Source organism: Mixophyes fleayi, chromosome 6 (genome assembly GCF_038048845.1).
Source record: "Mixophyes fleayi isolate aMixFle1 chromosome 6, aMixFle1.hap1, whole genome shotgun sequence".
NCBI classification, from domain to species: domain Eukaryota; kingdom Metazoa; phylum Chordata; class Amphibia; order Anura; family Limnodynastidae; genus Mixophyes; species Mixophyes fleayi.
Genome location: NC_134407.1, coordinates 191,711,446 through 191,855,624, shown reverse-complemented (window position 1 = coordinate 191,855,624; position 144,179 = coordinate 191,711,446). Strand labels below are relative to the sequence as shown.

Genomic DNA, 144,179 nt, shown 5'->3' with positions numbered 1-144,179 from the left:
GTGATTGTAAAGTGATAGGAGGCTGAGCATTGATGTAATGATGCACAATGTGCATTTTATGCCGACCAGGCAAATTTCTCACTTTCTCTGTACCCTCAACTTCTAGGACCATTGAAAAACTATGAACCTTAGATAGGGAAAAACAAACACATCACTTTTCATTCATTTTCCTTATACTGACTTATGCATACTTTGAGCAATTACGGAGATTTATTCTTAAACATATTGAGTATGTGGAAAACAAATCAGTGTACTTTACTGAGGGTAAGGTAGTTATCAAGTAGTTTATTTTGCTTTAGGAGTTATCAGACTCAAGTAGGTTTCCCCTGTTGTCATCACTAGCAGTTCTAGGACCAATATTTTACATTCCAAGTACCAATCTTATTAATAGGACAGAAACATAACAGCCTTATTAAACCCAGTATATTTCCTACAAAAAGTGAACCATGTAAATGAAAAAAGTTTTACGGGTGCATTTGGGGTGGGCGTGTGGGGGAGGGGCTTGGTGAATCGCGTCATTTGGCCCCGCCCCCTAAACGTTCATCACAATTTATGTGATGACTGTTATGATACTGCATGAATCGCATCATATGTTCCGCTCCTGCGACTTAACTAATGAAGTGGCCAGGAACCGGGAGGTTGCCCTGCTCTACTGGGAGTCTGCTGGAAATTCCGGGAAAGTAGGCAACTATGAAGTATTGTGATAAAAAATTATAATTACTTTATGGAATTAAGGAGGGACAGGGACAATTGTTCTCTGCATCTTTGTAGCTCTGCATAAAGATGTAGATATTTACATTCCCTTCTGAGAGTAGGAATCTTTTTATAATAATTTGATCTTGAACACTTCAGTGAGGCCTGTGCAGGAGAGGAGATGGGAGAGGGGACCTGTGAGTGGGCTGAGCAGTTGTGAATGCGCACACAGAACCATAGCGAAACTACTTAACCCATTGTCTGCCACCAGCCACAAGGAGTCTGGCCAGGTCCATATAAACATATAAATAACCCTGGAGGATGTAACACCGCAATCCTATCTCCATGTGGGAATTAGACTTCCCTGCCCTAATCTCAACATAAAATGTAGTATATCAGAAATCTAATAACAAAAGGCTTGCAATACAAAACTTAGAACACAGAACTTAGAAAGTAAATATATAATAAAACCGTAAGCTATGGCAGTATTTGTCAGGGTTTTGCAGCAGATTGTAACAGGGATCATTTTGGCTGTAGAGGAGCCCACGTCTTTTTTTGCTGAAGCCCCTTTGTACATTTACAAGTTGGGGCTTATTTCCAGGGTCTGTTCCAGGGTTTTACAGTTGAATCTACGCAGACAGAATGTCTCATGCACAACACACTTTCATTCACCACTGCATCTATTTTATGAGACAAACCTATGGAATCCTATGAGCACTCTTTAGCCTTGTTGTTGATTAGTAAGGTGGCACAGTGCGGTACAGTGGGGAAAACAGAGCATACATAAAACAAATGCAGAAGTGATAACAAAGGAATAGTGCTTAACAGCCAATGATAAAAGGGCACAGCTGAGGTGAGAGTGTGGCTTACAGTGAAGAGTAGCACAGCGATGAGGGTGTATCAGTGTGAGTAGTATAGGTGGGAGTACTGTATGCTCTAGTAAAAATGTCAGTTTTCACAGGGTGCGTAAAGATTTAAAGAGTCTGATCGGGTCTAGCAGAGGGTTCAAAAAGTGAGCAGCAACATGGAAGAAGCCTTGTAGGTAGGAGTGAGGTGGTTATCAGAGAGGAGGCAAGGCTCAAGTCAAAGGTAGATCTAACTAAGCATATGGGAGAATATTTTAAGGTGAGCTTATGAAGGCATGGTATTGTTCGGGCTTTGTATGTGTAAGAGACTATTTTAGATTGGATTCTGAAGAACATGGGGATCCAGTGTAGGGATCTGCAGATTGGTGTGGCACATTTAAAGTGGTGAGAAAAGATGATCAGTTTTTTCGCAGAGTTTAGTACATATTAAAGTAAGGATAGATGAGTGAGGGAAATGTCAGATAGGAGGAGGTTGCAGTAATCAAGGCAGTTACTCAGATAATGGAGAAGAAGTTTGGTGGCATTGTGGTAAGAAACTGGAGTGACAACAAGACAGCGGGCTTGTGATATGGAGTCTATTCTGCTGTTGTTTATAATGAGATTTCACAGGAAGTGGTGACTTTGAGTGGAGGGAAGATGGTTTGCTCTGTTAGTTTTTTGGGGGGGACATTCATGTGAGAGACAGTTGGTCACACAAGATTTGTGTTTCTGCAGTGTAGAGGTTGTACTGGAGACTGAATGAGCCAATTAGTTTACTAAGAGAAGAGGTGTAACATTAAGAAATGCAGGGGGTTGAGAACATAGCCTTGTGGGACCCCAACAGATAGTGGTATTGGGGTGAATATGGATGATAAGTAGAAAGTGAACCTGGAAAGAACTGTGGAGTGAAGGGTGTGCAGTGTTGAAAGCAGCAATCAGGTTCAGAAGGACATGAGTAAAGAATTAACCCATAGAATTTGATGCTGAGGGACGCAAGCACAATTGTAGAGAGTCAATGAAGGAATGAGCAAGACAGGTGTGTACCACAAAGTCTCTGAAGTGGTTTGATAGAAAGGGAACCAGAGAAATAGTTGGTGCAGGAGTTGGGGGCTGGGTCAAGAGATGGTTTCTTTATGATGGGTCATTGGAACGCATATTTAAAGGATGTTGGGAATGTGCCAGTGGAGATAGACAGGTTGTATATAAGAAGTGGATCTGGGAGAGAGCATTTAAATGTTGTCGTGTGAGTATGTGTGGAATTTAAGAGGTGGGGAGCATAAGGTAAGGTGAGACTGAAAGAAAGGAGATTGTGGTTGAAGTGTGGAAGGCCAAGTTGTACAAACTAGAGATGGAGCAGAAGTGGGAGAAGTCAAGATCATGGGAGTGTCCATCACAATGGGTGTGACTTAAAGTCCACTCAAACCAAACAAAATAATTAAATTAACATTTGTGGTAAAAGAGACAGTGGGTTTGTCATTGGGAATGTAGAAATCATCTAGTAGAGTAGGTAGGTGAAAGGAGAGGAATTATTTGAACCAGCTGGCAAAGTTGTCAATTTATTGTGAAACTGGATCTGGTTGGATGATAAATTGCAGCAACACAAAGCTGGAACAAATAGATGGGAAGTTGAGACTTTAAAAGAAACAGAGGAGAGGGTTTATGGGAGTATGAATCAGAAAGTGCAGCGTAGAAAGCATAATGTCTACTATGCCACTATGTGGCTGTGGGAGAGACCCTCTTAGGATAGAGCTGCAGGGGTACTAGTGTCAGAGGTGTTATTATTAATCAACAAATCAGATCCATTAATTTCTCCAACATCCTGAGAGGTACTTAGGATAACTCCATTGTAGCCTCTCTATAAGGAAGCAACAGCCACCACAACCTCAGTGTAGGTTTGTTTAAAACATGGTTACGTTTTATAAATGTATTTACCTACCTCTGTATAGGTAATTTGCAGTTTCTGGAGGGTACTTGCCATGAATGAAAGGCTATTTATAATTCCATTCATGAAGATAAGTAAAATACTTTATTCAACCGTTGGGGAGTTACTCCTGGATTAATTGTGGGTTTGATTTACATATTTAGGGCCAATTTAGTACATGTTTAGGGTCATTCTCATTAGGCTAGGTGAGAACTTTATAGTATCATAAACATAAATTATGGACAGTCTTCCTTGACGGCATCCAGTACCGGGTTTTTTCTGGGTAACTGATGCTGCTAGCGTATCTCATTGCTGGTGTACCTGGGCTGGTACCTCCTGACCTTTTACTATGGATCAGGGAAGCTGTGGATGGATCCCCCCTGGCCTATCACACTGACCAGAACTGCATGGGTAGCAGGCAGAGCGGTGGTACTGGAAAAGCTTGGGTCCAAACCTCAGAGACAGCCGGAGAACGGATTAGATTTACGGTCTAATCTGCAGGTCACAGGAATACATCAATATTAAAGATGTTTCCAAGCAGGTCTTTAAAGCAAGATGTTTATTTGCTCTCACACTGGTTAGAGGTACCAGTGATCAGGTCAGATGTTGAAATCAGAAGAACAAGTTTCCAATACAAACTAGTGCCCTTTATACAGTTCAGACACAGGCTATTTTTAGCATCAGGATATAACCTATTTACACAAACATGGATTTACATGCATTGCAAAGCCAATAATATTTACACTTAGCTATGAAATTCTTAAAAACCTTGCTGTGATATCCTATGTCTAATTTCAGAAGCAGGATACATACTAGCAAGACAAAAGGTCTATCTGACATGAATACCTTCTTAAGACAGTCGCCGAGTACACATCCCCACAGAACAACAAAAACCCAAAACAAGTCACTTCCCCACATCACAATACACCAAAGGCTTTGTAAACAAAGGCTCATTGTAGGAAATATATACTTTAAGAAATAATACATTTCCTCTAGCAAGGCTAAAAAGAGAAATTGGTTTTTTTCCCCTGGTCTCAGAAATTAAAGATTTCCCTTACTCAAATATACACAATATCAAAAATAAGTGCATGTGCAATTATATAAATAAGCGCCCTGCGCTATTTCCTTTAAATAAATTTATACCATAAGTTATTTGTACGTTATCCAGTCACAAATATATTTCACGATGGCAACATGTTACAATTATCCAAAAAGTTGCAAACATTTTAAAGAGATATCAAACTTAGTAACCATTTTATAAATGCTCTATGTGCCCTCCATCTGTTGTACGTACAACAATGAGATGATAGTTTAATTCATCCCAAACGCCTTTCAGAATGCCGTCTTCCACTGAACTCACAGCTGCTGTGATTTTGTTTTTGAGGTCGTTCAGATTAGTTGCTAATGGTGGCACAAAACAATGGGGGCCAAGAGTGTGGTGTCAAGTCTTGGGGTCCCGTGCGATCTATCCAACGTTGTGGCAGTGTGTCATTTAGAAAACTTCGAACCTGCAGGTGCCAGACAGTTGTATGAGGGATCACAAGTTCTCGGCTGGCACAACGAGTGGTCTTTCGTGGGCTACACAGAAAACTCTCTTGAATTTGTCTCACGTTTTCCTCTAAGGTGCGTGGTCGCCCTCTGCTCTTCCCATTACATAAGCAGCCTGGTTACTCAAAGTGTCGGAACCAATGACGAGTGCTTTTGGGCATTGGCGGATCAATGCCTAAATGCCGTTGAAACGGACGCTGCACTGCAATTACAAATTCAGTCTTGCTGAACTGCAGAATGCCTGGTTGCCATCTTGCGAACGACTGAGGCTAGAAGCTGTTGGTGCACTGGGAGAGTTTCATTCATGAGAGGTTCGTGGTTGCAGAGGTATATAGCGATTTCACATCGGGTCCATCTTTATGAAACACCCTGTATATATATATTGATAGAAAAAACAAGTAGGGCGCCCAATGTGTAGTATCAGATAGAAATGGGGACGATATAATAAACTGCGTACCGTAAGGATTCCAGGATCATGTAGTATGGTAGGAGTTCCTCTTCAGAGGTAATACCTCCCCCTCGCCCACAGGATGACGACAATGTGGATATATAAAAGCACATATAGTGTAGTATGGTTGTGTAATATAACACCAATTGTGATGAATCCTTCACCACTATCAATAGTGGAAGCCCAAAGACCAAATGGCTTAATATTAAATATACACCTCCAAATAAAAACAAGAAATCTGCGTACCAGAAATCCTGTTATATAAGTAGCGTATGTGTGCTCAAGATCAACAGTCCATCATAGTGTAATCGATCAGACAGATGTCATAGGCAGACAGACAAAAACACTCTTTTTATTAAATTGTTATTTTTTACTCTGACATGGCAATTCTGTTTTTGTCTCTCTGTTTTTGTTTCTGTTTTTGTCTGTCTGCCTAAAAACCATTAAATACATTGGAATCTCCATAACCTCATCCTACGAAACTCTACCAGAATGTGAATGAAATGGTTTTTGGTTGTCATTTCAGGTTAAAGGACAACACATGCTGGGCTTTGTCTAGTGGAGAGACATAGAGCATTAAGGCTTCTGATTTTGAAATGCTTACCTTATATCCTCAGACACTGCCGTCATCATCAAAATTCTGTGCAGGTTGGGTAGTGATATATGTGGTTGAATGAGGAGTATATTGTCAACAAAGACGCAAATTTTATAATTTGAGTCCCCCCAAAGTCACTCCCCTGGTGTTCTAATCATAGCTGCCAGGGGTTCAATATCATAGGTGATTTTAACTATCCAGATATAAATTTGGACAATGGAAATAATGGTTCATTTGACTTCAGTTACAATACACCTTTTGTAAAGGAGCTACAAAATTATGAATTTTACAAGAGACAAAGGTTAAGCAGCTCAGAGAAGCGTTGAAGATTTATTACTGGGAAAGAGTATCCTTAAATAAGAGCACAGAGGCCAAATGGGATTTTTCCTGAAAACATGAGAGTCAGTCTGTAGTGAAGCATCTGGCATAACAACATTGTAGGAAGAGGCTCTTATAACCCAGCTACTCCAATTAGCACTGAAGAAAACTTCATGTCCTATTGGTGTCCCAGTTTTATACTTCAAAACTGTATTCATTAAACTTATCAAAGGTTCTGTGTTTGTTGCTTGCTGGCACTAAAGCCTTTAATTAAGCCAATGTAAAAAGCGAAATGTAGACTCTGCTCTACAGCCTAGTTACTTTGTCAAGTGTTCAGAGGACAGGGCTGCACTTCTGTTAGAAGGTTAGTATGGACTAGTGTCTGATAGTAAAATAAAATACCATGAGAAGGGGGTAAGTAAAATATATAGATTAAGAATTCCTTTAATGTCTTTGTCTTTAATGATATTTATTATATTTGTAGCTTTTAAACTGACACACTGAACTTTTTGTATGGATCTCAAGGTTACAAGGCCAACATTGCGGTTTACCGATTTCAAGAAATATGGCTCGTAGTGGGGCTTTTACTTTGGTAAAGGGCACGGATGAAAAACTGCAAAACAAGACACATTTGAAATTGCGGTTTGTAAAATATGCTCTTTTGAGATATAGATATATGGCTACACATGTGTAGAATTGCTTCCAAAGCATTTCATATCTAGCGGTTAACAACACTTACAAAAAGATTCGTATACACAAGCGTTGTCGCAGGTCCAGACCAAGTAGCAACACAAAGTTATGTAAACCTCCTGAATATATATATATATATATATATATATATATATATATATATTATATATACATACACACACACACACACACACACACACACATACTGTATACACAAACACACGCAACAGTATTTTTGGCAATGATATTTACAGTAGTTTATTTCAATGTATTAGTTTTCCTGTTTATTCACTTTTATTTTGTTTATTTTCCCAATTTGCAGCTCTGCAAAAATATTGCCACACAATGATGAGTCAATGAAATGACATGGTTACGATAATCTGACTACAAAGAAACAAGGCAACTCCCAAAACAATTACAAGTACAACCACATGTAGCATTTACTTTTGAAGTGCTTTGAAATTTTTATCTATGATTTTTTCAAAACAAAATAAATCTTATTTTAGTAAATGTAAATCAAACCAGGAACCAGATGATGCGTTTGTATTAGGGACAGAATTTGGTCTACAGTCACAAAGGGAAGTGGCAGCAGCAGGGTGACAATGCTGAAATCATAACTGCATTATATTAATTACCATTACTTGGTGTGTCACCATAATTTCTTGTGTTTTGACTTCACTTATGCACTATTCTATACGCACGTTAAAATGAATGATGTAATGTTTTTAAATAAGAGAATGTGGCCAACCCCAACGCAGAGAGAGAGGTGAGACCCCAACCTGGTTAAGACTCAAACAACTCTTCTATTCTTCTCTTCGCACTGGTTAATGTACACTGACCATATAAACAAACAATATATGTATCATAAACTGATAATGGCAAACGAAAAAGAAATTACAGCTTATCTGATGTATGAATACACCGCAGGAGATAGTTGGAGATTCTATCTTCTCAGATTTCCACGTATATGGATCACGGATGTCAGGTTGAACTAAGACTCAGAGAGAGCAAAATGCAATACCATAGTATAATATGTCTTGGACTTGAAGCAGATATAATCAATTATATCAATACAAGTGTACCAAAAGTAAGTTTAATGTAGGACAAATAAGCTGCCAGAATAAAAGTATATATCTTCTAATAACACATAATAAAAATACAATACCCGTACATGTAAATCAATCAAAAAGCTTATCTGTGCACCTCCGAAATGTTCCAATGGGAAATGATCAAGTCCCCGAATTGAGAAAGGATCCCACAGCATAAACAGAGGTCCACCAAAGAAATACTCAACACGTTTCTTTGTGTAGACTTTATCAAGAGGTCATCAGGAATACAAAGCAGCTTTCTAAAGGAAGTTTAAACAGACCAAACTTCCAATCAACTAGCTTGTTCAAAATCCCTGGGTGATCAGAACTTCATTGTGTCCGTCTAAAACATTACAATGACTATATTATTTATTATCAGTTTGCTTGTGATGCACTATGTGTGGCACTTCTGCTTCTTGTTTTGATATGCATACATCTCTCTCTCTCTCTCTCTCTCTCTCTCTCTCTCTCTGTCTCTCTCTCTCTCTCTCTCTCTCTCTTTCAATATACACACACACATACTTTTTTATCAACGTATTATTAAATGGATTTAAAAATGCAGTTAAGACAATACTAGAGTTGCAAATGACTATTACTGTCAGGACAGAAGTCAGGACTGTGTACTGGAAGGAGTTATTTGCTGGTATTAACGCAACTGACCAAGGGGGTATGGATTCTAATGCACCCCTGGGACCCCCGCAAGGAAGTTGGGACTTGGCTGCAAGGGATGCGCTGGTCGTGGTTTTTCAAGATACCAGCGAAGTAGTGGTGGTGTAGTGAAGAATAGTCAGACAGTCTGGGTCAAGCCAATCGAGACAGAAGGTACAAAGGAGATTCCAGAGAATGGTCAGGAAAAGCTTAGAGTCAAACCAAGAGAGCAAAAACGTAGTCGAATAGTAGTAAGAACACAATAGTAGTAAGAACACAAGCCGGGTCAAAATACCAAAGGGAACAAGCAAGCAGGATACAGAGAGTGTAAGCACAAGGCAATACACAGGAACGCTGGAGGCAGGATGAGAGAGACCTGATACTCTTTCACCCTAATGGAGCCAGAGTCAGGTTTATATAGAGGCTAGGTACACCTGATTGGCTGGGAGGAGTTTGGATAGTTAGTGATGACACTGACTGCCAACAGGTGCAAAGGGAAGTGTACTGTTGCCTAGCAATGGGACACTCTTTGTATGCACATGTGCTCGATGGCGCCAAACCGGCCAAGGGTGCCGCATTCCTGTTGCTTAGAGCGCTCCCAGGCAGAGATGAAAGGACCCCATTAAGGTACCATGGAGGAGGTGTTGGGATAGCGCCTGACAATAACTGCTTGAAATTACTAATTTATTATATACTATTTACATATGACTGTAAAGCCCCATTTTCAGTAGACATAACTCCAGTGTTCTATTTCTGGGCTTAAAATGTTTAAAACAAATTGAGAAATTATGGCTATTCCATGCACCAGATTGCCATGAGACTAAAGAGTTCATACAAAGGTGTCCACTACTGTCTTGAGAGAAAAGGACAAACTTGATCTTACCAGGATGGAAGTGAAAGTATCAGATGCAAAACTGCACAAGAGAATAAGTACATCAGAGTCTGCAGTTTGAGAAACAGAAGAATGACAGGTCCTGAGTTGGTGGATTCATTTAATAGTAACACCAAATTCCAATCTGCAACAGTAAAAAGATGACTTCGGGATGCTGGTATTATAGGCAGAGTTGCAAATAAAATGCCATAATTGAATTTAGCAAATTGGGAAGAAAAATATTAAAATAGGCAAAAGAACACAGACATTGAACAGTGGACGATGGTGGAAAAGAGTATTATGTATGTTTGTATGATCCAGGTTTGAGGAGCTTGGCTCAAGGAGAAGAACATATGTGAGATGTATAGTAGACCATATGACAGGATGCTGGAGGAGTGCTTGATGTCTTCTGACAAGCATGGAGGAGGAAACGTAATGAGGGGGCTGCTTTGGTGCTGGTAAGATAGGAGATTTACACAGAGCGCAAAGACTAATGAACCAGAAAGGTTAGCACACTATTTTACAACGTCATGACATCCTTTGTGGTCCGCGCTTGATTGGTGAAAATATCAACATGTACCAGGTCAACGGTCCTAAGCCTACTTAAAAACTATTTGGTGAAGAAGCTGGAGTACTGTCTTTGATGGACTGGACGGAACAATCACCAGATGTCAACCCTATTGAGCTCTTGTGGGATGAGCTTGAATGCAAGGTCGGAAAAATGCCCTACAAGCCAGCTGCACCTCTGGGAAGAGCTACAGAAGTTGTGGGTACAAATTTCTCTTGAATATTTTCAAAAAATGACTACTAGAATGCCAAATGCCTGCAAATCTGTAATTGCGGCAAATGGAGGATTCTTTGATGTACGGTTTGATGAATAGAACAGTTATATGGGAAAAAAAATAGTAAGTTATGTCATTGTCAATGTATTGACTTCGATTCTACCCTGATCAGCATAATTGATGCCTCAAATGTGACAGCTACAAGCTGTACTAAGAGCTGAAGAGCAGAAAAAGGGAGGACTGTAGGGGAGGGGAAGTGCATTATATGACAACTTCAGTACAAACATTTTAGAAAGAGCGAGTGTTTGAGCTCTTGCAGCTGTCTGTAAATCTGGAGCTGTCCAATTAATTAAACTGACTAAATACGATAACATTTTGGTTGGTAATTTTAGTCAGTTTTATCAGGTTTGCCATTTGTGGGATCATAAAAATCCATTCTCATTGGATTTAACATTGTAGGTATCCAACAGGATGTACTTTAAAGGGAGTCCTGAAGGGTTTACAACCCAAGGCTGGTGTGGTGTCTAAATACAGTGTCTCCATTCTGTGACTCAAATATACAATCTTTTGTGGCATTTGTGGTTGTGTAGAACACGTTGTGTGTCTGCCAGAAGGAGAATGATTCATCTTTGGACTAAGAAGGAAATGAGCAAGTTACTGCTGACTTTCTACAATGAGAAACTACTCTTCCACTCTCCGGCCTTCAAACATAGTTTCAAGCCTTCTACCCGCAGATGTTTAAACATTTATACAAAAAGGAGAGACAAGGCAATAAACAGCATTGTTGCATGAAAGATGGAATTTTTGACATTTTCACCTATTTGCTCCTCAATCTGACTTTCTTAAACCCAGATGCATATTCCCTATAGAGAAATATATAAAGGACGTCTTCAGCCATGTTCCTGACCATAGCTGCTTTCAGTTTTGAAAGAAATGTACATTTTAAATAAACTTGTATGTCTTGGGCGAAGGGTTGCACTTGATGAATGAGTTTTTAAAGTCCTGAGGGGCAGACCCCCCTTGGTAGCCATCTGTTCCAAGTCTCTGTGCCTGTTGGTGAGCCTCTTGAAGGCTACTTTCTCCCATTCTGGGAGAACTTGGGAATTTGTATCTATGCAGGAACACTCCAGTAGATGTATGGATGTGATACAAACAGAGTTTGTCCCACTGAAATACACTGAGGTGTTTGACACTGTAGGCAAAATGCTGAGGGTACGTCTGAGTACACAAAATGTGGGGGTTTGGTAACATGTAATGGAGTATAACAAGTTTTCAAGCATTGCTGTGCAGCGTGTAGCATGTACTAAGGTGTTGGCACTGTTTGACCAGCATGTAGCATGCAATAAGGTGCACAGAGGTGTTGGCACTAGCTGAACACTGCGCAAGGCAGTGGAGGTGGAAGTGGGGTATATACGGTGGTATGCCATACCGCTGCTTCTCCTACTGCCGTCATTATAAAATGATCAAACCCCATGTGCGCAGCAGGTGTATGTGATGTTTGTAAACACAGTTTTGTGTTCAGTGGTTAAAGGTCCATAAAAATGAATTACAAGTGAAAGAGAGAATCATAGCCTATATGCTATTTAACTAATCCTGGTGCCGTTCCATTAATGCAGCGCGTGGCACACACAGATTTATCACATGAAATTCATCAAAATAATTAAAAAACAACCATATTTCAAAATAATTTGGCAGCTTGGCTACTGTCATAATAGGTATTGCACAGGTTCAGAAAATTAATATAAAATGTTTAATCCATGCAGCTCCAGAGTAAATATGCTATACCACCCTTTCATAAGGTCAAAATTCTGTCATCCCCATATCTGTTCTTACCTAAATGCTAAAGAATCAGATTTGGGCTCTAAAATGTGGCCCCTGTGTGTTCCAAAATCTTTGTAAAATTGGTAGAATGTAACATCTGGAAACAAGACAGAGATGATAGAGACAGCTGATGTCTGATGTCTTTATTGCTTCAAGCTGATGTCTGATGTCTTTATTGCTTCAACCGGCCCAACAGGGAAGATAATTTGATAAGGTGTTTAAAATGTACTGAACACTGTGGATTAAAAATGATTTGATACAAATCAATTTACACAGTATATTTTTTGATCATTACATGCTTCGAGTGTCCATGTGTGCAATATGAATTACTTATAACTGTGCAATTGTGAGAAAGTCACAGAACCGAAGGTTTTCCCTATTTTTATCCTGTAGGGAGGTAGATATTTTAGATTCCATTGTTTTATTAAAATCTGTTTTTGGGCTTGTTATTATAAACGATGGGGAGGTTGAGCAGGCTGGTGATTTCCCTGCCTCCAATCTAATTCTTGGGTATAGCTGAGCAGGTAGTACATTATACCTGCTAGCCTTTGTTAAAGGACAGAGGTGATGTGACCTGTGAAACAGGACAGTATGGCTGCTCTGTATGCTGCAGTGTAAGAGCAACAAGGCTGACTGTAGATAAAAGCTTAGAGAGAGGCATATTGCAATGAGACATAACAGGGGTAGTGGTTCCTCTCTAGCTCAGAAGACAGAGCTTCCTGTTGCTGCAAATTATGCCAGTAACAACAAATGAAGATAAAGCAACTGGCATTAAAGAGTAAGTAAATCTACAAATTGAAAATAATATTTGTTCAAAGTTTTGTATCACTGAGCTGATATCACATGAAATAACTAGAATGTTTATACTTAACTAATATGTCCACCATGCTTTCTGTCACTTTCTGTCGGTGGCAAGCTGCTTTTCTAACAGAGCAGAGACTGAGTGACTGACAGCTTGCCATACTTGCTTTGCAGAAAATCATTGTTTGAATCGGTCGATTCATACACAAGGACAGGGCCTATGATGTTGCTGCAAAATTATTGCATTCTCTGCTTTCAAATGTGTGTTTCTGAAACCATTCCTTGACTTTCCTAGTCATGTGGCATGGAGAATTATCTTGTTGAAAAATACACATCTATATATGGGTGCACTCAGTGGTCGAAGTGGAAATTTAGAAGTGCTGGTATGGAACGTTGACTTTGAAATGAACGACTGGGGGATGTGATAGAGTGAAATTAATTTTAGATGCATTTTAACACTATATTGTATAATATTAAACATATTAAATGATGCACGACTATCCACCCTGTATCCCCCCCGTCTCTCCTGTGTCCAATTACCTTTCCTCTGTGTGTCCCCTCCTCTTCTTCATATCCATTTAACCCTTAATCTCTCCCTTATCTATCTCCTTTGTATTCCCCTCTCTCCCTGCCAACCTGCTCTCCCCTGTACCCTTACATCCTGCTTCTCTCGCTCCTCCCTTACTCCTTGTTCCTCTCTATCTATCCCTGTTCCTGCTCTGATTATTCCCTCTCACTAGTGAATTCACACGTTTCCCCTGCATCATCACACTGCATCCTCCTCCATCACACTGTTCCCTTTTTTACATCACATTGTGCCCCCTTCTTCATTACACTTTTGCCCCTTTATCACTGTGCCCCCTCCTCCATCACACTTTTCCCCCTTCATCACACGGTGCAAAATTGATGTCCTTTCACAGATTGGAAATAGCTGTGCGACATACAACAAAGAATGTCCTTAAAACAATGCACTCTCCACCCATTTACATAATTTCAATAATTAGGATGTGCAAATGGAAATATTGTTTCTGGGCTTGTGTAATAAACTTGGTGCACCATATATATTGCAAGAAATGCTTTTGCCCCACACCACTCTTCCCCGCCTCAGGCTGTTCAAATGTTGCCCCTCTGTAAACTCATTCACTTTGGCGTAAATGTAAGGTGCACCAAAGCTCAGTTTGCATTGAGCATCGGGTGTTTTGAGCATTGTACAGGACCTCCAATGTATATAAAAGGGTGCAGTGCTTGGTGTATTGCTGTGCATGTAAAATTGTATGTGCTGTTACCATTTATCCTACTTTGACTTTAATAAGAAATACAAAAGTATCTTCATAAAAATCCTGCAACTGAAGCCATGAATATTTTATAGAAGCAGCCAACAAGAAGGCAGCATAGATTGGGGAAATGAGGATGATGAGGGGGAGTTGAAAACTCTGTGAGAGGTGGGAGAGGAGATAATAAAAGATGAAAGAAGTGACGGGGACGAGCTTTGGTGTAAGATGATTGAAGTATAGAATATGTGGCATTGCATGAACTAGTCACAAAGAAGGAAAAGCTAAAGGGAGGGGTGACTGAGTGCAGCAATGAGAGAAGGGGGGCAAAGGAGATAACAGTTTAAATTTGCCTTTAATTTCACCCCCTATGTCCTAAAATGTAGATTTTTCGGTGATGGGGGAGTAATGGTGCGTTATTGATATTAGAAATTAATATGAACTACTGAATGAAACAAAGCAGGCTGCATTAGTGTTTTTAGCATTGAGGAAATTAGCAGTACGTAAAAAAAAAAGGAAGATTATTAGTCATCCACAACTCTGGAAATAAGAAGATTATGAAACTCCAAATGATCTCAGCAGCAGCTCCATCTCTTGGTAGAAATGAAAGAACAAAGAGTGTAGCAAATCACGCTGCAAGGGGGGCAGGGGACAACCTACAAAATTTTAATCACGAGACATGACGCAGGTTCTGGAAAAATGGGTCACATCATTCGTGGCTGTAAAAAAGTTAAATTATGCTAATCTGTAGCAATGTATATGACAGTGTAACAGTAAAAAGCACTTGGAGGATGAGAGAAAAAATGTGTTAAGACCCAGGGCTGACTTTCAGCATACGAACTACACAGAAAAAGATACAATTAATTAGCAGGAATATTAGAGTTATTGTGTTATAGTCAATATTTTGCCAAAAGCTTAGCTGACAGCTGCCTCTGATGTCCTAAAAACTATTTTTGTTTATGAATACACTCTGGATCTTTCTTGCACAGGCAATATCCATACACTACAGTCCATTAGCACTTACGCTGTCATACTGTCACGAGCCGCGGCGGTACTCACAGCCGCCGCGGCTCGCTTCTCATGCGCCCCAGCGTCCCGGCCGTCACCTTGACGACCGGGACGTCATTTCCTCTTCCTGTCCGGCCATTACCAGGGCAACGGCCAGACGCTAGTACACTAGCGCTGCGTCCCGGCGGTGCTGGTAGCCGGGCGCATGCACATAGCAGGCAGCCTGTGGGCTGATTAGGCTTATTAACAGGCATTAGCCTGCAACTGTGTAGGTCAGGGGCAAGCCCTGATTGGCCCTGCTGGATACTAGTAAATTAGTCTGCAGGAGTGTGTTCAACTGCTGATTGGTCTGTGTCTGTACTTAAGGCAATGAGGTCTGCTGCCTCATTGCCGGTTATAGCTTCTGTGCTCCAGTCTGCTGACCTGCTTGTTCCAGTTCCTGTATCCTGTATCTACGTTTGACTTCCCGTGTATGACCCTTGGCTTCGTATTGGACTTCGCTTGTGTTTCCTGTGACCCTGATCCTTGGCTTGTTTACCCGTTCTGCTACTTTGCCTGTGACCTCTGACCTCAGCTTGTTCATCATTACTGTTACCTGCTGCCGGCCTTTGACCTCTGCGTGGACCTGACTCTTCTTGCCTGGGTTCTCCCCAGCCGGTACACACTTCACGACCCTCTGTCAGTCTGCAGCCCAGTCTGTCCCCACCATCAGGGGCTCCAGTGAACACCTGACTGGCAGAGTAGACTCCGGGTTGTGTTGTGCCGGCTGGAGGGGTTCCTAACACATACACTACATGGCAAAAAGTATGTGGACACCTCTTCTAATTAATGTGTTTGGCCATTGCTAACAGGTGGATACAACCAAGCATGCAGCAATGCAATCTCCATACTCATGTTAGCAGCAGAATGAGTCATTCTGAAGAGCTCAATCACTTTCAATGTAGCATTGTCACGGGCTGCCCCGGTAAACTGTAAGTGCGGTTATTGTGAAATGGAAACGTCTAGGAGCACCAAGAAGCACTGGGCCACACTAGCTCACAGAACAGAACTGCTGAGTGCTGAAGCGAGTAAAAATTGTCATCACTCTAGTGCAAAACTCACTACCGAGTTCCAAATTGCCTCCTGAAGCAAAATCAGCACAAGAACTGTGGAGCTTCAAGGATTGGGTTTCCATGGCCGAGCAACCTCACACGAGCTTCAGAGCACCATGCCAAACGTCAACTAGAGTGGTGTAAAGCATATTGGACTCTGATGCAGTGGAAACGCGTTCTATGGAGTGACAAAACGCGCTTCACCATCTGGAAAACTGACAGGAGAATCTGGGTTTGGTGCATGCTAGGAGAACGCTTCCTACCCAAATGCATATTCCCAACTGTACAGTTTGCTGGAGTAGGGATGATGGTCTGGGGATGTTATTCATGGTTTGAGTTGGGCCCCTTAGTTACATCAGTGCTCAACCTCACTAAAGCTTCACTTATGGCCAAATCTATGCGAATCCTTGGAGCCATGTTCCAAAATCTCGTGGAAAGCCTCCCCAAGAAAAGTTGAGTCAGCAAAGAAGGGGGGGGGGGAATTAATGGAATGAGATGGTCAATAAGCACATATGGATGGGATGTTCGGCTGTTCACATACTTTTGTATATGCTGGATCCAGTTCACACTATTTGTTCACATTGAGGCTGCTATATATATATATATATATATATATATATATATATATATATATATATAGATAATAGAAGGTATTTTACTCTGATTATATTGTACATTCCATTTTGAGATCAATTATCAATACAGCCCTAACTCCGTAAATCTATAAAATGAATATGTCAGTGTAAAATATATTTATCACTTTCAGTGCATGGCTTTCAGGTCAGCCCAACAGGCCATACCAAGAGGAGAAAACTTCAGGCTAATGTATTCACATAGTATCCCTTTAATTTTAGAGCACGAAAGGGTCTGCTAAGTTCATACCCGTTTGGACCCCTCAGTGAAGGTTATTCAAGCCGACATGAGAAGTGCTATAGCGACAGCCTCACTGAAACAAGAAGAGTAAAGGATATTTTAATCTGGAATCCAAAGGGATTATTATTTCTGCATAATTGCCGTATGGCTTTGGCACCAAATTCCCAGTTTCATCACCTGGGCATCAATGTCAGTGGAGCTGCAGGTGTTCGCTTGCATTTGTAATTAGCTGGTGCAATACTCAATGAGGTGTCAGACTGAAGATATGTCAGAAACAATACCTGCCAGCTTTTACAGACACACGACACAATGGAAATGAACATGTGCCAGATGCTGCAGTGACATTTATGTGAAAGACTCCCAAACATCTATGGATTTAGCGTTACTGCCTTGATTGTTAGAGAGTGAATGTTATTTTTATCACATGCAGCATTCTCAAAGGACTGTCTGACAACACATCTTGTGAATAATGCTTTCTATTGGCTCTGCCGCACATTAAGAATATATCTAGAGCTCAACCTATGGAAATCTGTAAGTAAAAGAAAACCAAATGATTAATGTTAGTCTCATAAAAGGTTAAGATGATGAATAATTTAAATCAGTCATAGCAATGTGGCTCCTGGGACATGCCAGCCCATCCAAGATGCAATGTATTCTGACTGCCTATGTCTTGCTTTGCCCATTTTATGCCACATCTCCTGTGCAGCTTAGCAGAACATAGATGTGAAGGTTCTATATGCAAATTCTGAACAGAGCTGATAGAATTCTATCTTACATCTACTCATTGACATATAACTTTCTTCTGACCCACAGCACCTTGCCGAGTGGGGATGGGATTGTTACAGAAGGGAAGGAGTTTATTGCAACAGATCCAATACTGTACATTATATATAACCCTCTCTACCCTGCCAGCTGTTTACTTGCTGTCAGTTTTAAGTATAATCAATGACCCCAATAACATTTAATGATATGGTCCAATCAGGGCCGGTGCTAGGGTCCACGGCGCCCTAGGCATTTTTAAAAAAGCGGCACCAACCCCCAACCCCCCCCCCCCCCCCCCGCAAAAATCGCCGCCCTCCTCCTCCTTCTTCCCTCCTTTCCTTACCTTGTCTCACCACCGCCGCCTCTCTGCTCCGTCTCCTCCCCTCCACTCACTGACACTAGTAAGTGTCAGTGAGCAGAGAGGCGGCGGTGGTGACAAAATAGCCTCTTCGCCCCCCTCCCCGTGCATCAAAATGCTGTGCGGCGGCCGTGACAGGTATGGTCAGCGGTCGCCGCACAGTTCTAAAGTATTTTAGAATTCTGTGGCGCCCTCCAGAGCCCGGCGCCCTAACCTTGCCTAATGGGAGCGCCGGGCCTGGGTCCAATGTGCATTTTATGAAGCACTCTGGAGCATTTATCCATGAACTAACCAACTGCCTTTTGTGTATTGAGTTGGGCTATTAAGCCTTACGGAATATGTACCCTGCTAGAAAGTAATAATAATAATGAGATGTACATAGAGGTGAGGCAGCCTTCTCGAGTACATTCAAGTTAAGCATTAAGACCATAAGGAACAAACTATATATGAATCGGACAAGGCCAGATAACAGGCGTGAGACTGTGGGTGGGGGGTGAGGCAGCCATCTGGGCGCACTCAAGTTATGTATGAAGATTATGGATGAGGTTAGTAATGCTAAGATGAGCCCACACCACCTGCCGCCAAGACAAGCAGTGGGCACCACCAGAGGAGCACCAGGAGTGGGGTGGAGCACAGTCCACTTAGGCCCAAGACTCTCGTTGTACCTTAATTTCCAGTCTTGTGCGTTTTAACAGTATATATATATATATATATATATATATATATATATATATATATATATATATATATATATATATCTATATCTATATTCCACAATTGTTCAAATAAAATGAACAAACCAGCACCAGCAAGCCGGAGTACAAAAATACAAAAGAATTTTAATAGAGAAATAGGAAAATTCATAAAAGTCCAGAAAAAAAATAAAAAAACAAGATACATTACAAAATATTTACTGTCCAACAATTGTTTCAGTTCCCTTTACTTTCATCAGGGGTATATATTGTATAAGCAAATTCAATATATTTTAGTTAATTATAGTTCCCGTCTGCAGGCAGTTTGTGATAATAGGCTCTGTGATAGTTCTTGTCTCCAGGCAGTTCGTGGGAACAGGCTCTGTGCTAGTTCTTGGCTCCAGGCAGTTGGGTATAACGGGCTCTGTGCTAGTTCTTGGCTCCAAACAGTTGATGAGAACGGGCCGTATGCTAGTTCTTGGCTCCAGGCAGTTGGTGATAAGAGGCTGTGTGCTAGTTCTTGGCTCCAGGCAGTTGGTGATAAGAGGCTCTGTGCTAGTTCTTGGCTCCAGGCAGTTGGTGATAAGAGGCTCTGTGCTAGTTCTTGGCTCCAGGCAGTTGGTGATAACAGGCTGTGTTAGTTCATGAATCTGGACAATTGATAATTACATATACAGCGCTAGCTCCTGGCTCCAGGCAGTTGATGATTACAGTCGAGTTTCCATAATTTTTTTCACCTATAAAATTTGTACGCATACCTCCTCTTACACTTGTGACTCCTTATGCTTATAGAGGTGGAATGGGGGACATATGGGGTGGGGAAAATTGGGAAGAGTACAGTAAGGGCAAGTTCTCGTAAAAGCGACCGAGGTAGTCCTGGATGCAGAAACGCTGTCAGCAGGTGTATCTCTTGCGGGATACACTGATTATAATAAAGATCAGCAGCATTAGGTACCTACTTCTGAATGGATTGCGTATTGACCCCTCTCACTGTACGAAATTCATTAGTGTGGCTTCTATATTTAAGTTGCCATAATCTATTACATTACTTTATTGATCTTCATTTTGAAAGTGGCAGGAAAGAAGACTCCCATTTGATTCTTAAAGAGGAACAACCAATGTTTGTATTTCATTGAATTACATTTGTACTTTTGTCTTTGCATCTGTATTTAATTATATTTTTACATGGTAAATGTGACAGTCACATTAATTAATAACACTCTCCAGACACTATTCTGTCTTACGCATATGACACATCATTACGGTATTATATTGTGTACAAATAGGCTAATGCAAATTTTGTATTCTCTACAAACACATCTGTACGGTATCCCTACACTATCATAGTGTGTATGCCTGTCTCTTGGCTTCAGTTGATAATTACAGGTATGTCATAGTTCCTGGCTTCAGGCAGTTGGTGGATACAGGGCCATTGATAGTTATTGGCTCCAGACCGTTGATCATTACAGATACAGGGCTAGTTCCTGGTTCTGGACAGGTGGTGGATAATCATTTATTTATATAGCGCCAGCAAATTTCGTAGCACTTTGGAATTGGAGACAAACACACTAATAAACAATACTGGCTAAAACAAAGAGGTAAGAGGGCCCTGCTCGCAAGCTTATAGGTCAATGGGAGTCGGATACCTGAGGTGGAATCTACATACTGCATATTGGTCCAGCCAGATTGCAAAGGCAAAAAATGGATTTGTATCATATGTGTTCCAGTTACACAGCAATGTTAGCCTGGGCTCAAAGGGTTGTTATCTTGTGTGAATTGTTCAAAGGGTGGTTAGAGGGTAACCTAGTGAGGTTAAGAGGGTTGATACAGATACTGTCCTTGTTCTTGGCTCTGTACAGTGCATGGATACAGATATGTCCTAGTTGCAGGCTCTGGCCAGTGGGCGGATACATGTACTCTGCTAGTTCCTGCCTCTGGCCAGTGGGTGGATACATGTACTGTGCTAGTTCCTGGCTCTGGCCAGTGGGTGGATACATGTATTGTGCTAGTTCCTGGCTCTGGGCAATTGGTGGATACAGGTACTGTGCTAGTTCCTGGTTCTGGAAAGTTGATGGCTAAAGTTACTCTGCTAGTTCCTGCCTCTGGCCAGTGGGTGGATACATGTACTGTGCTAGTTCCTGGCTCTGGACAGTGGGTGGATACATGTACTGTGCTAGTTCCTGCCTCTGGCCAGTGGGTGGATACATGTATTGTGCTAGTTCCTGGCTCTGGGCAATTGGTGGATACAGGTACTGTGCTAGTTCCTGGCTCTGGGCAATTGGTGGATACAGGTACTGTGCTAGTTCCTGGCTCTGGGCAATTGGTGGATACAGGTAATGTGCTACTTCCTGGCTCTGGAAAGTTGATGGCTAAAGGTACTGTGCTAGTTCCTGCCTCTGGACAGTGGGAGGATACAGGCACTGTGCTAGTTCCTGGCTCTGAGCAGTTGGTGGATACAGGCACTGTGCTAGTTCATGCTTCTGGACAGTGGGAGGATACATGTACTGTGCAAGTACCTGGCTCTGCACAATTGGTAGATACAGCAGGTACTGTGCTAGTTCCTGGCTCTGAGCAGTTGGTGGATACAGGCACTGTGCTAGTTCATGCTTCTGGAAAGTTGATGGCTACAGGAACTGTTCTAGTTCCTGGATCTAAAGTCCTTGTAAGCAAGGCATAACAAATTGTACCTAGAGAGTAAAGTCACTCTTCAACATCAATACACACAAAAGACTGAACTGAACCATATAGAATAAATGACTGATGTATACTTTACAAAATATGTCAACCCTACTCTCTTTCACTCGTTTGCAGCTGGGTAGCACGTGACAATAGAGGTGCCTAACTAACCCCAGAATTACCTTGAGAAAACACAACCTGATTTGTATGAAACTACTATTGGTTTATCGCTGGTGAAATAATTCTGCATTTTATGCCCTAAAGAGTCATTGCTAGGCTCTTGATATTTTGCCTTCATTACCGATTCAATATTCCATTTCCACACATGCAGAGGTGCTGAATCCCAGTCCTCAAGAGCCACCAACAAGTCATGCTTTCTGGATTTCTGGCTGTAGAAACAGGTGGGATAATTACTGACCTACCTAACTAGATTAACTCACCTGTGCATGATTGAAGAAATCCTGAAAACATAAACTGTTTGTAGCTTTTGAGGACTGAGTTTGGGCACTTCTGCATTGATCTGTTACAGACCGCAGATCCACTTGCTTGTTGTTCTCAGCTTGCTGAACAGATCTTCTGCTTTGCATTCTATAGCTTCTCTAAGGCTGCGTACACACTACAGGGTTTTCAGAAGATTATTGAGCCAATCAAAAAACAATCTTTCTGCCCGATATCACAATATTGTGTACACTGCAACATTGAACGATTATCATTCCAAAGCACATGGTATTGTTTCATTTGATCTTTAAACCAAATTTAAAATGTCGTTCAACGATGGAACAGTCTTGTTTCGATCCTGCAGTGTGTACGTAGTCACGACCGACAGCATCCATAGATCGCTATGGAGTGTGCAGCCACGATCTTTTCAGCCGATGGTTATGACAGATGAAGAGCACATATCTGATGGTAAATCATGTAAAATGTGTTTAGTATGTACACATAAATCAGCATGCTGATTGGGAAATTTTTCTTTTTAATCGTTAGGAATATCGCATCAGGCGAAATTTTGTATAGAGTGGACCCAGCCTTACTTAGCAGACAGACAGTAACTGAAAGCTTTATAATTTTGCAGAAATGCATTGTGTGGATTGGTAGATTCATACCCAGGGGCTGTGCAGGGTCACGCAGACATGGCTTTTTGTACTATTTCAGCTTCAGCTGTAGCTACCTTGATATGAGGAGGTAATATTTATTTATCTTGTTTACAGTGCCAATATATTATGCAGCAGAGGATGTTTAATCATACACATCACAGCATGCTCCACTGAAGTCTACAAGGTTTTTTTTTTATTTTGCAATACTTTACTTTTTAACAAAGCTGCATGGGAAAGTCAGGTTAATACTGAACAAGGTATTTTGAATTCATTGTTCATATATGACAATGTCAGGTGTTAAAGGACCAATAAACTGCAAAACTTAGTATCATGTAGTCCAGCCTATGGCATTTGCACAAAGCTGTGAGACTTCCATATGCAATCACACAAGTGGTTTTGAATGCTGTTTTTCATGCCAGAACACAGTGTTCTGAAGCTGTTAGAATTTTGTGCACCATCACAATGCATTCAGTGGGAAATGCTGTTTCCCTGTCACACCAAAGTATTACCGCTGTAAACGGTCTGTATGTTGTAGTATGAAAGGGAAAGTGTTTTCCCACTGTATGTGATATGTCACCACATTCTAACAGCTCCAGAATGCCACAATTTTCTAGTCGTAAGCCCCCACCCTCAAAAAAAAACACAAAAAACATTCAAAACTGCCACCATGACATTACCCTTTATTACTTTGTGATCCATCAATCCCCTGGATTTTCCTGTCACTGCATCTCAGCATGCTCAGGCTGCCACAGGATTATAGCATGATACAGAACCAGTGCTGCTCCTCTCCTCTGGAACTAGCTCCCTCTCCCAATCAGGCTCCCTACCTCTCTCCAAGGCTTCAAGCAGGATCTAAATACCCTTTTCTTTGTCAGCTCTCCTCCTAACTCTCCTCTACACCCCACCTCAGCCTCTCTATCACCCCCGTTCCTCTGCCCCTCCTTTAAGATTGTAAGCTCTCATGAGCAAGGCTTGTGTCCTTTTATTTCCCCCTCTCCCCTCATGTTTAGGTTATATCCCTCCTAGCTCTTCAGTGCTGGTTATGCTATTCCTTGCAAGAATATTGTTATGCCTACATTGTTGTGCATTGCTTATATTGTTATTGTACTGTTTTTTTGCCTTTGTCCTGTCTCGCCATGTAATGTTTTGCTGTGCAAAACATGGGCAGCACAGTGGCCTAGTGGTTAGCACTTCTGCCTCACAGCACTGGGGTTATGAGTTCGATTTCCAACCATGGCCTTATCTGTGTGGAGTTTGTATGTTCTCCTTGTGTTTGCGTGGGCTTCCTCCGGGTGCTCCGGTTTCCTCCCACACTCCAAAAACATACTGGTAGGTTAATTGGCTGCTATCAAAATTGACCCTAGTCTCCCTCTCTGTCGGTCTGTGTCTGTGTGTGAGTGTATGTCTACATTAGGGAATTTAGACTGTAAGCTCCAATGGGGCAGGGACTGATGTGAATGAGTTCTCTGTACAGCGCTGCGGAATTAGTGGCGCTATATAAATGATGATAATGATGATGCTGTATATTCTCTGTCAGGTGCTCAGACCCCTTGTGAATAAAACATAATAATACAGTTGTGGCCAAAAATATTGGCACCTTTTTTCTAATAATGCACAAATTCTTCCAGAAAATTTTGTTATATACATAAGTATCTCTTTGGTTTGCAGTGAAATAAAAATAAAGCAGAAAAATGTATAAAGTTGTAGCTTATTCAAACACAGAAGTCCTTCAATGGGACTGGAAAAATTATTGGCACCATTTTAGAAGTAGTTAAAAAAAAATTCCAGCAGGTGATTCACCCTCACTTTAGAACTGAACTCACCTCTGGTGAGTAGCAGGTGTCTGCAATATAAAAGTTAAACAAGCTTATCTCACTGGATTGTTTTACCAGAACCTTCCAATCCGCTTTACCCCCTACGTTTTTAAGTTTCTTCAGTTGTACGCGTCTAGATTTAAATGGTCCAGTAAAGGCCCGAGTCCGCCTCAAGGTCCATCAAAGGCCCTTGCAGGGAGGAGAGCTGGGTACTACTGGTTTCCGTCATTACTATCTCTCCACCCAAATCGCTCAATGTGTTCTATGGTGTGACTCTGAGTCCCCCATAGTCTAGATCCATATTGAGGCTGAAGATCACCCAAAACACTCCCTACTCCATCCAGTTTCCTCTCACTCTGATGGTTTGGGACTCTCCTTCTCAAAGGTATGGCTTTTCTCCTCACCCTTTACCAGTGATACCGTTGTTTAACTGCACGGAACTTCCTCCATTGCGTTTCAACCGTGGCTCTCGCGGGGAGCCATATCTCAATAAACTCACTTCTACTGCAGTGTTTCCTCACTTTTCCGATATTCAATCTCGCCAACAAATCCCCTCAAAACATTTTTACCAATACTTACAACTCCACCATTTTTACAACACAACTAAACCTTACTTTTCTCCCCGGCCTCCTACTACTTCTACGAAAGGTCTCATTTCTACGATATACTATGAATTCGCCACCTCCTCTACTTCAGGCCTCTGAGACCCCCATGAACTGGCCTGGGAACAAGATCTTGGTGAAACTCTCCTGGATGAAGAATGGTCAGAGATCCATGAGAATGCTGCCTCCAGTTCCATCTGTGTAAAAATTAAAGAACGTGTCTGGTACTATGTGCCTGCCCAACTCCATAAGATACTCCCCGAATCCTCTGACTTTTGTTGGTGGGGTGCCCTCACGAGGGTGCTTTCCTCCATATATGGTGAACATGCCCTAAGTTGTCACGTTTTTGGGCTGATATCAAACACCTGATACATCGGTTCTCCAGGTAAAAGTGCCTTTGGAGCCTAATTTATTTCTTTTACCTCTGGGGGCCCCCTCGGCGACTAGACATCAGAAATAGTTAGCTAGACATTCTTTCAGCAGCCACCTGCCAAATTGCATCAGACTGGCGACAGACTCCCCCAACCCTTCAGGCCATAATCAATAGAGTCTGGCAGGTACAACACACGGAATATATGACTAGCATGCTTAATAATTCTTCCAAATCTTTCACCAAGGTATGGGACCTATGGCTTTCTTTCTTCCAAGCTCGCTCACCCTTCTCTTCACCCTACATTTTTCTCTGTCCTCCCTTTCTTTCCTACTTCTCGCTTAACCCATTTTGGGATTAGCCACTCCACCCCTCTTTCCCCCTCTCTTCGACTTCTTAAAATCTTGGTTACGTAATGCAACTAACTTGTTATTACCTCCGCCATGGGGCGTTATGTTGATACACTGGTCGTAGTTATTGCTTACTTCTTATTGCTATATATGAATAATTTTAGTGTTGGTTGAATTTTTCCATAACCTTGCAAAAATAAAATGTAAAAAAAAAAATGTAAACACGTTTGAATAGAGAGAGGACTCATTGTCCTGTGTTGTGTCACTGTCTGTACTGCAATGAACATGGAGAAAATAAAGAATGCCAGAGAATTGTCTGAGGAGGTCAGACAGAACATTTAGCCAAGTATGGACACTCGCATGGCTACAAATCAATCTCCACCATGCTTTATGCTTTTATGAAGTCTAAGGCACATGCCACTGTAGCCAACCTCCCTGGATGTGGCCGCAAGAGGTAAGTTTATTAGAGATTGCATAGCAGGATTATTCGAACGATGGAGAAAGCATCTTGAGATCATCTGATCTTCAGACACAAGGTATGACAATTTCAACTCACACCATCCGTTGCCAACTTAATAAAAGGGGGTTATATTGTAGGAGACCGAGAAGGGCTCCACTGCTGAGAGATAAACAGAACATGGCTCAATTGCATTTTACCAAAACACACCTGAACAAAGCAAATTCTTTCTGGGATGTCATATGGACAGAGGAGACCAAATGAGAACTTTTTGGTAAATCACATCATCCGCACACAATGAAGCCTTCAAAACAAAAAATGCACTTTCCCTACAGTCAAACGGAGGAAGTTCAGTGATGTTTTGGGGGTGCCTGTGCTGCATGTGGCCCTGGGTGATATTTTGGGGTGCCTTGTGCATGGATGGCATCATGAAATCTGAAGATTACCAGGACTTTTTGGAGCACAATGGTCAACCCAGTGTCAGAGAGCTGGGTCTTCCAGCAGGACAATAACCCCAAACACCCTTAATAAGTCCAGATCTAAAGCCCATAGAACGCCTGTGAAGAGATCTGAAAACAGCAGCTGGGAGAAGGAACCTTCAAATCTGGGAAGAGTCAACCAAACGGCCAGTAGAGAGGCACAGGAAGCTCATCCGTGGCTATAGGAAGTGGTTGATTGCAGTTATGTGGCCAAAGGCTGTGCTATCAAATATTACATCTAGGGTGTCATTCATTTTGTCAGTGCTGTTTCTTTGCATTTTCTGATTGAAAAGGATGGGTAGTTGTAAATTCAGGATCAAAAACAATAGTTCTGCTATACTAACAGAGAAAGGATTTTCAAACTGAATCTTGTTGTTAATGTAAACTTATATTTAGAGCAAACTGAGTGATTTGAATGTGCAAATATTTTTGGCCATGATTGTAGTTCCAGTCTACTACTGTCAATGCAGATACACATGAAGGAACGGCAGAAATGTATTGGCCATGACTGGTAATTAATGTGAATGACAAAGTGAGCAAAGCAAGGATAAAGCGCTATAGGCATATTTGCATTTATTAAAATGAGTGGTAGCTGCCATATTGTTTGTTCTGCTGAGTTCAAATTCAAACAAGGGAACAGTGGCAATAAGTGTTAACAAACAAATTATTAATCAAAATGCATTATTATAGCCCATAAATCCATACATTGAAGGGGTCTGGTGATCTGCAATGACTGTAAACCTCCCATAACACATTTCTAGCCCACATTTCTGCACCAATCAGAATGCGGCATACACCTTGCTGACCAACCACGTTATCAATTTATATGTCGTACTTCACAACTGAACTTGACTTGCATTGTATAACAAAGCACCAATATTCCCAGCTCACAAGAAAAAATAAGTGAGTTTATGATATAGTGCATAGCATTCTGCAGTTAACAAGAACATTAGAATATAATACACAAGTGATGTTAACATTTTATAAACTCTTGTAAGTAATTATATGTAAACAATGAGTCCGAAGGTCATTGCTTATAATCTGTCAGTTCTGATCTCATCATTTCAGTATTCATTAGCAAAACGTATGCATTATAAGGAATACTGCACCCCATACTGTAAATTATAGTAATTAGAAATCACCTTGCATTTCTGTGACCTGTTACAAAAAAACACACCCATAGACCTTATAAAAAGGAGTGTGCTATATAATAATGCAATATCCCTCATCATACTAAAACATATTTTTATAGTGTTGGGGGGGAAAAGTTAGTTATACAATGTAACTAAAGTAAAAGGGAGAGACATATGGTTTGTTTAGTTTTGGGTTGTTTAAGTAGTTGTATAGCAAAATGCAAAACTGTCAGTGAAACAAAACAGACCTAGATATCAAGAACACATTGCAGTCTTGGTAACAAAGAGTTTAACATACAAAATAGCTTTATGAGCTTGTGCCTTCTGACAGTCTGAGCGGGCCTTTAGGTCACATAATCACCTTAAAGTTCACAGAAGGAGGTGCATTATTTCTTTTTATACATAAACAAATTAGTTTTTGACAAACACATAAAACATTGCATTACATTATGTTTTGGTGTGCAATGATATATTTGTCATTCATCCAATTTGGGGGCCACTGCTAACCATGGGTTAGAGAGGGCGCTTTGCTGGAGTAGTAGACACTCTTCAAACTGAAACTCGTTTGTATTCTACCTCCTTCACCTCTATACCACTCCATGCATATGTCAAGTTTTTGGGGTTTTTAAGTGCCTCATGGAGTAATCGACATTTTTTTTTTATATGCCACTTATTGAGATATTTATTTTTGTGTAATGAGAGAAAGCCAACCGCACGTCACACAGATGTGTCATGTGAAGGGGATTCTATGACAAGTTGCTGCATTGGGAAGGGGATGTGGTGGGCTAGTGCAGGGATATTGCTGGGTGTATTGTCTTTTAAGTAATAGCTGCCTGAGGTAAATTTGATAGAGGAGGAAAGGAATGAAGTACAGAAGCTGTAGGTATGAATAAACGTTAAGTATATTTGTCAAACTCCGGCATGGATGATGTCACAGAATGGCCACCATTGTGAAAGATATTATCTTCAATAACTAGTGATGTTCTAGACTGACAAAGATAAGACTATCTTTCACAGCTCTTTGTACATGTATTCATACCTCTCACATACTATCCGTTTATGGGTATATGATTGAGATAATGTGCTGAGGTTTTTTTTGGAGTGCTTCCTCATACCTCTGTTCGTTATCACAAGTCTCCGTATGACCTATCACAAACTAGAACAAGTGAAGTGTAAACATATGAAACCATAGCAGAGCTTTACAGATGGATCACAGGGAACAGCAGGTGGGTATCACAAACACACGGGAGTCCCACAGCCTGCCTACGGGCTGACATTTAAGCCCAGTATAATACTAGTTAGCACAATGATCATTTCTAAGACGATTAGACGAGTACATGTTTATGTGTGTGCTGGGTTTACATAAACACCATGTTTTGTGACACATACTGCCGAGGGAACTAAGGCTAACTTTCTGTATTGATGCTAATAAAACGGTGTATTCTGGGGTTCCTATGACACAGAAGTATATACCCCACTATATGTACTTTGGAAAGATTTTATTTTTCTGGGTGCATGTTTTGTTTTTACTTAATACTCTGAGACAAAAATCAAAAATAGAATTTTACTGTTTGATAAAAGTAATAAAATGGTTAGACATTAAATTAATTACAAAGTAATTAGCACAAAAACATGCACCAATCACAATACCAGGGAAAAGAATCACACACATACACACACACACAAGAGGAGGGGAGAATAAAACATGCAGATCCCCAGGTCTCTGCCAAAAAGGTCACAACACCAAATATACTGCTGAGAGCAAATACATATAGCTATGTACATGGGAAAGCTGCAGTCACCTCCTTGGTACTGAGAAGTGCCTACATCCACAAGTTCACGCACAGGAGCAGTGCACCACACACACACATTTAACTTCTAACATAGGTGCATTTCCTCTGTCCAATAGACCAATGCAGCCTCCCCACATAGTTCATGTGGTAGAGTTTAATAACAACATTTTCCTATGGATGCAGCAAACACAGTCATGGTTGCCTCATACACCATCAGCATCCTCCACCTAATCTTGGTCAGACTAGAAAAATGCCTTCAGCCCTACTGAGGGGTAGAAGGACTACTATGTTCCATAGGATAGAGAAATGTCAGCCGATAATGCCCATAACCTGCCCTCATTAACTGATGGATTCTCATAGTCTGCTTTACAGGGGAGGTCATAATTATGTCCTGTAGCATTGGAGGGTTATGATCATCCCTCCCGATTGGGGCATGCACTGCCCCAAGAAATGTCTGCGCTCAAAGCTCTGCCTTTAATTACTCATACTGTCCTTGCTGGTGCCCTCCTCCCGTGTGGGCTCCTTCTCAGTACCCCCAGAGGAGCTGGATGACCGCCCAGACTGCTTATATGCTGTGCATAAATCTTGAACATGCTCCGGAGTGGGTGTCCATTTCTGGAAGCCAGCTTCATTTTGAAGAAACAATACAGCGGTATTGTGAACAGCCTTGTAATATAGATCCTCTCTGTAAAGAGAACAAATGGTTAAAAGGACAATTGTAACTCAACAGAAGACCAAGATAAAGATAAAATAAGTAAAACTGAGGTAGCAGAGTAGGATTTGGAGGAACGCCGAGTAGCATAGAAATATGTATTGGTAAAACAAAAGCAGATAAGGTGTGGGTGAAATTACAAGAGCAAAATGGTGCATGAAAGGCTGAGATTATTGTGTTTAACATTCTAATTAAAGGGGAGTGGGAAAGGACGTTTAATGTACGTGATAGGGGAGGTGGATGGCTCTTAATGTAATGTGGGTCAGGGTGTGAGTTACTCATTTCATGGCATGGGGAGGATGGAGGCTAATCATTTAATGGTGAAGTTATGGTAAAGCCTATTACTTTAAAGCCGCTTTGGTTTGGGGGCTATTAATTGAATGTGGGGCTGAGTATGGGGAGAAGGACCGCTATGTAATTATTTAATAAAGATAAAACAAGTCTGTCATCAGTTCATACATTTCAACAGTGACTAGATGAAAAATCTGCTGCTACTCTTGCATGGACCTTAACCAGAAGAAGACTAAAAAATGTAAACAAAGAGTGCAAAAGAATGCACCTAGTGCAGCATATTATATACTGCTATATAGAGACTAATAAAATATTGTATACTTTGTAAAGTTGAACAAACATGCTTATCTGAAATACAATCCTGAAGAGGTTGGTATCTTCTTTAGGGTCATTCTCAGTCTTCACAGTCAGACAATCCCCACATTATATAATGTTTGGGACGAACTATTAATGTTGGGGGGAAATGGACCTATTTATTAAATGTGAATTCTATTAATTTAATGTTGGAGCTGGTTGCAGGGAGAAAGGCCTCATTTATTAAATGCAGGTGCTTTAGATTTAATGTTGGGCTGTTTTTTTTAATGTAAATCAGGTCTTTTTTATTGAAGATTTTACATAACATACAAAAAAGAAAAAACATTACAACTTAAAATAAACACTAACTAAAGTATTCTTACATACTTAACAATGGACAAAAGTACCGTATTTCCCCATGTATAAGACACACCTTTTTCTCAAAAATTTGGGGTCTTACACAGTGGTAGGGGGGATCCAGGGGGATGCGTTCAGCAATACAGTGGCAGCGTGGGGATCCAGGGGGAGGGAGGCAGCAGTACAGTGGCAGCGGGGGAATGCGGGCAGCGGTTCAGTGGCAGAAGGGGGATCCAGGGGGAGGGGGGCAGCAGTACAGTGGCAGCGGGGGGATCCAGGGGGAGGGGGGGCAGCGGTACTGTGGCAGCGCGCGCGGGGGGGGGGGGGGGGATTGCAGGGGCTCAGTGCCGGCGGCTGCACACTATGTGGAGGTCCGTCCAGCACAGAGACAGACAGAGCAGCCGGCCAGCGCACTCTCCCTGCCTGTCTCTGGACCTGCATATAGTGTGCAGCCGCCGGCAGCAAGCCCCTGCAATCTCCACACACTTTTTGACAGCTACCGTAATATTTATTTTTTTCAAATTTCAGGGCCAAAATTAAGGTGCGTCTTATACATGGGAGCGCCTTATACATGGGGAAATACGGTATTGTGATGCAACAGATTATTAGCATAAACAAAGAACTAAAAAAGCACACTAACATAGTAAATTACCAACGTTGGGCTGTTTAGAGGGAGGGAGTCCTACAATGTTCACTCATTGCTAAGCTTTCCATATTACATGCACCTAACCATTTTTCCCAACATTCCAGGATCCGGACAAGCAGCAACTGAGCTTAAGACATCTGCAGCCACGGGTAGTGAAAGCAGAACAGTCTGCCAACTGTCCTGATTCTAGTGGGTCAGTCACAATTTTGGGTGACTCTCCCGCTCAGTCAGGCTTTGTCCCAACTGCAGAGACAGTAGGGAGGTATGTCCTGTTTAATACGGTACTGTGTCTTGAAGTAGGAGTTGCGTGCACCTAAAAGTATTGCATGTAACATTGCCCGTATATTTCAAGAGTTGGAGAGCAGCCTAGCACTGTCTAAAATGATAGCTATGCCCCTAGCATGCTGATCATACCTACTCTGGTGGCATGGCATGTAAAACCTCCACTAGAAATCCTGCGTTTGCCCTTGAGCATGAAGTATTAACAAATTTGATGCAAAAGTGTAGAATATGAAAGAGAGATGTAGTAAATTAAGCTGGGATGCAGACAAGATAAATGAAATAGTGCAGCTCTGAAAATGTGTGTATGATTGCGAGTAGGAATAATGATAGCACCAGGTTAAATTGGAGGAATCAGGCGTGTGGGACTTTGGACAGAATACACATGGATAACATAAGGGAGAAAAAAATGACCATAAAGAAACAAAAAGGCAAGGAAAAAAGAGGATTTATGTACTTATGTTAAATCCGTTGATCTGATTCCGTCTGGGGGACACTGCTTACCATGGGTTGTGGAGGGGAGCACGGGAGTTGGCACCTAGCTAGTTAACTTTAGCACTGCTGACAGACCCCTCCCCTCTACAATCCCCCTGCCCCTTCCTGTTCAGTTAATTAAAAAGCCCAAGGAGAAAAGGCCAATCAAACAAGAACACACAGAAGAAAAGCAGAAGGGAGGGATCACAGTGTCCCCCAGACGGAATCACAGAAACGGATTTAACGTAAGTACATAAATCCTCTTTTCTCTTTCATCCAGTCTGGGGGACACTGCTTACCATGGGAACGTTCTAAAGCAGCCCCCTAAGGGTGGACTACTCTGAAAGCCCCACTCGTAGAGCACTACGAGCGAAATTTGCATCCGCGGATGCAAATACATTAAACTGGTAAAATTTGGTAAAGGTGTGGACAGAGGACCAGGTGGCTGCCCTGCAAAGCTGGTCTGCAGAAGCCCCATTTCTCGCTGCCCACGACGCCCCTACCGATCTGGTGGAACGGGCCGTAAGTCTCTCTGGCACAGGACGGTTAGCCTTTATGTAAGCTTGCTTAATGGTTGCCGTAATCCATCTTGCAATGGACTGTTTTGAGGCTGGCGAGCCTCTCTTATTAGCATCATAAAGAACAAACAGAGAATCTGTACGTCTAATCTGAGAAGTTCTTTTGACATAAATGCGGAGAGCCCTAACCACATCTAACTTTTCCATAGACTGTTGATCCGAATGGGAAGAAAATGAAAAGACCGGAACTACAATTTCTTGGTTCAGATGGAAAGCCGAAACTACTTTTGGAACGAAGGAAGGGAAGGTTCTTAACAGCGCTCTGTCCTCGTGGAAAACCGGATATGGTTCCTGGCAAGACAGAGCTCCTAATTCTGAAACCCTACGTGCAGATGCAATAACCAAAAGAAAGACGACCTTCCAGGTAAGACACCTAAAATCTGCCGTAGGTAATGGCTCAAAAGGAGGCCCTTTAAGCATATCCAGTACCAGGTTAAGATGCCATGGTGCTGTAGGCGGAACGTAAGGAGGCTGAATATGTAAGACTCCCTGAAGAAAGGTCCTGACGTCAGGCAAGTCCGCTAACTTCAGGTGAAAGAAAACTGAAAGCGCTGAAACCTGAACTCTTAAAGAACCTTAACAGAGCCCTGCTTCAAGCCCATCCTGAAGAAAGGCCAATAAGTGAGGGAGATGAAAAGAAGATGTGTGACAGGACTTATTTTCGCACCATGTAATATATGCTCGCCAAATACGATGATAGATGCGAGCTGAAACTGGTTTTCGAGCTCGCAGCATAGTGTCCACTACACTGGGGGAAAAAACCCTAGCTCTCCAGAGGCTGGCTTCAACAGCCATGCCGTTAAACTGAGCTGAGGTAAATTAGACGAAAGGGGCCTTGTAGAAGAAGGTCGTCTCGTGACGGAAGGCGATATCCTTGTCCTACCGCCATGGAGATTATGTCTGCGTACCACACTCGACGCGGCCATGAGGGAGCTATTAGGAACAAGGGCTGACCGCCTTGTCTCACTCGTTTGAGTACTCGAGGAAGCATGGGAATCGGGGGAAAAAGATATCCCAACCTGAATTCCCATGACATGGACATCACGTCCACCGCTACGGGGTCTCTTGCACTTGCGCAATACCTGTGAACTTTTTTGTTGTGTCTAGAGGCCATGAGATCTATATCCGGAAGACCCCACCTCTGAACTAGAGACTGAAATACTTCCGGGTGGAGGGACCACTCCCCAGGCATCATCGCATTGCGACTGAGATAATCGGCCTCCCAATTTTTTATTCCAGGAATGAACAGCACCGAGATTGCTGGAACATACTGTTCTGCCCAAAGGAATATCTGAGCTGCCACTCGCATTGCTGCTGCACTCCTGGTTCCTCCCTGTCTGTTGACATATGCCACAGCCGTGGCATTGTCGGACTGAACTCTGACTGGGTGGCCCTGAAGAAGAGTCTAGGCCCCCCCGAGAGCTAAAAGGATTGCCTTTAATTCTAACGTGTTGATTGATAAGGCCGATTCCTTAACGGACTAGAGGCCCTGGAGCCTGAGGTGCAGGACTACCGCGCCCCAACCCCTCAGGCAGGCGTCTGTTGTGGCTATGATCCATGACCATGGAGCAAAGGACCTGCCCACCGCCATGTGATCCTGATTCAGCCACCACTGAAGCGATTCTCTCGCCCTCGGAGACAGCGAGATCCTCTGGAGATCCAAGCGTAGGTGGGATCCTGACCATTTTGTCAACAGATCCCACTGGAAGCACCGAGAATGAGCCCGACCGAAGGGGATGGTCTCGAAGGAGGCCACCATCTTTCCCAGCAGCCGCATGCACAAGTGAATTGAGGGGCTGGGAGAAGACAAGACCTGAGATGTTATACTCCGAATTGGAGCCGATCTTCTCGGCAGGCAGTAACAGCTTTTGCTGACTGGTGTCCATAGTGAGCCCTAGGAAAACCATGCGTTGACACGGAACCACCTGGGAAGTTTATCAGCCACCCATGACTCTCGAGAACCGCCAAGGTGAGGGATAGGTGCTGACGTAAGCAAATCTCTGAGGAGGATTTGATTAGCAGATCGTCCAAATAAGGCACGACCTGAACTCCCTATAGGTGAAGACACGCTGCCATTACTGACATGATCTTCGTGAAGACCCTCGGGGCTGTGGAAAGGCCGAAGGGAAGGGCCCTAAACTGATAGTGGGAGGACCCCACTGTGAATCTTAGGAGGGACTGATGGTCGCTCCAAATGGGAACGTGGAGGTATGCGTCTTTTACGTCTATGAGAGCCATAAACTGGTCCTTCTCTAAGCCGTTTATTACCGACCTCAGGGATTCCATCCGAAATCTGTCCACCCGTAAGTGCACATTGAGGTTCTTCAGGTTTAAGATGGGCCGAAAGGACCCGTCCGGCTTCCTGACCAGAAACAGATTTGAATAAAATCCCTGTCCCTTCTGGGACCCTGCAGATGACTCTTTGCGAAAGAAGAGAGGCAACACAGGCCTGTATTGCCTGTCTTCTTGTTGGATCTCGGGGTAGCGGGGTTATGAAGAAACGATGCGGTACCGGACCCAGCAGGTCTATCATGTACCCCCTTGATATAATGCCCTGAATCCAAGGGTCTTGGGAGGACGCTGCCCACTGTTCCTGAAACAAAGACAGATGTCCCCCCACTGGCGCCACCTCCGGCAGAATAGAGTGATCGTCAGGACGCAGGCTTCTTCTGGGTCTTGGAGGCCTGGCGCCTAGCTGCAAACGAGAATCTACCCCTGGTAGAGGAGCCTCGCGCATTTGGTTGTCTACCTCTAAATGACTGTCCCCTAGGCAAGGAGTTCCCCCTAAAGGGTTGACGAAAGGAGCTGACCCGAGGGGTCCGGCCCCTATTAGGGTATACCGGCAAGGAAGTACTTTTGCCCCCTGTTGCCTGGGAGATCATAGTATCCAATTCCGGGCCGAACAAACCTGCTGCTGAAAAAGGAATGGTTTCAACAGACTTTTTTGATTCCGAATCTCCTTCCCAGGATTTCAGCCATAACGTTCTTCTTGCTGAAATAGATGCAGCCGCTGTGTTCTGGGCCGCCTCATAAAGGTACCCCAATGCCTCCTTCAAATGCAAAGCCAGGGGAAGTAAATCAGAGTCTTGTAAGGCCTCTGCCAGCTGGTCTGCCCATGCTTCCATGGCTCTAGCAACCCAAGCTGAAGCAAATGTGGGCCTAAAGGAAGAACCCGCTGCCACAAATATAGATTTCAGCTGGAATTCCAGTCTGCGATCAGTGGCATCCTGCAGAGTTGCTGAACCTGGGACTGGTAGTAAAGTGTGTCTGGCCAAACGGGCTACTGGAATATCTACCTTAGGAATAGTCTCCCAGCGAGCCACGTCTTCCTCCTGCAATGGATACAGGGAAGATCATCTCCTGGGAACAGAGAACCTTTTATCAGGCTGTTTCCAGGCTCCCTCTGCAATCTCCCTCTGCCTTTTAAGCGGCAATGGCTTTAAAGGCAAGTTTTGCCTTTAAAGGCATTGCCATTTCAAATTTCCCCTACAAAATCCGCAATTTAATACATTGATCCCCTGATCTTAAAGGGCAACTGAACCTAAACAGATGATGTTTTGTATAAAACTGCTAATAATATTCACAAATATAGATGCAAGTTCCTATACCTTAACAGAAATTGAGACATGTGACATTTGCTGTACAGGTTAGTAACCACTACTGTTCTCTGCTGTCAAGACAGTTTTGGCCAAAGGTGGCTTGAAGGGGCTAAATGCAGGGTCCCTTCAATGGGATAACTGGTGCATAATCTACTGTGTGTACCATTATCTCCTTCCTCATGATCACAATATTCTTTTCCTCTATATCGGTTTCCAATAAGCCTCTGAAATATCTACATATGTTAGAAGCTCCCTTAGTTCCTCATTAGTACGGTTGGTAAATTAATACATCCACAAGACAATCACCACTGACATTATCAGCATAGCAAAATTAAAAGCAGTTCAGCTTTTTATCATTATAAGCAATCTTTGGTGAAGCCTCACACACAGTGAATTTCTAGTCAATTTGGGTCAACAAAATTGCCACTTGTGCAGTCAAGCCATACACCTAACAGCATCATAACCACAAAGACTTATAGATATGTCAGGAATGCATACCTCTTGCACATATGCTGAGAGCCACTGCGATATTCATGCTGGAAAGCCGGGAGGACCAACTGGTGCCGCTTGAAACGACTTTCCTCCATGCGGGTAAGGGCAGGCGTAGGAGGGTCCCTCCACTCAGGGATGAACACTATGAAGGACAGGGGCTGGTCTGAAGTCTCCAGGAGGGTCTGCAGAGAAAAAAGGGTACTTAGCAAATATATGTAACAATCAGGGCACAGAACAACAGTCAGACATATGTGTTTCTTGCACCTCGAAATGAGTGACCATTGCATCCATTAGCTCCTCACTGAACGGAGGGTTGGCCTCAAAGGAACCACTGACTGGAAAGAAACTGAGACTTGGCCTAAGAGGAAACAAGACATACAAAGGTGTAACCAAAGATAGGACTCCCTTCTTCTATTTCAAACTGCACAATTTAAAATTAATTATATTGATAACTTTTTCAAACCACCTCACTCAAAATGTGAACAAGCACAAGGGAAAAATCTCAATGCTCCCAGCTAGTGACAATGTGCAAAATCCAATGTTGGAGCTGTCAAGTCGAGGAGCTTCAAGGCTTCTAACCCTTATTCACATTCTCAGTGGATTTGTTACCTGCTGAGCAAAAAATCCCTACACTATACCGATGAGATTCAAACAGGGCATATACATCATACTTGTGCACACAGCCAGAAATGCACCGATTCCAAAGGCTGCTATGCAAATAGCATTGCCATAAGTGATAGATTCTGCAGTGAAGATATAGATATGAACACTCACCCCCTGGAGCCAAAGTATCCATCTGTGTCTGCAAATGCAGAGCAGTACTGTTTGAAATAACAATTCAGAGGTGAAGCAAAGCACTCGGAGGTTACACCAAAAATCCTGTGCAAAGCTTGCAATACATGGACTGGGAGCGCCCCCTGCAGTCCAGAGCCTTCAAATTGTGCTGTGCCTGACATCATCTGCATAATACAAAACTATATGTTAGGCAAAACTGATGCAACTTTTTTTAAACTACATGTATGAGCCTTAAAGAAGAACGCCACATAAATTTAAAATCATGTATTGTGTGGGGATCACTGCATTAATATTAATTCATCTCTCCTAACGGACAGTAACTATTCCCTGGGACAAGTGCTGAGAGGCCTTATACTTGTCCACCGTTAGAGATGATGGCGCTAGATTAGATGGTTTTGGTTTAGGAATTGGGTGTTTATATGGCCCTGTTACATATGAGTGGACAATCTAGTAAACACACTACTTCCTCTTTGACCATTTCATTCTACGGATACAGTCTGAGTGGTTATCCTAATTTGCCACTGTGTACATCCCGTTACAGGGATATACACATGAGGGAACATTTACAAGACAGCTGCCTGTTTAATCATGTGAGAAGCAATTGCATACAGAAGAGCAGCACAAGACTGCTGAAAGTTTCCCGTGATCTGGCTGATGGAGCAAACAGTGACGAGAGACAGGAGGTGAACAATACTAAAGTTTAGGTTTTGGGTGGAGTTTTACTATCAATACTTTCTACCTCAATTCGACTCAACATACTTTATATCTCCGTAAGAGACACCACACACGAGATAGGAACTTTTCTGACCCTGGATCATCTGTGCAGCTGAGGCGATAGAGCTGGAACTGAGAAGAGAATGGGAAGACAAATAAGTAAAAAGACTTCCATGTGACAGTCACATTGTGGGCACAGAGATCATTGTGGCAGCAAGTCTGAGAACAGGAGCATCTACAAGTTTAAGTTGTACATACTGTCTGCATGTACTTTATCTCACCTTATACCCTTTCCTTACAATAAAATAATAATCTCCTTGCTCTATTAACACTACTGCACAGACATAGCAGGCAGAAGAGTCTGCTTACCAATTTGCTGAAGTAGCTCTGGTTGACTCTTACAGACTCCCCTTTGTATCGCACACACACCATGTTGCCATCCTGTTGCACATCAACCCCTCCCTGAAGTGGCAATGCCGGCGTGGTCAGCCGTATAGGGTGACAGAACACCTTCTTCTCTGGGGAGGGTACAACTGCGACTGGCTCTGTAAAAGATAGGTGACAAAGAAGTGTAAACACGTAAAAAAGTTACTTAATGTTATAACATGACCCACAGGAAGGCAACAAAACATAAATATAAATGAAAAGGAAAAGTCCACCCAAACTGAAAATTTATTCTGGGTATAAAATCGTAAGTAAAACCCACACCCAAAATATTACTTACCTGGGGTCTGGCGGCTCCAAAGTGGGTTCCCCAATGCTGTCCTTATCCCTGTCGCTGTTCCTCTTGCTCCTGCATGTTCCCACTGGCAGCGTGTAGATGATGGAAAACATGCTACCTTTCTTCTAAAGATTAAGTTGGCAGGAGCAAGGAGAGTCCACCTGAGTCTGCTGCACTCTTATAGCTTCTGACCCAGTCTCTCTCTCAGAGGGAGCATGTAGTTCACAGATAAAACACTGCCAGTGGGAGCGTACAGGAGCAGCAGCGGGTACGCAGAAGACATCAGATTCTAATCACCGCAACCAGGGCCGCCATCAGGGGGGTACGGGGGGTCCTGTTGTACCGGGCCCGGGCTCACCAGGGGGCCCGGTACAACAGCGCAGCACAGACTTACCTGGGGCCCCGCTGGTCTCCGCTACTGTCTTCAGCCTGGCTGTCACCGTGACAGCCAGGCACCAGGATGCGATCGCAGGGGTGGAGGAATCATTCCCGCTGCGATCATGTGCTCTGCCTGTGACAGCCAGATCACATGATCGCAGGGGGAATGATTCCTCCACGGTGTCACGGTGACAGCCAGGCTGAAGACAGAGTAGCGGAGACCAGCGGGGCCCCAGGTATGTATGTGTTGCTGTTGCTCATGGGGGGGGGGGGGGGGGGGGAGGGACGGACACAGGGGGCCCGTACTGGGCCCCATGATTGCTGAAGGCGGCCCTGACCGCAACCCAATTAAGTAACCTTTAGGGGTCAAGTTCTAGTATGTGTACACAGTGTTCTCCCCAGAAAATGTTGCCATCCAGGTGGCCTTTAGAAGAAGCCAGGTGGGGTCAATGTAATACTTCGTAATAATAATAATAGTGAAGAATATTGGAGGATATTGCCAACACTTATATTATTTATAAAAAACTCTGGAGGTTATTGCCCACTTGCTTACTGAACTGGATACACTTAGATTTTTTTTTTTTTTACAATTAATTCATTTTTTTATGCCTGGCTGCAGAGCCTCTGCCTGAATGGACTGACTGTCAGGACTGGTCAGGCTGGTGATCAGTGGTCTAATACACTCTACTGACTGCACAACCTCCGACAACATTTTTTTGTCTATATGGTTAACCAACGTTAAATGGAACTGCAATTGGTGGTATAGCAGCTAGGTGTTAGTTTTCACTGAAATATAAAATTAGATTGGTATAGTTCAGTTTGCTAGAAAATACCATGTATTTATCATGCATGCCATAATGATTTACTTCTTTAGTAGCTCCAAAGCTGAAGAATGGGAGAAGCAGTTAGAGCAGATCAGATCTGCCTTAGAACCAGGGCAGTGACTCCTATAACTGCTTTGGAGCCAAATCAGGGTTTCTGGAGCAGTCTAGAGCTGGAATTTAGATGTAGAGCTCCGATGCTATCAGTCTGTCAGCTTGAAAGCCACAGGCTGCCTACCCCAATGTTAACCATACCAATGGTTTAAAATGGCCTTATGTATTTCATTTGAAAGAAAAACCACGTATGAATAAATACCAGGTTCTAAATAACCAGAGCATCTAAACTGTTCTGCCATCACTTCATTTCATATACTAGTTTTAACAGATTGCAATAAGTACAGATCTTTGTTGGCTCCCAGACTGCCATCTGAAGTCCACAATATTTAATCATCGGCAGTCATTGTGCTATAACCAGGTATTCCTATATGTGAGATTGACAAATTGTAATAAATTACTTCAGTTCTACACAGTTAGCTCATATGATGACCCCTTGCAAAGTAGTGGGTAAGATGCTCTATACACAGAATAAAAAACAATAATAACATTTTTTTGTGTCGAGTTCCAGCTTTCGGTGCATTTCAGTTCTATGTTTTTGCTTACTGTGGGAAGATACATTGTGAAAGGTTACCATAAGCTCCAAATGCCAGTAAAACCACATTCCACGTGCGTTTTTAAACACAAAAACCCCACCAGTGCCCATACATGCTGCGATTTTGATGGCCGAATAGGCAGCTTTAGACCTAATTTGCCACAAATCATAGCTTATTGGAATCGGCAACCTTCTTGAGCCCATATAAGCATCTGATTTAGATCTAATGATAAATTCGGTCTGACGATAGCCATGTCAGACCATGTATGCAGAAAATATCTAATAGTGTAGCATACATTGGACACAGATTAGAACTAAAGGGATAAGCTTAAAGTTAGTATTTTTATTGTTTTACATTTTTATTTGACCCAGAGGATCTAGTATTACCTTGGTGAATTAACCCTCCAGGACACTGAAGACTGAGATAGACGTTTAGTAAGGTTTCACCCTACACACAAGTTCAATAGCAGACCATGTAATGGAGTACCAGGAGTTTAATAGGGGGCTCAAGACAAATGTCCCTTTATCAAGATGCCCATGATTGCTGTTCATATAGGATCATTTATTTTAAGTCCATATCATGGCCTGTGGAATGGACTTTCACAGACATAGGAAACAACACATTAAGTATCTTATAAATACACTATGTGCAATCAGAGATGCTCATACAGTGAAGAAAAAGTAAGACCCTCAGGTCAGATCTCCTCTACAATGTATGAAACATTTTTCCAGGTCAGGTTCCTGTTCAGAAGATTTGGATATCATCACGAGAATGCATTTTTTCTTAATGAAATTACCTGAAAGCTGCATTTAATTTTAGAGAACTTATGAAACCAGTTATATTTGCTTGTGCATATCCTTGGCAGAGTTACATACTTCCCATTCTCCTCTATAAAGAATGTCCTTACAGACAGGTTATGGATGCACAAGCAGATGGAATGAGCGGTGATCCCTGAAAGCCTAGTGGCAGTGTAAAATCCGTAAGACACTCCATCATTTCACAGGAAAACCTTTTACAGAGAAAACTTTTTAGGTTATAGCGCTTAATCTGTCCTTGTAGACTATGTATGTAGGCCAAACCTGCCTCTAGTGCAGAGCATAACATTTAAGTGGAATATATGGATGTGAAATGCAGAGGAACACTGGCAGAGCACTTTACTGACAATGCCTAATGCAGCATAATGGAGATTTATAGGGCGGGAACAGGTGCACAAACCGCCAGCGAGCGCTCTTACGCTCCAGCGATTATTTAACAGTTAAGTCTGCAGTTCCTGTATCCCTCTACCTTATACAGAGTTTATCTGACAGATGTTAACAGGATTATTGTCTTATGTCTGTGATTTGTCACCATATGATGTTGAATGTGCTTTTCCCTTAGATGTATCTGATGTATAACTTTTATTGACATCATTTCGCTACTGCCAATATGAATATAAACAAAGCAATTGTTTTTAGTTGTTCATTTGTGCTTGTTTTAAGGCTAATTAAATTTAGATAGATTTGAAAATAGATTTGGATGGATTACCATAAGTTATATAAATATATATATATATATCTATATCCTACATATTACATAGCCCTTTACAGACAATATGTTATCATTCACATCAGTCCTTGCCCCAGTGGAGCTTACAAACTATATTCCAAACCACCCATACACATTAGGGTTTGTTTCGTCAGAAGCCAATTAACCTATCAGTATGTCTTTGGAGTGTGGGAGGAAACTGGAGCACCTGGATGAAGCACACGCAAACACAGAGAAAACACACGGAACCACACAGAAGGTCCTAGGGGAAATCGAACCCAAGATCCATGCACTGAGGCTGCGATACTAACCAAAGCACGACCGTGCTACCTAAACTGAGCCCGGCATGTCACCTGATCCGGCAAGTCCTCCATGGTCCGGCAATGCTCACCCTGCTGCCACTGAGGCAGGCTTTTCAATACAGGGAGCATGTGGCCAACAAAAACAAAACAACTGCACCGAATGGTGGTAGACATCGGGGGCACAGTCAGATTGGGTGAAATGTGGACCACAGGTAAGTAATATAATCGATCAATGTTTTACTTATGTAATTCCATTGGAAAACCTAATTTTCAGCTTTGAGTGGAGCTATCCTGTAAGTAGATATTTAGGCTTACTATATTTACTGTGTACTGGTTATTGCATTAAAAAGTATCTTTGTAAGGGTTTCTATAGTCTTTCTCTGTCAGATATGAGACGATGCATTTCTTAGACTGGAATAAACCACCAATAGTGAAATTAATGGACATATATTCCAAATATCTTTATGGACAAATGTACCTACTGTACAAACCTAACGCTTCTTCCACATCTGGATCATAACTACGAGATATAAGAAGTTCTCTTGTACCGCTAGTTGGAACTGACCTGTCACTTCTACCCTAAACTCCTTCACCAACTGAAACAGGTTCACAAACAACACAGAAAAACCATACATCCATGGAACGGCTTGTTTCACACCACTTTAGATGGATCTTAACAGTACTGACAAATATTCATCAATAAATGTGTTACATATTAGTTATTTTATATACAATTTAGATGGTTCTCCTTTCTCCACACAACCATTTCTACCATGTATACGAGACAACTCATGCTTCTCAGTTCTCATGTTATTTACCTGGTATGTTAGCCTCACGTAGCATTGCCAAATGTTTCTCACGGATCCTCTTTGCATACTCCTGAGAGAAGTGGTAAATTTTGCTACAAATGCCTTCTACGGAGTCCCTGGCCACAGCTGTCATATGAGGACCGCACTGTCTGCGCAGGTGCTCCAAGCGATCCTGAGGGAGAGTGAGAAGGAATTACTTCACTGCTTGTAGGTAGTCCATACAGGTAATGAGTAAATGGACAAGGAACATATCAAATACAGCCAGTGAATAACATTATATAGATGATATTTTAAACTTATCATTTTTAACTATTTAAAAACAATGTAAAAGAGAAGAAACTAAAGGGTTATAAGAGAGAGGAGGAAAAAGTGGGAAATGAAAAGGTGGTGATGAGAATACTACGCTCCTGTCATCCAAGCAAGGTCAATAAGGTAAGAAGTGTCTTCCGATCATACTAGGAAGTATCAGAATAACCAGATCTAGATATAATAAATGTTATATGTATCCGATTCTTTAAAGGTCATTCAGCTGAACCAACTCAGCATTTCTATCTAAGGCAGCCAAGGTGACAGCTTCCATCGACATACAGAAATCTAATATGCTAAACCAATTCTTGACCGATGGAAGTGTAGCGGATTTCCACATAACCGGGTAACACCTTTACTGCATTATTCAAGTGCTTCAAAAGGGAATTTTTATATGAAGAAATGAGAGCTTTAATCATATTTAATATCTAGAAGTCTGGGAATTTTGCTACTCCTTCATCCAAAATCTCCATCACTGCCGTCCAGGATAGTCAAAGCTTTAGACAGCTCCACCATACACGTCAGGGATCTCCAATGGACCTATCACAGCACCCACAGACCAGGAAACATTCTACTAAGATCTACATCTCTACCATGTAGTAATCACCTGTTATTGAGTTTCCTACACTGACACACTGCTTGATGAAGCTGGGGTGAACTGAAAAATGATTTGCACTGTGGGGTAACTAATTGGGTCTCCAAGTCCTGTTCCCAAGCTTGAGTGGATTTGGGAGGAGAAGGCCATTGGTCAGTTACCAGAGGTTTATGTTAAGTCCCTTTAGTCTGCACTCAGATTAACAAAAGGACAGTCTATTTCAGTGACCATGCTACTAACTGTGTGGTGTTACCAATGGCATTGTGACTCACCATGTAATCCTCCTTGGTCGCTAGGTGGTCTCTCCGCAGCCAGCTAAACGTGTCCTCCACGTTCCATTTGACCACTTTCCTAATGTCTGAGGAGGCTCTCCTAGAGGAGAAAAGAGAGCGTCTGAGCAACATGCAGGCATGTGAGATACTGTATGGGAGTGGAAATGGAGAAATACAAAATATAAAGTCTGTAAAAAGAAATAAAAGAAAGCTACAGGTTACACCATAAAATCAATGGTTTCCTATTGTATATTCTTTTTTTTTTAAAGTTTTTATCGATGTGCACTCCCCATATTTAGGTCTAGTCTACTTATTTACACTGAATGGTAAGAGTGGTAGAAATAAGCACTGCAAGTCCACAAAAACATTTACTACAAGTAATACATAAGAACAACATGCACATTAATACATTCATATAGTACATATATATCATATATCATAATAGGGAATTGGTTAGTTGAATGTAAGAGGTCTCACCTGGATTCGATTAGACGCTTGGCAGCCTCTGCATATTTAAAGAGCAGACGTTTGGCTTCCTCCCGGTGCTTAATCCGTGATAGCCTGAAAAAAAGGAAGAGGATGGACTCTCTAAATAAATGCATAACCCCCACACTTCTCATGGAAAAGACATCAATGACTTGATTAAGAAAAAGAAGAGAATACCAAATATAGAGCAGAGATCTGATACCCATTAAACAAAATCTGAACATGAACATGAGCCTGATTATCACCTTATAGGAACATCATTCATAATTTCTCTGAACATGGATGGAGATACTGCAGGGTCACAGTCACTGGGAAGGAGGGGGTCAGGTCCACGATCAAGGACTTTCCTCTCCAGTAGCCAACGGTTAAATGACTCCCGAGGTGGGTCAATACCTAGAGTGGGTATTAGAAGAAATAAAATAAAATGTGGTAATGTTCTGTTTGGACCATTTTGCAAAAGGTTGCAGTGCCATAAATTAATCTGATCATCATTCAGAGTAGCTCAGGAACTACCAGGTATGAACCGAGGTAGTAATGTGATTCAGAAATGCTCACTTCTTAGGTTACTGATTCACCTGTTTCCTCTCTCTACTTTGCTGCAGACCCTCCCAAATGACAGTGGCATTCTATGCAGAGGAAAGGGAGAAAAAGATTCAGCAAGTATTCTAGTAGCTTAAAATAATAATGTATAAGGTGGATTTGAGTAGAGGGGAAACGGTTAAAAAATACTTCATTTGAGAATTCCTGGTCCACTTTTAATTATTTAAATAAAATATAAAAAAAATTAAAATATTATTATTTTAAATTATTTTACTTTAATGTACAATTAAAAGATGAAATGTCATCCTCCTATTCTTAGTAATGTCACTACCACTAAACATGTAGGCCAATGCTGCTTGACCAAATAGATTGAGTAACTGATTCAACAGAAAGTTTAGGCCACTTGTCCAAATGTATATATTATGTAAATGATCCAGGAAACGGTTTAAAAACAATCAAACAAAACAAAACAAAAAACATTTCCTTAGATACTTCTTCGTATGCTGGGTCTGATTAATGTGATTTGGAGATGACCAAGCACATAAACATATAATGGTCATTTCAGTCACATTTTCACGTCTGCTAATGTTGCAAACCTGTTTTATAGATTATTACGAAGCATCATTTTGGTTTTGGGGCCACACACACAACAGTGTCAGGCTAGTTGGCTATTGTCACCAGGGATATTGCAGCTTGTGTGGGCAGCTCAAGTAAAGCTACAGCACCACCTACAAAAAGATTTTACTAAAATGAATCCAAGTGCCAAACAGGATGTGTGCAACCCAGATTAATTCCTTGTAAACTGCGCTCTTCAATCTTTTATTTCCATAAAGTTCAGTTCAATGGAAATACCCCTCCATCACTAAATAACAACATTCTATTTATTTAGTATAAAGGGATGTATTGTTGTGATACCCACATAGTGGAGGCACAGATGTAATTTAAATGTGTAACATAAAGCTCTCTGTCATAATATAGATATAATATACATTAAGATAGATATAACTATATCATGAGCAATGCTCCACAAAAGCAGAAATTAAAGACTGTACACATCATAGTAGTCAGCAGATGTGACTCTTTGGTGCTTCCCTCTAAGAACTTAGAAAGCACTTACATCCCCCCTCCCTCCCATATATTAATTAAAATAATAAATGACTATTTCCTAATATATGTTTTACTATGGAGGTTCTGTTCTTGGTGAGCAGCAGGATCTCACCCCTATAGGAGGGATAGAACCTTTGAGCTGGTGCTAGTTGCAACCTATATGTAAAATACGCACCAACGCTACAACTAGCATTTTTTAACTTTGGAAGAAATGCTATTTACAATGAATGTTACTTGCAGATGTATGGTAAAGTCATTTAGACAGAACAAGATCCTTTCTGAAAACGAACTTAAATGGACTGCTGCCGAAACCATGGTGGTAGTGGGTATGGAAACACAAAAAATAATGGTTTCTAGTGTCATGCCCGTTTACATGTGTTTTAACAGCAGTGGGTGTGAAACCACAGAACTGCAAAGCAGTGTAATCCACTGTATAGGAGATGGCATATTTACTGTTCATCAGCCCCACAAGGAATAAGGGGTGTCATGAAGAGCACATGGCTACTGGCTGAGGACTAATGAGTTACAACACGGTTCTGCTTTAGCTTGTATGATAGTCAGGATTTGTATTGTTTCTACTGCACATATGGAACAATCTTGTCAATTGGGTCAAAAAAAGTTTTACTCATCCATTCATATCTGTAAAAGATTTAGTCATTTAATTCAGTTGTAATAATATCTATCAAGTGTGATAGAAATTGATCAAATCAAGGATTACGGACAGCTAAGACGACATGACAGAACGAGTCCATCCTACTGTAAGAGAAAACATTCTCACTTTTGATGTCCCCTTGTGGCTGCATCTGGTAAATCAGGATTTTGAGATTATTATTATTCATTCTTATCCCACAAATAACACCTGCTTCAGCACGATTTCCTATCTGCAACATCTGCATGTTAAAATAAAAAGCACCTTCTGCAAAACACTAAGAGGCAACATACATGAGTTTTTAAACCAAAAAAAAACACTGTCCAAGCTGGCAGGATTGCTTTCTAATTACAGATAGATTTCAGCTGGTGTCTTGGCTTTCCATGCATTTTTGCACTTGCCTTTCTTCATGTGTTCAATACTTTTTCCCTGTGTCATTTCACATTATTACACAAAACTTAAGTTATGGACATCCATGGTTTGTTTTCTTTGCGTGTGTGCATTGCAAGGGGTGTTGCTGACATTTGGTGTAAGGATCATTACAATAGGCACATTAAATATATATTTACTGAGAAAATGTTGATGTGTTCAATACTTATTTCACCGGCTGTATGCTCCCACAGGTACAATCTATTGCCTATGTGCTGGTACAACGGGGTCACCACTAATCTAGACAGTGACAAAGAAAGCACTCCAGTAGTAATGTGAAAACATCCTAGGATTCTTTATACTTTCAATTAGATATATGATTGCAGAAGATCTTAATAATCTGCTCTGAAACATATTTACATCCCAGAGGCAGAAAGGAGAGAACAAATGGCTACAAAATATGCCATCTGAATATGGAATACTAAATAACTATACAGGTATGTGCAAGGAAGGTTCAATGAAACACAAGTTAAAAATCCACACTTTGGGCTAAGGCAACTGAGATCAGCTGCCACCATATTGAAGCACAGAAGGTAATCTTAAAACCAGGAAAGATGACTTCTCAATGCGAACCTGCAAGATGCAGCATATTATGCACAAAAGATAAATAATGTGAGCCTTTCTCTAAAGCCACATGGCAACGTTTCTGTGAGAAGACAAGTCAGTGATAACCTGAATAAAGCAATGCATAAAGAAACTCTGATACCAGCAGAAAGGACTGCACCAGAGCTCCACATGTCCTACCAAGAAGCATGGAGGCTTAGAGTCGTGACCTCAATTTTAATCTTGCTGGAAATAAATAGTGAGCCCATTAAGGGCTTAAAACCATCTGGTGTTTCCTTACACATACAGGAGAGCGAGGCAGAAAGCTCATTTGAGTGCTCCAAAAGTGGAGCACAAGTAGCTGCAAAAAAATGTTTTATAATAAAAACAGTCGCTTTAATTTTAAAAACTGCACCACAAAAACTATTTTTGTGGACTAGGCAGGGGAGCCCCCTGTCCCCACTCTCATCCACGCTAGATCCGCTGACTCCATAAAGGGCGTCACGATTGGCACCTCTTCTCATAAGATCTGCGTATTCACAGACAATGTGCTGACCCCACTATTTCCTTGTCTGCCCTTCATAAAGTCCTCCAAGAATACTCAGAAACATCTTACTATAAACTGGCAGAGAGGGGCTTTACCTTCAGCTACAGATCAGGAGCTCTTACTAACACTCAAAACAAAATATAAATATAATTGGCAATGTATCTCTCTGAAATGTTTAGGAATACACATCCCCTTCAATCCAATTGTGATTGCAATTATTTGCCACTTCTGAAACAAAATGTCTGAATAAAACCTGGGCTAATTATGAGAATTTATTGTTGGGTTGACTGGTGGCCATCAAAATGATGCTTCATCCCAAAATGTTATACCTTTTTCAATCTATTCCCTATTTAACCCCACAAAACTTCTACACCAATTTTATACTATATCAGCAAAATTTACATGGAAAGGGAAAAAACCCAGACTCGCTAGAGACCGTATGCAGAGAAATAAACTGAAAGGTGCCCTATCCGCTCCTACACTTGAATTCAATTACCAAGATTATTGGCTTGTTCACATTTTTCTTCCCCAGTTTGAGGTTGTCCTCCCCCCGCCTCGTTATATTTTTTTTCCTAATGTTTTTTTTGCAAATTAGCTGATTTATATGCAAATGATTTATATCTCAATGACACATTTCTTAATAAAAATGGATTGAGTTAAAAACAATAATGTACAAAAACAATTTTTGGAGCACTTTTCTGGGGATGTTGTCTTGCACACCAATTTTCATCCATGTTATCCACAATATTCAATGGGAAATTCTATTCGTAATTCCAAGATAGAAAAAACCCAAAAACAGTGTTTTTAAACCTGAAGCAACGCCATTTTATTCTGGCTGGAAAAATGTGGTGTTCAAGACTGTATGTCTGGTAATACACTGAGCCTCACTTGTGGCCTTTCACATAAATAGACAAATAATGTTTTAATTACAGTCGTACTTTTGGGAACATGTGAATGGAAGAAATAAAAGCACATGAAGGAAACCTTATTAAAATAACAAATGGAGCTGCTGTCTCAATATAACACCATTAAACTTAAACTTTAGTAACCCCAAAGATGAGTATTACTGCTATATAAGGGAGACTGTGTGATTGCTACTAGGTGGATGTATTGTAAGCTATAGACTGTGGTTTGTGGTTAGCCACAAACACTCAGTGATCTTTGTCTTTTGGGTCTGTGTATTGGTCATAAATCTACAGAATGACACATTATGTATGTGATATATACAACTACAATCTTTTCAGGTTTGTGGCATATCTGGCCTCATGTGGTATAAAGCAGAAGAAAATCTGGATCTATCCTGAAACGGAGTTCCAGACATGACTAATTACCTTCCTCCGCCTAGTTTTCGGGTAATTCCACAGAATCTGTTGACAGGTTTTTTCTTAACTACATTTTTCAACACAAACCCTCATTCTCTACTCTGAATTTCATCTAAATGTGACTCCACACATAAAAATGTACTTAAGACATACTAGGTAAAGTATATATAACAAACCAGTGTTGTACAGATTATGCCAAGGGTATGATACAAAGATGCAGATGCACATGCACAGGTGAACGAGGTGGGAGGGCCCTGCTCATGAGAGATGACAATCTAAGGGGGAAGTGAGGGAGACAATAGTAAGAATGCCCGCAAATGGAGGCTGCACCACAGAGTGTGGTGGGAGACTTATAGGCTGTAATTAACAGGTTCATTTTCAAGCAGAGTATAAAACTTTGGAGGCTGGTAGAGAGTCTGATTGGGCCTGTCATTGGCAGAGTGGAGATGGCGGGAGGGGGTGTGGAGTAAGATGAGGTCAGAGGATAAGGGGCTGAAGGCTTTATAAATGAGGGTGAGGAGTTTAAACTAGATTATGTAGGGAATGGGATGACATTGTAGAAATTTGAAGAGATGGGAAAACAGGAGCAGAGGGTCGGGAGAGGAAAATCAGTCTTGCCACGGCATGGACAGGGAGGCCAGACAGGAGGAAGTTACAGTGGACAAGGTGGGAGATATTGAGAGAGTTGATAAGAGATTTGGCAACATTAAGGGTTAGAAAGAGAAAGAGTCTTAAGACTGGCGATGTTTCCAAGGCTAAAGTGACAGGCATGGGAGACTAGATGTGGGGAGTGAAGGAGAGCGTGAGGTCAAGGGTAGTGTTTTTCATGGAGAGAAAAGAGTGGGAAAGTTTGTAGATTTTAGAATGATGGAAGACTATGAACTTTAGATAACATTAGGATATCCAAAGAAGCTAGACACACAAGAAGAGTGGGAAAGGAAAGATGTCAGGGAGGAGAAGTAGATTTGGATGTTATCAGTGTATAGGTGGTAGTAGAGAATAAAGGAGATGATTAGTTCACCAGAAGATGAGGTGCACAGCAAGAACAGTAGAGGACAGACCATTATGAAGTAAGATGAGGTCAGAGATACGGGACCCTAACGGGAAGAGTGAAGTAGGTTGGAGGAGCTAGAGACAGAAACGGAGAAGCAGTTGGAGAGGTAGGAAGCGAACCAAGACACAACTCTATGTGGGCCAAGGGAGTGAAGGAGAGGGTGGTCTACATTGTCGGAAGCAGGAGAGAGGTCCAGGAGAAAGAGAGGCTGCTCAAGAAGTTTGGTGGCTAATGGGAGGAGAGATATTGGGTGGTATTTGGAGATAGAGGTAGGTTTAAGAGAAGGTTTTGTAAGAATAGGTGAGACAAAAAAGCTTGCTTAAAGGATGAGGGCAAGACGTTAGTGGAGAGGGACAAGTTGAAGAGATAGGATCTGAGTTGGCAGGCACATGGAGAGAGGGAGCAGAGAAGGTTAGAGGGTCAAGAGGGAAGGTAGAAGCAGGCAGGAAGAGTGTGGACTCTGTATTCAGAAACAGGGAGGAAAGAACAGAAGGTGGGTTGGTTAGAAGGGGAATGTGAGTAAGCAGGTAGGGCATGGTAGGAAGTGATTTGTTGTCAGATGTGTGTGTTGGGCTGTAAGGGAAGATGAGTAGGGGGTGGGCAAAGGAGAGAGTTTGAAGTGCAAAGAGGTGAAAAGGTTGGAAGACTGTAGAAATAAGACATTTAACCTCTTCGTTGCCAATGCTTTTCTCATCCCTGTGATAAGTCATTTTTGCACTTTTTCAGATGGTCACATTCCAATATCAGTTGTTTATGCAATACCCACCCAAATGATACCTTATTTTTTTCAGCAGTATTTGAATTTTCAGGAAATACCATAAGTTTGTTAATATCTCCTGACACAGCAAAGAAAATCTAACCAAAATGGTCAAAAGTGTTTTGTTTTTTAGAATTGAAATTACAAGAAAGTGAGCTGAAAGCAAATTTGTGGTTTTTTTTTTCTAGACACCACCAAGGAAAACTATGTGATACTTGGTTTGGTATCTTTTTTCAAAAACAAAAAAAAAAGCTGTATTCTGCACTCTAATGTTAAATAATTTTATCTTACTCCATAGGGGGATACCGGGTATCTTGGTGTATGGTTTAGGATCCAGGAATATAGTTACTTTCCTAAGAGTGGTTCTTAGCTCCTCCCACCCTGTAAGCCCCACAGAAAAGTAGAGAAACAGAGAGAAATAAACAGAAAGGAGGAAAAGAGCAACATCCTCCTGACCAAAAAAAACCATAAACATGTCACACAAAAGGAGAACCTAGTGCATAAAGTGTGGGTGCCTGATGTCCCCCAATGGATTAAGAGAAAAGTATTTAACATACAACCTAAAGCTGCCATCATAGGTAGGAAGCAGAAACAGTGCACAGCACCGTTCTCCCAAAACGGACATCCCTGGATGCAAACACGTTAAACCTGTAAGGTCTGGTAAAAGTGTGAACCCAGGACCAGGTAGCCACCCGACAGCTGCTCAGCTGAGGCTCCATGCTCTGCCGCCCAAGAACCTGGTGGAGTGAGCCCAAAGATTGTCTGAAACAGACTGCCCTGCTCCACTATAAGCCTCCAACCCCTTTTGTAAGAACATAAGTAGCCTCAGTAAATGAAAAGAAGTGGAAAACTCTCTCCCCTCGCACCACGAAGTATAATTCTCTAGACACTGTTATAATTTCTGTCTAAAACCGGTTTCCTTGTCCAAAGCATGGCTTGCACCACACGATCAGACAGACCCTTTGCTCCTAGGGTCCTAGCACCAGCAGCAATGCTGTTAAAGTCGCTCCAAGCTGTGGTGAAGAAATGGCCCTTGACTTAGAAGATCTGGTCTGAGCCTCAGACGCCACAATGTACCTACCACCATGGAGAGCACATCAGTGTACCAGGTGCTTGGAGGCCAATTTGGAGCCACCAGAATGACCTAAATGACCTCTCTCCACATTTCAAAACCCTCGGAAACATTTCTACTGGAGGGAATAGGAAAATTAGGTGAAACCGACAGGAATCTGACATTTCGTCTACAAAGGCCTGATCGGCCTGAACAGCGAACCTGAGAAGGGACTGATGTTCCTCCCAGATTAATCCCATTCAGTGCTGTTTATTACGGATTTCAAGGAGTCACATCTGTTATCTGTCCATCCAAAGCTCCATTTTTAAAGATTTCAGACTCAGTATAAGCCTGAACAATCCACCAGGTTTTGAACAAAAAAGTATATTCCCAAACCTTTTGATGGTTCAAGACTGGCAAAACCACCAATTAAGAAATCAGAAGCGAATGGCCTTTCTCAGAGCAAGATGCTTTGTCCGGTTTGTGGGAATCCCTGTGGAAAAAAAAACCCCTATCTGGGTGGAGATCTGAGGAGGTCAATCATGCATCCCCGATTCCTATCACCCAAGCATCCCCGATTCCTATCACCCAAGCATCCCCGATTCCTATCACCCAAGCATCCCCGATTCCTATCACCCAGGCATCCCCGATTCCTATCACCCAAGCATCCCCGATTCCTATCACCCAAGCATCCCCGATTCCTATCACCCAGGCATCCCCGATTCCTATCACCCAAGCATCCTCGATTCCTATCACCCAAGCATCCCCGATTCCTATCACCCAGGCATCTGTGGTAGTGTTGGACCACTGATCCTGGAAGAAGAGCAGGCTCAAACTGCAGAGGATCCTAGGTGGGCGGAATGGCCATCCTGCAGACTGCTTATCCGAAGGATTGGCTGCTGGGTGTCCAGCAGCCTGCCTGCCTTCCTCTTTGCATACCTTCCTTATGGGCGGAAGATTGCCCTCTGGTATGCGGACTGCTCTTTCTCCCAGGGAACCGAAAGGAGCGAAACCTGGAGCCTTTGGACTTGGGAGCATTAACAGGAAGAAAAGCACCATTACCTCCCTGTACCCTGACTAATGTTATCAAGCTCAGTCCCAAACAAAGCACCTCCCGAAAAAGGTAGTGACTCTAGAGTCCTCTGGGACTCCACATCAGCCTCTCAAGCCTTCAGCCAGAGGACCCAACAAGCCAAAAATGTGGAGGCTAAAATCCTAGCCCCAATCAGTCCCATATCCAGTCCTGCACCTACGCTAGGTGGGTGTGACGGATCCTAACGAGGAGGCTAACCAGGCCCTGAACTGAAGTTTCCAGACTTCTGGCCTAGAAGAATATAATACACCAAGATAGTCATTAAGACTCCCAAGATGAATATGAGGGTGCACCCACACACTATCATAGATAATATACCAAACATAAAGAGAAAAGTGTGTTTTTCCTGAGGCACTCTAATGACAATAATATGAAGTTAAAATCTCAATCTTTATTTTACTCCATTAAAATCTGGACAAGAAATATAAGAACATTTATTCGTATTCCAATTAAAGATACTTGTAGCGAAATATTAAAAAAATTAATAACAAATGATAACCAGATTGAAATAATGTTAAGATAGGCAGTGCTACACTACCTAGCCACATGAATCTTATTTATTATTCAAAAGTGGGTTCATTTTATTAGTACAAGTGTATATGATCAGACATTAATATTGAATAAAAGTCAATTCATGACCCCTAATTAGTCAATCCTTAGTCCTATTGGGGATTATCTCTTACACTATACGACCAATGGAATATATATAGATACTACATGTGACATTAAAAACCCTTACTACTATAATGGTCTTGTGGTTCATATAAATATGGTGAGAGATTCCCTCAAAAACGATTTATTGACCTCTATATAGGTGATGTTTTCAGGTGCTTAATTACAGACCTAAAAAATAGAACCATTGGTCTTTATTATTTATTTATATTCCAAGAGTAATAATTGTGGTCAGATTGAATCTCCTTATTCATTTAATCACCTATTGTATGATTCTAACTATCCAATTTTTTATCCTGGTAGTTAAATAATCTATGCATATTAGTTCAATGTATAGGTCAGCTAAGCATCCTTTAGTAGTCTAATGCACCTATTATTTATCCCACATGTGAATATTTTTCCTTATGGATACCACACAGTATCAGCTATTTAAAGACTAATCAGGTTAGTTATATTCTAAGAATTTTATTAGTCTGAATACACGGAACAGCGAGACTTCTGGCCTAAGCAGGTTCTTCTAAGATCGCCGCTACAGGACCAGATCTGCCAAACTCCCTGTAGAGGCAGAGGGAATATGGGAATGACCTCTCTGCCAGGTAGGGACCAGCTGAGAAAGCTCAGGAATAGAACTGGCGAGAGATCTAGTCCAAACAAGCTCCACCATGTTGGTGCCAGAGCCCCCAGGTGCACAATGCTGCACCCAATGCTGAGATTGGTAGGCTGTGCACCAAGTGTCCACACCCAACTGTCTAAAAAACAATTTGGAGTTGCATCCAGCGCAGGTAAACTTTGTCATGCAAGTAAGCCCTAGAGGATCTTCATCTATCTGATGACAGATAGAGAAAAGAAAAAACAGCACAGGACAAAAGCAGTCAACTTGAGGGACTAACCACTAAGAACCCAACCCACAGACCTGGTACCTTACAGAAGGACAACAGAGAAGGGTAGTGCTGGAGCTCCTTGGCAGGAGTGAGAGCCCACTAAGGAGGAAGCACCTACCCCCAAGGCCCAGAACTAGATTGCTAGCTGTCCAAAAGGACAGCCCCCTCCACCAATTCAGTGCCTAGTGGGGGCTCACAGATGAGTAACCCCAAACTGACACCACCCCAAAGGTTAGAGAGAACCTGCTCCTTCTAACAGAAGCAGCCTCCAGACCCTGGGACCCACCGCAAGTAGCTACCACCCCATTCCCAGCACTGTACTGGGAGAAACAGATGCCGATGCGGCTCAGATTTGTCAAATGAAGGAAAATAAAAATAATTAACATAAGTAAAATAAAGAAAATGCTGCCGTAGCCAGCTCCTATAAAAAATGCCCTCTGCACTGCCGGGCACCTAAACTAAGCTGAGGGACTTAAGGAGCAGGGTATATGGCAGAGGAGCTGTGGACAACTGTTAAGAAGTTTAAAGTCCCTGGATCCTACACTATACCCCAAGGTACCCGGTGTTCCCAAATGTCTTCTGTAGTGTAGGGCATTAATGTCTGGTGATCATATCAGGAATGCATATGGTATAGAAATACATATATGGGTCACCACATCTCTGCTTGCAAATAATGACTATGGACTTTTCATAGAGGCAGATCTTTGTAGCACATATAACATACACAGATACGTACTCTCTCTCTGCTGACAAAGCTCCCGATAATGTTGCCGTAGCTTCAGGATAAGTTGTGACCGCAGGAGCTCCACTTCAGGGTGTGGTGGTAGAACTTGTGATGGATGTGGCAATGTGTGAGAAGGTGGGGGCGGTTTGACCAGTACATTGCTCTGAATGTCCAAATCCCAATAAACACTGTTAGCAGAAAGTAAGGAAAATAGCTATTAATCAGAAGTTCATATTATCCTGTATTTAAATTCTACTTCTTAAGTTTCCAACAGTGTCATGAGCCTTCAATGATGCATTGATACTTTAAACCTCATCTATTCTTTATTCATCCACCCTCATAACATATTTTTATGCCTCATCTCATACAGCATTCAAATCCACTAAACCAAATAATGTGAGTGTGAAATAGAACCACTAAAACATTATATCAGAAATCTAATGTTTATTTAAGGACAAAACAGGAAGCCACTCAAAAAAGATTGTTCACAAAAGTGTAAAAGGTGCATTAATTAAGTGCTCACATACGTACTTTCATCTATATTCAAATAAGTGTCATGAATCTGTGGGCCAAAAAAGCAGCATTTGCAGAACTGCAATATTTAGCATCGTGTTCATGCATCCAGGTAAAAAGTAAATTTTGTTTTGCAGGAACAGATTCCATAAATGATGTTTAATGAATGTTGAAAGGTACAGTAATGTGGAAATCTATTGGGTTTTTATATTTCTACAAAATCCTCAGAGTTGGTGGAAATTAGGCCTTGATTATATGTTTAATGAAACTCAAGTGCATCTATGGATGCATTACTACCAATGAAAATAAAAACATTAGATTCGTCCAAACAGTATTTTATAAGAAAGAAAAAACAGTTGAAATGAATGAAAGGGGGTAGCTCCTAAAGCAGTGATGGCTAAACTGTGACACTCCAGGTGTTGTGAAACTACAAGTCCCAGCATGCTTTGCCAGTAGATAACTAGCTGATAGGTGGCAAAGCATGCTGGGGCTTGTAGTTTCACAACACCTGGAGTGTCACAGGTTATCCATCACTGTCCTAAAGTGTTACAGGCTGACTGCAGTGATGTTATTACCCTTTCCACCACACACATTTCCATTTGGACCCTCAGAATTCATGCACAGCGTTTTCATGGGGACAGCTACAAATCGCTGAATATGGACAAGCACCTAATTATGTGCGAAGCACGTAAATAGGCACATTTGCTCAAAGTTAAGTGGGCGACTATATGTTTTGCCGTTCATAAATGGCCCTTAGATCCTAACAGTGATAACATTAAACTTAAATATATACTGTATTTTAAGCTTAACAGTTTACGTCAAATAGCAGGTTTCTATACCCTCCATAGTGTACCACAAACAGCGTTACACATTAAGGTGTAATGAAGTTGTTTCTTCATTCACACCATCACAGGTCATTTACACTCTTTTTCCCTCATACTCTTTGATATTATCAAACAGAAAGCTTCCTCATAATCTCCAATAGTGTCACACTCACTCTGTGGGCTTTATCAGGGTTGCAAATTGCTTCTCCTCTACAGACACCCCTGGGATGACTGGAGAGCTGGGCACCGGTGACGGGGTCACAGGAGTGGACTCCACCTAGTAAGACAAGAGGATGATATCACAGTCACTGAGCACAAATAAAAGATTTGCAGCACAAACCACAAAAGCAAAATAAAACTCCTTACCTTCAGCTTCTTGGCGCTATCAGTGACTGCCAACTCCTCAGACAGCCGCCTCTTGCGCGGTTTGGTATCCTTGGGTGTTGTTGGCATTCCTCCTTCTGCAGGAACCGGTGCTGCGTTAAGGCCCAGAGGATCTGACTGTGAGAGAAACACATCACAACCTATTATTAGTGTTGCTTTTATAAGCTATTGACTTTATTAGCACTCTTATCATTTATATCCACCATGCTTTAATAATGTTCAGGACAGAAGTCACCACATGCTGCTCAATATCTCTGAACCTTATCCATCTTCTCTGCAGCCTGTACTACAGTATCAATGAGTTTTGATTACTTCTGTCTCAATAATGCTTTCTCATCAATGCCTGTATGCAGCAGGCTCATCAATGTCTGTATGTCCAAATATATACATGAAGGTGGCACACAATGTAGACAGCTATGAAAGTCAATACATATTACTCATGTGTCACTCCTCTGAACCAGTGCTTCATAAACTGAGTTTTAAAAATAAGTGACTTCATTTTGGCTGGGGTTACTTCTACTTTAAATATTAATAGATGTTCATATGTCCTTCATGTACCAAAATGAGTGCCATTAGAATTCAACTTAAAGCACATCTGGCAAAGCATTAAAGTGAGTTTTAAAATGCATTTCGAAATCATGTGAAAATACATAATTGTGTCTCTCTATTTTAATACACTGCAGTTTTACCTCATTCTCTGGGACCCAGCTCCCTAACAGTAGCCTGCTATCAGGCACATTTTATATTTCTTATGTTGCCAATCCCTGTTTCATTGGCTCCCTAAATGAGTAACCTCCCTCCAATTGCATTGCTGCAACTGTTGGTCATTGTACCAAGCTTAACCCCTTGCCTGTAACGAGGATGAGGTAGATATTTACACATTTATGATGTACAGTGTAAGCTTAGATGTTGTTATAATATTACATCACCTTACACTCTGGTTATAGATTTTGCTTTTCTTGAACACAGTTCTGCATTTAGAAAATGTTTAAAAAAAAAGCACACTAAATGTTATTCTAACGCAAATATATATATCTTACCTTTTCTGTAGTGTAGATATCTAACCCAGTCACAAGTTGCTGTACGAGGTGAGGTGAACCCAAACCTAATCTCCAGGTACATCAGCTTCACAACACTTTGGGGTTTTGAGGTTAAGTTAGACCGGTTATGGCCTTTCAATGTACATAAGGATGCTATCCCTTTCAACAGCTGAGTATATCTGTGAGCTAGTATTCTGTATGTCATAGACATACCATAAGTATGCAGGCTTGCCCTGAAGACACTCCCAGCTATAAAAGTAAATTAGCTGTAATTGCAAATGTGTTTCCCCTTTGAAAATGTATTGTCTTGTTCCAATACAAGTTACGACCTGTGCTCATTATAATGGTTTTTATTTCTAAAATGCTATAAATTGTATTGACATTTGCACATATAGTACAATGGTTAGATGCATTTGATGAGGGCACAGTAGCACTCACTTTATGGAAGAAGAAAAATATTTCACACTATGTTAATATTCTATTAATATGAAAATAAGGCTCTAAAATTTAGAGCCTGTCCAACCTGCGGCCCTCCAGGTTTTTGTGAAACTACAAGTCCCAGCATGCCATTTCAGTTATCAACTGGTTGTCTACCAGCAAAGCATGCTGGGGCTTGTAGTTTCCCAACACCTGGAGGGCCGCAGGTTGGACAGGCCTGCTCTAAATGATAACAGTGAAGTTGAACTGTATGCACTGAATGGAGTGATTTATGATTGTTTAGTAAATGGGGGAACATCAATCTACATTTTCCTAAAGACTATTCTCCGCCCAACTATGAGAAGCGCACAGGTCCCATCCTGGACCTCAGATTGCTGTATTCTTCTGGAGTAGCAGCACAGAGAATTGGGAATGTGAGCAGTACAGTGTCAGCTTGCTGTAGGCAGTTGATAGGCCGGCTGCCACAGCTTGTCTTGTCGGCTGCCTTTGACAACCTTACACTACACATGTACAAAATAGTCCAGGATGCTGAGCTGGGAGAGTTACAGGGATCAGAGGTGTCAACAAGAATGGATGGAATCCTGATGCGACAGCATCAGTTCCACTAGGTAGAGGGAGAGAGGTCTTTGCTAAAATATATAGACAGCCTCTCCTTTAATGTAAAGAAATGAACAAAACTTTATGTGAGAGCAGACATTTCAGACAGGTTTTGGTGGGTTAAGGAAAACACCACTAAATTAACATGCATGAGATGGGATTTGCTGTTCAAAATGCTTGTGACCTGCAGTTTTCCCGATAAGAAGGGGGTTTACCATAAATTGGAGCACCATGCCTAAAACATTCTTAATTATATTAACATGTTATCTGTTTTTTCCTACACTGCCTCCCCGTTCCCCTCTGCACTGTACAGCAGCAGCCTGGCAATGAATAAAGGAATCATTCAGTGAACATGTTAGGATGACTATCGATGAGCAGCAAAAGTTCACTTTTTTTTATTATTTTTCGGTTTTGTTTTGTTTTTTGCAATGTTCTGGCCAACAGGATTAATAGCTCCTAAAACTATAAATATCTTTTTCCTTGAAAGCACTTTATGTGGCCGACTGTTGGCAGTAAGATATAACATGTGTGTATGTGACCATACAAGATTACATAAGGATGATGCAGTTTGCAGTAGTGCCAACCTTGTACATCAACGAGACCACAAGAGGTGTTTTAAGGAATAAATGGTGCTGATCTAACAAACTCAATAAACATTGCCTAGCCTATTTCAATATGAATAATCTATCATAACATCTTGGTTGCTGTAAATAAAGTATCATTTGTAAAAAAAAAAAAAAAAAAAAAAAAAGATCACAAAGGTCCATAATTGGTTAATTTACTATCAATCTAATTTGTTAATTGGGCAGAAACTGTAGGGATGATTTGTAAATGCAGTGTGCCATAAGAGTTACTGGTACTCACAATGACATCATGCTGGCCCAGGACAGGCATCTCCCACAGGGATTGATTGGTGAAACGGTTGAAGTAATAAGGACGATTCTCCCTCTTACTCCAGCACTTCTCCCATCCAGCCTGCAAGAGCTCATCTGGGGAGAGATAGGAGATATGAGCACCATATATTGTATCTCATAGCCAACCCCACTAGAAGGCGTTGCATTACCTGGCAAGTCAGAGGAAACGCGGGGAGGTTGAGGTGAGCTTGATGTACTTGGGGATAGGCTGATCAAGGCGGCATCTTCCTGCGAATTTCCATGATTATCACGGGCCATCTTTGCAAGGACAAGCTAGTGATGCAAAAATGGACACATGATTATGTGACTCAGGTGATCTGATCCCTGTTTAGTAAGATCTCTTGTGCACCAGACTGATGCATACATTCCATGTTATGAAATATGGAAACGCTATGCTAGTAATAAGTCCGTAAAAGCACTATACAAATGTGTTTACTGTGACAGATATTATTTATGTAGAAAATGTCATATCTTTATACACATTTACCAAGCAATATGGCTGTCGCTGACCTACAAGTTGGTGGAGGCCGGGAAAAACACTTGCTTAATGGGCCGATTTATAAAACTGAAAGCTTTACTGAATGAGTGTATACTAAACTTATCTTATGTAGAGAGCTTTCTCTAATATGTATTATAAACATGTTTAACATGTACTTTTGCATTGGATTGCTGTCTTATATCATCTTGGTAATGTATGTGTAGTTAAAAATAGTGTTTTAGTAATATTTTATACATCTTATTATGCAGTTCACTTGAAACTATAATGTAAATAACTGCTATATCTACTTATAACTTGTTACCTATAGCGTGTCATGTGTAATGGTTTCTTAGAAGTGAATTATCTCCAACACCAATGTATTATGTTATATGATCCGTAGTCCTATAATTTTGCTTCTGTTTAATCATATCATGTGCGTCCACATCATATACTGCAAATGTTTTATTGTGTTTATTGTTTGCTGCAAAGCAAACAAGTCATATAACATTTTATTTTTCCGGCTTTGCAGCTTTTCTTTTTTTTTTTTGCTCACTCACTTCCATTACTTGTATATGCTCAAATGATGCAATCATGTGTAATAATAAATACACAACAGCTTCATGTGTAATAACAAATACACAACAGCTTAAATATTAGGACAAGCTGGATCAGGAATAAAGGACATATAAAATGGACACAGAGGCACTGAGTACATACAAACATAGGTGTATATCCATAGACACAGACCACTCCTCCATACAAAGAGCACTTACATACAGTACTGCGTATGTCTACAGACGCAGTGTACCCCCCACACTACACCACAAGCCGCCCCACACCGAGCACACTCCTCTCCTCATCAATAGAGAGAGAACATCCGAACTCCATGTTGCATATAAATAGCTACATAAGACGAACACCCGCTCCATTAGGTGTCTTGTGCACAGATAATCACGCACACACACACAGATGTACATACACACCACAGCTATATATAAACCTGCACACACCGCCCCTCTCTGAAGATTTTATTTATTCATATTTATTATTATTATTATTGTTTCCCTCTCATTTTTTTGGCGCGCTCAAGCCTTTCCCTCCGTGCTCGCGCCCCATCGAGCGCGCTCCCCGGGCGGTTCTAAGATGGCGTTAGGAGCTGCGCTGGCGGCTCAGGCATTGCCGTTGTTTTGCGGGGTGGTTGGGGCGTGCTAGGGGGCGGGGGCTAGCTCTGCGGGTGCTGGGGGCCTCGCGGCACCGGACGGTTCGGGTGTCAGGCCGTGGGACGCCCCGGGAGCCTCACCTGGGGCCGAGGCAATCTCCGTCACTGACTCCTGTCCGTTCGCTGCTATCCCGCCTCCGCCTCTCCCTCCCCGCCGGGGCCGCCATCTTGTATTCCAGCCCTGGCCCCGGCCAGTGCGCATGCTCTGCCCACCAGCGTTGGTCGGCTGTACTGTGCGGCCATTTTTGTTGTGGCATGGATTTATTCTAAGTAGTGTAATGCGGGGATTTAGCAGGGAAAGTGACAGATTTTTGCATTGGCGTCTTTTGAGTGCACACCAAGGTGTGTGCTAGTATTAATAACTTCAATTTGAGGTGTCAAAGAAATTCTGGCATTCCTGTTATATTTCAGCCCTATTAATATCAGGCCAGGTAGCAAACTTTATCCAGGTGGGGCATGTTTGGGACTTATCCTTGCAGGCATGTATTATTTAACCAGAGAGTCCACTATCTTGTAAGATAATCATCATCATCACTGCTTATTTATATAGCGCCACTAATTCCGCAGCGCTGTACAGAAAACTCACATCAGTCCCTGCCCCATGGGAGCTTACAGTCTAAATCCCCTAACATATACAGACACAGAGACAAATTGACTAGGGTCAATTTGATAGCAGCCAATTAACCTACCAGCATGTTTTTGGAGTGTGGGAGGAAACCGGAGCACCTGGAGGTAACCCACGCAAACACAGAGAGAACATACAAATTCCACACAGATAAGGCCATGGTTGGGAATCGAACTCATGACCACAGCCAAGTGCTGTATAGCGAACGCTTGTCTGAAAGTGGTTTTTTCTTACCATCTGCATCAAACAGGTTCTTCAATTAGCCATGGAGTGGCTCCGGAATGGCCGCAAAGGCACTCTGCAAGGACGCAGATTTCTCTTTTGCCCCCCATAAGGTTGCAAAGAGAAATCCACATTGTTGCGGTACCGTATTAACAAAAAATGTGCAGCGCCTAATTGAATACCCCCTTTGGCGTCAACAACACACAGCATGCCTAAAACTAATGCCCAAGTGGCTTTAAGATGCCCATACATGCTGTGATTTTGACAGCCCGTTATGCTGTTTCAGATAGAACACATTTGAGAATTCAATTTGCTGCGATTGTACCGAGAACATAACAGCTGCCAATTTTTACGGTAAAAATATCTGCTCTTTTTTGCTTGCAGCTCTGGGGCGTGAGCAAAAATTAGCGAAATTTTTGAGCAAAAAAAAAAAAAACTGCGCGAGGTGTCTCACGGCCATTTTGGAGACACCTCACTCTGATTGCATACAGTAAATACACGGTGCCCAATTTTAACTATATGAAGTCATCATCCATCCTGGCCTGGTAATAGTGCCATGTTGGATCTAGCTATTCAGTCTGCCAAGCCAGTAGATCTTTAACATTTTGATACACAGGTAGGTCTGTGTGGGTATCATCATCATCATCATTTATTTATATAGCGCCAACATATTCTGTAGCGCTTTACAATTGGGGACAAACGTAATAAACTAATAAACAAACTGGGTAAAACAGACAAAGAGGTGAGAAGGCCCTGCTCGCAAGCTTACAATCTATGGGACAATGGGAGATTGACACATGAGGTTAAGTATACATTTTGCATCTTGGCCCAGCCAGACTGCAAAGGTAGGGTGACTCATAAGCTAAATGATCCTGTCACACAACAATGTTGGTCCGGGGGTAGTTGTCTTGTGTGAAATTGTGTAACAGGCTAAAGGTAGTGAGGTTAAGATGGTGGTTGAGGAATATTATAAGCTTGTCTGAATAGGTAGGTTTTCAGAGAACGCTTGAAAGTTTGTAGAACAGAGGAGAGTCTTATTGTGCGAGGGAGAGAGTTCCATAGAGTGGGTGCAGCCCGAAAAAAGTCCTGTAACCGGGAATGGGAGGATGTAATGAGGGTGGATGAGAGACGCAGATCTTTTGCAGAACGGAGTTGCCGAGTTGGGAGATATTTTGAGACAAGAGAGGAGATGTATGTTGGTGCAGCTTTGTTGATGGCCTTGTAGGTTAGTAAAAGTATTTTATATTGGATTCGGTAGAAGACAGGCAGCCAGTGTAGAGACATACAGAGTGATTCAACAGAGGAATAGCTATTTGCAAGGAAAATCAGTCTTGCCGAAGCATGCAAAATAGATTTTAGGGGTTTGAGTCTGTTTTTGGGAAGACCAGTAAGGAGGGAATTGCAATAGTCAATGCGGGAGATGATTAGTGCATGAATTAAGGTTTTAGCAGTGTCTTGTGTGAGATATGTGCGGATTCTGGAAATGTTCTTTAGATGTATCTAAATTTCATTCATTTAACTGCTCTGCCTGAACCATGTATATCCATAAATTACATCTCCGTATACAAACAGTTTTACTTGGGGTTATGCTTAGTGTTTTTGCTCAAGTTTTGGGACTTTCATCACATTGGGGGGTAAATGTATCAATCTGCGGGTTCTTCAACACCCGCGTGTTCAGCCTCTTCCGCGATTAAATTTCAAGCGGCGCTGCATTGTAAAGGGTTAACTTCCCTTTACAATGCAGCACCGCTTGAAATTTAATCGCGGAAGAGGCTGAACACGCGGGTGTTGAAGAACCCGCAGATTGATACATTTACCCCTGGGTGTTTTACTTGGGCTGGAGAGTTAGGGTAGGATTAGGTTGTATTTAAACCATGTTAAGGGCTTATACACAAGGGTATTGAGAAACAATGCTTGTTAAAGCATAGACAAAAAGCATTGCACTTTGTCCTTGTTTTAACGGAGGGTTAAAAGTGCACATTAACATATCTTAAAGCTTCCCTGCAGCATACTGTATTATCTGCTTAAATGACTGTGTATAGAGACTGTAAGGGGCATATTCAATTGACGGCGGGATCGCCGAAAATCCCGCGCTCCAAAAATATTACCGTTAATATGGTAAAATCTCGCTGGATTTCAGCTCGCAGCTCCCTGTGGATATTAAAAATGAGTATTTTCAGTTCCACTTGCTTACATTATTTTTTGAATTATCAGCACCTAAGCATGTTTAAGCTTTGCGAGTGCTTTAAAACTGCACTATTAACACTTAATAAAAGATGGTAGTGCAACATTAAAATAAGGCCTATGTGACTGTGAGAGAGTGTTGTGCATCCTGTATTTATATGTATACTATGTAACTGATGTACCTTTCAAGAATTTTTGTAACACTTTTCAATATAAGATGTTACTAATAAAGAAATATTTAAAAAAAAATGCCTATGTGAACAGGGTCCAACAGAAACTAAGGGGCCTTTTTATTATTGGCCGCATTCCACTCCCACCTTTTAATTATCATCTCTTGTTACAACAACAGATGATATACTACAGCCATTTATTAAAAAAATCATGCCAAGACAGTGCATCCGATAAGAGGTTGTCCCGGCACTGATTTTACTATACTAAACTCCAGAATCTGAGCTGAAGTCTTTAATGCACATGTGCAACTCGTAGCCATTTTCGGGATTTAACGGTGGGGTGAGCACGAAGTCTCCCTCTTCTCTGCCATAGGGCAGAACGGCTAACACCATCTTCAGATGGAGTAAGCCATTGGGGTCAAGCTCTGAAAAGCTAAGCTTTTTAGAACTTAATATATTTGGTAAGACCGCAACCCACATTGAGTAATATGGGGATTGCGGCATTGTGTGGTACTTTGCCTGATGCAGGAGATATCTTTGATATCCACCTCTGCTGAATGGGCAGAAGGTTTTTTTAAAGTGGTCCTTTTCATCCATAACCATGCCAAACCGTTTCTATAGATATGTCTGCTTTTGTTTGCGTTTTTGTTCTTTTAAATGCCTACTGCGTCTACAATGTTAAAATTATGCATCTGTATAGGGGCACCAAAATATTGCACAATATCTTATCTTTTGTTAAATGTATTGCAAGCCCAGTCCTAAGAAGTTCCCCTATTAGTAGCAGATTTGAAAAAAGGTCACAAAGGAAGACAATACAAAGTGCACCTGCAATTATAATTATGTTGCATGTTGTTTCTTTGCACTTGTTTCCAGCTCTGGGGCATTAATAAAGGTCTTTCAACTTTACCACACATTACTTTAATGTAGCCTTGGGTAATTCAATTGAAATTAAGTACGGAAAGATTAGAGTACAATAATGTTGGAAAGTATGAGTGAAGTCAAAACTACACTTTTTGCTACATAGCCGAGATATTTGCATCTTAGATGAAAATATGACTATGAGGAAAAGGTATAAAATGTACCCGATTATTTCTGGATATTTATGTGTGTGTGTTTTATTTCAATTTTAGACTTTTTGGAGAATGTTTATGAAAACCGGACACCGACCACCTGACATTTCAGGGAGGAGAAGGATTCAGTTATCTTGACTGCTTTTAGTTTTTGGACTGAGCTCTTATTTACTGGTGTACTGCTGATTTGTAGATTATACTTATTGATTAATCAGAAGTGGGGGGGATCAGTTTGAGAGGAATGGCGGGTGGAAATCGGGTGGTTTCTGTCATTTTCTAACTTCTACCTCAAAAATAAAAGAATTTGCTTATTTGTTATGAGCAACACTTTTTTCTCTACCTATACAGCAGATTTCATAAAGGCCCCCATTAATTTGTTCAATCTCTCTACATCATATGAACATTACTGCTGGGACAGTTGGCTGCTAAGGGGCATATTCAATTGTCGCGGGTTTCCGCCGCGTTAAAACTACTACCGTTATTACGGTAGTAGTTAGCTGGATTTCAGCTCAGGGAACTGCGAGCTGAAATCCAGCGAGAAAACTACCTTAATAACGGTTTTTACGCGCACTATTACCGTAATAACGGTAATAGTGCACGCGGCGCGAGATTTTCGGCGTTTCCGACAACAATTGAATATGCCCCTAAGTGGTTGTTATTGGTAACGTGTTTTCTGCTACATTGTTTGTATGCATATAAAATTGGTGTGAATGTACAGTGTTGGACTTTGTTTTTTTTGTTCCCTTTGGTGTCTGTTTTTGGAGCCAGTAGGTCTTAACCAACAATCTTATTAAAGAAAAACAACAAGCAGTTTTGATACTGTAAAAATTAAGTATTCATTTATATCTACGACATATAAACTGTGCATAGAAAAATAGGTCATTGCATTCAGCAAAATTTCCAAATAGAAAAACAAGTTGCTTTTGCCAATGGATAGATTAGCTGCAGAAAACTATAGTTGGAGATAGAGAAAGTATCAAGGGTTTGAAAAAAAGCTGTAAAAACACTGCAACTGACATCAAGGGCTAGATTTACTAAGCTGCAGGTTTGAAAAAGTGGGGATGTTGCCTATAGCAACCAATCAGATTCTAGCTATCATTTTGTAGAAGGTACTAAATAAATGAAAGCTAGAATCTGATCGGTTGCTATAGGCAACATCCCCACTTTTTCAAACCCGCAGCTTAGTAAATCTAACCCCAAGTATCAGAGTAATTTAAATGACTAATATCCTCCAAAATCCAAGGATGAAGGTATCACAATCTACTGCTCACTGATTATGGTACAACTATAAAGACTACACCATAAAAACAGAAAGAGGAAATTACAGTTTGGTAAAAAAAAAAAGATGATCAAGTGGAATTCTGCAGCTAGGTTTTGTGGTTTGTTAAATATCAAGCGTGAATTGCTGAAAAGGATTTTTGGAAATCCAGACAATTGGGGCTCACCGTTGGCACTTTTGGACTATATGTGGAGGAGGAGTTCCATTTGTCCTAGCACTGACGGGGTTAATAGCATATTTATGTAAAGAGACATTAAGCTTGCAGAGAGCTGGTTTTGTCTTATTACATCTCATCAGTGCAAGAAAGGGACCAGTGACTATCATGTAGGACTTGTAACATACCCTTACATAACCAGTAAGGTTAAGGTCGGATGAACGAAAAAGAACCGTAAAGAAGCAAACTCACTCCCATTCCATAGCTGCAACTGACAGATTGTAGAGCTATCAAAATTAGCAAACTTAAAAATGTTGTTTTTGGCACCATAGACCAGATTTCCTGGTGCTTTAGCTTGTTTCCCCATAAATCCAATTCATATCCTGCAGTTTACATCTGCAAACTTACATTTTACCATTCTGCATTTAATCAATACCCCCTTCACTAATGCTTTTACATTTACCAATTCCCCTTCATATAACACTCCAATTAAATTACGTTAGTTCCCCATGTTTTCAGTTCATGTACTTTCGGTCTCTATCCCACATTCCTACTGACAGTGATGAAGCGCAAACTACGGCTGTTTTTCAAACGCTTCAAAAGATTATTGGTCCTTTCTTATCACTGACTCAGGCGACCGGTTTCAAAGTTCTGCAGTAGAATTTCCTTTTCTCTGTAGTTACCTGTATTAGGTTTTGTCACCTTAATCCAAAGATAATTAAAGAAAAGACAGAAAGAAATGTGTCATCGTTGTGGACAGTTAAGGCTTCTGTTCATTGGCCCTATGTGATACTACAAGCATATTAAGTAGTTTTGCATCCATCATTAAATGCCCAGTACAGTACCCGTGTTTTTTTTTGTATTATGCTGATAAAGGTGACTTGGTGAATCTCTCTCTCTCATTAGCTCTCAGACTGAGTGATTAGTCCCAGTTTAGTAAGGCTGTACACTTTACATTCATATGGTGTCTGCACACAGGGAGCTTTCATGTTCTGTGTACAATGGGACTTTGTGGAGGCAAATATTGTAACTGGAAGCCAGAATTCTATACAGCTAAACCCTTCTTAACCCTTCTGTGACCACGCTAGCCTGTGATTATCAGATTTAGCTATAAAAAATATTGCTAGAACTGGGGCCTCAATAATCATATACTTGCTGAACGTTGATAAGTAAATGCTAAAAGAACTGATATCCAATTGTTGGATGTGAGCAAGATATTTACTTGTCTGGTTAGATGTGGTCAAATGCAGACATTGTGCAATTACCAAAACGGATACCTGGCTCAAGCTGGGATGAAGGAATGAATAATGTAGGACACGTACAGAGCTTAACAAAACCAAGCTCCATAAAGAACTGAGGACAACATCAGCGCACTAGATTATGTAAACCTTCGCGGAAGCTATATTCACTCTTCAACTTGCAGGGAGACACAAGCAACAGCAATAATACTATTGCTACTCAAGCTTCAGGTTTCAGGTGTGGGACTTTTCTGAAAAGAACATGGGGCATTTAACATACAAGTTAACACAGTCAGCATCACACAATACACGGAAAATGGAGGACTGCTTGTAGAAAGCAGATAAAAAGCTGTCAATGAATTATAAGAGGAGGGACGTGGTACAGCTTGCTGCTTAGACCAATAGCAGAGAGAAGTGAGTGGAGATATTTTCAGTCATTGCCAGGAACTGGAACATTTTCTAATTGGTCAAAAGTTTTAAGTGGAGTACATCAAGGTTCCGTGCTGGGGCCACTCCTTTTTAATATATTTTTTAATGACCTTGGTGATGGTTTAGAAAGTAAAGTTTCCATTTTTGCAGATGACACTAAACTCTGTAAGGTAATAAAATCAGAGCAAGGTGTAGCTTCTCTACATAGGGACGTAAATAAACTGGAGGATTGGGCGGCCAAATGGAATATGAGGTGTAACAGATAAATGTAAGGTTATGCATTTAGTGCTCAAAAACACGAAATTAAATAGGATTAAGTTAGGGTAATCTATAATGAAAGGATTTGGGAGTGCTTTTAGATAGTATATTTAGCAATAGTGCTCAATGTCAAGCAGCAGCTGCAAGGGCAAATAAAGTATTGGCACGCATAAAAAAGGGGCATAGATGCAAGGGAAGACAGTGTAATTATGCCATTGTATAAATCGTTGGTAAGATCTAATCTTGAATATGGAGTACAGTTCTGGGCACCACTCTATAAAAAAGATATTTTGGAACTAGTAAGGGTTCAGAGAAGGGCGACAAAATTGGTAAAGGGTATGGAGTCATTAAGTTATGAGGAAAGGTTAGCTAGTTTAGGCATGTTTACTCTAGAAAAGAGGTGTCTAAGAGGAGATATGATTACTATGTACAATACATTAAGGGAAAATACAGAGAACTTTCATGGGAACTTTTTACCCCAAGGACTATACAAAGGACACGCAGTCACCCCCTAAGGTTAGAGGAGAGGAAGTTTCCCAACCAGCAAAGGAATGGGTTCTTTACGGTATGAGCAGTCAAGATATGGAATTCACTGTCAGGGAAGTTTGTGATGGCAGACTCAATAGATAGGTTTAAGAAAATGGTTAGACAATTCTTTAGCGGAAAAAGGGTATCCAGGGATACGACCGTTAATTAAAATGAAGGATAGTAATGGATATAGGAAAAAATAGGACTGCAATATTGGGTCTGGAGGGATTTTTCCTGATTGAAACAGATTGCTGATTGCTTAACCTGGATCAATTTCACATATAAGAAAGGGATCGCAGGAGATCCAAAATAGGTTGAACTTGATGGACTAGTGTCCTTTTTCAACCTCATAAACTATGTTTTGGTAAGTGGAATTATACTGGCACTTGGTCAATATAAAAAAATATCTCTTATTCTCTCAAATCTTTAGATCTGGAACTGTCCTTGGTATCTAGGGACAGCTGACAGTTCTGCCACTATTTTAGTGACAATGGCACCCTCAGTACCATGTCTACTCCCTTTTACTTCTTTTGCAGTTGCTGTACAGTCTTGGAAAAGTGTGTATAGAGCATTGTAATGAGGGAGTGTGATAGAATACCTTGAAATTTACATTCAATTATTAGAGCACAACCACACAATTGTTTATGCCAAATTGTAAATAAATATTTGTTTATACAATCGTAAAACAGTGCATCCCCTCAAATTATTTTTAGAAAAGCAGACAAGCTATCAACATGTGTATGTATCAATCAGGTGCAAGAGAAATTGTGCTAAAGTATTTGTATTGCCACAATAGCTGATCATAAGGTCTGCACCACAAGGAACTGCAACAGCAATTGCTATGAAGATCTAGTCCAACAAACACTTTCTGGCCAGTTCAACGCACTGATCCGGTGACTAGTCTCATATTCTAACCACAATAATAAATAGCATGGTGCAAATGCAATAGATTTAATAGTATGCTAGTACCAAGATCAGGGATGGTCAGAATGTCAAGACGTTACAGGAGCTACTGCTAGACTCTCCCAGAAGTAGTCCTATGTAGCACCCCATAGCAGATGAAATGAGGTGTCACTACAACTCTAATCCATCATTCATAACACTAAATAGATGAACCATACAAAATAACTACTAAATAATTAAATCACTTGCAGAAAACACTTTATTTGCCAAATTTAGTAGTGAGACCAGTACCCACACAGGGGCAAACGCAGGATTTGTAGAGGGGTTTCCACACCACGCCGCCAGTGGGCGTGACCATCATGCATGGGGGCATGGCTATAAATTTAGACAGTGCTTGGATGCTCTCCAACTCTTCCTATCCCCATAATATATATGGGCAATGCTGTGTGCACTACTGTTAGGTGCACGCAGCTCTCCCTTTTCAAACGGAGCTGTGTGAAGCAGGAGCAGGGTCCAGCCACCTCAATTATACGGTGCCACAGGCTTAGAGGGGGGTTTCCAGGCACTAGAAACCCCCCCCCCCCCCCCCCCCTCACCTATGCCCACAGTATCAACTCCAGGTCCTCAAAGTATTAACCTGCTAAGCTAGATAGGGTTGTGGGTCCACTCCTACATTAACGTGTTTAGTATGGAAAAATAAACAGACAAAATGTATTTGCAACAATTAGGTTCCTGTTTAACTGAGTGCTCTAAATCTAAAATACAACTTTAAATAAGTATACACAGTGACAACCTGTTTAATCTGTAATGTGTGTAATGTGATTTTATTTTGTGTTAGATACCATAGTCAACAAAATACCAGAAGAATCAGAGGAATTAGTAAAATCCTATTAAAACCTCAAGAATTTCAGTAATCCTGTCTGTACATAGCTAAAGGACACATCACAGTCAGTATGGAACTTTTTGCTCACGGCAGAAAACAGAAACCCCGGCACATGGCATTGTTACATAGGACACATAACTTTAAAAAACCCTCAAACTTCATAAACTATCTGCAAACTGCCAGCTTGGAAATCTAGCACAACCCACAATACACAATTGCTTCGTATTTTCTCCTGTTGCTATTTAGTCCATACATCTGCAGGAAAACACACAGGACCCTGCAGGTAAGTGTAATACAACGAGACAGTGGTTGTCAAATATGTTTTTTTATTTTAAATTACTTTCTATAAACATTGTCGCTTCCTTGTTAGATCTGACCTGCCACACACAACATGGCTGCCTTCTCCGGCCGTCTTACGTGACGTCACAAATTACAGCCCGCGTTCATTGGTTGCAAAACGGTCCTTTCTATTGGCTGACTATAATAAAAACAAAAACAAGAGCCTCTCTCGTGTGGCGATTGGTCGTCAGTAATCACCTAGCAACACTAATTGGCCGGGGGGAGAGGGGCAGAGCGTGCCCCTGACTACTAAGCCGTGTCCATAGACTGGGCTCCTGGCCGCACCTCCATGTGAGCGCGAAAACTGCTGCTATAAATAGATACTAATGGCTGCTGTGTGCCAGTACGTGTAATACATGACAAACATGGCTGTGCAGAGCTGTGCCAAGGTTATTATGCTTACAATTACCCGGTGATGGTCTGTAGTGAGGTAGTTATTGAAGGTTTCCAATCCACTTGCCTCAAATTATAAAGTTGGTATTGGACTATGTAAGGCTTGTTGCAACAGTATTACTAGGGCCCGGATTGACCGGTAGGCTACTGCCTAGGGCTCAGTGAGCGGGGTAGGCAAGGCGGAGGGGCACCACCCGGCAGCCTCTTCTCCGCGCTGTCCCACAGACGGGCGTGACGTCATCACGTCCGACGTTGTGTTCAGTGAGGAGCCACCGAGGAGCGGTGCGACGGAGAGGAAGACAAGATCAGAAAGGAGAAAAAGGCAATAGAAAGGTATGTAAAATAACGGAGGTACACTGGCACATAGGGTGAGGGAAATACGAGAAATGGGGAACAGAAGTATGGAGGGCACAGTGTGAGGGGTCATGAGTTCAATTCCCAACCATGGCCTTACCTGTGGGGAGTTTGTATGTTCTCCCTGTGTTGCGTGGGTTTCCTCCGGGTGCTCCGGTTTCCTCCCACACTCCAAAAACATACTAGTAGGTTAATTGACTGCTATCAAAATTGACCCTAGTCTGTCTGTGTGTATGTTAGGGAATTTAGACTGTAAGCTCCAATGGGGCAGGGACTGATGTGAGTGAGTTCTCTGAACAATGCTGCGGAATTAGTAGCGCTATATAAATGAATGATGATGAAAGGGAGCAAGTATATGGAGGGCACAGTGTGAGTGGAATTAAACAAGGAGAGCAAAATGATTATGGAGGGGAAATAAACAAGGGGAGCATAAATATGGAGGGCACAGTGTGATGATGAAGCCGGTACAGTATACTAAAGGGGAAACAGTGTGAAGGAAGAGCGAAAGTGATGATGAAGTAGGGCACAGCGTGATGGTGTGGACATTTTTTTCTCTTCTATACTTCTCAAACTAATTTGCCCCAATTTTTTTTTTCTAGGGGGGAGCTGTGACAGCTTGCGCAGGCTCAGTGTGTTTGCACTGGGAATACAGGGAATGAAGTGAGATCATACTGAGGACTGAGCAGAGTTGGACCGATAATAGCAGCCGGGAGGGAGTGAAATAAACATTTTTTTCATCAGCAAACGTGAGTATTAAAAAGTAACAATTATAAAAGATTATTGAAAAAAAACTCCTATTATTAAAATAGAATTATCTCTATTGTAATAATGTCCACTTTCCAGTCTTAAAACAGTGAGAAATCATGGGGTGGAGTACATTCTCTGGGAGTGCATGTTACATACAGTACTAAATTATATTTACATTCATATAAGGGTGCTGACCTCTGCATGTTCTATGACTACTGACTTTACACCTACTGGGTGAAATCTTGTAAAAATATCACATGCAAATAAATGGATCAAATTCTACCATATATTAAAGTATTGACCTGTGATATGGGTAATACAAGAATATGCAAATACTAATGGGATGATCAAACATGTCCATATGCTTATTGCTTTTTCTGCACCAACATCGTGGGAAAGGCCCTGGATTATAAATAGACCAGCCTGCTGTTAGATTTCATTATGTGGCGGAGATTCCTTCAATCTGGATATGGTCCATAGTCCTCTATTATAGTTATATGTATTTCTGTATGTGTAGAGAATACTGTATGTGAGAGAACAAAAAATGTATTTGTTTATATGTGGGGAGTGGTCTTTTTTAGGGGCTTAGTAGATAGACAGCTACAGTCAGCTGGTAGGGAAAGTGCTGAACTCTTGGGAAATTATAAGATGTTAAGGCTTAAGCATAGTTGATTAGTGCTGTCCCAAAGTAATCGGTATGTAATCTCTTCTATATTTATGAATGACTGTTACAATGCCAATTTTAGTTGGGGGCAATGTGTACAATATATATTGTATAGGATTATTAACTTTGGTTTTGTTTGGATTTAGCTTCATCCATAATGATGGCATTTTTAGCAGGAAAATAGAATGTATGGTATAGTATAGGTAGTACAATTGCTATTAACTTTTCTTATTCTGTAGATAAACTACAACATAACAAGTAAGATTGGTTTGGATTCTCCATCAGCCAGGATGTATAAGCACGCTTCTGGGTCTGCCAAACGAAAGAAAAAGAGAGAGAGGGAAAAGGAAGCACTGAAACAACAAAAATTGATGCATCGTTTCATAACCCCGAAGATTCCTACAGTGTCTTCTGAGGATCCTGAACCAGAATTTGATACACCAGGAACTTCTCAGTGCAGTATGACTGCACACATGGATACAGGTAAACAGCAGGATGCTTTGCCTGCCAGCTCTAAGGAAGCCTCCAATACCACAAGCATGAAGTCTGGACCATCCCGTGACATAGGAGCAGCAAATGTGCAACAGACCTCTTCTGCTTTCTGTGAAGAAATTGCAGATCTTCAGATCGAGAGCATTCAGAAATTGTCTACTGTCTTGTCAAGATCACAAGATACATCCAGAAAATCCATGGAGGATGATATTGTAAGTTATTCTCATGATCCCGCTGAATGGGTACTGGATAATAACACAATCGAATCCATTAGAGAATATTTTTCCCGCAAAACATTAAAAAATACTTTGTCAGATTTTTCAGCATCCAGGAGAATCTATTCTGACTGCACAAGACTTCTGACTCCAGATCTCTTTTGGAGAAAAAAAATTAATGGCGAAAGTGTTCACCGCGATTGGCTTATATACTCTGAATCAAAAGGCACTGTATTTTGCATCCCTTGTAAACTATACAGCAGTGTATCGCATGATCTTGTAACATCAGGATTTAATGATTGGAAAAATGCTGAATCAAGATTTAAGGACCATGAAACCTCAAGTGATCATTGCAGCTGTGTAACGAAATTCACACAATTAGCCAAATATAGTTGCCGGATAGACAAAACCCTTGCTTTACAAATGAATAAAGAACAAAATTATTCGAGAGAAGTTTTAAAGAGAGTTGTTTCCGTTATTAAGTTCCTAGGGGGACGTGGTTTACCCTTTCATGGTATTAATGAGTTATTAGGTTCTCCACAGAATGGATGGTTCCTTGGATGTCTAGAACTCATCGCCCAATTTGATCCTTTCCTTCAAAATCATATCAAGCAATATGGAGGAGCAGGAAGTGGAGTAAGCAATTACATGTCCTCCACCACAGTTGAGGAATTTATTGAGCTTATGGGAACTAGAGTTTTAGATACAATAGTCCATGAACTCAAAAGGGCCAAATATTATTCTGTTATTGTGGACTCCACTCCGGATCTCAGTCATGTTGAACAACTAGCAATAGTTGTGAGATATGTGAACAAGGATAAACCAGTGGAGCGATTTTTAGGATTTGTGCCAATGCATTCCCATACTGGAGAGCACTTTGAAAGCACTTTACTATCGGTGCTTTCTGATAAAAATATTGATATCTGCAACTGTCGAGGACAAAGCTATGACAATGCCAGCAATATGTCTGCTAAATACAGTGGCTTGCAAGCAAGAATTTGTGCAATCAATCCTTTAGCACTGTATGTACCTTGTTCTGCTCACTCACTCAATCTAGTAGGAGCATGTGCTGCTGATTCTTGTCTAACAGCTGTGTCGTTCTTTCATTTCTTAGAGTGCCTTTACACCTTTTTTTCTTCATCAACCCATCAATGGGAAATACTCACTAAACATCTCTGTAAAGCATCTGGACATCTTTCCATAAAGAGATTGTCAAGCACAAGATGGTCAGCTCGTGCTGATGCTACAAATGCATTAAGAAGAGGCTACAGGCATGTTGGTGATGCACTCAATGAATTGAAGAATTCAGAACTACAACCTGCGAATGCTCGAGGAGAAGCAAGTGATCTGGAAGAGCAACTTAACAGATTTGAAACTGCCATCTTGCTTGTTGTATGGGGAAACATTCTTGAAAGGTTGGATGCAACAACTAAGACTTTGCAAAAAACAAATGATTGTATTGATGAAGTAGTGAAACTCTATAGTTCACTAGAGGATTATGTGCAAGAAATTAGAGATTTGTTTGACACCTTTGAAGCTGAAGCTAAACAAATGACATCCAACCATTTTTATCGAAGTGAAGGAAAGCACTCAAAAAAATGGAAACGTTTCCATGATGAGGAAGAGAACAGTAATGAACCCCATATTACAGCAAGAGAAAAATTCATTTCCAATACCATCAATGTAATAATTGATCGTCTTACTGTGGAGCTGAATAAACGACACAAGGCCTATGAAATCATCAATAGGCGATTTTCAATTCTTAAATCCTCTGGATTGCCAATAAATGAGCTGCGAAGTTTGGCAGATAATCTGCAGAACAATTATCCAGACGACATTGATGATTCTTTTACTGAAGAATTTATCCAATTTTCTTCAATGTTGCCTGAGGAGAGTAACCCATTGGCAATGAGGCAGTATATAATTGACCATGATCTTATGGATACTTTCCCCAATACTGAAACAATGCTGCGTATTTTTTTATGTATGCCTATTGCTAATGCCAGTGGAGAGAGCTCATTTTCCTGTCTAAAAAGAATTAAAAATGAAAGCAGAACCACCATGGGCCAAGATCGTCCATTAGCACTATCTTTGCTATCTGTGGAATCGGATCTTGTTAAACAACTGGACTTCAATGACCTAGTGAATGATTTTGTAAAAAAAAGACGCAGAATAGCACTATAGAAATGAAAGGGGGATGCTATATTTGTTAAAAGTAATTGAATTAAACTGTATAGTGATTAGGGTTTTTTTTTTTGTATGATATTGTTGACATTTTCTCCGATATCAGACGTTTAAAGTTAATAAAGCTTCGTTTGTAGAAGATTGTTTGCAGTGTGTTTTTATGTCAAGAGTTAAGTTACGAAAAAGTTTGGGTTAACAATTTCTTTGCTTTAAATGCCTTATATCAGGCAAAGTGCAAACATTGTTTTCACTTTGCCTAATATAAGGCATTTAAAGCCATTAAATAAAGTTGTGCAACGTTATTTGCACTCTGTTTTATGTAAAGATTTAACTAAAAGTTAATATTTTTTGCTATAATGTTATTTACATCTTTTCTAGTAGGTGTTAAAATATTCTATGCTTTAAAAAAAATATATAGTGCTATGGATTTTTTCAGGGAGAGTGGCCCCAAACCAGTATCTTTACTAGGGTCCCATGAGGCCTAAATCCGTCTCTGAGTATTACACATAAAATGTTCACTGCAATTACGCTATAATTTATTTTCTACAAATGTTAACGGTTTCAATTAGAAATCGGCAATTAATAACTGAATAATTTTGCAATTGTACGAGCGTCAATTGAAACATGGATACCGCCCTGTGTCATTTTGGTTATGACAATGTTCCCCACATCTCTGTGCCATTTGGTCCAGGCTCTGTCCCCCACCTCTCTTTTGTCACTCATGCTTATCCCACAAAGTCTGTCAGCCCCCTGCTCATGACCTCCACCCTACTCCAACTATATATGTCTCTTCATAATATCCAACTGTGTCTTTCAGATTGGGGGATTCTGTTCAGGCAGCAGCTACCCACTTGTGCTCAGGATAACCAAATCCTCCCTAGACCGATAGGTTGGCAGAGTGAAGTAACAAGTGCCATAACTTTGGCTTATATTGACTCATTTAAAAGTCTTTTTGTTTTAATCATTTTGAAGGCATACATTTTACATGGCTCCATCCATTCCCCTTTCTATTTCCTCCCTAACGTCTGGGAAAGGCAAAAACGGCGGCTGCTTTCAGTATCTGAAGGACTGGACATTGTCCTGCGACAGTTCCTCTCTTGTTAAATAGTTATAGCTTACAGTATCTCCTACTGTGTTTAATTCACATTTTTTGTCTTTATTTATACTGGTACTTCGGTTCTTTGTGTTCTTTTAGTGCTGAACCCTATTTTATGTTTTGTTTTAAAACATTTATGAAGAATGTAAACTTAATATCATGTGCTTTACAATTGTTCTAGTAAGAAACGGCAAGAAACATCTCTTAAAATCCGCACTCTTACAAATTAGTATTCTGTTTTGCACAGAAGTTAAATTCTTAACATATATATATATATATATATATATATATATATATATATATATATATTTATATATTTTTTTTTATTAAAATGTAAATAAATAAGGTTTGCCATGTTTCCTTATATTATTTAACAATTCTAGTACAATATCACAAGATGAAAAGCGGTTTGGAGCTATCTTCTCATGAATAGTACACATCTCAATGATAACCGATAGAATGAAGATAAATCCAGTGGGTTTTTTTTAGATGTAAAATCCTTATACCCCATATTTTATTGGGTTGTTTTTGTTTTGTTTTTTATTGCTTTGCCAAGGGCGCTGAGCAACCTTGCACCGGACCGGCCTCTAAGAAGGCAAAAAAAAAGTGTGTTTGCTTCTGGTTTTATAAGGAACATTCTGTTCCTCTTGCTAGAAGAGGAATGGTAACATCAATAACAGCTAGTTAACATCCAAGGGTTGTGAATGTTTTAAATGTGGGAAAGCCATTTGTCTTATATGAACATATATAATTAATATGAAAAGTATCTGATTACTAAACATATTAACAGTGAAACTAAATGTGAGACTTCACTTTGCTGTCACCCAATGAATATGAAGATAACAGGAGTTGAATATATTCCATCCACCGTACGATTGGTAGCTAAATGTGTGAAAGAGGTAATCAGGAAATCCTTGTGTTTTTTCCTTTCCCCTTTTTTTTTTTTTTTTTTTTTTTAAATATACATGAAAATGTAAATAAGTTTTTTTTAATTGCATATAATATTAATATCTGAACTACAATTCAAAGTTGAATTTTTTTTTTTTTATCTTTAATTCATAATTATAATATGTATATTTAGAAATATACAGAAGATATACAGGTGTTTTTTTAATCTAGTATAATGGGCTCACTTATATTTATTATTATTATTATTGGTATTGCATGGGCTAATTCATCAACCCATGTAGTGCTGTTTATTTATTTTGTGAAGGCATTTTAAATGCTGTGACAACCTGCTTTTATATATTTGAGGAAATTGCGGAATCCGAGAAACATGTCAAGTGCACTTTATTATTGATTTATCCCACCATTTTGCTATCGCCAGCAATATATTTGAGCTGGTATACATTATAAATGGTTCTAGTGCCCAATATATAACAAATGGAACGGTCTATATGGCGCTTCACTCAGTGTGCAGCTGAGTATGTGCACTGAGGGGCCACTACCCCTCTAAAATACAGATAGCCAAAGATATAAATGTGTATATATACATCAATCGCTCCCCTAATGACACAATAGAATGTGTGGTCTTCTCTACATGCAAGATGTCGACCAGGAGAAACCTTCTTGTCTGTGGACTGGGTCACATGACCTGTATCTACAAAACAGACTCACAACATAAATTGCATAACACAGTGTAGTATGTAAACAATGATCAACAATACAAAAATGGTGAATGTAGCAGATCTACTCCTTTCCACCATGAAAGATTATGGCAACAATGTATCGGTAGGGTGATGGGCACCAGGTTCGCCCTGAGCTATGCCAACATATTCATGGCTCATTGGGAAGAGTCATGGGTGTGGACTGGGCATTAGTATGGGGCGAACCTGGTACCGATACATAGACAACAATTTTTTTGTTTGGAGAGGATCAGAGGAAGATTTGAAAAAATTCTCTTACCATCTAAACGCCAATAATTCAGGGCCATCTTTTCCATTGGGCATGATGGGCAGCTGCCCGGGGGCCCCACAGGCAAAGGGGCCCCATAGGCACGGCTCTTAATGAGAATAAATAATCCTGCAAAAGAATAAAAACCTGCAAAATAAACCTACAAGGGTCACTGAGCAAGTACATCTATCTCTATATATCTATATCTATATCTGTATACATCTATATATCTATATCTAGGGGCCCTGGTGCACTGCTTTGCCCGGGGGCCCATAATGTTAAGATGGCCCTGCAATAATTCACATATTGAATTAACCTTTGAGTGAAGCAAGTCCAGTGTTCACTTTTTGGACATAACAGATGGGCCTGCAAACCAAGACCTATAAAAAAACCCACAGATATCATCAGCTATATAAACTATGACAGGAATCGCCACCTTACTTGGCTCAATAATATACCCCTGGGTCATATGAAAAGAGTGAGGCGTATTTGCACAGAGGGTCACATATTTATTGAACAAGTTAAAGATATGAAGTTAGCTTTCACCTCTATGGGGTATAAAAAAGAGTTGTTGGATAAAGCAGAGAGTGTGGTGACGTTGACTAATAGGAAGAATCTTCTAGCCCCTAAAGTGACCACCTCTTCTCAACGATCGAATGGATATAACTGGGCTTTCATTTCTCGACATCTCGCATGTAGAGAAGACCAAATATTCCCTTGTGTGATTAAGGGAGTGCTTGATGTATGGATACACATTTATATCTTTGGTTCTAGTGCTGGCCAGTTTTATATCTCCCACTATTCCTAGGCGATCAAATGAGATAATGTAATACAGGACAGAAAACTCTAAGCAGAATACTTGCAGCTGTCTTGTTTGCAGCAGATTTGGGGTCTCCGCTTATTGCTACTGTGGAGAGCACTTCGGACTTATTGGGGGTGGTTTTCTGGCTGGTGTCTTGTGAGCAATTCGGATTCTGTTGCTGCTTACATCTTCCGTCTGAACTGTAGGACATGTATCCCTTATTAGAGCACGTGGTAATCTACTGTGCTATTATCCAGATCCATACCTCTTATTGCCTCTTTTCTCTCCTCATCTATTTATGCTATGTTAACTGCTATCAAACAGGGATACTGGGCTGATGTTGAGTTATATGTATGTGTTACTAAAATAAGCTCTAAAAAGCTGCACATTAAAATAGCTTATTTACGCCCATATGCTTTCCAAACGTAAGGAGGCGTAAATACATAATCTGCATACGGACATACCCAATTGTCTCTAGGAGTTGTGCCTGATTGTTTGAACTGGACATTATATACAATTCTATTGGTACATTGTGTGGTTATTTTTCCACTTCATGCTCTCCCAGGATCTCTGTTCATTGTAGGATTTACATAGTAAGCACAAGGTCAATATATGTGTATGTAAACAAGGGGCCAGTGTATGTTAATGTATGCCTCAGCCTGCTTTTTGTCACCAAGCTTTCAGAGTTTATTCAGATATGCATAATGCCACAGATGGCCAGCAACCATTTGTTTATTGCCCCAGTCCACTGATGCTAAAGATTGGAAAAGTCCTTTGTTAAAGGACCATATGAATGTAGGTTTATTCCTATAGAAAAAAATAATCAAAACAATACTTGCCATAATCCATGTTTGAGGAGACTTTTGTCACTGGTAGAAACAGCCACATGATATGTGTCACATATGTGATCTGTTGGCCATTATCACTAACACAGTGGTCTTGCCAAAATTGTCCTGTGAATTCCAAAGTTTGGTTATATATCTACCTTTAAAATCAACTAATCAAAATACGTGTGTTCAAATGGAAGTTCTTCAGAACAATTACAAGATTTACAACATACATGTACATTAAATGACATCTCCCCCAAATTCAATATTTAGCTATAAAATTAAACTAAGATATTGGCAATTTATACAGAATACATTTTAAGGTAATGCTAGGAAAATAGATGTAGAACTCAAAGATTAGCAGTCTAAAAACTTCTCATGGATAGGAAGAGTTAATATAATTAAAATTAATGCCCTACCCAAAATATTATATTGTCTATGTATGCTTTGTTAAGAAACCAGATTTATCTGGGCCAATCCTACCCACTTCACACTGACTGGCCACCCAAGGATGCCTTACTGTACCAAGGAAGCTTACCCAGTACCTTCTATGGTTCTTAAGGTCCCTCAGACAAATGCAGTTAGAATGTACAACAATACTTTTATTGTAACAAAAGCAAGCACTAAAATATTATATACAAACAGTAAAAAAAATGCAAAGCAGGTTTACCACATTATCTCTCCCTTACCCCAATAGCTTAAGGATCTTCAGTCACCTGGATGTCCTGACTTGTAGAATCCAAGTTCTTCTGAGCAGATGTACCAGCTCAGTCCAGCAGAAGCCTAGTCCTCAACGATGGAGATCTTCCCAGGATAAAATCCAAAACCAGCACAACTTCCTTGTCTCACTCTATACTCTGTAGTTTTCCCATCCTAGACCCCTTTCCCCCTCATTAGTTGCCATTTTTGTGCCATTAAAACTATATATTTTTTTTTTATTTTAAACTCTTTATTTTGAAAAGACAGCATGTACAAATAATAATCAGCAAAATAGAATGTTCAGTTATATAACAGCAATACGTGAATAAATAAAAATGACACCAAGAACACAACATATTATATGAGAAGGGGGGAGGCGAATGGGAACAGCGCCTTTCAAGGTATGTGCATAAACCACAAATAGCACTACAAAACAGACTTCTGATGAACATCGTAATGTGAGGGATCAGACTGATGGACGAAGGTCAGTAGTTACAGGATAGGAGAGATACGGGAGGCAACCGAGAACCAAGGTTCCAGATGGGTGCGTATTTGTCTGCTTTGCGATGAATACTTTTTTTTTTTTTTTTTTTTAATTGAACTGCTTGCCACACTCTTGGCCATGGTGGTACTCGTTATTCCGAAGACTCTAATACCGACAACGAGTATATAGACAAATAACCCCGATTACTATGAAAGCAACATGGATTAAATGCAGACTTTAAAACAGACAGAGGACATTTCCGAAGACACTGTCATCCAGACTGGTAGAAATTGCGAGCATACTGCATGCTGGCACTTCACTTTTGGGGCTACCATTACATAGCTTTGTGTCATCTGCAAAAAAAGGCATGTTTTTCCTTCAATATCAGAAATAATATCACCAAGCAAGATAGCAAAGAGGACTTATCACAGTACTTATTATTGGTGTCCCACTGATAGCCTCTTGTTCTTGTGAGTGCATTCCATTTACTACAAATCTGTTGTCTATTCGTTAACCGATGTTGTATCCACTCAACCACCTTTAACCCAAGTCCTTCAATTTGGAGTAGTGTCAAAGGTCAAATATTATTTATACGTCTTCCCAGTTCAGTTTTATTATTCCTAAACTACAAAGAGCCCTCTATGCTCTGACATCTCTTACACATTCTATTACTTATTTTAATCCAATTAAAAGGAAAATGAATAAAACACAAGTTTGTGTTTTAAAATAAAACGGTTTGTTTATTACTACTGACTATGGTTTTATCCTTACACACTAGAATGCGTGACTGTGATTTAATTTGGTTGTGACTTCTAGAACAGTTTTAATTTTGAAGAAATAAAAAAGATTATTTGAGCTGTAAGTGTCCAGATTGTTGGTTAAGAAATAGAAGTATTTTTATCCTTTGTGCAATCAATTTATTAAAATATCATGTGTTCAACTGGAAATTAAAGCATGAAGAATCACAAAACCATGGTGCGTTTGGAAGGTCACACCGGTTATCACAGGGTAGTCCCCATCTGTCCAACTGAAATCTTTAACCCCTAGTTTTGGGGTGTAGCCTTTGGAGCAAGGCTTTTGTTCTCTAAAGTAAAAAAGAAAACATGGTGGAAAAATGTAGTAAGGTTTTATTCTTGACGTATTCCCATGGTGAAGGCTGAAGACAATGAGTGGGTGCTTGAGGATCAGCGCTTAGGAGAGACACGGATGGCGACGTCAGCACACGACACCACCCTACACATCTTCACCCTCAGTAACACTCATGGCTGCATTCTGCTAAACAGTTCTGATTTTATTGAAAACTAAATGCATGACAAAGATTAACGTGGCCCTTTTAAAAAGCAGAGTTTTGAAAACAAGGGAACATAAACATTGGGAGGAGGGGTGAAGGAAGGTGGATTTGAAATTAGGAACGTGTTCTTTTTTTTACCTATTCAGTATCACCCTGCCCTACGACTGTATTATCTTAGGGCGGGCTGAACCCTTAGTCTGGTAATTAAAGATCTGAAATTATGTCTATTGCTCCACTTTCCTGCACTCATGCTCTGCGATACTCTAATATTTCACACTGTGGCAGGCATTGCATATATAACTTTGCTCTAACGTGATGCACAGATCCTATACATGTCTGAAAGATACTTTACAGGCAATGTTGGCAGAGTGTATCGGATCTTGTGCAACGAGAGGTGCAGAACGTTCCATGTAACATTAGCAGTGCAATTACCTAACATTACCTCAAAATCAATCGAAAGTTTCCCAAGCTACCACCAAATACTTTGATAAAGCTAAACACCTCCACAATAATATGTACAAGCCCCCTCTTCCTGTAAAAAGACTGATTAGCATTTAGATCTCTAATAAGATTGTGGGTGATCATCCAGTTTGCTAGTAGCCCAGAACATTGTAAATAAATATGCTTTGTACAATGAGACAGTGGGACTTCAACTCCCAGGATGCATTGCTGGACCATTTCATAGGCCAGTGGTTCCCAAACTGTGCGCCTAGGCTCCCTGGGGTGCCTTGAAGATCTCACAGGGGTGCCTCGGCCAGGGCCAGTGGTAAGCAAGGTGGGGGTCTACCTGGTAATTATTTTGGCTTAGGGGTGCCTTGAAAAAATTTTGTAGACCCTAAGGGTGTCTTGAACTAAAAAAGTTTGGAATCCACTGTCATAGGCCATAGACATGCACTCAGTGACTCCTAGACATATTGTAAAGGTAGAATGTTCCAGTATGTTCTGTCTGAGCAGCAGAAACGAGGAATATAGGTGTCAGCAAAGTTCTTAATAAGACCTATGGACATCATTGTGCTGCTTTCCTGCCCCCCAGTTATATCAAATCAAGGTGGTGTGTGGGTAGCCAACATAGAGATTAATCCAGTCGTTTGATGATTAGACCAAATGACTCAATTTATCTTTTGGCTAAGATCAAGTGTAGCACTGTCCTAGGAGCTACTCGGACTTTGGGCTAAGATCAGGTGTAGATGCCAATGTATGCAGTTGGGCTTAAAGCCACCACGTGTAGGCGATGGGCTGTCATGAGGCCAGCGGTGTTTGGAGCCCAATGTGCCTCCGGTTTGGGCAGGACCGGCGGTGCCTGAACATTCACTGGTGATGGGTCTGCACCTACACCCTCACTGTGGACAGAGTACGACACAAGCCCTTTTTACCTCCCCACATCACATTTTATTTATTGGTCCTGGCCTATTGGCTGTTCCAGTAAAGTTTTTCATACCGACCAGTCATTAGGCTGGGGACTTCGGGCACTTATTTATATGTGGACATATAGCACTTATCACTAAGCATTTTTTTTTTTAGTGTTTTTTGGTTTTGTGCCATTTTTTTTGTAGGCGTTTGGGTATAGACCCTTATGGGCGACCATCTCTCCATTATTTAAGGTTCCCTCCCTTCTTCTGTGGGGAAACTGAAGAACCAGTTCCCCTAGGGAAAGCTTCAACCTACCAATGGGAGAAAGGGGCCCGTCTAAGCCTTTTTGTGGAGGTGGGCCTTTTAAGGGGCATTTTTCCCTGTCAGAGGCCTTCTGGCTCCTGGGGGACGGGGAGTAACGGGGCCTTTTCCCTTTTGGGAAGGGTCCCAAGCCCCCAGCACAGTCACTGACTGCACTGGGTGATTTGACGCACGCAACTTGGGCTTCAAATAAACAAAAAACAAAAACTAGGATAATGGACAGAATACTTTAGCTCTCTGGCCATTAGGCCAGTTGCTTGAAAGCCTGGGATGTAGTGCACCCAGAATAGCGACTCAGGGGGTGCCTGAAATCAGTTGGGGAGTGGTGACCCTCACTTGACAGTATAGCAGTGTGCACGATTCCCACTTTTTAGCTACACACTCTTTGCACTGGCCTTTTAGCTTGACAGGAAAATGTTTATAATTCCAGCCGGAAGGCTGGGGCCATCTTAAACTGTAAATTCTTATTTAATTTATTTTCTAACCTTGTCTATCACTGGCACTTATTTCTATGTTTTTGTTTCTCATGGATTGGCGAGGTGCAACTGCCAATATGGGTCCCATCCCCAACGATCAAGCGGAGGCGGTGTGGCCCTAGTGGAAGAAAACACCATCCCGTACTATCAATTAAATAATAATGTATATGCAGAAATAATCATCAATCAACATGGCAAGATGTCTAGATTGAAACACCATGGCTAGACATGACGATTGACATAGAATGGCTAGACGCTGATTTGAAGTTGGATGGCTAGACATCTAGGGGTAAATGTATTAACATGCGGGTTCTTCAACACCCGCGAGTTCAGCGTCTTCGGCGATTAAATTTAAGCGGCGCTGCATTGTAAAGGGATGTTTCCCTTTACAAGGCAGCGCCGCTTTAAATTTAATCGCCGAAGACGCTGAACTCGCGGGTGTTGAAGAACCCGGAGCTTCATACATTTACCCCCTACACTAAATTATGATTATTCTAAAAGTATTATTATTATTATTATCCTTTATTTGTTAGGCCCACAAGGTTTCCGCGGCGCCGTACACCGTACAAAACAGTCGACTATACAGGGTGAAACAGTACAAAACAATAAACAAAAATACCAATACTTCAGAAACTCCAGGCAGGCTGATGCAAAAAACGGAGCAGAAGAACAGGTAGGGAGACATGAGGGAAGAGGGCCCTGCTCAGGTGAGCTTACATCCTAAGGGAGGGAAAACAGAACAGGCACAAGGGGAGCCAGATGAGGCAAGGGGGAGAGCGAGTGGAGGGGTTAAGTGGATGGTTGGTAGGCTTTGAGGAAGAGGTGGGTTTTCAGCGCACGTTTGAAGGAGCACAGAGTAGGAGAGAGGCGGATGGAACGAGGGAGTTCATTCCAGTGAAGGGGGGCAGCACGGGAAAAGTCTTGGATTCTGGAGTGTGAAGAGGTGATAAGAGTTGAGGAGAGGCGGCGGTCATTGGCCGAGCGCAGGGAGCGGGTGGGAGTGTGAATGGAGAGGAGGTTAGAGATATAAGGGGCAGTAGAGTTGGAGAGAGCCTTGTAAGTGGTGGTGAGGAGTTTGAAAAGGATTCTGTAGGGGAAGTATCTATAATTGTGAACGTGAGCAGTCTTACTGACACACCTCCACATACAGAAGTTGCCTCTAATGTCACTTGGCCCTACTATAGTTGGTTGGATGATCAGTGGGGTTATTTTATTCCTAGATTCACCAATACTTTGCTGTTATGATCATGGTCATAAGCATCTCTAGTGTCTAGTGTTGCCAATAAATTACTGATACGGGTATCATGTTGCTTGATATGTACAGGTTTGGTCCCTTGATGGCTGTCACATACTTAAGATGTTCTTTGAAGCATTTTTACTGTTAGTAAATTGAAGAAGTTCCATTCCTGTGGCATTTGTCATCTTCTCCAGCAACCTAAATAAATCTCTCTAACCTCAAAACGTGTCTGTGGTATATGGATATCACTTACAAGCCTTTACTGTACAAAAAGAAATGAAAATTCTTTGGTGATAGAATTACTTAACAAAAAAGCAAATTGATGGAGTTCTGTGAGCTACTCTTACACACTGAATTAGTACATACATATTGTGGCAATGGGAGTGGCTTTCCACAGTCCTCTCAGAGTGCAATTAGCTATGGAGCTAACAGTCTGCAAGTAAAAGGCTGCAGACCAAGGCATACACAGGTGTAGCACTATGCTTATGTTCAGTTGTGTACAGGTCTGAGACGTGATAAAGTAAGTGTAAAATGTGATTTACTTACATGCTTTAAAGTGTTTATTTCCACAGCTAACAGCAGAGCTCATAAGAGTGTCTGTACTGAATAGGCGTTACAGAGCACATGATGATCAGGTTGGGAGCACAGGCACAGCCAAATTGGGCCTTTCCTGATATAACTGGTGTATGCATGGTACCGAAGCAGATGCAGCCGATTCAAGTCCTGGGTTTGTCATAAGTATCCCAAGTTTCAGCAATATCATTTGCACCAGCTACAGGGCAGATATGCCGACACCTGGCAGATGACAGACTCAACAACTTCTTGTTTGAATAAACTGTGCTTTTATTGTTCACATTGCCAATAATACAGAACACTTACATGAGGATGACACCAGGTGACCTTAGCTCTGGCTGGACACAGACCTCCTGCCTAGGTACCGGCCAACTAGCTGGCATCCGTTGCTCTGCATAAATGGAATAAAGGTTGAAATACAATAAACCCCTTCATTTAGTCTAATTACCTCATTAGACCCTGTCCTCCACCTGTGCATGTTTAGCTTATGAATCTTACCGCGCAAGAACTTAACCCTGTCTGCAGCCTGTACCGGCAGACTCCCTAGGGATCTCACCTGTGCCTATGCAGGAGAAGTGTGGCAAATAACCCTCTTTGTTACATACCCCTCCCCTTAGTGGACACAGCACAGAGCACAAATCTGCGAGAGAGAGCGTCTGTTTTTGTGCAGACTCGTTAGCCTATGCTCTATTTTATCTGTTTAAATTCATCATTAACAATCTTGTTGTCTCTGAATGAAGACACAACCTCAGGTTCACTTAAAGTGGTACACTCCGGAATGGAAGCAGAGACATCTCTATTTCGGTGTATCGTTTGGTTTACCTGACGGTTTAAGTCGAGAGACAAGGAAAGGTCTATTGCCATTTTAGGTGTCCTCAAAACCCCATCTAACAGTGCACGAATGGGGACCTTATCTTTTTGGGCCCTTTTCAACTGTGGCTGTACTGTGACAGTGGGATGGATTTTCTGGCATACAGCTAGGTGGACTTTGGACCAGTAAAACCTACCGAGAACTTGTCTAGTTCTACCTTCTCCTAGGTGCTGCCACCCACCTGAGTGTGTGCAGTTTTTAACACTAAGGATACATGAACTTGTGGCACTACTAATTGTTCTACCTTTCTCCCCTTTACAGTAGCATTTCGGAACAACATATACTTTTTGGCAACATACAATGGCATACAGCCTGCCGAGATGACAGGTTTTGCAATATCACCAACATTATTAGCCAATTTAAAGACATGTTGTAAAGGTCACATCATTTAACTGGTTACGTGCAAAGTTTTGCATATGTTAGGGTTCTGTAAAGTCAGACCAGTCTCCTCTGCACGGTCACCAGCTGTTGAGACTATCGGCTGCTCCGGTGTGGGAAACCAAAGACACCTCTGTGATGGTTTAAACTTTTTCCCCAGGTTCAAAAGCTACCAGATATGCTTCCACGTCATCGTCAGGAATTACTTTCTGTGGCGCAAAAAGTGAAGAAGACAGGTATTCTCCTCCTATGCTGCTGTCACATTCACCAAGACTCCTGGTTGGTTGCTATAGGAAACATCTCCACTTTTTCAAACCCACCATTAATACCGCTTTCATACTGCCGCCCCGGCAATATCCCGGGTTTTTCAAGCCGGGTTTTTGCCGGGGCTCGGAGCGTCCCAGCTCAGAAACACCATTCATACTGCACCTCGGACCCGGGAATTTCCCGGGTTGACCCCATTCATACTGCACAAGTCTGTGCCCTGGCAATTTGTGGGAGTCATCACCAGAGCAGTTTTCATTGGCTGAAAAGGTGATACACAATATAATAATACAATAATGAATAAAGGATACCTCCAATTGGCTTATATATTTAATCGTACTAGTCTAGGAAGGCTTTCTGAAAGGCATGAAGAGACTGGGAAACATATATTTAAGGGAAAGTTGTAGGAGCTTTTAAAGCTAGGCATTGCATATTTCAATGATTACCCCAAAAGTCTAGACTTCTAGATGGAAAATTAATGGCCTCTTTTTGGCAAGCATAAAATGAATAAGAAATGCCTAATTCCAAATTGAAACTCCACACAGATAAGGCTAAATCAAACCCATGCCCGCAGTGTCGTGGACCCCTGGAGTGGCTCCCACCGATGACATCATCCTCCAGAGACAGGCAGACAGCCAATCAGCTTGTTTTCTGTGCAACCCGGGTTAAAGAATTTAGCTAATTGCTAGTCATCATCATCATCATCAACATTTATTTATATAGCCGAGGGAGATGATACCATTTCTAGTCTAATCTTATCAATCTTGTCCTTGATGTAGGAAGCAAGATCCTGGGAACTGATAGTAGTCAGAAGGGGTTGGGTGTGGGGGGGGGGGGGGGGGGGGGAGGGGTTGAGAAAAGATTTAAATGTGTTAAAGAGGCGTTTGGGGTTAGAAGCTTGAGCATAGATGAGAGACTGGAAGTTTGTTTAGCATTTCCTTAGGAGTGGTAGATAGCAGTATATGTGAAGAAATCATTAGAGGTACGAGATTTACTGCTTAAGAGAACATTTTTGAAGAATTTGTGTTACTTTAATGTGCCCTGGCTGACATTGAAGTCGACGTGGAGTATAAAGATTTTCTGGAGCCACTTGATCAAAGGCTGTTGCTAAGGTTTGGTAAAAATGAGGTACTGTCATATCAGGGAAGGAGAATGTAGAAATATATATAGATATTATTAAAATGATTAACCTTTGTTTATATAGGGCAAACATATTGCACAGCGCACTTTTAGAGAATATTTGCTGATGAGGCGTTATTTTCTCCCGTGCTGATTTAGTCACTTTTTGGGCTGGTCACTTTCCAACATGAATGTCAGTCATTTTTCTGTGCAGTACACACACAATTCACGCCCTGCTTTCTTCAGAACACTTTGAAGTTCCCTAAAAATACCATTTGGTTTCTTTATAACCCAAAACTGGAATGCACAGTATTTTTTTTTTTATTTTTTTTTTTAAAAAGTGGTAAAATAGCAGAAAAATTATGTTTTCCTCACATCTACCAAATACAAGTTTGGAAAATGTATATATATATAACATGGATTACCACTCCGTCCTGCATAGCTGAAGGTCTTTTGATAAAAAAAAGGTACCACATTTTTAATTTTTGTATGTATGTAAAGTTTCATGTACACCAGCTCTTATTTATTTGCTGTAGTATAGTCAGTATATATGTGGCACTATCTGTTTGAAAGAGAGACTCTCCTCAAACAAAGGTTCACCTGTGCGGCCATGATGGGGGGGAGATAAAGGCTTTTTTAGGGACTCCTTCATCCCTGGACTATTTCTTATTTGCTATAGTGTAGTGGTTATCAGGGGCAAACACAGGATTTGTATAGAGGGGTTTCCACACCATGCCGCAAGTGGGCATGCCTATAATTTTAGACAGTGCTTGGCTGCTCTCCAACTCTTCCTATCCCCATAATATACATGGGCAATACTGCGTGGACTACTGTTAGGTGCACACAGCTCTCCCTTTTCAAGCAGAGCCGTGTGAAGCGGGGACAGGGTCCAGCCACCTCAATTATACAGTGCCCCAGGTGTGGAGGGGGTTTCCAGGTACTAGGAACCCCCCCTCGGTTTGCCTATGGTTATATTGCCTAGTGATCACAAGTGACCATCGCAAGGGTCCCACTCGGCCTTAGCATACCTCCCCACATCTGGGTAGGAAGCATCGAGACAGGGGGCATGGCCAAAACATGATGGGGGCGTGACCAAGACATGATGGGGGCGTGGTCACAATCTGGAGCATGCCTAGTGCCCTATTCTCTCCTCCAAACCACTTCATTGCTATGCACACAAGACCCGTTCACCGCTGCTCTGCCATGCAGGCAACACCTCCCTAATTTCACAAGATCGTAATGGTAGGACAGAGCCCTCAAATCGGGTCTCTTGCGCCTAAATAGGAACAGATGGGAGGTATGGCCTTTTCAGTGAAGGGGTTAATCACGCACTTTAGAGCCCCAGGGGAGCTCACAGTCTAAATTCTCTCCCATACAAACATACACACCAGGGTTGATTTCGTCAGAAGCCAATTAACCTACCATTATGTTTTAGGACTGCGGGAGGAAACCAGAGCACCCTGAGGAAACCCACTGAGATAACATGCAAACTCCACACAGATTAAACTGTGCTCTCGTATATGTCTTTTGTCATATGTCTATTGTGTTTGTATCATGAATGTATCCTCTGTTGCATGCTATTATGCCTTCTGTGTGTGTTGCCTGTGTGTGTTGCTATGTCTTCTGATTTGTGTGGCTCCTGCGGTTTTGCAATGTGTGATTGCATTTAATGTCTTCCATGTTGTGTTTTTTCTTTCTCAAGTCTTTTACAGGATGAGCTGCAGCCTCAGGGTCTGCACTGGGTCCAGCTGTGTGGTCTGTGGGAAGGAGGAGGGGCTGTGCATGGTGTGTGTATGAATGTGTGTGAATGTGTGCTCTATATAAGCCTCTGCAGGGTGCTCTCTGCTCTAGTACCAGGGCAGGATCTGCGCAGCATCACCAGACTGCAAGTCCTAGGCAGAGGCTAGGTGAGTGTAAGACACTGTGAATGTGGACAGGGAAATATTACTTTGCACTTTATGTCTGCATTAGGTTAAATACATAGATGTTTTCTTTATCAGGAAACTACTTCCAAAACTGTTTTATTGTTTGTTTTTTTTCATTAGGCTGTACTTCACCTGTGACTATCTTTTTTTACCCAGCAAACATACTTTTCTTTATTCAAAATGAATCCATCCCAGTGAGAGTTTCCCAATCAACTAGAGTGCATTTACTTACCAACCAATAGATCCCATATGTAATGTTGAAATCTGCAAACATTGACCTTAACTTACAACACTAAGAACCCCAGACAAGAGCCTTTGACCCACAAGTTGGTTCCTAACCATTCATGTTGCATTCTGAAGTCACACATACTCTAGTAAGATTCCTTCCACCCTTACACTCAACTCTGCAGTGGAGTAATGACTGATTCTAATCCGATATAGCCAACTCAACTATATCTACATTCCATTTATCTTCAGTGACAGCCTGGTTAATTCAGTATATAGACAGACTAAGGGGCTCTTCTTAGCTTCTCTCTGATGCTGGTCCATTGCACTTCTGGGCTCTATAGAAGCGATATAGTCTAGTATAGCTATAATTACTGCTTTGATAGGTAGTTATCCAAATATATGCTCTTTTTTATTAAATGCATTGTTTAAATTGTCAGCAGACTCGCCACAAAGTGTTTTTTTGTGCAGTTTTATTTTATTTTATTGCAAAGTAGTCAGATGCAAGATTGAACGTACCCTACAATGTAGAGGTCTTGTTGATGTTTCTAGTATTTATGTTTGTAAACTCCTAAGCGTTATCTGTTATATTATGGTTTCTGGTTGGGGAATATCTAGAACTTCATGGCCAGATGACAAGTGCTGAAATGTTTCTTATCAAGTGATTTAAAAAGTAAAATGAAGAGAATGAGCACAGTCAGGGGAAAGACTAATATAGAAAATAGGCAGTATTGCCAATGATTATCATGGCTTTGCAAAAAGGAGTGAATGGAAATAGTTTTAAGTTAAGACATTAGGATCAATTATGTGTCAAGGAAATAAAGCTAAAATCAGTTAAAAATTACTTTCTTCAAATGGCAAATGGTTCGGAGAGTTAACAATTGTAGGCATTATTTAATAAGTGTTTAATGTGTGTTCTCAAAGCCTATTAACATGGCTGCTAAGATTGTCCTGGACAATCAGTACATGCTTCCGCAAGGACAAAAAGAGGCATAGTCAATCCAGGTGGGAAAGCCTAGTGTTTCTGACATTCAAGGCTGTCCCAGCCCCTACAAAGACCCTTGGATTTGTGAACTAGACATACCTCCCAATATTCACGGTTCTCGGGACAAAAGTTCCAACTGTCAGGACGGCTAAAATGGGACAGTAGAAAGGTATGTATTAGTCCAAAAATGATTGTACCCCATACTTGCCAACTTTCATAGATGGAGCTCTGGGAGATGCCAGTTAGGGGGCATGGTGGGAGGGAAGAAGTGGGCAGGGTGCAGTCAATCCCGTCATTATTTTGGCCCCGTCCCTTCAACATGTTGCGGGGCCAAAATGACACGAATCCCTGCGAATCACGTCATTGAGGCTACCATGCTGCCCACTTCACTGGGAAGTGGGTTGGATGCGGCAGAATTCCCTGGAGTCCGGGAGACCTTCCTGGACTTAAGGAGTCTCCTGGACATTCTGGGAGAGCTGGCAAGTATGAGATAACTGCGCACACACACTTTTTGGCAATCAGTCGATTTGCATCAATTTTGTCATTGCCTGCAGCGTTCGCAAGCATTATCACTCAGTAAAACAGTTGTTAAGTGCATAATACACAATGCTACTGGAAAGCTTTGCAATGCATTAATAGGCACGTTTCTAGCGCTCTGTTAAAGCAAGGACAAATTGCAACGTTTTGTCTACGATTGAACTAGTATTATTTTGAATGCCCGTGCTTATGTGCCCTAATAAATACAGTTATAAGGAAGGGAAAAGAGGGCATTTGCCCTGATATAGTCCAGCTCTAGAAGGACTGTTTAGACCAAGATTTCCTACAGTTTGTCATGGTTCCAATATAAACTATATTATTATTATCAATATTAGACTGCACTTTGTCATGCTTCCAAAATGTATGTATTATTAATATTTGTCTGTTTTTGAAAGCAAACATAGTTTTATTTAACACTGGCTTCTTAATCAGGAAGAATGTTGGGACCCAATTAGTTTCTTGCCCTGTGTCCCCAGATTTCTTAACAGCGCTGTTGTAGGTAATAAGTATTAGGTGACACAATTAATTAATCTTCTTGCCACGATTACTATATTGCATTTATAGTATATATTTTATGCTTATTTAACCACACCACTTTTCTATGCAACTACTTGCACGTTCTGCTGATAATACTGTTTGGGTGTTATTGAGTACGGTCCCACCCCATGAGGTGATCCTCTGTATGTCAGAGAGGAGACATATTATACCTCCTGTGCTTACTGGCCTGTCTTGCGCATAGCTTGAAAAACCATTGAAATGCATCATGTCATCTTGTACAGGTCTGGACGTGTTTTTACACAACTTAAAAAGACTAAACCATAACCTAAGTTACACTCAGCAATTTCGGTCACCAATACTACACCCTGCACTCTGATGTAAAATGTGTCTCAAAGTGGAATCTGCTTCATGGTAGTAATAGGACAAGGATATAAACAACAAGACAAGCGTTTTGAAAACTGAGATTTTGGCAAGCCTGATATGGCCTGGTTCATTCTTACCAATTACTGCCTTGGTGTTAAACAAAGCCCGTGACAGATTGGGAGAGTGGTTTCGGGGAGCCGTTGGAGGTGAAAATTAGGTCAGCCATGAAACATCTGCTCTTTTGCTATTCCACTGACTGTCAAACACTCCAATTTAGAACACAGATGAATTTGATATCTTATTTTTGTCATTAATTGTGTTATCTTAAAAAAATTAATTGAATAAATTGGTACGCTTATTTTCATGATAAGTATAGCAGCATATATGTAATCATCTGTGGTTGCGTATTTTACGTTTTCTGTGTAATCTGTTCCAAAATAGTTATATTGTGAGGTATACTTTATATTTTAAACTCCTCTTCAAGTAAGAGATAAACAACCACTGTTACATACCAGTCTCTGCAGTTGCCGGTTTGCGCACTCGAAGTGACACTAAAATCCCAGATTTGTTTGTGACAAAAATGTGTTAAGTTTAGTAAGAAAAAAATAAGTAAAAAATTAAATAAAAACAATAAATTTATATATATATATATGTATATATATATATATATATATATATATATATATATATACACACAAATATATATCTGTATTTTTTTTTTTTTAAACATTAATGCATTAAAGTAAATAGTTTCTGTTACTGCAGTCCAGAGATACTTGTTACATTGGCTTCCCCATTATTGCCGGCAGTGTTATTGTTGGTGATATAAATGTTATTGCCAACTTTATCTCCTTTCCTGGGTAATGCAATAATGTGCCCTATCACCCAGCTAAAACACCCATTTGCTTTAGCAACAGCGCTCTTTATCCTTTTGATAAATAGGTCTCTTTTAATCTCCTGAGTTGAAAAACTATTGAAGTATTTTGAGCTACACCCAATTTATAATACATACCTCCTAAGTGTCCCGACTTGGTGGGATGAGGGTTCTGTAGCGCCATCTCTATTGGGTCAGGTATCACTGCTCCTCTGCATAGGGGCAGGTACGTGGGGCAGCAGATGGTTGTTAGAGGGTAAGGACAAGCCTGTGCTTCAAAATTGCTAGGCTGGCCCTCATTGCGACATGGCCACGCCCCTTCACGAGGTACCATAATATATCTGAATTTATATCCTTGACTATCAACAACTTCCTAGCAAATTTTTTAATATCATAAAGACTCATATGTTTCGTCATAGTGCACTACAGGCCACGCACACACAGTAAGCAAAACAAGGTTTGAGAGTCAGCAAAATGAAGGGAATTTAAAAAAAAAAGTTCTTGATGCAAACTTACAGTATATATATTAGATGCTTTACATTGTAAGTAGAGCTAATGATACTTAGAAGTTACAGTATTTACCTTTTAAAGTGCAAACTATTCATATGCAATTGTTTATGGTAGTTTGTATGTATATCATATATATATATATATATATATATATATATATATATATATATATATATATATATATCATAAGTGATATGAAGGGCACTATTTCAGGCAGCAGAATTGATCTTCACCGACGGGGGCTACTGCCAGCTACAGTATAGCGGAAGCCTTTCACAGATTGGGCACATTTGCCCACTCTCCCAGAATGTCTGAGAGACACCCGAATTTCAAGTAAGTCTCCCAGACTCCTGGGAAAGCAGCTTTCATGACGCGATTCGCAGTGAATTGCGTCATTTTGGCCCCGCTTCCCATGGCAAAATGATGTGTTCACATCATTGCGTTATGGGGACAGGACCAAAATGACAGGATTCGCTGCATACTGCACCCTTCCACCCTCCCATTTCACCACCCCCCTTCTGGAACCTCGTGGAGGGCAACACTGCATAGTTAATGGGTATGAGATAGGGTGAAGCTTTATCTTTGGCACCCACTCCAGATTTAGGGCTTTTTCCAGCTTCATAAATAAGAAAAAAAGAGACATTTGAGAGGTATGACCCTAAATCTATATCAGGCCTGGCTCAAGAACAAGGCAATTACCTTGTGCATAGTTGCCAACATTTTAAAATAGTTTTCGGGGACATTTTGATACTGAATCGGGGAATCAGAGAACGGCACATGTGATCAGTATTGGTGGAACTTGGAACACTGCAAACCCCATCATGTCAAGTTTACTGAAAATGACTATGACATACTTTTTGAGTTTAAAATATCTTCATCAAATATATTTATAATGCCAAAATAATAAAAAAATATTTGTCAAGAATTGCATCTAGCATGCAAAAAAATTAGGATTTTGTTGTGCAGTTGGTTAATATTTACTAACAGAGATACTTTCAGGGCCATATCATTAAAACCTGGAAATTTGGTACAATTGGCAGCTATATAATGGGATTGGGTGATGTGTTTTTTTCATCTCAGTCCTCAGACACTGTTGAGCCAGCCCTGATCCATAACATAGTTTAATTACACAAATTATTTTCAGCCACTCTCAGCTGTAAGCCCCATACTGGTTTGGACCCTGATAGGTATCCTCATCCTGCCGTATTAAAGTGCACGTGAAAGACAAATATTCTCTGTACAGCGCTGCAGAATTGGTGGCGCTATATAAATAAATGATGACGATGACCAACTGCCATGAATTTAAATCTTGTATTTCAATCGGATGTCAAAATGTTACTATATATCTCACTAGACATCTTTCTTCAGATATGCTTACTCTTTTAGGGCCTCCTTTAGAATTAACTGCAAATCCAGCTAAAGGCTGCATATTAGTACTTGGATAAACTATTCCGCAATGCACGGAGGTCAAATGGATTTTTTTTTCCATGCAGGATAATACTACAGGTTTTATTGCATGTAGCACAGAAATACTGAGCTTTACTTTAATACTGAGATTTTTCGGGGCCTGTTTATTAAATCCTGATGATAGGGATGGTTTTGTAATGCAGTTTATTGCAACAGGAGAAAACCTTCTAAACAACATAATTTACTAATAAAATATCGCTGACCACTACTCAGCTGCCCTGGCGAAACCGGCCCGGAGCAGTAAGCAGTAAGGTTAAGTTACCGGTCTATGTAGCGTGGTATGTAGATTTGGGGTTCAGTTCCAATTTCTTAAAAACAAAGTTTAAAAATCGATAAAGTTTATTTTAAAAAGTGAAAAAAGAGTTTTTAAACATTAAAAATCTTTTAATGGTTTTGTTCTGTTATCGCCATGGCAATAACTCTGTGGTTCCCAAACTGTGCACCTAGGCTCCCTGGGGTGCCTTGGGGATCTCACAGGGGTGCCTCGGCCAGGGCCAGTGGTAAGCAAGACGGGGGACTACTTGGTAATTTTTTTGGCTTAGGGGTGCCTTGAAAATTTTTGGGAGACCCTAAGAGTGCCTTGAACTGAAAAAGATTTGAATCCACTGCAATAACTAAACAGGTATCATGGCAATACAAATACCGCTGCCGTACATGTTGAATAAGCTTTCGCGGACAAAATGGCTTCCACCCTTTCAAAGATGCCCTTTAGCTACTTTATTGCTCCTTTATCTCCTTTTCTGCCAGCCCCTCCTTAATGCATCTCTTGATATAATATTTGAGCTGGAGAACCAATCAGAAGCCGCAATCTCTGTGATATCATGGAGATTGCTGCTTCGGATTGGTTCCTCGACTCAGCCCCCCCCCCCCCTCCCATGCAGTTTATGGCTGAGTCTGTGATACGAACTACAAAGTCGCCAGAAAAATGGCTGCAAGGAGCGGATAGGTCCTGTGCCCTGTGTGTTGTGCTTTAAAGTCACCACAAAGTGCTTTTATGTGCAGGAGACAGACTTTAAAATCCGTTACTAGTCTCAGAGAGAATACACTTGGACGTCACCAGTTCTTATTTTGATTATAATGTAGAGTGTTTTATTGCGATGTGTTTTTTGTTTTTTTTAAACTTAACAAAAACCTGTAAAAACCTCACCCCACTATCCAACTACGCTGGCAGCTCATCAGAGAAAGCGTTTTTTATCCCAAAGCTCAGGACCGAAGCCAAATTCAATCTGTTTTTTTTTTAGTGTTTTGACTCCAGAAACAAAGACATTGAGTTCCTTACTGAGATAATATCACTAATTGTGAACAACAAAACATATTTTGCAGAGCTTTTCCGGCTGGATAGAAAAATACGCAGCATGCAAAAATATTTATTGAACACAAAAAAATGTTTATTTATCATTTTTTATTTTTAGTGTCTGGGTGATGCATACACTTTCCATGTTATTGTTATGCAGCGGGAACAGCTTTAGAGGGACATTACACTGAATAAACATTTATTATCAAAACATTATATTGTTTGTATGACTTTAATGTATAATAAAACATTGATTTCACATATGATTCATATGCAATATTTATCATTGGTTGATAAAGCAATGAAGCGTTATATCATGATGTGTTCACTGTTCCATTGATCTATCCTCGTGTTTGTGTGGGTTTCCTCCAGGTGCTTCGGTTTCCTCCCACACTTCAAAAAATCATACTAGTAGGTTAATTGGCTGCTATCAAATTGACCCTAGTGTGTGTGTATGTGTCTGTTACGGTATTTAGACTGTAAGCTCCAATGGGGCAGGGACTAATGTGAGTTCTCTGTACAGCGCTGCAGAGTTAGTGGCGCTATATAAATAAATGGTGATGATGATGATGATGGATCATTTTATCATGACAGATAGGGCCATCTTAAGCCTTTAGAAGCGCCTCCTATCTGAGCAACTGTATCTTATGTATCGAGTATTCTTAAGATCAAAGATGTTACCACTGGTATACCTTTTTGGGATTTTGAGAGGGAAGAAGAGATCTTTTTACTCTGGATAGTTTTAGAGCTGGGTTTACGGTTAGTTTAAGATTATGGCTTGAGCTAAGGTTAAAACTTCATGTAGGTTAAGATGTAAACATCTTGGGCTAATAGAGAAATTGTAATGTAAGTATTTAGATTATAAGGTTGAGCCTAGCATGTATTTATTTTCTACTTTATAACTTTACATTTCACTTGAAAGAGGCAACTGACTTCTAAAACATGGAGTCTCTTGTCTTCCGAGGACACCATGGGGCGGAGATAGAAGCTATGTGTAGATTATGATGTCATGATCAATAAGATACACAGTTGCAAACTACTTATCATTATTAATGGCATAGCTAAAGGCCTCTGATTACCAGCTTAAAATCTGAGATGGAGCCCCCAACAGAGCCCAACTCAGGAAGAGGCAACATAGGCCTCTGCCTAAGGCACCACACCTGGAGCCCCCAACAGAGCCCAACTCAGGAAGAGGCAACATAGGCCTCTGCCTAAGGCACCACACCTGCAGCTGCCCCATGCAGCCTTAGTGTAATTCCTGTAAATATTTCTATAGGTAATGGGCTGCAGTCAGTGGGGGAAGGAATGGTTTGGGAAGCTCCTTTCCTATTGCTGAATCTGCTATGTGTAGCTCAACTGTACATGTCCATTATGTCAATGGTCATGTGACTCACCAGGGAAAGATCTTCCCTTACACGTGTCACACAATGTGACGTTCATTCGGAGCTCCACCTTAGGTGAATACTAATGGGTGAACATTGAGGACACATATTTAAACATTTACTGCCTTTCCTGCAACACTGGAAATAAAGCTCAATTCTTCCTTAAAATTGGTATGTGAAAAGTGATGTTAGCACAGGTACCTGCTGAAGGCCAAGATCCCTACATGGTCTGGGCCTTCGCTTCTACCATCCAGGTTCTAATGTTTAAGATGTTGTCACCACGCACTGACGCAGTCAAATTAGTTACCCATGAGCATAAATTTAGGGGCCGTTGGGCAGAGGGAGTGAGAACGGAGTGCTAGAGGAAGCTAAGGGAGTGGCATGCTATACAAATTATGGGGTCTATGTATTATGCAAGTTTTCGGTGGATAACATCATTTTTAAGTAGCCTATTGATTTATTACTAGGGGATCATCTGAAGCTGGCGTTAGCCATTGAAGCCTATGGGGAGAGCATTGCGCTAGAGGGATCTTTGGCTCCCTCACCACATCTGCCTGGTTTCCCCGCCAATCACTATCGCAAAGGTGGACACTTTGCAATACTGGCCATAGAGGAGATAAGTAACCTGTGCGTTTGTCAGGACAGCCGTTTATTGTGACTGTTGTCCCAGCAGAACACTTTTAATACAAGGTCACAATATTTGATTTCTTATCATTGTGATAAGAAATGAACATGATTGTGCCAAAAAAAACATATTTTTTTTTATATATGCCCTTTAGTCTTGTAGCCCAATCATAATAAGAAGCAAGAAATCCAATTGCTCAGTAATTGTAACAATTCATTTTCTGGGGGCTTCTTTTTCTTTTTCACCTTTGGCTCCCAAAACCTAGGGCCTCCTCTGCCCCCAACACCACCTTTGCTCCATTACCCAATTCCCACCTTCACAATAAAATAACCTCCACACAAGCATCACATATCTCATTTTTAACTATTTCTCCCACAATGCCTTTCACACTGTGGAGTGAGTCTTGCTCATTTTCAGTGGCCTCTCCTGTTCATTGTTTAATTGTGATCTGCCCTTGTCTACTTCCCTTGTCTTTATCAGCCACCCTTGTCTTTTGTCTTAACTAACTTGTTCCTGTTTGCCCTCTCTTGACCCGTGATTGTTTGTTCCCCTTTGTCTTTTGTTTTATACCAGCCTAACCCCTCCTTGTGGGTCTCCCCTTTAATCTCCTTTACTGAACCAATCTGCTACATTGTGAACCCAGCGAAATCCTATTCAAACCTGGTTTTATATGTCTCAATAACATAAGCTACTATATAAACCGGGAAATACTTTATTTGTAGTGGGGAAATATAATAAGGATGGTTGAGACTATAGTCCAGGACCAGACTTATAGCAGGTGGTCCTGGGCTGCCCCATCCTAACATAATGATGCAGGAACTTACTAGCAGGAACCTTTAACAAAATAGGAAATCAGCAAGGGCCCAGCACCCATGTTTCTCTGTGCATGTGATCTAGCATGATAAACTGCAGGCTTCTTGTTCCCAGCTCCTGTCTGACCACCGCACAAAGCACACACATCACATATCAGTGACCTGTATGGCAGTGAGTGATAGCACAATAGCAAGTAGAAGGTTGATGGTTGATGGTGATTAATCTAATTAAGCAAAAATATATTTGTGTATTCATCACCATCATCACCATTTATTTGTATAGCGCCACTGATTCTGCAGCGCTGTACAGAGAACTCACTCACATCAGTCCCTGCCCCATTGGAGCTTACAGTCTAAATTCCCTGACACACACACACACACACACACACACACAGACTGGGGTCAATTTGTTAACAGCCAATTAACCTACCAGTATGTTTTTGGAGTGTGGGAGGAAACCAGAGCACCCGGAGGAAACCCATGCAAACGCCGGGAATCGAACTCATGGCCCCAGTGCTGTAAGGCAGATGTGCTAGCCATTAAGCCACCGTGCTGCCCATACCTTTATTAAGGTATTCGGCCATGTGGTAGATTTTGTTAATTTTATTCTACGTGCAATTTTGTGGGTGCCAGTTTATATTTGTGTATAATACACATCTACAATCACCTGAATGTACGCCCCGGCCTCTTTACTATGCCCGGTGATAACTTAGATTTTCAACCTTTATTGCAGTAATAATAAATCTAGTTTCACATCAATTTAAGAAGAAAATTTTGCCGGAGCAGGTGAGTGATGCTCAGCTCCATGTCAGTATTGGCTGACATCAGTGAAAGTACTTTTACCACTTCACCAGGCAGGATGCCTCTGCGCATGTGTGATTGGGCCCTGCGCATTGGAACTGGAAGCCCGGTCACTTTCATTAAAAAATAAAAATGTAAAAGTAGAAAAAAAACATTTGAATATCTTTAACTAAGGAAAAATGCTTTAAAATATAAATAATAAAGTGTTTTTTTTCCCCCGGTACTGACCCATGACTATGGCCATCTTGAGATGGTGATGGTGATAGGAGGACAGCGGCCGTACTTGTACGCCACTGTCCACGGTAAATAGGATCCTCCGTGCTTTGCATGGGAAAGCAAAGCCTTTGCCCGGCAAAAGTTATCACCGGCAATAGTCGGGTTTTGGTAAATAAGGATAAGCCCTAAATCCTTTAAAAATGTCTGTTTTTGTTTTGAGAAAGTGTTTTCCTCCGTTTCGTAAATAAGCACATATAACAATATAAGGAGTTTATGGTTGCAAATGTTGAAACCAGAATGTTTTTAAAGCAGCGATGACTCAAAGAAGGAACATTTGGAAGGAAAGTGAGACAGGAGATACAAATAGTCAGGAAACACAGTTTACACAATGATAAATACCCCCAAAAAATAAAATATGTTGCTCATTAATACCACCACTGTTTCAACACATTTGTGTTTCTATTTTATTTAAAAGAGATATTCAGCTGCTCTCATATCGCTCCTCCCCCTGTCCTGTTCCTCTAGTAAACACCAAAATTCTGAGGAAATGACTCGTGTTTTTATGATTTAATGTTTATTGCATCTGATTTCTCCTGTTTCCTTTCAAAATAAAGAGCTTAAAAAAATAAACAAAAAAAACAGAGGTTCTGTACAGTAATCTTTACGCAACAAGTAGAACCATGAGGGGCCCATGTTCATGATCCCCACTATTTGTGAATTCTTCCACCCAAATGACACCACATTAATTGTCTATGCTGCCACTGCAGGCAGAAATACTTTGAGTGATTGTGTTGGTGATGCTGGCACCTATGTGATGATTATAGCTGGTTTGATGGCTTCTCTTTTGCTTGGTCAAGAATTTCTAGTTCTCCATATAGTGTATTACTTACATCTTTAAGGCATACTTGCCAACATTTCTTTTTCTTTTTCCGGGAGATGCCGGCTGGGACGTGGGCGTGCAGGGGGCGGGGCGGCGAAATCACGTCATTTTGGCCCCGCCCCCGTGACGGAATGACGCAAATCGCGTCATTTTACAGCGGGGGCGGAGCTAAACGCCGCGATTCCGGGTGAATCGCGGCGTTTAAACTGAATTTTTCCCACGTCCTATCAGGGAGATTGCCACACTCGTCCGGGAGACTCTCGCAAAATGCGGGAGTCTCCCGGACAATCCGGGAGAGTTGGCAAGTATGCTTTAAGGACACTTAAATTCTTGCTTTTCTCATCATCACCATTGTTAATTTGTAATGAACCACAAAAGTCTGGAGCACCAGACAAATCATACAAAATATAGGTCATAAATAAAAACAGAACAAGTACGTACAAGTTTAACAAAGGAGTTATAGGCAGGACACAGACTCATTAAGGAAAGTAAAGCAAAAAAAAAGGAGTAACTTTGCACATTGGCAAAACTATGTTGCATTAGAGGGGGAGATAAATTTAAAATGTGGGGACATATTTAGAGTTAGGGTAGGGCATGTGCTAGATCGACTTTAAATGTCAGTTTAAGAATAATGCTATGAAGTATTTGTGTGCTACAGAAAAAAACAGTCAGTATTTAACTTATGTGCAAGATAATAAACTAATAGGCACCCCTTGCATTGTAACATGGTTTTGTCCAGGAGAAAACTTACTCATTTTTTGCCTTACTTTCCTTAATGAATCAGGCCCAGAGCGTACAGTGGGCCCTGCCCATAAGAGCTTCCAGTCTAGAGGAAGAGGGCAATAGGAGCTAGTGGGACTATAGGTAGTAGAGCACTCAGAGGTAGTAATATCATCTGGGGTAGGATAAAGTATAGGGAACAGGTGGGTTTTGAGAGAGCGCTTGAAAGATTGAAGGTTGGGGAAGAGTCTGGTCAGGTGTGGTAGGGAGTGAGAGGTGGTCATCAGGGAAGAGAGGAGGCGCGGGTTAGAGGCAGCTCTAAATGGTTGAGAGGGAGAGTCTATTGTGACAAGGTCAGAGAGGTTTTGGTGAGGGCTATGAACGTGAGAGTAGCTTGAAATGGATTCTTGATGCACTAGGGATCCAGTGTACAGATTTGCAGAAAGAAGAAGATCAGTCATGCTGCGGCATTTAGGATGGACTGGATCAGGGATAGATGGGGGAAGCCAGAAAGCAAGAGGTTGCTGTAGTCAGGCGATCATAAGATATAGATAAGGGTTTGGCAACATCCAGAGAAAGGGTGTATTCTGGCAATGTTTCAAAAGAGAAGGCGACATGACAGCTCAAGGGAAGGCATGTATGAAATAAAGTGGAGTTGAGGATGACACAAGGCAGCAGGTATGGGGAACTGGAGAGCGTGTGATGTTGCCCACTATGATGGGGGCTAGTGACATCGGGAGGGGGGAAGATGATGAGCTCCGTTCCATTTTGTTTAAACTTTTTATTTTCAATGCGGGAAAATAACAGTTACAAATGGTTTAATGTGGAGGAACCCCAGCATCCTGAGGGGCTCCTCCACACCCTTTTACAAGATATTGGCCCTGGGTGCTTCCTAGCACAATCAACCACTTCTTCCTCTCTAAAACCAAGATTCGCACTTCTCTCCGCTACATTACCATGCCCTCCGCCTAACTCTCTCTCCGCGTGGCTCCCTTCCCTCCTTCTCCCTGTTTATTTTATTCTCTATCCCCTGTCCCTTCCAACCCCTACCTCACTCCCCTTCCTACTTTTAATAATTAAACTCGTACATTGCTATTTCTTTTTCTGTAATTTTGTACAGTTGTATTGGTAACAATCTTATAATGTAACCTGGTTGTATATTCTCTTTGTTTCTTGATTGTTGCCATCATCTTTTCTGTATGCGATATTCTTAATAAACATAATTAAAAAAAAATATTACACACAGTACAATGTCCACCCGCCCCCAAAAATATAAACATGGACAAGAGGGGGACAGGGTGGGATTGCGGTGAGGAGAGGGGGGAGGACCATGGAGATTTAATGGTTGCAAGTGGAGAGAGAAACTGGGACAAGGAAAAATCTGGACTTGGCTAAGTTGGATAAAGAGGGTGAGACGGAGCTACTCAAGGGGTTTTGGTAGGTGTAAAGAGCATTCCTAGGTTCCCTAAAAAGTCATGGAGTCCATATTTTTGTAAAAAAAAATCTGGTCCATCATGGAGGTAATATGTGACCTTTTCCATGCATGTAACACACCAAAGACACAAGCTCTGCTCCATTGTGGACCTGTTAAGCTTCAGGTATCCACATAGTGATGTTGGAGATAAGCAGGTTTAAAGAGAAGGTCAGTGGAGGAATGGTGGATTTAGGTGTTATCTGCATAGAGATGGTAGCGAAAGCCGAAGAAACATATTAGTTTGGAGAGAGAAGAAGTATAAAGAGAAAAGCAGATGGAGTGAAGGGTGTCCAGCAGAGGAGGGCGGTTGTCATCTTTACATGAAAATCCATAAGTGGTCCGATATGTCTATACTCATGGCCCGTAAAGTCTGTTATGTGACCTCATAATAACATTTGTGGATCCCATGCACCACTGTATGGCTTCATTAATGACTCTCTATGAACTTTCTCAAGAAAGCGTCACTCAGTTTAGTTCCATTTGCACAGTCCTTTTTAAATTGTGAGTTAGGTCTAGTCAGTATGGAATTACTGCTGGCATAATATGGGAGTTTATACGTTTTGGTTTGTAGGATTTTCTTCTTGGGTGTAATTACTGTGCATGTTTCTCCATACCCACTGTTTTGTCTTTATTTACCCCACATAAATAAAATTGTAGGACTATAAAAAGGGTACAGTCTATAAAAAGCTAACAGTGCCCAGGGTGTAACTTGCGGCTTGATAGTATGAGTGGGTTAAATCTTATTCTGTATTTAGCCCATATGTATTGGGATTGCCCAAATGTGCTTTATACGCATATAATAACAGGGATAGAAGCAGCTAAAGTTACAGTTTGTCAGCGTATGATGTGGTCGCCTACAAACCTCATGATGTGTCCTGGAGACCTGGAATGGGTTTCTGTGCCAGTGAACTTTTCACATACTCATCTGCAAACCGTTATCAAAGAGAAGGCAGGAAAATTAGATCTGGAAATGTTGACTTGCTTACTGTGCAATTCTAAAGTTTGTTTTTCAAGGAGAAACATCTGATCACGAGGTTCTAACATCTGTTTACCGACTGTTATCTGCCCACATCTGCTGAAGTAACAGCAGTGGGAGTTCTCAACCCAGGAACAAGGGGCCCCTGTGCCTGATACTTACTGGTGACATCATAGAGTATTAAGATGGAAATCTGGACAAACAACCTTACTGTAATTGAATATTAAATGATGTGTAAACAAAAGTGTAGAATCACATGATGCTGAAGTATAGATGGTGAAATGAAATAGCAAACCATAACTCTCTTCTATAACATGAATGGCAGGACGCAGGTCTTTATATAGGTCACCTGGAGATGATTAAGGGAGCAGGTGAAACAGTTCTGAGCTGTACACATATATAGTTCTCAACATTCTAAAAAGAATTCCATGGACACCTTGAGGTACCGTACCACCCAACTGTCTTGAAGCTTTTTATTTTTTCAGCACTCTGTCTTCTCTATACATTACAATGATTCCACTGTGGCAGTGAAGGGGTGCTTCCCCAGAGGCATCAGCGGCTTTCATCGATTGCTCATTGGGACCTTACTGCAAATTACTCCCTCTTTATGGATTAATTTGCAGTAAATCACAGCATCCAATCACAAAGTAGCTTTCATCTGTCAAGTGAAAGTTCTATAATAGAAGCTTATGTCTGATTGGTTGCTATGGTTTTAGTGCATTACTGCACCTTCAGCAATGTCAGTAAATAACCCTCAATGAGCAAACATTTTATAGTGGCATTATTGTCAGATATATATATGACTGAAGCAGATAAGAGACATCAGCCATACAGGCTGCTTGGTTAGTTCTGGACTTAGTGAAACTCTTTGTTTGGGACTTTTTATTTGCAAGTATATTAAGTATTAATTCATGTGATATTTCTGTTTGGTCTGCATGAAAATGGGTATAGTTGCTTTTTCATGTCCTTTACTTCCACATGACTTTACCTTTCAGACGGTGAAGAACAATGGCTGTCTCAATGTACCTTCTTTTACTTGCCATTCCGTTTGTGGTGTCAAAGTCGTCCTCGCAGAATCCAGGTTGCAGAATAAGAATAACCTCTAAGGGGCTACAGTTTGGTGAGTAGTTATTCTGGTGAACATCTTCTCGGGCATGTAGTTAAGATGCCTATGGTATAGTATGAGTGGATAGGTGATGGGTGTTAAGATTGCCTTTTTCTTTTATTGAATAATGGAGTTCTTCTTATACATAAGACCAAGGTAGTCACTTAAATAAAAAAATTACTATAGGCCAGTTTTGATTTAGTGTAGTTAATAAAAGACAGATCGATAGGCAAATTCCGCAAAAAATAAATAAATTCTAGGTTCATACAGCCCAACATTCGATATGGCAAAAGAAAAACCCATAACATTTGGTATAATAAGATTTTCTTCTTCATGCGTTCATACGTGTGTTCTGTGCACACAAATTGGCAGAATTACAAACACAAATGATCATAAAACACAAGTTTATTATACACAGCTGCGAAAACCACAAAGCAGTAAATCAAATCATTATATATATGGCATGCTTGATGCTATTATAAATGAAGGTGCCAAACACACCTTATGGGAGCCAGTGGAGGAGTTGGAATATACACATTTACATATCAGTACCAGATGAGAGACAATTTGGAAGACAAGAGAGACGGTAGGATTTGGTGGCAAAAGAGGGACAATCCCTCCAAACAAATAACAGTTCAGAGGTATGGTATATTAAGGCGTTACATCCCCAAAGAATATTTACTGTTATAATTACTTACTAAATTAATATAATGTTACTAACTAGGGGCCTGATTTATTAAGGATCTTAACTTAAGAAACTTCTTATTTCAGTCTCCTGGCCAAAACCATGTTACAATGCAAGGGGTGCAAATTACTTTTCTGTTTTGCACATAAGTTAAATACTGACTGTTTTTTCATGTAGCACACAAATACTTGATAGCTTATTTGTACACTGAAATTTATAAGTTAATATTTGTGTGCTACATGAAAACACAGACAGTATTTAACTTATGTGCAAAACAGAAAAGTAATTTGCACCCCTTGCATTGTAACATGGTTTTGGCCAGGAGACTGAAATAAGAAGTTTCTTAAGTTAAGATCCTTAATGAATCAGTATTCATATGATCTTACAGTTCTGTGCTCATTTACAAAAGAAACAATTGGGTGCATATCCCACCAGCTAAATTACCGTTAAGCCAAATAATTGTTCGAGCTTCTTGACATTCTCTAGCTGTGCTGAAAACAGACAGTCATGTTTGTAATGATATTGTATTTCCTTTCCTAAAACTGCCAGGGGCAAACTCCCTCTTTGGCATCCAATTTGTTTTGCAAATTAGATTACACAGACATGTAAAAAGATAAATAACTAAAACAAATTGAGCATTTCTGAAGAAGCGGTTAGAATTATATTTAGATAGTTTGTAATGTACTGTAATTTAATATTGTTATTATATGAATATAAGAATTAATTCATAATGGCAAGTTCACTTTAATGGAGATTTTGCTGACAACATACTTATTTTAGGAAATTAATTTAGGATAATCTAGGATACATGTGTGAGTATGGGCTGAGCACACTTTTCTTGTCACCAGTGAAACAGGAGGGACTGAAATTTGTGGAACAGGAGTTGGAGAATATCACAATCCCAGATCTGAATGGAAAGGAGGGGAGATTCAGCTACAGCATCAGCAAGTGAGTATGCACGATAGTTTGAGTGTTAATTTCCATTTCAAGTTGCAAGTGGATTTTTTGTTGTATGCACCTAATCAATCAACTTCATAGGCAAACCAAGGGGGAGAGGGTTCTAGTGCCTGGAAACCCCCCTCCAAGCCTGGGGCACTGTATAATTGAGATGGCTGGACCCTGCCCCCGCTTCACAGGGCCCTGCTTGAAAAGAGAGGGCTGCGTACCCCTAACAGTAGTGCACGCAGCATTGCCCATGTATATTATGGGGATTGGAAGAGCTGGAGAGCAGCCAAGCACGTCTAAAATTATAGCCACGCCCCCATGCATGCTGGTCATGTCCACTGGCGGCGTGGTGTGGAAACCCCCCTCTACAAATCCTGCGTTTGCTCCTGAACTTTGCTAACGTCATATTAGAGATCATTTAATAATCAATGACTATATGGACATGAGTAAATGTGTTTGCTGCTGAGCGTACATATAGGTGTTTACTCATGTTCTGCTTATTGGAAGTGCTTTGTGAAAACACTGCATGACCTTTTGTAGAATCGCAGATCCAGATGGAAATACTCATGTAGAAACATAAAAACACCACTTCAAAGTCGGCCTACCGTCACTTTTGGACCACCCCTAAACAATTACAACTTTTACATTTTTCATCTAAAATACTGCGTATTCAAGTCCTTTTATGTCTTACGCTGTGGGAATAAGGGAACAGCTGGACTGCTTCTTTCATATACTTGTATATACCCCAATGTTTTTATTACATTGGTGTTTGTGCTCATAAAAAATTGTTTTTCCACATCAAATGCATTGGGAAGAAGCAAACAGCATCTGATCGAAAGTATGGGAACATTCACAATTCATCATCATTTATTTATATAGCGCCACTAATTCCGCAGCGCTGTACAGAGAACTCACCCACATCAGTCCCTGCCCCATTGGAGCTTACAGTTTAAATTTCATAACACACATACACACACACAGACAGACTAGGGTCAATTTTTTTTAACCTACTAGTATGTTTTTGGATTGTGGGAGGAAACCCATGCAAACACAGGGAGAACATATAAACTCCACACACATAGGGCCATGGTCGGGAATCGATCTCATGACCCCAGTGCTGTGAGGCAGAAGTGCTAACCAATAAGCCACTGTGCTGCCGTCAGAACACATATACAGGAAATACAGGTCATCTTGAGGGAGGAACGAGGATCTGCAAACTTGTAGCTCATCCTCAGGTTGCATGAGTGCACCTAACAGACATTTATCTAGGAATGCCTCAATCTGTCTAGCACTTCCCATAAGAAGGAGCAAGCTCCTGACCCCATTGCAGTTCACACTAACTTGACATGTTAGTTCATGCTCTGCCCATGTAAATGTGCACGTTTACAGAAATATAGATAGGTGTCACAAAACTGCTTTTGTGCATTTTCATTTCGCCTTTTGTGACTAGTAACATTTATAGATTCATCTGATTGGGGTTTCCTTGTTTAAAATGAGCCTGTAGGTCACTGTTTTCTAAGCAGAATTTAGAGACAAGCAAACTCTCAATGGTTCACTGTTCTGAACTACTCCTATTTTGAGCCAATAGCAAATTTTCTCCTGTTGTAAACAGAAAAACGTTATTTAAATAGATGTGTAAAAAAGCTGTTTAAAATATAAATGTGGTCAATCAATTTAATGATACTTTTGAACTTTTCTATATAAGTTTTTAAAAAATGACATTTAAATAATCTTTAAGCAACTCCGCTTACCATAGAATTCCCAATGACTTGGGATTCAATTGCAACATGGTTCAACTGGCAAACAAGCAAAAACAATTGGATAAATTCTGATCCGTGCTGAATTGTTTCATCCATCTTTACCAGCGGTAATTCTGACCCAATGGTTGCTTGATAAGGATGGGCTCACGGATGTGTGTTGTGTAGCCTTGTCTCTTGTAGATCATATCAATGGTTTTTGTCTCTTGCAGTGTGCGTGTTACGCACTTACAACTTTCGCAGTCCGCATTGTGGTTTCAGCCAAGCAAGCAGCTGGTGTTAGACATCAATAATGCATCTATCAGTCTTAACTTCCAGAGGAAACTTCTTTACTGGCTCTTGTAAGTATAGTTCATAATTTTAGTGTTATTCTTATGTTCCTCTCTTCATTAGTTGCCAGGATTTGTGCAATGGAGCTTTGGCACCTAGAAATGCCGTTTCATGCCTAGTGTAGAATCCTTATTTATCCTACAGCTATGATGTGGGGATGATCAACGCATCAGCAGATGGAGTGCACATTAAAACAGATCTGGATCTTGCCCGGGATGCAAAAGGACGTTTGAAGATTTCTAACATGACATGTGAGGCTTCCATCCAAAGAATGCAGGCTGGATTCAGCGGCACACTCAAGTGAGCTCCCTATCATTATTATTCAAGTATTTATATTAATATCACCTTATCTTGATTACAGAATTGCATTATTACTGTGTCTCCTTAAATCCCACCATCTTCTCAATGGTCACATGTAAATGATGCAAAATAAATATATAGGGGCCTATTTACTATTGGATACCATGTTAACAGCAAGACTCGCCATCCTGCTTCATAAATTGCCTTATACCACTGTCCCCATAGAGGTCTATGGAGACCGCGCTCAATGCCAGTAAGTAGGTTAAGGCCTGAGAAATCCGGTGGAACAGCATTGAAAGAGCCTTTTGGCTCTTCACTGCTTGTCAAATAGACCCAGGGGCTGATTGGCAAATTTTAGCCCAGGGGGGTTAATCTTGGCTCAGCAGCCTATTAGGAACATTTTAAAGGAATAAAAATGCAGGTGTCACAGTACCCAGACCAAGGAAGCCCATTACAGTGCCTGCCTGGAGGGCATGATGCCCCCCTGCCTCCCCAGCCCAGCCTGCCCCTGAATAGATCCCATAGTCATGATCTCAAGACATGATTTCAAAAGGATCATATGGATCTGGAGCTGTTAGCATGACCTAAAGGGTGATGCACTATGCAAATGTCATTGTTTTATACAACAAAGTTCCTTTAGAATAAATTAAACTGAAACTGACACCATTGGACATTACTGATGAATGATGCACAGAGTGCAGAGAGATGGGAGAAAAGATTTCTGTACTACAATCTTTGTTATGACCTTTCTCCTGTATCCACATTTTCTCCCTCTACTTCTACCATTGAAGGCAGTCTACCTGAGCTGTCATGAGTTATAGTAAGGAGGGTGCATTGATTTCCTCCTCTCTTCTCTATTGTTCTCACTTGTGTTTTTTATTCTCATCGCAGGACAGTCTATACATTTCTTGCTTCATTCATAACAACGGGAATGAGATTTCTCCTAAACCAGCAGGTAGGTAGAAGTGCTGCAGAGACTTGGCACATGCTATTTTTTTTATCACGATCTTTAGTAATATGCACTAAAAACACCTAATAATAACACTTTTGCCAAAGGGTGGTCTGTGTTCCAAGGTCGCTATTCGGGTTTCACAATAAAAGAAAAGGTAAATCATTCTAAATTTATCTTGAAAGTACAAAAACTGGCTCACACATGTGTGAACTGGTTTGAACATGGTCAAACGAGTACAACTTTCTTGATTTTTTTAAAAAATTATTCTAAAACTCGATAAATTCCGGATATGGGGCCTGATTTATTAAGGAACTTAGATTAAGAAGTTTCTTATTTAAGTCTCCTGGACAAAACCATGTTGCAATGCAAGGGGTGAAAATTAGTTTTCTGTTTTGCACATAAGTTAAATACTGACTGTTTTTTCATGTAGCACACAAATATCAACTTTAAATTTCAGTGTACAAATAAGCTATCAAGTATTTGTGTGCTACATGAAAAACAGTCAGTATTTAACTTATGTGCAAAACAGAAAACTAGTTTGCACCCCTTGCATTGTAACATGGTTTTGTCCAGGAGACTTAAATAAGAAACTTCTTAATTTAAGTTCCTTAATGAATGAGGCCCATAGTGCCTAGGGGGTAAATTTATCAAGCTGCGAGTTTGAAAATTGGAGATGTTGCCTATAGCAACCAATCAGACTCTAGTCATCATTTTGTAGAATGTTCTAAATAAATGATCTCTAGAATCTGATTGGTTGCTATAGGCAACATCACCACTTCTCAAACCCGCCAGATTTTTTGTCTTTCTGCTTAGGAGAAATGTTATAGTAAAGAATCGCCATTCCTAAACTGTAAGGGGCTTTACACCAAGGATGACTAGTGACCGTCATAGAAATACATTTTTATGTAAATCTTTAGGTAATGGGTTAGAGTGATAGCTTTTTGGGGTAAGTGTGTACTCCTGTATGAAGCGCATTTTCTTATGTGCACAGTGCTTCCTGTCTCTAACTTCCAAGTCATTTCATGAGCTTCATACAGGTACTAATCCTCAAGCGTCTTCACTCAGCTAGCATACAAGATTATATATACTATATATATATATATATATATATATATATATATATATACTTTAACACATTATGGGCCTGATTCATGTCTGCATCTAGCTGTGTGCATGGTCAGAAACGGACCGTACGCCAATGTACGCATTGCATGCAATTCATGTCTGAACGCAAATGACACTTACTACTGCCTATGACTTGAAAGAGAGAACGCAGGGGCAAAGGCAGGATTTGTGGAGGGGCATTTGCACACCACACCACCAGTGGGTGTGACCATCATGCATGGGAGCATGGCTATAATATTAGAGAGTGCTTGGCTGCTCTCCCAACTCTTCCTATCCCCATAATATACATGGGCAATGCTGCATGCACTACTGTTGGGTGCACACAGCTCTCCCTTTTCAAGCAGAGCTGTGTGAAGTGGGGGCAGGGTCCAGCCACCTCAATTATACAGTGCCCCAGGCTTGGAGAGGGGTTTCCGGGCACTAGGATCCCCCCCCCTCCTCGGTTTGCCTTTGGAACGGGGGTGGGAAGGGGCAGACTACCGTAGGCCATGTTCAGTAACAGTGTTCCAACGCAGATGCGACTGATTCAGGTCATGTGTTTGCGGTGAGTGCGCTTGTTTTCAGCTGTATCATTTGCACCCACTACAGGGCTGGTGTAAATGCTGAACAATAGTGATGACCGTCACAGCACAGTCTTTGATTTAAAAAGTATACGTATCCGTGCCACTAGCTAGTACATCTGTATGCAATAAGGTAAAGATGCATTGTATGTACAGTATGCACTGAAAGCATCTTTATTTATGTATTTAATGTAAAAAAAAATACTATTTGAAATGTAATATGTATATAAATGATTATGATGACAATAGTTGTTGTTGTTGTATATTTCATGATCAAATTTATTTTTAATGCGTTCTGATATGAACATATATTGTACTCTGTGTGTCTACGTACGGCATTTACTATGTACTTACGCCCAGATACAAATAGAAATGCATCTTGAGAGCCACTTGGATTTAAATATGGCCGGAACTGCGCACATTTTCCGTACTCTAACGCAAGTTGCGTTTGGGCTTAAATCCGGACCCTTATGTTCTGTCATGATTTGAGATTTTTTTTTCATGAATATTTATGAATGTCTTAATATTTGTTTAATTTTAGCAATATTGTGGTTATTTGGGGTTAGCTGTATTTTAATAACCATCTGTCACATTGTTTTCTCATTGTTACATGATTGTTGTTACAGATCTGTCCAGCACTGAGACACGCAGGGATGGTGCTGCTAAATTCTCTGCTTTACACTGTACCTGGTGAGTGCGTCTTGTGGGTTATATATATGGTGCCAAGTATACAAGTCATATTTTATGTCTAGTACATACATGTCTGCTACCTAATACACAGCATAGTACAATATGCTGTGCACTGTCTAATACAATGACTATATCTGCTGCCAGATATAATATTCTGAGCAATAACTGGTGCTAAGCAGTGGTGGAAGTGATCTGGTATACGGTGATATACTATACCGCCACTTCTCCTACTGCCTTCATTGTAACACTATAACATTCCATTCACTTACATTATATATACAGTATATACAGTGGTAGAAGTGGGGGTGTATACGGTGATATACCATACCGCCACTTCTCCTACTGCCTTCATTGTAACACTATCACATTCCATTCACTTACATTATATATACAGTATATACAGTGGTAGAAGTGGGGGTGTGTACGGTGATATACCATACCGCCACTTCTCCTACTGCCTTCATTGTAACACTATAACATTCCATTCACTTACATTCCCAATCCACCACTTCTAAATTTCCACTTCAACCACTGGTACTAAGCATAATACATAATAATACAATGACCCCCATATATGGTGCTCAGTCTACATATTTACCTTGGCACTAAATATAGCTGCATATTAGAGTCATGTCTTATGTGTTGCCAAGTCTGAAATGCAGTCATATCTGATGCCAGTTGGAATATGCAGAGCCATATTTAGTGCCAAATCCGATATGGAGAGCCATCTGGTTCCAGGTATTTCTACTTACTGACCCTTTGCGTTAACACTCTCTCCCACGGCATCACAGATGCCCCCTTCATCTCTCCTTTCTCTATTCCATCTGCCAAGTCCCACTCAGCTTACTGATGTCTTTATTTCCTAGTCACACGTCAGTGCAGGACAGGAGCCTGAATGGTTATTATCAGCCAGTGATCAGTGAACAGACTGATAGCTGTACAAGAACCATAGTAAGAGCAATAAGTCGCCTAAAGACTGAGGCTCTCCCCTCTCTCCTAACCAAACTTTTTACCAACCCACGACCTTAAAATCCAGTAACGACAGGGAGACATATGTGGTGAAAGTGGTCACAGATTTATTTAATAAACATTGTGAGAACCTGGTGGCAAAGAAAACAGCAATGCAAATGTCAGCTCCAGCCGTAACTATAACCAATACCATTGGGGGCGGCCACCTACCACCTGCCCTGTGGATCCCATGCACCTTACCCTGTTTGTGCACAAGGATCCCCCCCCACAAGGATGGTGTTGTCTGCTTCATTTGCAACCTTAAAGGTGGTGTCCCCATGACGCCCAGACGTCACCCATGGCCGCTGCGTCCTGTCTTCAATCAACCATGTTAATATCATAGTATAACCTCTGTACATTATACTTGTTCACCCCTTTGCAGACTACACACAATGATATTACAATAGCATAAACCAGTTTGCATTCTACTTGAGTGTCCCGTCAGATGTAGAAAACCATATTAGCAGAATAGTAGAAAACATTCTGCATTCTTCTTGGCTTGTCCCGCTTGAAATCCAGACATGTTAGCATAATCGCCCAAGGTACTCTGCCCTTTACTTGGGTGTGGCTGGATGGGAATTTTACAGATCCAAAGCATACTGTCCACAGCCTTTTCTGACCACCTTTTAAATGTTTTTAATTTCCTAAGCAACAATCCTCCCCTTTGACCTATTGGTCATTCCTTCTCTCCCCTATTACTATTGCCCCACTCAGCCCTCTCTATACACTACTAACAGTGACAACTATCTCCCATTAGTACAGGAAGGGATGTCGGGCCCACCCTTGGCGCTTATCATCCTTCAAGTTTAACCACCCTCAGTTTCCTAATTAAATGAAAGAGTCAATTTAAAACAAAAGTGTTTCTTAATCACTATCAAAACCGTTTCTGTAGTTCGCTCCTATTTAATGTATAGAATGTATTTAATGGACTCAGAGGTGTAGGGCATAATACCTTGGCATATATGTGTGGATCTTGATGGTCTGTCTAGCACACATCAAGATGGTTTATATATATTAATGATGATAATGTTGGTGATTCTCAAAACATTAATGTTTCTTCTGTTTTTTAGTGAAGAATCCAGTGGATGATTATATAGGCATTGACTATTCTCTCCTGAGTGACCCTGATGTGTCGGAGGACAGTCTGGATATGGATTTTAAGGTAGGAGTAACGCCTAATGTGTACAGTGCCATTGTCATAAGTAAGTGATGTTTAGCTCAGCAAGAATAATAGCCATAGCCCAACAGCCAGATATAATAAGTTGGGTGCGTGAATGTTTTATATTAAGGCACGTTACTCTGTTTCCTTCCCTCTCTCATCTTTTCTTCGTTAGTTCTTCCTCGCTCTTTTGTCAAGTCTTCCTCACTGTTTTGCTTTTTCCCTTCGCTCTGCTATTCGTTTAATACAGAATGCTCCATAAGCGCAGGAAAAGTACACACGTGCATATTTACATTTAATTCTGTCCTCCTCAAACTATGAAAAATGCATTTCCCTGCACATGTGTTTATCAAAAGTGGATACGTACATCATTGACCTAAAGGTTACAATAGGCGCTCACAGCTATGTTTATGCATTTTCGATCCACTTTAATTTAACTAACTTTCTGTATCACAGTTGGTTTAGTTATATTTTTGGGTAACAGGTTTGTGGGAAGTATAATGTATATGTGAATGTACATATACGTCTGTATAGCCTGCTCTTTATTGAGAATACTATAGAGATCAATGATCTCTATGTCAGGCAGTCTCAGGGTGTCTACTTTGCAGAGCCTGCAGCAATGTGCACTAGAGGTAAAATGCAATACGCTTTGCGTTGTGTACAACTCAGTCAAATTGCTGCAGATTAAACTGTCCCCTGAGCAAACGTCGTCTCTTGTAGGGACAATATTCCTGTATGTACATACAGGCACCATGATTCCCATCCCTATAGCTCTGGGCTGTAGTTCTGCTCAGTCTTTACATTCTGCCACTGTGCCGTACGTTGGCTATACGTCTTCTGCTGTGTGATGTGCTTCATATAAACTCTATTCAAACTAGTTCCAATTATTTTCAGGGCATGTTCTTTTCATTATCTGCTAAGAATGACACGATCCCCAACACATCCCCGGCACTGCACATAAAGCAGACGGAACGCATGGTGTACATCGCACTCTCCGAGTATTTTTTTGATTCAGCCATGTATGCTTATTATAAGTCAGATGTGCTCAGTTTGGACATTACTAATGAACAGGTGAGTGTGATTGCTCTATTTGAATTTATAAAAAGCTCTGTTAACACCAACGGCAACTGTCATTAAAGTGCAAATAAGTGTTCGTGTGTGTGTGTGTGTGTATATGTATATATATATATATATATATATATATATATATATATATACACACACATATACATACACACACATATATTTATATATATATATATATACACATTATATATATATATATATACACATACACACGTGTTTTTATATATATATATATATATATATATATATATTTATTTATTTCGACTGCTGTGTAATGCTGAGCTGAATGATATGCATGACATAACTAGAGTGTTATACTTAACTACACATGTCCATGCTCTCTTACACTCACTCCTCTGCAGTGAGTTGTTGACATGTTAGGAGGAGACAGGCAGATTGTGACTGATAGCCTTGCAGACTTGCTCTGTAGAAATACACTGTGTGGATTGATAGATTCATATACAGGAGCAGGACTAGTGATGTCACAGCAGCTCAAATGACTGTTGTCTCAGCTATTTGACCTGCATTAGATCCCACCAAGACATTGGCAAAAAGATGTGTGAGGAACTTCAGCTGTCTGTAGTGTAGTGGGGAGGTAATACCTCCTCAAGTTAATGCTGAACAATCAATCTTACTTTCATATCTAAACATTTTCATTTTGGGGTTTAGTGAGTCTTTAAACAAGAGGAGCTATTATCAAAGTGGGCATAGTTATAAGTAAAATGAATGGAATTATAGGCAATATCATCATATTATTTATGAATGTGTGGCACTAAATGCCAGGTGTCTTAACTGCCTAATTATTAATTCTTCCTGCTCTGGGACACTGTATTATAATCTATCCGTGTGATTTTTCGTACGTATCTCTGTTATTCAGATGCCGAAAGACATGGAAGTTTTGCTGCGGACCTCATACTTTGCAAGTCTCATGCTTCTGGTAAGGAGCCGCACCCATAGAAGCAATTTTGCTTATATCAGTGTTTGAAAATATGACTCTATAATGCACAAGTGATGTTAATATGTTAATGTTAATATGTTTAGGTCTAGGGGCAGCATAGGTCAAGAGGCAGATTTTTACATGCACACCTCCTATCAAATTTATTTTCATTCATCATCGCAGATAATATTAACTAAGTAAGTTATTTAATCTAGTTATAATGAAGTTACAGAATGTTCTGTGGAAAATTTGTGTGGTGGAGCTGTGTGCCTACAGGCTCCAGTTATGTAAATCTGACCATAAATATATGGATAAGGTCCTATAATATCTATAATACCTATTCAACTCGCTTATCTGCCTCTTGGCTAAAGTCAGGTGTAAATGCCCATGTACACAGTGGGGCTTAAAGGCGCCCCTTGTAGGCGATAGACCATTAACGTGGTCCTCTGATCATTACGCCACTTGCTAGAAGCCCAAGGTGTAAGGTGCCCCCGATGCCACCTGAGCCAGGAGGGGGGGGGCACTAACATACATGGGGGAAGGGGGCACTGTTGCACTAGTGGGGTACTTTGAACAGCAGTTTTTTTTCAGGCAACACTTTCATTTTTTTGCTCTGGCCTTATAGCTGAGCAAGAAAAATGCTATACATAACGGCTGTACGGCACTTTTTTATTTTTTATTTATTTAATTTATTGCCAGCACTGGATTTTGTACTATACACTTTTTTTATGTCTTATGTGTGTCACATTTTTTTTTAGGGGTTTGGGCGAGACCATTATGGGCAGCCCTCTCCCTATTGTTATTAGAGACTCCCTCCTTTTGGAGGCAGCTGAAGACCCAGTTTCCCTAGGCAGGCTTTGGCGGACCTAAGGGAGGAATGAGAGAATTAGAGAAGCGCACCAATGTTCCTAGTTGTGTAGGCCAGGGAAAAGGCACATCTTCATGGGGTGCAAACAACTTTTTTTTTTGCACCAAATTTGAGCTGGTAAAGAAGAGAACTTTGCCCAATGTAAAGGAAATTTTAAAACACAGAAAAATGCCACATATCATAAAGACAGTCCCTATGTCCCCTCACTCTCACGATTTATTAGACTAAACCAAATAGTATTTTGGGAGAAATCAGAACAGTTGTAGTTAATGAATGGGCTGGTTCTAAAGTGGTAGGAAGTTAGACTTTTGACGTGACACAGATACTTTTGCACAGTGCTACATTTTTCCACCTCTCCACACACATATGCACATCTAAATAGGAGTGCGTCTTGATTGATCTAAGCACGTGGGTGCATTAAGTGCACATAGAAAATAAGGTCCATGTAAATAGGTGGATATGGTCACTGTGAGCACAGCACATTTGTGCTAATTGCACCGTACCATTATATAAACTTTATTATGCAATTACACTGTTTTACCAGATCGTGTAGCACACTTGTAGCATAATTTCTGACATTTCATTAAATTTGCAGGAACCTTCTGTGGCAGAGGCCCCTATGAAGCTAGAACTACGTGTTTCCACCCCTCCACGGTTTACCATAAAACCAACAGGAACCAGCGTTTCAGTCAATGCCATTCTCAACATCTATCTGATTCCAGAAGACCAGCCGCCTGTCCAACTGAGCAGCATGACAATGGTATGGTCCAGAGATATTTACACTGTATTACAAAGCACCAAAGGATAAGACATTTTCTGATGGCCAGGAGTTATTTATCTCTTATTCAGTCTCTTACCTCATACTCGCAAGTGGCATTTTATGAAAATGAGGGAATTTGTGCTACTAAAAGATGTTATACAGAGCGCCTACACAATGCAAAGTTGGTGCAAAACAACTTCCCTACAACAGGTAGACAGTAGGTAGGTAGGGTCACATCCTTGTTGAGGTGGAAGTGGGAGACCAGCTTTGGGGAGCGGTCAAGAGCTGGATGGCGTGTGCTGCTGCAAGATGGCATGTAAACAAAAGGAAGAGAAGGGCTGACGCCTTATAGGGTGCTACCATGACTAGAACCGTCCCCTTTGGTACAGGGTGCGAGAGTTATGTGTGGTCCTTGTCCTTGGGCCATCAAGGAAGTCCAGCCTCCTTAATAAGAGACTGCTTCAGTGTGAATAGCAGCACTAGAGCCTGTATGAAGGAGTGATCTCTTTACTCTAGAAGGGGCTGTATAACTGGCCTCAATAGTAAGAGTGTATGATTTGTCATAACACTGGAAAGATTTCTTTCAGTCTGTATGCGGTTCTCCTGCAAGACTTATGCACACAAGCGCTATTTTACTCCATTAATGTCCATTGCAGATTAGATCCCTTAACAGAGCACTATGGGGATCATGTACATGAGTGCTAAACATCACACACCAGCAAGATAGAGAGGCTATATTAAAAATAGAAATAGATGTAATTGTAGTTTAGAAGAAATGTGAAGATCTCAGCTGTATTCATAAAGCGGGGAAGACAAATCTACAAGTTTGCTTTCAGCTACATGACGTGTATTGTGTGTTTCCAGGAATCACGTCTCAATGCCAAGGTGACTTTGAAGAAAACCACTTTACAGGTTCATCTAGACCTCAAGAGGTAATGTAGTCAACTGTAATCCTCCTCTCTTCCCTAATAATGGGTGATGTCCTATTACCTAGGTTCTCAATCTGTCTGTGTACCTCAAGGACCATCTCAGAAAGATTAAAGGGGCAATTCAGTTTACTAAATGTAACTCAAAATAACATTAGTTATAATTTATAAAACATGCACAAGACTAATACGAAAGGGTATTTTATACATAGGCAGTGGCTTGGTTTGAATTTACTCAGATTAGGGGGTAAATGTATTAATGTCCGGATTCTTCAACTCCGGAGTGTTCAGCGTCTTCAGCGATTAAATTTAAAGCGGCGCTGCATTGTAAAGGGAAACTTCCCTTTACAATGCAGCGCCGCTTTAAATTTTATCGCCGAAGACACTTGATACGCCGGAGTTGAAGAATCCGGACATTAATACATTTACCCCTAGGTGTTACATAACTTTAAGTACACACAATAGAACCCTGGTTTATTACATGCAGACTATTAGTTTATATACAACGTCTAATGATGCATTAATGACATAAATTTGAACTGTGATTACTAGTAACTGTGAACATTCATTTTACACTAATTATCTATGGATCGATGCATGTAATCTGTCATTGTGATGCTCTTTAATAAGGGATGTAAGTGACTGAGAAAGGATTATTGAGTAATTGGAGCATGTAGAGGTGGATGAGATTTGGTGCACAAATAAAGGCAGATAAGTGCAAGGGACATTGCCTACTTGAATGCACTTGGTGTTGAGTAAATGAAAGAAAATATGCCTTAAATGTATGTATTTTCATTTTGAATGTGTTAAAAGATTTATGAATACTTCTGTTAGATTATTTATTAGTTGATTTGTGTTCCATAGATTCAGAATATACTCAAACAAATCAGCACTGGAGTCCCTGGCTGTGAGTAAGCTATTAAATTCAATATAAAACCCTCCTGAGGTCACTGAAGTTGTAACAACCATTTAATTTGCACTTTGCAGCTCATACCTTTACAAAGCCCCTTGAAGACACTTTTGCAGCTGGCAGTGATGCCCATCCTTAATGGTAAGCCCATCAATTCTGACTCACAATGTGTCTGCAAGGTAGGCAAAATGTGACTTATTGCTTGAAATGTGTGCCACAGAGAGAACAAAGCGAGGGGTCGGCATCCCACTTCCCGAGGGTTTGGATTTCACGCGGGAGACGACTGCGCATCACGCGGTAAGTTCCAGTACTTGCCAGATTAGGTATCCATGCCTTCAAGTGTATTCAATGGGGCTAAGCGACGCGACATTGATTTCTCATTTCTCTCCAGGGTTTCATTCTCATTGGTGGGGATCTGCACTTCTCCAAGAGTCTGCGTGAAGTCATTGACAAGTATCGTCCATCCCCAACTGTCCCAGCAGAAACAACCGAAGGGACCAACGAGGCCATTTGAGAATCACAAAATCGAAGTCTTCCTGATAGCCACAGAAAGAGACAGCTCAATGTGAGCTTATCACAAATCGACGGTGTTCCTGTCTCAAGGGCATGGTAACAACTCAAGGGCATCTAAAAATAATTCATCCAAAGCCGTCCCAGTCTACAGGAAGCCCCAATCCGGTTAGCCGGTCAAGAGACACCAAGCATGGCATATGGGAATAACAGCCTTTCAGAGGAACCTTAAGTATTGTGTAGAAACAGACACAGTTTATCAATATCAATCCACAGACAACTATTTATCACTGACAATATACAGAATATTTTTAACCACTCTAAAAAAACAATAAGTCAATCGAAGGATTTAACTATCATTTAGCAAAAGTAAACTGTCTAACCCGTGTGAACAATGACATTGTAACAAACTTAAAAATTTTTACTAACAGATGCAGAATACAGAAGAGATTTGTTTAACAAAGAGTTGTTGTGTAGCTGTGGCATTTGGTGGGGTGCACGAGAAGGGCTCATCACATATGAAGCCAATGAACGTAACAAAGGCTACTTCAGGTTTTACTTTTCCTGTGGCCAATCAAATGCAAAACGAAATAAGAAGTAGAAATAGTTAGTGAGGAGGCAGTACTGCCATAACTATGGGACATAAAGTTGGATAGCAATATAAGGGGACCGTAATATGGCCAATGGTTAGAATACAGAGTAGTGATAAGGGTCCAGAAGGATGGATGAAGAAGGGGGGAAAAAAATGAAATAAAAAAATGAAATATACTAATGGTTTAAAGTAACATTAAAAACGGAGATAAATAAAAGCAATAGAAGAAGTGAATCTCAAAGAGAGGAGGAATATAGAGGGATAATATCATCTCTGGCCAGAATATGGGGGGCGGGGGTGCCGAGAGATAATATAACAATATAAAAATGTTATAAGAGAAATGTTGATGCACTCATATAACCAATTGCAAGAACTGGGGTGATCCATCAAAAGCTCAGAGATCTCCAAGGTACCAAATATATGAAACGAAACAGGTATTCGTCTTAAATTCTGGAAATACACACACACTATATATAGATCTGTATTAGTTACATATCAACAGGCTACTGAAATGCCAATAGCTGCTGTTTCAATCTAAACAGATAAAGAGGTTTGTATTCTGGCCCTTATAAACCAACGAAACGCGGCAGTTAGATGTGTAGTAACGCCCACAACAGCAATCATAGTCAATAAATAAATGACAAATAACACAGGGAAACGTCACATATCAAATGAAAAACGGATATGAGTCAGAGAACTGTAAGGGATGTACAACTTCACTAGGGGACTAGTAACACCATGAACAAACACAACCGCTGGTATCGCTATAATTACAGAGAAAGAAAAATTTGTAAAACTAAACACTATTAAGCATCATAGTATCTATAGAACTCCACGTGACAAGAATAGACCAATCAACCAAAACCCCACAAGCAACGTCATTGTAACCATCTAAACCAGTAAAAAACAGAAAAACAGTAGATAAATACGAAAGACATACTAAATACCACACCATACACACATAAATCAAACTATAGAGATTGGGGTACACAAGCAAACCAGAGATTATTGAGCAACAGAGATACAGTTGCCAAACACTCACCCTATAATGGGAATAATACATGATATCTAATGCTGGGTGTTGTTCAAGCGTAGTGCAGTGATAGGAATGCTGCACATCTCCTTCAGCATCAGCAGTGACACATATGGTAAGTATCAGAGAAACATTCTAAGAACTTAGCTCTTAAGGTGTGACACATGATTGCTATCATATGCAAGGAACAAAAAACAGAATGGGTCTCGGAACATCTCACTAGTGTGTTCTATGTACTAGAGGTAAATGTGCATCTGTACATATGGTACTTGCATGCAAGGCCGGGTTGAAAAATTTTAGCCCGGGAAGGGAGGGGATACTCTGCTCAACAGCCTCTAAGGGTGCAGCGAACTGCAAAAGTTTGGGAACCACTGCAGTAGAGCAATTTAAACATGTTTGAAATAGACATAAGAATATCCTTATAAAGAATAAGGGATCAAATAGGGTTTGAGGTTAAAATAGGTTACAAATTGGGCAGACTAGATGGGCCAAGCGGTTCTTATCTACTGTCAAATCTTATGTGTCTAAGGCTGCATACCATTAATGGAACACTAGCAAAGCTCTTAAAGTTTTGTCAAACAAATTGCCTCTATCAAAAAAAAATGAAACCTTTCTATTGAAGTGTAGCTCTTGGGGCCATTGGCTTTTGCTACAGAACTGCACGTGGAAAACATTCCTCGAGTACAGGGATATTTTCCTTGCCTCAAGCAAGCTTGGGAAGCAGAATGGAGGCCTCAGGACAGGAACAATGTTAGATAAATATTTGTGAAGTATGTTGACATGTAAAATGGGGTCAGAGCAAAAAAGGGAATCCTGAAAATTTACTTAAATGCCTGAGGTTTGAAAACTGCATCTAGCAATTCACACACCAAACTAAAGCAGTACAATAATGACAGTACACCTCCTAACTATCCTTTCCTGCAACTAATGCATGGCATCTTTTTTTCTAATATTATATGGTTCATATACATTTAGCCTAAGCCATGCAACTAATGTAAAAAGATAATGACACATGTGGTGATTTGTTCAGCTTGTAAGACCAAATCATCATCATAATCATCATCATCGTCATTTATTTATATAGCGCCAACATATTCCGTAGCACTTTACAATTGGGGACAAACACAGTAAATTAATAAACAAACTGGGTAAAACAGACAAAGAGGTGAGAAGACCCTGCTCACAATCTATGGGACAATGGGAGTTTGATACATGAGGTTAAGTCTACATTTTGCATTTCGGCCCAGCCAGACTGCAAAGGTAAAAGTGATTCATAAGCTAAATGAACCTGTCACACAACAATGTTGGTCAGGGTAGTTGTCTTGTGTGAAATTGTGTAACGGGTGGTAATAGGATAATGTAGTGAGGTTAAGAGGGTGGTTGAGGAATATTATAAGCTTGTCTGAAGAGGTGGGTTTTCAGAGAACGCTTGAAAGTTTATAGACCAGAGGAGAGTCTTATTGTGCAAGGGAGAGAACTCCATAGAGTGGGTGCAGCCCGAAAAAAGTCCTGTAATAATCTTAAAAATCATTGTGGATGACTCCACTAACCACCACTGAAGGTTGTATTTTTTATCATTACAGCTTGAAAATGCTATCAATGTGTGGCCCTTGGCTAGCCACAGTAACGGGGCCCTATGGGATCTATCTGTTCATCTGATCACCGAACATTCAAATCTTAACATACATGGCCGACATTATTCTAAATTGTTAACTATAGCTCGTTAATATAACAATTACATACTACAATTCCTCACAGAAGTGGTAGGCAAACCAATAGTACATGTCTGATGTAGTATAAAAAGAAATAAATGATTTATTGAGCAAACTCAGTTGATAACTAAAGACTGGTAACATTTTGCAGCTAGTCATTATTAACATTTATTTATATAGCACCAGCATATTCTGTAGAGCTTTACACTTGGGGCGAAGTAAGAAAACGCGGTAAGAGGGCTCGACTTGCAATCTTATAACCTATTGGGAAATAGGAGTTTGATAGATGAGGTTAAGTGGCACTTACTGCATATAGGTGCAGACAAATAGCAAAGGGAAAAAGTGCTTAGTGGGTATATGTTATCCAGTCAAGGATCAGAATACATCTAAGGCTGGGTACACACTACAGGGTTTTCAGTCGATTATCGGGACAATCACCAGATATTGCATTAGTGTGCGCTGCAACAAAGACCGATTAGTGGTCCAAAGCTCATCGAATCATTTCATTTGATTTTTAAACTGAACTAAAAATCTTGTTCAATGATGGAACAATGTCGTTCCAATCCTGCAGTGTGTATGCACTCATGACCAGACTCTCCGTATAGGTTAAAGAGTCATGAACTTTTCAGCAGATGGTTATGACAGATGAAGAGCACAGATCTGAAGGTAAATCCTATAAATCGTGTATAGTGTGTACACATGAATCGGCATGCTGATCGGGTCTTTTTTTTTTTTTTTTTTATCAGTCGCTGGTAAAATAGTTATAGATAACATATAGGGAGAAAAATTCTGTGGTGTGTACCCAGCCTACATTTGCGTAAACTGTGGTGGTAATCAGGTGGAACGGCCTAGGGAGGTTGAGGAGATGGCTTGGGGATTTGGCAATCTTGTATAAAGGGTTTGGAGGTTAGGGGGAAAGTCTTGCTGTACGATGGAGAGAACTCCACAGAATGGGTGCAGCCCCAAAAAATGTCTGCAGGAATGAGTGTGGAAGAGAGAGACAGATTTTGGGCACAGCAGAAGGGTTGAGATGGGAGATATTCTGAGACAAGGGGAGAGATGTACGTTGGTGCAGTTTTGTGAATTAATTTGTATGTTATTTTAAATTTGGTTCTGTAAAATACAGAAAACCAATGTAGAGACTGACAGAGCTGAGCAGCGCGGAGAGAAGGTGGATCCAGAGAAGCTAACACTATGTTAGTTTGATAAGTAGGATGAGAACCAAGATAAGACAGCATCTTGAAGACCGAGGAATGTAATACTTGTATGAGAAGAAAGTGGTCAACAATGGCAAATGCAGCAGAGAGATCCAAGAGAATTAAAAGCAATGGTCTTTAGCAATGATTAAATCATTAACCACTTTATTCTGTGAAACCCTGACTGAAAAGGGTCCATTAGGTTGTATGAGGAAAGCCTCTCAAGAAATGTGGAGGGACATGGAGTTGGTGGAGAGATGGGACAGTAATCTGCAAGAGAGTGTGGGTTACAATTAGTTTTCTTCAGAATAGGAATAATTATTGCACATTTCAATAATTGGAAAGATGTTTGTTAGGACTGGGATGAGCAGAGGAGACAGCAGTAGACTGTTTTGTGGGGAGATTGGGTCAAGTGAAGAGGTACTAGAGTGGGAGGAGAACAGAGAAGATACTTCCTCTTCATAAAGGAATTGAGCTTGTTGCTGCTAGGTACGAAGATACCATTTCATGTACAATCTTCTCAATCTTCTTCTTGTAGTATGAAGCAATATCTTGGGCAGTGATGGTCATTAGAGGGTGTGGGTAGGAGGGTTAAGATTTAAATGTACTAAAGAGACGTTTGAGGTTAGGAGCCTGAGCGGAGGTGAGAGATTTAAAATATGTTTGTTTAGCAGTGCAGAGAGCAATTCCATAGTTGTGGTAGATACCAGTATATATGAGGAAGTCTTTAGTACTAGATTTCCACCAATGACATTCTTCTCTGCATAAGTTTTGAAGGCAGCGCATTTTTTTTAGTGTGCCAAAGGTCAACGGCAAAGGAAATCACATTAATACACTTGACATTCACTTCTCTTCAACTGAGTCATGGATTGTTTTCCGAGGAAGGCAACAGAGGAATGGAGGAAGATAAAGTCAGAAGTCAGTAGATACATTAATAGAGAGAGCACAGGTGGGGGGGCATCAATGTTGGAATCCCTACAGCTGTGCATGCTGGACCAATGGTCTGGGGTCTGCATTGTCCTCAGTTGTGTAATACTTACATATTATGCAATCACTTTCTTGTATCTGGATATTATACAGAGCTGTGTGTACTTACCAGTTATTTTCTCAAAAAAACGACAAACGTATTAAAGCTGACAGAAGAATATTACAAACACCTGACACAGAAGCAGAAGAGTATAGGGAGGATTTAATTTTGCAAAAATTAAGACAAAGGTATTTCTACCCCAGCTGGCCTTTGAATTTTGCAATAGAATAAGAGTGAAGGAGGATCAGACAAATAGATACCAGGAAAACGTTTTTTGACTTGGTGGCCAAACAGAGTCACCCAAGTATCATAAAACTACAGGACAAGGTGCTTATCTTGAGGTTTCATTGATAAGCAGTGTGAAAGATGGAGATCTTGTAAGTGTAACCACAAGAGGGTGCTGGTCGTTGGTTGGACTTAACCTGTGCTATACACTACTCTAGAAATATGGACTTATCACCATTTCAGTCACATGTTAAGGATGTTTTTATTTCTATTTAAATTTGCTACGGTAAGTTAGTAAGACAGACACTTAAGAACTCCACATCAATAAATATTGGGACTGCACGGAGAATTGTACTTCCTATTTTACACCTTGATGTTTCCCATGAGAAAAGTGAGAATTTTTGATTACACAATATTTATATTGTGACAAAATCCAGGGGGAGGGGGGGGGGGGGGGGTGGGGGTCCGAGCAGCATTGGGCTTTGTGTTCAAAGAATTCTGCTGTACTGCTGTAGAGGACTTGTATATGTGCAAATCAAATCAGTAGAATTTTTGATGTGTTTTGATTTAACTTGATATGATTTGTTTTGAATTATACTAATTTTATTGCCATTGGTTTCATTTTATCTCACCTGTACCTGCTACCATGTACCAAACTCCACTGATTACCAGCTATACCTATAAAAATGTAAGTTGTAACAGAGCATAAATTGGTGTACCTAGGACTATTTTCACACATACAAGTCCTCCATTGTAGTACAGAAACATTCTTTGAACACAAAACCTTGCACCGCCCCACATATTTTGTCTCAAATTCATCAATGCGTGGGCTGGAATCCCCATCCCCATACGATCCCATCTTGGCATGGTTTACATATCTGTAACTGGGAAGCGCAGATTACCCAACACACTGTTACCTAATATTTATATTGTGTTTGCGTCACTATATATATATATATATATATATATATATATATAATGTATATATTCTTTAATGAAAAATGGAGGTGACTGGGAACAACATTGGGCCTGATTCATTAAGGAAAGTTAAGGAAAAGTAAGCAAGTAAGGCAAAACCATGTTGCATTGGAGAGGGAGGGAAAATTAATATGTGATGGCAGATTTATATTTGGGGTAGGGTATGTTCTAGATCAACTTTAAAATTCAGTGTACAAATAAGCTATCAAGTATTTGTGTGCTACATGAAAAAAAACAAAGTATTTTCCTTATGTGCAAAATAATAAACTAATTTGCACCCCTTGCATTGCAACATAGTTTTGTCCAGAAAACTTGAGTAAGAAAACTCTCAATTTTTTTGCTTAACTTTCCTCAATGAATCAGGCCCATTGTCCCGGTAAGAAATTAGAACTGTTCAGTATTGGATATAGCAATTTTGTATCAGAATGTGCAATGTATTCTATTCTACAGATCTCTAGAATAATATTACTTTATAATAATTAGAGATGGGCGGACTCGGTTCCCCGAGATCCGAATTCATCCGAATTTAGCCTATCCGCTACTCTCCCGCCCATTCGGAATAGAAATCGAGGCAAAACGTCATCGTGACGTATTTCTGAGCTCGGTTCTCGCGAGATTTGAAAAGCATAAGTACCCGCCATTTGACAGAGGGAGAGAGCAGGGTTAGGTCACAGGCTATATCAGCGCAGGGACAGAGCAATAATTGAACACATTATTGTTTCTATTCTAGACAAATCTAATATTAATACCAATTGTTACAGCAGTAAGAGGAGGATAGAGGAGGTTTTTTTAAAAAATTTCTGGCACTCCAAGTGCTGTTGGGGTGTCCCATATTCCCCAGTGTTTTACTGTAATTTTTCTGGCTGTCAAAAGTCATATTTGTCAGCAGTATCTATCTAATACAATTTTTGGCACTACAAGTGCTTTGGGTTCATTAAATTGGATTCAAAGCAGTCCACATATGAGCAGAATCAGCAACCAGGTTCTGTCACCAGTCCTGATGGTAGTGTTCCCAGTACATCATCTGGGAAAGGCGATGTAAAAGTACATAGTCTTTTTAAAGTAGGGAAAAAAACACACACCCTAAAAAAAATTACTGTGTTGAAGCGAAAAACAAGTGTAACTGAGGAAAAGTTAACTGTCGATAAAAAAAAAAATTGCCAACATGCCATTCTACACACGCAGTGGAAAAAAAAGAGTGAGGCCTTCGCCTTTCTCTATTAGTGGCAGATCAAAAAATGTTACTGAGCCTTCTTCTTGTACAGTCACTCGTGACCAAGCAAGACCAAGTAATTTGGAGTCTAAAAGTGGTGCACAACTACTGTTACGTGTGAAAGCCGAGCTGCAAGAAAACAGTAAGGCATTAGAGGATAATGTATGCTCTGAATCAGAAATGACATCAATCCCTGTGAAGAGTCCATCCACCAGTGGTATGTCTAATCGTGAGCATTCTGTTAGTGACAGTGTACCCATAAAGAAGGGTCCTTTCAGCAGTTCTGCTGATGTGTCCCTTAATAGCCCGAGTGTAGTCGGTGATACACCAATTGAGGATGCCACTTTGGAATTAGAAGAGGATGAGGGGGAGATTTGTGTAGGCGACGAGGGCACTAATGATGATGTTGATTATTATGATGCAGACAGATACCAAATTGCCTTTCTCAATTTCTATTTATATTCTAGAGTCTGTAATGGCTGAATAGTTTTCTATTTTACTCCTAGTGGAGAGGGGGTTTGATGCAGACAGCCACCAAACTACCTTTGTCCATTTCTTTATATATTTAACTATAAGTGTAGGGTGTAATATACATCCAAAGACGATGGCTGCATTGCCAATAGGCTAAGATGAAGAGGAAGACAACCAGAATTGTGTGCAGAATTAAGGACGGCCTACCAGGGATTAAACCGTTTTCTTCCTAATTTATTAGCTTTAGAATTACCTTACTTATCCAAGAAACAGGTGGAGCACTAAATTAGGTTATTTTATGCCCAAAAACATTGATTTTTAAACAAAATTGCAAAACAAAACCAAACAAAAACAAAACCAAGACACGCAAGGGCGGTTTGGCAAAGGCAAAACCAAAACACTACGGTAATCCAGATCCAAAACACGGGGGTCAGAGAGCATCTCTAATAATAATACTTTATCGTTCAAAAAAGTAAATGGTAGGCTATGAAAACACCTCTGACCACTCAAAATCTACGCCATTAAGAAGATGATGCCCAGATTTGGAGGGAGAGCTGGTACCTGGTGCAGTAGAATTAATACCAGTGTACAAATCGAAGGCTATTCTTGGAGCACTTCCTAAATTATTGCAAACCACAGATGACCAGCTCTGGTATTCTGTGTTGAACATTAAACTTATTCAGGGAAGTCCGAACATCCAGATGGGAATTTGAACAACTTTTTTTTTTGTGCAATGACCATCTCTCTGGATGGATCTGCTGAGATAAGCTGTTACTCTATTGTCTTTACCTACTACACTGTCTTCCCCATCTCCTGAATATTTGTGTGCAGCTGATTCTTGCTCACAAACATTTGTGGAATCAGCTGAAGGTTCCGCATATGCCACCTTGTCCACGGGAGCCAGAGAGCAAATTCGCTTTTCTTGGGAGGAGCCATTTGAACTACTAATTGAAGATAAAGGTTCTGTATATTTATGGAAGTCTTCACTGGTTTCATACAATCTTGAATGGTAAGTGTCCAAGTTATAATTTGACATTCTGCCACCCACAGAACTCATTGGAGGTTAAGCTGGGAAAGTCACTAAGAGCGTTTAAGCCCAGACCTCTGATCCTGACTCCTGAAAGGTTGTCTAGAAGCACTGGTACCATACTGCCTAGAATTCTGCTTTCACGTTCCTTGAAATGCTGTTAAATGGAAGAGAAAGGGAAATCTCTTGCTCTCTGGTCTGTAGATAAATAATATTTGCTCCTCATAATCTCTTGAATCATTGAACCAATGTTATCTCTAAAGAAATCAGGGATTTCAAAGGAAGCATGGTCAAATGATTCTTTGGTTGGGTGTCCGTAACCCAAAGATCCAGCCAGAGAGCTCTCCTGGCAACTACATACAGTCATAGCCAAAGTTTTGAGAATGACACAAGTATGTTTTCACAAAGTTTGCTGCTTCTATGCTTTTAAACATTTTTGTCAGATGTTGCTATGGTATACTGAAGTAAAATTACAAGCATTTCATAAGTGTCAAAGGCTTTTATTGACAATTACATTAAGTTTATGCAAAGAATCAATATTTGCAGTGTTGACCCTTCTTTTTGAAGACCTCTGCAATTCGTCAGCCAACTTCTGGGCCACATACTGACTGATGGCCGCCCATTCTTGCCTAATCAATTCTTGGAGTTTGTTAGAATTTGTGGGTTTTTGTTTGTCCTCCCACCTCTTGAGGATTGACTACAAGTTCTCAATGAGATTAAGGTCTGGGGAGTTTCCTGGCCATGGACCCAAAATTTCAATGTTTTGATCCCAAGCCACTTAATTATCACTTTTGCCTTATGGCAAGGTGCTCCATCATGCTGGAAAAATTATTGTTCGCCACCAAACTGTACTTGGGTGGTTGGGAGAAGTTGCTCTTGGAGGATGTTTTGGTACCATTCTTTATTCATAGGTTTGTTCTTAGGCAAAATTGTGAGTGAGCCCACTCCCTTGGCTGAGAAACTACCCCACACATGAATGGTCTCAGGCTGCTTTTCTGTTGGCATGACACAGGACTGATGGTAGCGCTCACCTTTCCTTCTCTAGACAAACGTATTTCCAGATGCCCCAAACAATGTGAAAGGGGATTCTTCAGAGAAAATGAATTTACCCCAGTCCTCAGCAGTCCAATCCCTGTACATTTTGCATAATATCAGTCTCTCCCTGATGTTTTTCCTGGAGAGAAGTGGCTTCTTTGCTGGCCTTCTGGACACCAGGCCATCCTCCAAAAGTTTTCACCTAACTGTGCGTGCAGATGCACTTACACCTGCCTGCTGCCATTCCTGAGCATGCTCTGCACTGGTGGTGCCCCGATCCCGCAGCTGAATCAACTTTAGGAGACGGTCCTGGTGCCTGCTGGATGTTCTTGGAAACCCTGAAAACTTCTTTACAACTATTTAACCTCTTTCCTTCAAGTTCTTGATTCAATAAATGGTTGATTTAGGTTCAATCTTACTAGCAGCAATATTCTTACCTGTGAAGCCCTTTTTGTGCAACGCAATGATGTCTGCATGTGTTGGGCAGCATGGTGGTGTAATGGTTAGCACTTCTGCCTTACAGCACTGGGGTCATGAGTTCAATTCCCAACCATGGCCTTATCTGTGAGGAGTTTGTATATTCTCCCCGTGTTTGCGTGGGTTTCCTCCCACACTCCAAAAATATACTGGTAGGTTAATTGACTGCGTGTGTGTGTGTGTGTGTGTGTGTGTGTGTGTGTGTGTGTGTGTGTGTGTGTGTGTTAGGGAATTTAGACTGTAAGCTCCAATGGAGCAGGGACTGATGTGAGTGGGTTCTCTGTACAGCGCTGCGGAATTAGTGGCGCTATATAAATAAATGGTGATGATGTGTTTCCTTGCAGATAACTATGGTTAACAGAGGAAAAACAATGATTTCAAGCACCACCCTTCTTTTTAAAGCTTCCAGTCTATTATTCTAACTCAATCAGCATGACAGAGTGATCTCCAGCCTTGTCCTCATCAACACTCTCACCTGTGTTAACAAGAGAATCACTGACCTAATGTCAGCTGGTCCTTTTGTGGCAGGGTTGAAATGCAGTGGAAATGTTGTTCTTGGGATAAAGTTGATTGTCATGGCAAAGAGGGACTTTAAAATGATTTACAATTCATCTGATCACTCTTCATAACATTCTGAAGTATATGCAAAGTGCCATCATAAAAACCGAGGCAGCACTTTGTGAAAAATAATACATTCGTCATTCTCAAAACTTTTGCCATGACTGTATAAAGCCACGATTCTAGCAGAAAGGGTAATCATGGCTATGGAATCTTCACATAGGAAATCAATCCCTATTCTCATGACATCAATGCTTTGAACAGATACGGTCTTAATATTCCCTTATATATCGTTATGCAGGGTATCAGCTCACGAGGGCCCTGGAGACCAAGGCAGTAACCACACCAGACTTGAGCACTGTAGCCAAAGAAATATGAAGTAAACAGGCTCTGAAATTGTTATTTAGTACATAGAAGGAAGAATAATGAATAAAAACTGTAGAAAGGACCTGTAACTAAGGGGATTACCTGGAATGGGTGCTTCTCAGCTTTTTTGGGAGAAGAATTGGGTTCCATAACAGCAGAATATTCTACAGACAGTACTGCTGAAGGGTGCAGTATGCAGTTTAGAGTAGAGAGAGCTAGAGGGAAATATAAGCACTCAATCACCATCATCCCCATGTCTGGATCCTAGCACAGTATCACATAAGAAGTTGACTATCAAGGGAGACTATAGGAAGACAGACAGAACAATCATTATTACTCACGTTTGAAAATGGAGCATGGTTTTAAAAAATAAAATGTATTTAAGATCTATATCCCTAACTTTGTCCAGCAACCCTTCTTCCAGTCCCTCGTCCAGCTGGTCATGCAACGCAATACTCCCAATCTTATCATATCAGGCGACCAATTCGGTTGTGAATCTGAAACTAGATAGGTCACACGTTCCACCCAATGCCAAATTTTCAGAGCTCGGACATATCTCCTGGTTGGCTGCCAGGTGTGGTGCGGTTGACCCATAGCGTTTGCCGAACCCTACCGATAGAACTTACTCCTTTTACTCCAGCGTTACTGGCTCTTGCTCAAGAATAGAATAGACTGTTTGTAGCAGATTCCCTGATGCCACAGATCTTCAAAGCGGACATAGCTCATATAGTCATATGGGATCACGTCCTGGTCTTATACTCTCTGCAATTGCCGTACGCAGGCAAAAAGACACAACACTGGAGGTTTCCTTTGCACCTGTACAACTCAAGCATTTCCAGCAATACATGATTAATAGAAGTTTCTTGATGAGAACATTGACCATCAAAAGCCATGATGAGGGGCCATATAATTGTTTATGTCTCTAACCATAACAAACAGTCAAGAGAAACCTAGGCCCTTCATAAACCATCAGCAGACACTTACACTTTAGCGCAGTCAGAGACTGCTGCAGCAATGCATAGGGAAGCTCACCAATTACTTTAAAGCTACTTCACCTCTCAAGCCAGACAGAATGATTACACAAATAACAAGTTCTTTAGATGGGGGGCGGGGGGATGACTGGCAGACTCCTATCAAAAAACAAGGCCCCAGAAAAGACAAGGCCATATATTTGCACTTGAGTCATCACTCTTCTAGACTTCTCACTGTCTCAGGGATTCTCGCAGTGTTCCAGGCTTATTATGCCAAACTACACAGGGGCAACCCTCCTGATCACCAGAAGATGTCTAGACTCCTGGCAGATGTAAAATTGTCCTATTTGATGCTAGACCAACGGGAATCCCTATTGGTTGACATTGCACCTCAATAAATAAACTCTGCAATAAATCGAACACTTAGAGCCCGAGTCTGATGGTGTTACTGCTGAATATTACAAGACTTTGCAGGGAATGATTGGAGGGGAGGGGGGGGGAAATGGTGCCTATCCTTCCAGAACCGTTTTGAAAGCTTAATAAAGAATTCCCGTCCTACCCATCCTTTAATATCACACACACAGTTTTCCACAAACTAGTTAAGGATATTCGATTAGAAGGATCATATCACCCTCCTCTATTTAGATTACAAGTTGCTAGCTAAAATTATGGCCGATAGACTTCAAGTCTATACTCCCCCCATCTGTTGACTGAACATCAGCTAGGATTTGTCACAGGTCATCACTCAGTTAAAGGCATATGCTCTGCAATCTCTCGCCCCTACGTCACACATGCTTCTCAGCTTAGACACTGAGAACGCGTTTGTTTCTGTCGCCTGGCCCCAACTCCACAAAATTCTCTCACACAGATGATTTAACACTGAATTTATGACATTTTTCCCCAACCGAAGGACAATGATCCTTCTGAAAACATTAAGACACCTTGGCTAAGACCCTCCCAGCTGTGACTTATATGGAAATGTCTTGAACATTTACCACAGGAGTTAGCCGTCTCCTTCCCACCGCTTTCAAATTGAATTATCAGACTCACATCATTGTCCAAAGTGTGTCTTCCCCCGAGCAGATCTAGCACATTGATTGGAGGACAATCCCAAAGGCAAAACAGTTCTGGACCCATCTCTGAAGGTTCTCTATTACTCATTTGGTGAATTTTGTCCCACCATCACTGTTATGGGCAATCTTTGGGTTCCTCCCTACGGAGCGCAAGATAGGAAAAGGATGCACAAAGTTGTTACTTTCAATCTCTGCTGCTGCCAGAAAGCCTACTCCAGGTCTGGGCCCATGTCACCCCCACTCCCTGTATTTTCCCTTTTTAAAGAGCTACTCTACCACATTTTCCACATGGACTGGATTAAAACCACTCTACAGAAGGAGTCTAGGGTAGAGCACTTGGGAAAGCTTGATGGACCCTTTACCCTTCACTGTTAGGACACCACTTTGGAAAAGTTTTCATGATACGCCATGGTACGAGTTTAGCAGGTGTAGCAGCAACCCCCCAATAAACACCGCTTCCTCTGGAAGCGACCTGGAATCAAGTGAAATGAAAACAAACACAATTTTAAAAAAACAAACCACTTTTTTATTGAAGTTAGTCAAAAAATATGATTTGAAGAATATTCAGAAACATTTGAAAGTGCAGAAGCAACAACATTGTGCGCCATCATACAGAGAGCTTACATGATAAGAAACCACAGAATCTCTGCTTTTCTCATGAAGGATACGCTAATGAAGAACTATTAAACCACAGATCTGACAAAATGAAAAAACAAAAACCTCTTTGCCATAAGCTTAGGTGAATGAATCAGACTGAAGGAATAAACCTGAATAATTTAATTTCAGTGTCACACCTACAACTGCCCTGAGATCATAACGCACACGCAACAATGGCCATGCTAATGGGAGGCCAACACAGGAACATTAACCATAAAGAAGACACGGATTTGACAACACACTGATTGGAGCTTGATATCCTATAGAAAAGGCATCAACATAATAGTCATCCTGGATTATAAAGACTGGAGTCATTATCCTCCAATAAATAGCGTGGAATGAACAAACGGCAATAAGGCAGCTTAGAAAGGCTCATTTTTAATGTAGCGGCTGAACACAATGAAGGCAGAGCTCGGCTTATCTGTTGGCACCATGTGACCGGCTCCCTGCAAGAACAAAAGAGCAAATCAAAATCAACCTAAATGAGGAGTCTTCAGATACGGCTATGTAGAATGACGTATGAATAGAGAGATAGGCTGGGCTGGTCTTAAAAGAAACAGCAGTAACACCAGTCTATAAAGCTTAGTATACCTTGATCGTAAGGAAGGTCAAGTTGGTAAATTCCTTCACAAATCCGCCAATCTGCTGCTGGTCGCCATCAGTGTACAGCCAAGGCCGGCGCTGTACCTGCAGCTAGACATCAGAAGGGGGTGTCAGGAAGTCATGCACAGGACAGGAGAATGTAACACGCGTGTGCCAGCCACTTCTAGGAAGTGCAGCAAAGACACACACTCTTTGAGGCATATTTAATTGTCAACGTTACTTGCAAAAGTAATGCGGCTTGCGCACTATTACTGCTATTACGGTAATAGTGCATGTAATTACGTATTACGGTACCTTTAACGTCGGCTTTCAGCTGAGGGAGCTGCGAGCTGAAATGCGGCTTAGAACTACCGTAATACCGGTAATAGTCTTAACACCGCGTTACTTTTGCGAGTAACACGGACAATTGAATTCACCCCCTTTGTAAGAGAGGAAAGCTTATGCCATGTTCCTACATATTACAATGTATTTCATTATGGTCTTAAAATTAGACCAACCACTTCTGTAGGAAGACTAATTCATGTATCAATCACCCATTTTGTAACATAGCGCTTATGAAGTTACGTGTCTTACCAGCTTGTTTTTAATTTTTAGCCCCCAAATTGTATTAATTTTAAACATTAAAAAAATAAAATAAAAAAAAAATACTATCTTACCAAACTGACCAAAATCTGAAGGTCCTATACAGAGGTGTTTGTTCTTTTCTAGTTAACCCACATCCTCAGCCAAGAGGGGGCAGCATTATTAGTGTGGTCAGGAGTAGAGTGCAAACATAGACCAACAGCATTTACCATCATGTCTGATGGTGACCTTAGTGCATTCTTACGATTATCGGGTAATTCAGTCATTTTCAGACACCACAGCACATTAATTGGATAACTGCTCCCAATTGCTTCCTATGTCGCAGTGGGTGGGGCTAATCATCTGCAGCACTGTTTACCCTAGTGCACTATAGACCTCGAGCCAGATTCATGAAGGAAAGTAAACCAGAAAAATAAGGAGTAACTTTGCACCTGGGCAAAACCATGTTGCATTGGAGAGGGAAGTACATATAAAATATGGGGACAGATTTATAGTTATGATAGGGCATGTCCTAGATCAACTTAAATTTCAGTATACAAGTAAAGCTATCCAGTATTTGTGTGCTACATAAAAAAAAGTCAGTATTTAACTTACGTGCAAAATAATAAACTCATTTGCACCCCTTGCATTGTAACATGGTTTTGTCCAAGAGAATTTTTTTTTTTTTATTTATTTTTTTTACTTCCTTTCCTTAATTAATCCGGTTAATCATGTTTACTGAACATGGACATTTTATTTTATTTTTTTTAAATTTAACAAATCACTGATAATGTACAAATATAATTAGATAGCAAGAATTGCTTCCAATAAACAGATCACGGAACTTTACTGTGCAGTGACAGGGCTAAAAGTTTCCAAAATCATGGGACCATCCCTGTACTTGGGAACAGTTGGAACGACATCAGTGATGTCCGACACTAAGATAATAGAAATTGAACGGATATACATTACAAAGCAACGCATCAGTGACAATATTGGAATTTATTTTTTTGTACAGAAATTGATATAAAAAGACAATATGTAAGAAAAGATTATTCAGATTGCAGAATGATGAGGGGAACAGACTGAAGTTCCTACCTTTTGTTGCAGAGAATCCACAAACCACTCATCACCCAGGAAATTGCAGGCCATGTCAACGTCTCCATTGTATACCAGAATACGGTATTTCTAAAGAGAAACTTGTGTCAAGTGCGCATCTCGTGAAAGTTTCTCATACGATAATATGTCTTCATTGAAATGTGCCTTTATTCCCTCCCCCCCACCCCCCTTCTCGATCCCAGCACAAGAAAAGCCCTAATTTACTCACCAGTGTGGCAAGCAGTTTCATGTAGTGGTCTTTCATGGTCTCGTATATGCGCCCATAGTAACGGTATACGTCAAAGCTGCAGAAACATATTTATTACAGATCAACCGTAAAGCATGAAGTGAACACCTATTACACACACTTCATTTTTTAAATACTTTAAAAAATAAATTAAAAAAATCTCTAAAACGTGCCAACTAAAAGGTTTTACCAGTTCACGTTATTAACACAACACATTACAGTGTATAAGGGATGCAGGCGAGAGCTGCCGGTCCAATCTATCACCAAACAGGCAGCCAAGCGGTGTACAACGAGTAGTCAGCTCAGTCGGCACTGTAATAGCCAGGAAGACATTAAATAACTTATGGAGGGGGGTTCGGTTGTTATTCTGGCTGGGGAACTTCTGTATTCAAAGAGGGGCCGTTTATTCCACATATTGCAATATATGTTAATTGGGTTTGCCTCACAAACCCCCCCCCCCCAAAAAAAACAAAACAAAAAAAACACATTAAGTCAGTGGTAATGAAGGCTGAGAGAAGCAGAACAATGCATGTTGTCAGATTCTGTTTTGTGCAATTTTTTTGTTGTATCCCCATTATGGAAGAAACTCATTTTATTTTTAATAACTTACATGTATGTTCACATGCTATAATATAGGCTATCACCAATGTTTAGTTTTCTGTTACTGTAAGTAACACACATTCTAACACTAGCAGGCACTGGGGTACAGGCCACCTAGGTCTTAGAAGGCCCGGAGTATTTACTTCTTGCAGGAAGACACCAGTCACGTTGTCACCACAGCATCACTAGAGACAGCGCCATCTGCTGGATACCTACTGATCCAATAGGTTTCAGCGTCAGTGCGATATGCCAGGGGAATAGCCTGCTCCTGCCCAGAGTGTGATAAATGTTCTTTATTGCATGCACTGACCACGAAGCAGCCTATCGATGCAAGCTTCAGGTTAATGATGGCTGTTGGGATTTGTGGTAAAGGTGGTAGCAGTAAATGAAACTTAAACCCCACTGTAGGTCTGCTATTAACTTGAGTCTCTGTACACGGCTTCTGGTCTTCTTGACTACACAGAAGCAACAAAACCACAGAACCTACTCCCTATTCATATTAATCCT

General features: G+C 40.8%; 4 protein-coding genes and 1 long non-coding RNA gene across 8 annotated transcripts in view; 2 read left to right on the top strand and 3 right to left on the bottom strand.

The window, feature by feature from the left end:
• Nucleotides 1–27,853: 27,853 nt before the first annotated feature.
• PCIF1 (phosphorylated CTD interacting factor 1) lies at nt 27,854–63,949 on the bottom strand. Of its 4 annotated transcripts, none has more exons than XM_075177715.1 (16): nt 63,845–63,949; nt 62,216–62,339; nt 62,017–62,141; nt 59,060–59,194; nt 58,867–58,970; nt 57,369–57,544; nt 46,233–46,380; nt 45,979–46,062; nt 45,502–45,601; nt 44,338–44,500; nt 39,493–39,668; nt 39,169–39,255; nt 38,389–38,573; nt 37,879–37,972; nt 37,621–37,796; nt 27,854–30,577 (listed from the first exon to the last, which is right to left on the bottom strand). In XM_075177715.1, the coding sequence occupies exons 2-16, from the start codon at nt 62,322–62,324 to the stop codon at nt 30,367–30,369; spliced, it is 2,073 nt and encodes a 690-aa protein (XP_075033816.1). In that variant the 5' UTR covers nt 62,325–62,339; nt 63,845–63,949; the 3' UTR covers nt 27,854–30,366. The 4 variants fall into 4 exon arrangements, with proteins under 4 accessions (XP_075033816.1, XP_075033817.1, XP_075033818.1 ...); XM_075177716.1 differs by lacking the exon at nt 63,845–63,949 and adding an exon at nt 63,545–63,837; XM_075177717.1 differs by lacking the exon at nt 63,845–63,949 and adding an exon at nt 63,555–63,837.
• Nucleotides 63,950–73,818: 9,869 nt separating this feature from the next.
• LOC142095015 (uncharacterized) lies at nt 73,819–74,753 on the bottom strand. Its single transcript, XR_012677732.1, has 3 exons — nt 74,449–74,753; nt 74,084–74,184; nt 73,819–73,961 (listed from the first exon to the last, which is right to left on the bottom strand). It is a non-coding gene; the product is annotated as an uncharacterized LOC142095015 (long non-coding RNA).
• On the top strand, nt 74,684–79,233 carry LOC142095014 (zinc finger MYM-type protein 1-like). Its single transcript, XM_075177714.1, has 3 exons — nt 74,684–74,771; nt 75,392–75,538; nt 76,443–79,233. The coding sequence occupies exon 3, from the start codon at nt 76,494–76,496 to the stop codon at nt 79,092–79,094; it is 2,601 nt and encodes an 866-aa protein (XP_075033815.1). The 5' UTR covers nt 74,684–74,771; nt 75,392–75,538; nt 76,443–76,493; the 3' UTR covers nt 79,095–79,233.
• Nucleotides 79,234–94,583: 15,350 nt separating this feature from the next.
• Nucleotides 94,584–126,417, top strand: PLTP (phospholipid transfer protein). The gene is made up of 16 exons (XM_075177713.1): nt 94,584–94,682; nt 110,335–110,459; nt 111,978–112,077; nt 114,044–114,172; nt 114,306–114,461; nt 115,353–115,416; nt 117,725–117,788; nt 119,867–119,958; nt 120,850–121,026; nt 121,919–121,978; nt 123,442–123,606; nt 124,471–124,538; nt 125,397–125,439; nt 125,520–125,583; nt 125,663–125,739; nt 125,834–126,417. Exons 2-16 carry the CDS (start codon nt 110,348–110,350, stop codon nt 125,954–125,956), a joined length of 1,494 nt encoding a protein of 497 aa, XP_075033814.1. The 5' UTR covers nt 94,584–94,682; nt 110,335–110,347; the 3' UTR covers nt 125,957–126,417.
• Nucleotides 126,418–140,409: 13,992 nt separating this feature from the next.
• The window catches only part of CTSA (cathepsin A), an 8,937-nt gene continuing 5,167 nt past the window's right edge, over nt 140,410–144,179 (bottom strand). The window contains exons 12-15 of the mRNA XM_075177699.1: nt 143,055–143,130; nt 142,826–142,915; nt 141,155–141,256; nt 140,410–141,009 (exon numbers count right to left, since the gene is read on the bottom strand). Of these exons, the coding sequence (XP_075033800.1) occupies nt 140,926–141,009; nt 141,155–141,256; nt 142,826–142,915; nt 143,055–143,130 (352 nt within the window). The 3' untranslated portion in view covers nt 140,410–140,925. The remainder of the gene's footprint in view (nt 141,010–141,154; nt 141,257–142,825; nt 142,916–143,054; nt 143,131–144,179) is intronic.

What these genes read in the sequence shown, in the direction of transcription:
- LOC142095014 (XM_075177714.1), top strand. Translation starts at nt 76,494, where the DNA reads ATGTATAAGCACGCTTCTGGGTCTGCCAAACGAAAGAAAAAGAGAGAG.
- PCIF1 (XM_075177715.1), bottom strand. Translation starts at nt 62,324, where the DNA reads ATGGCCCGTGATAATCATGGAAATTCGCAGGAAGATGCCGCCTTGATC. An exon ending in ACGTGAGGCTAACATACCAG is followed by an intron (nt 39,669 to 44,337) that starts GTAAATAACATG and finishes TATCTTTTACAG; the next exon opens with AGCCAGTCGCAGTTGTACCC. An exon ending in GTCTCTTACGGAGATATAAA is followed by an intron (nt 38,574 to 39,168) that starts GTATGTTGAGTC and finishes TGTATTATGCAG; the next exon opens with ATGATGTCAGGCACAGCACA.
- PLTP (XM_075177713.1), top strand. Translation starts at nt 110,348, where the DNA reads ATGGCTGTCTCAATGTACCTTCTTTTACTTGCCATTCCGTTTGTGGTG. An exon ending in CTCTAAGGGGCTACAGTTTG is followed by an intron (nt 110,460 to 111,977) that starts GTGAGTAGTTAT and finishes TCTTGTCACCAG; the next exon opens with TGAAACAGGAGGGACTGAAA. An exon ending in GGATTCAGCGGCACACTCAA is followed by an intron (nt 114,462 to 115,352) that starts GTGAGCTCCCTA and finishes TTCTCATCGCAG; the next exon opens with GACAGTCTATACATTTCTTG.